This window comes from Xenopus tropicalis, chromosome 2 (assembly GCF_000004195.4).
Source record: "Xenopus tropicalis strain Nigerian chromosome 2, UCB_Xtro_10.0, whole genome shotgun sequence".
In the NCBI taxonomy this organism is placed as follows: domain Eukaryota; kingdom Metazoa; phylum Chordata; class Amphibia; order Anura; family Pipidae; genus Xenopus; species Xenopus tropicalis.
Genome location: NC_030678.2, coordinates 147,044,155 through 147,188,333, shown reverse-complemented (window position 1 = coordinate 147,188,333; position 144,179 = coordinate 147,044,155). Strand labels below are relative to the sequence as shown.

Genomic DNA, 144,179 nt, shown 5'->3' with positions numbered 1-144,179 from the left:
TATACAAAATTCATAAAGTGTCAGGTAATATAATAGTTTCTATTAACTATTATTAATATAGTAGTTTCTATTAACATCGCAGAAAAGTGACTTGCAGTTTGCAATATCCAAAGTGACACAGTGCTGTAGAAAAAAACAGGTCCCACTGGATACTAAAATATAAAACAGTGTTACCAAATTAAAAATTGTTACTAAGTTAAAAACATTCAAAGAATATCAGAAACAGCTATTTGCAAAAATGTATCAGAAAAAGTATCTTATCCTACTCGCAGCAGACAGAGAAAATGTATCTATCCCTGCTAAGTACCAAAGAGGTTTATTTATCTGAAATAGAAATATAAAACCGACTATTAATCTGCTGTGCAGAGGTGTGAAAGAGGCCATTTATGCCAACCTGGAAAAACCATCCCTGAACAGAGGAGGGGGCCTGAGACACCGCTTGTCACCAACATACAATGGCGCGTTGACATCCTTACCCTGGCAGTTTCACAACAGTTCACACTTCCAGTCATGTACTTTGAAGGATTAACACCTTCATCAATGAGAATCTTGGTACCATTGTGATTGGATCATACCTTCTTACACCTGTCAGTTTCAGCTAACACCTAACTGAACAAGTTCAATGGAACCATTGTGATTGGATGTCTGTGACTCTACTACCATCAAGAGATTAAATACCGGGGAATTCCCTACCAGTCATTTGAACTGAAGAAGCCACTCGGATGAGTGGTGAAACGTTTTCAAGAAAAACTCAGAAAAGTCCAGTTGTTTTAGACTTAATCCTACTAGATACTGTATATCATGACCTGGATGAATGAGAATCTTCATATACATACTCCATGGGGTATATTTATCAGAGTGAAGTTAGAGCTATCACAGTCCCCTAGAGTGAAATTCCTCCACTCTGTATTCATTTTTATGGCATTTTTAAAGGCATATTTATCAAATGGTGAACTTTCACTCACTGATACTTTTAAAAAAATCCTATAGAAATGAATAAAAGGTGGCGGAATTTCACTTTAGTGGATTGTCACAAGCTCTAATTTCACTCATACGCTTCGTGTGCCCATGCCCTCAGCCATGCAATCTCACCCTTGTGCGCGCCACACTATCCCCCTGCCATCAGTGCTTTTAACTTGACAGCTCTGTACTATGAACATTAATAGGGGTGTTCCAGACAAATCTGACAGAATCTTGATACCCTGGATAGCCTCGGCAGCTACAATAGCACACTGAATAAAATAAATTGTACTTACTAATGTCAACTTGCTAACTGTAATTCCTTTGGTCCCTTCTTTTTTCTGTATCTGTACTGTTACATATTAAAAAAACTGCAAAAATAAAAACCTTTAAAAAATAAATTACCATCACATACTTTCTCTAAAAATCTACTTCTTAAATATCCTGCTTGTTCTTTAAAAGTACCTACCTCTAGCGAAACAAAAACTACACAAGATCTTTTTCATGGACTGGCTAGAAGCAACAACTAAGAAAGAACAAATCACCGAAAAATGATTTAATACATGGCTAATATACATATCCTCCCTACCCCAAACAATCAAATATCTCACAGTTTACACATTTAGACAAACCACATGGAACGACACAGAAATACTCAAGGAACATCCACTTCTAGTCGAAGCATCCCAGTACCTTCAAAACCTACAGAACCAAGAAACCGATCAGCAAAACTACGGACCCCCCAGGAGCCAACAAATAAACAGAATGTTGGCTACGCATCAATAATGAGAGTTACTCCTCCCAAGGCCTAGGAAAACTAAGTATGAGCAGAAAGTTATAATTTTGTTATAAATGTTAAATTTAAAAGTTTCTATTTCCAATACTCTATTACTATTAAGATGTATGCAAGACAATACCTCATTACAAACGTTGTAATAGACATACTGGATAAAATGCAAATAAAAAACAATATAAAAAATAAAAAGTACCTACCTCAGTACATTTCATTTGATTTCCTAGAATTGTCCATATGTTCCCTATCCACACCGCATCATGGTTACTTTTGACCAAAAGTACAAATGTAAAACTCCAGCATCTGAAAGCCTGCAATGTCCTGTAGAATTCAATGAGACCTAGGGGCTGATTTACTAATCCACGAACGGATCGAAAGCGTCCGAATGCGTTTTTTTCGCAATGATTGATATTTTGCGTTTTTTCTTCGCCATCGCGACTTTTTTCGTAAATTGTCGCGACTTTTTCGTAGCCGTTACGACTTGCGCGAATTGTCGCGCCTTTTTCGTAAAAAATCAGAAAGGTTTGCCCGCCGTTTACTAGCGCTCAATACGAAAAAGTCCCGACAATTCGCGCAAGTCGTAACGGCTATGAAAAAGTCGCGACAATTCGCGCAAGTCGTAACGGCTACGAAAAAGTCGCGACAATTCGCGCAAGTCGTAACGGCTACGAAAAAGTTGCGACAATTCACAAAAAAGTTGCAAAATGTTCGTTTCCAATGCGATTTTTTCCCATTCGGGATTCGGATTTGTGAATCAGCCCCCTAGTTAAAATTGTAACTATTCAGCCAATTTGAGCCTAATCAGAACATGGGTGGCCAAATCAGGCAAACATCATTTTCTTTGGTGAATTTGCTAAACAACTTTATCTTTACATTTATACCCAGTTTACAAAAACTGCCCTATTCTAGATCACGGTTCCCCCAGCAGTCAGCTGCTCTATGTATTCAGTTTAAAGCTGTTGATGTTTGATCTAGATCTTTTACTAATGAAAGATCAAATGTCTTTCATCCAGTTGTTATAATATAAAACACTGTGTTCACATTGCTCCTTTTTTAAAGGATAAGTACGCATTTTAGGAGTAATCTCCTAAAATTACTCTATACAGCCCCCAGAACAACATATTTTTCTCCCTGCGTGCAGATTTATTTTGTTTCTCTATTACAAGCAGCTGAACTGCAGCTCTTTTACTGACTTCATAGTCTAGTGTAAATGTGTGATCTGAGCTACCAGCTCTAGAGCTGCAGCATGGAAGCTATGGAGACTAAGCTAAAATGGCAGCTGCTATCTTAAACAAATGGAAGGAGATTCTATGGCTGTTTACTCAGATATGGTAAAGCTTTCTAATTTGGCCACATTTATTTGTTTATAAAGATTGCTAAAACAACAATCCTGAAGAATATTTAGACATTCCATGCAGGAGCATAACAATAAAAAGAAGTGACTCATGGGGACCTGGGAAATAGAGGGGATTAAACAACTATCATTATGTCTGTGCATGAGGATGAGGAGGCCCAACAATCAGTTTCATGAGGAACTCAGTCACTATTGGTTATATCACAATTTCCATGTGTTTTTGTCTGTTTCTCTAGGAGTTAGATGGAGTGAGTGAGCTGTGGAACCAATTGTGTGGTTACAAGGTGCATCCAGAATCAGAACTAGCCTCATATGGGTTCTGTCTGCTAAAACCCTCTTTCTACCTGCTGTTGAAAGTTGATAATCCTACTTCTGCATGCTTTGTGATTCACTGCTCAGGCATTGCAAGTACCTATTATGCAGTGTGCTGAACTAAGAATTGGTATTTACCCAAACAAGCCTAACTTCCAATTTTGACCTGGGGCCCTACTCAGGTTTACGCCCCATAGTGTGAGATGCCAAGGGAGCCTATTTTTGAGTATCATTAACACAAAAGAATATTGAAGAATGTTGATAAGGTGCCAGAGTCAGGGTGTGAATAGGGTATAATTTATTTGAGAAACCTGTTTCATAACTAGGTACAATGTTACAAAGTGAAAACATAGTGGTGGAAGGTTACATCTGAAATATGTGCAATCGAGAGGAGAAATATAAAGCACATAACTTGTTCTCAAGATTGTTCGGAGAATATCTGGGTGTGGGCATAATCCATTTTGTTACATATGGGTTAAGCTAAAACAATACCTAAAAACCATATGGATTCCCACAAAGCAAGATAGGGGTAGTCGTTTCTTTCTCTGCACATGAGAGTTGCCTGCTAGGTGAGTTTCGACCTGCCCACCCGCACACCCTCAACCATGCCCTCATTCTACGCCCCAATCTTTCTGCTCTGACTTTTGAGTTTTGGGTGTGACTTTTACTTTTTTCAGTGGTGAAACAATGGGTTCAGGTGACTAGGCAAGTATACCGTGTTTCCCCGAAAATAAGACACTGTCTTATATTTTTTTAAGCTCCAAAATATGCACTATTATTCTCAGAGGATGTCTTATTTTTCCATGAAGAAGAATACAGTACACATTTATTCCATCGTTTGGGCGAGATTATTGACCAGCACTAGGTGGGTGTCTTATTTTCGGGGGGTGCCTTATTTTCCGAGGGGGGTGAAAACTTACAGACCCCCTTGGGTTTATATGGCATCCAATTGGTTCGCTTGTAGCTCACGACTCTCTGCTTTCCCACCTCTTAATTTCAGGCAGTATTAGGAACCACCAAATTAAGAGGTGGGAACCACCAAATTAAGAGGTGGGAAAGCAGAGAGTCGTGAGCTACAAGCGAACCAATTGGATGCCATATAAACCCAAGGGGGTCTGTAAGTAGATTGGCAATCGGAAAGGGATATCACAACTGGGCACAAAAGGGTGATATAAGTAAAAGTCATCACTGGTGTTAAAAAGCACATGAGAGTGCACATTGTGAAGTAATAACAGTATTACACTATATTTTTTATTTATTTATTTTTCTTCTTTTCCTCATAAGACCTCATCGCTAAAGGTGGCCATACACGAGCAGATCCGCTCGCTTGGCGATGTCGCCAAGCGAGCGGATCTTCCCCCGATATCCCCACCTACGGGTGGGCGATATCGGGGACCATTTAGGTAAAAAAAATAATAATCCGATCGTTTGGCCCTGGGGCCAGACGATCGGATTATGTGGGCGGCAATGGGGCAGTCGGATCGGGGACCGCATCAACGAGCCGATGCGGTCCCCGATCCGACCAGATTTTCTAACCTGGCCGATCGAGATCTGGCCAATTTCAGGCCAGATATCGGTCGGCCAGGCCACTCTGCTATCCCCATACACGGGCCGATTAGCTGCCGAATCGGTCCAAGGGACCGATATCGGCAGCTATAGTCGGCCCGTGTATGGCCACCTTAAGTCTAAAGCAGAAGAGGGCACTTTGGAGTTATTTATTGAATTTTATTTGACCTGGGACACGGGGTATCTGAAGTGAGGAGCATACACTGAGAATTGCACTTATTTATATTTGTAAAAGTTTTTTTTCTCTTGCCCAAGGCAGGTAACAATTTGACCATTTTGCAATGGTGTAGTTTCAGGAAATATAGTTAAACAAATGTACATCCCAGGATCCAATATGATAAATTTGTTATAATTCTCTACTTCATTAACACACTGTAAAATCCCTTATACTAAAAGCTAATAGGAGGTTACAATGACTAGTCTTCATGATTTCACCCATTGTTGTCTCCTACATTAGCCCTCTTTTATCCCTATATTGTGAAATATGGCCCTAATTTCCACAAAAAAGCACTAAAGAGGGAAGATTACTTTCAACCATTGTCCTGTCCTAAATTAGCCTTTTGGGACATAACTGTTCAGTTATTTACTTTTCAATCTGACCTGCGTGCTCACAAACTAACTGAACAGTTATGTCCCATGTGCCCCCCCCCCCTAAAGTCACTAAGAGGTTAGAGAGCTGAAAGCAGGAAGAAGTTCTCTGGCTATTATGTTAGATATCTGCTCATTCCAGCCTTTATAGATAATATTTTTATAGATAAAATTTTTCTATAACTATAACTATTTTTCCTAACTATAATACAAATATTTTTTATTTTGCGCAGTCAATTTTACCCAGTTTAATTTTTACACAGAACTATTCCTTTAAGTTAACTTTTTGTATGTTTTAGGATGTCCTATTCCTAGCAACTTTGCAACTGGTCTTGACTATTTTTTTTTTATTCACCTTCCTCTTCTACGTTTTTCTTGCTTTTATATAGCTTTTATACAGACAAAATACTTTTGCACTATGAGGCTACAATATTTTTTACTATTTATCTTCCTATTTATATCCCAGTCTCTCATTTAAATCAAAGCCTGATTGCTAGGGTAAATAAGCCCCTGGCAACCAGATAGCTGCTGAAATACCAAACTGGAGCGCTGCTAAGCAACAAGCTAAATAAAAATAAATATAAAATGAAGATCAATTACACATGGCTCCAGAATATTAATATCTATATCATACTTAGGGGCAGATTTACTAATACATGAACGGACTGAAAGCGCCCAAACGCGTTTTTTTCGTAATAATCGGTATTTTTGCGACTTTTTCTTTGCCGTCGCGACTTTTTCATATGCTCCTCGATTTTTTCGTTGCTGTTACTTTATTGTATATTTTCCGCGACTTTTTTGTCGCCATTGCGAAAAAATCGGATTGGTTTTTCCACCGTTTACAATTGCTCAATACGAAAAAATTGCGACGGCGGCGAAAATGTTGTGCAAAATGCGATAAAGTCGTGACGGCGATGAAAAAAACGCGCAAAATACGAAAAAACGCTACGGCGACAAAAAAGTCGCAAAATTTTCGTTTCCAATCCGATTTTTTCCCATTCGGGATTCGTGGATTAGTAAACGTGCCCCTAAGAGTTAAAGGTGGACCACCCCTTTAGAAATAAAATGTTGCTTTTGCTCATGTCCTTTACCAAAATTAAACCTTGTCCTGTCCCTACAATGTGAAAAATGCGGCCCTTGGTTGCACAGAAATACCAGGCCCCTTTAACCCATGGTAACAAAAAGGTAAATTTAATTTACTGTCCTCTCTTAAATTAGCTATTGTGTAAAAAAAATCTGGCCCCTACTTACAGATATACAGGGTCCCTCAGTTTAAAAAATCTAAAAAGGTCAATTTGCACAAAAAAGAAAAAGTTGTCTCTTTCACAAAGGCTTCATCACTGCCACTATGGAACTACGTGTGGCGTCACCGCGCTTATATACGTGTACGTCACATTCTCGCGAGATGAGACTTGTGACGTCGGTATTCGCTGTCCGGCTGAAATCAAGGAAGTGATTGTTAGCGGGGTTCCGGGGCGTTTAGGCAGCGGGCCGGGGTGCGGGCTGTGTCAGGAAAAGCGGGACTGCCCCGCGGTATGCCATAATGGGACTCGCTGGTACAAACACGCACATATATTTGAGTGGAACGGACTCCGTTTGTTAGGTATAGCTTGTTTATCTGTTTGCGCTGTCTCGCTAAAGTGGCGTGTAGGTAGAGCTGAAGCTTTGGCAACTGGCTGCTGTAGGCTGTAATATATAACTATAGGGAGGGGAAACAGCTACCGACTTACGCTGCCCATATACACCGGTACTATGTGCTGGCTCTCATGTTTGCCGAATACATGGGAATAGGAATTCTACTGTATTGGGTAAATGGTTTAGGTATGTGAAAAGGCTCTTTTAGTGTTCCCCTATATACAATTGTGCCCCTTCCGTAATCCATGAGAATATTTGAAGTTACAAATGAGAGACGTGGCCATATAAGAACACAAGGCAATTCAAAGGGATTTTTAATATGTTCATTTTAATAGGATTCATTATTCATTATAATGTACATCACTGGGGGCCTAATGAGTAATGTGGCATGGCCCCTTGTCCTGTGGGTTATGGGGGTGGGCTCCTATGGATGTGGCTTTTGTCCCCTTCCTCTCCCCTACAAGCCTCTGTGCCCCCTCCCTGTTGCACTCTTTTCCCAAGTCCATTTTGCAGCGCTCCCAGTCCTCTACTTTGTTTTATCTCTGATGTCATTTTGCTTTGTTCCTTTCCCCTGTGTATGGTTCTTGCTTTTGATTTATGTTTTATGTTAAAAGAACAGTAACACCAAAAAATGAAAGAGCTTTCAAGTAATAAAAATATAATGTACTGTTGCCCTGCACTGGTAAAACTGGTGTGTTTGCTACAGTAACACTACTATAATTTATATAATAAGCTGCTGTGTAGCCACATCTGCTATGTGCCTGTGCCTTTTATCCTTTGAATGGCTGCCTCCATGGCTACATAGCAGCTTATTTGTATAAATTATAGTAGACTTTCTGAAGTAAACACATAACTTTTACCAGTGCAGGGCAGCAGCACATTATATTTTAGTTACTTTTATACACTTTCCTTTTTTGGTGTTACTGTTCCGTTAAGTTGAGATGTGGCGGGAAGGTGGGTTGCATGCATTTGTGTGGGAGGCAGCGGCGGCGGCTATCAGTGGTGGTTGGTTTTTGGTGGTAGAAAAGAACCAGTTGATGGCAGACAGTAGAGAAGGGTGGCAGCAAACATTATAAGGAGGCTTTTTTTAAGGAGGTCGTGAAATGCATTCATATTAGTGTGTTTGTGTCTTTTTAAAGTAGTTGTTCGCCTTTGAGCTAACTTTTAGTATGATGCAGAGGGTAATATTCTAAGACAATTTGCAATTGGTCTTTATTTTTTATTTGTAGTTTGGTGTTTCAACAGCTAGCTGGTTGCTAGGGTCCAAATTACCTTTGCAACCATGGAGTGGTTTGAATGAGAGACTGTTCTATAAATAGAATAGAACCTGAATGTGTAATAACAAGTAACCATAACAATAAAATTGTAGCCTCACAGAGCAATAGTTTTTTGGCTGCTGGGGTCAGTGACCCCCATTTGAAAGCTGAATAAAGTTAGAAGCGGACAGCAAATAATTCAGAAACCATTTAAAATAAATAATAACCAGTTAAAAAAATTTGCTTAGAATTGGGCATTCTATAACATACTAAAAGTTACCTTAAAGGTAAACCATCCCTTTAAGGGAAATGGCCAAACTGTAGTTTATATAATATATATCCCATAGTGCATTACATAAAATTCCAGGTCCTAAGGATTTCAGAAAATAGATCCTATAAATACCAGTATAATTACACAGTTCATAGAGTTCCATATTGGCTGTAGCCCAGTATATGGAGGGTGCTTTATAGATGAACAAGAGTTTTAGCATTGTCTTTTTCAGTTTAATTGACATTGATCAACAGCTTCTTGCATGTTTTCCTTGATATAGTGTCCTTAGATAATTATTCAGTCCATTAGGAAGCACATTGCATTTACGCATATATATATATATATATATATACTGTATATGTGTGTGTATATATATATATATATATATATATATATATATATATATATATATATAATGTAACACAGTCCACACGACAGCACCACACTCCAAAATGCACGGAATATCATATAAATATCAAAATAAAACAGCCAGCACCAAGGGTCTTTGTGTTTCAAAAAATCTCTTGTGTATTATAATTGCATGTACAACCTGGATTCATGGGAGGAGGCTATTTAAACTGAGTTGCTGTATGTATTTGCACCTTGAAAAAGGTCCCAAAAGGGACCGAAACGTCGGTTGTACATGCAATTATAATACACAAGAGATTTTTTGAAACACAAAGACCCTTGGTGCTGGCTGTTTTATTAATATAATATGTGATGTGTGTGTTTTTTTTCCCAAATGGCAGATTTGGGTTCAGGGTATGGTTTTTAATTAATTACAAATACTGTGTTCTACAGAATGACTTCATATGACAGAAGTGAAGCTTAAAACAATACTTATGTCTTATCCTTATTTTTTTCTTTTATTTTACAGATTTATCTCAGAATGCCACTTCGATGATATAACTATGCTGCTTACAGCATACTTTGTTCTTGTGGGGCTGATAGCTCTGTGGGCAGTGCTGGAATTTTCTGCCTGTCATTCTAAGCCATCAACCTCCAGCAATGCTGTGGGAAACCCTGCCTTCCGACAATTCCAATATGACTTCTATAGAACTTACTTTCCAGCTCTGGCAGCAGATTGGTTGCAGGGCCCATACCTGTACAAGTTATACCAGCACTACCACTTCCTGGAGGGACAAATAGCTATCATCTATGTCTGCGGCTTTGGGGCCAGTGTGTTTGCAGGTCTAGTGAGTGCTCCACTGACAAGTCGACTTGGTCGCAGAAAATCCTGCATACTTTTTTGCCTTCTCCTCTCAGCAAGTTACCTGTGCAAGCTGTCTCAGGAATACTTTGTGCTTATTACTGGAAGGGTTTTGGGTGGCTTCTCAAGCTCTCTACTCTTTTCTTCCTTTGAAGCATGGTACACTCATGAACATGCTGAACAGCACGATTTTCCAGCTGAGTGGCTCCCCCACACCTTTACTCGGGCTGCAGCCTGGAATGGTGGCATAGCAATAGCTGCTGGAGTAATTGCAAATGCCTGTGCGGAGTGGCTAGGTCTGGGTCCTGCTTCACCCTCTGTGCTTGCAGTGCCTCTTCTGGTTTTATCTGTAGCCCTAGTGATACGTGAGTGGGATGAAAATTATGGACAGACCAGTAGCTTTAGAAGAGTATGTGGAGATGGACTGCGATGTCTTCTGAGAGACCGAAGAGTACTGCTTCTGGGTACCATCCAGGCATTATTTGAGAGTGTGGTTTATATATTCATCTTCCTTTGGACACCAGTTCTGGATCCACATAATACACCTCTTGGCATTGCCTTTTCTAGCTTTATGGCAGCTAGTGCAGCGGGATCATCACTGTATCGTCTGGCTACTTCCAAGAAATACCATTTACAGCCAATGCATGTCCTTTGTCTCTCAATTCTTATGGTATTCTTTTCCCTCTTCATGCTGACTTTCTCCACTGCTCCAGGCCAAGAGCATCCAACAGAGTCCTTGTTGGCATTTCTACTCATCGAGTTGGCTTGTGGCCTCTACTTTCCTGCTATGGGTTTCCTGAGGTGCAGATTAATCCCAGAGAAAGAGCAGATAGGTGTATTGAACTGGTTTAGAGTTCCTCTGAACCTGCTTGCTGGATTAGGGCTGCTTGTACTGCATGACAGTGACTACCAAAGTGGTACCAGGAACATGTTCAGTTTGTGTGCCATCACAATGCTTCTTGCCCTGCTCTGTGTGGTAAGCCTCTTCACAATGGTGAGAAATGACTCTGAACTACGGCTTCCAACCTCTGAGACAGAGCCTAATGGAACTGAGCAGTGATTTTTTTTTTTAACATATACTTGCTGTAAGAGACAGCAAAACCAAAGCAATGCAGGTTGCCACTCAGTAAACCAAAACAAAACGTTTCGGGAAAATGTTTTTATTTTTCTGAACTTTTCATTGGTGAGTGATCTATGCTCCTTTTATTCTTTCGACACCTGTTACGGTTCAACAATCTCTATTATTAATCCCGTTTGAGGAAGCCCTGTAGTTTTGCAAGCAAGGTTCTTGCTGTACCTGATTCATCTTAGGTAACAACTTATTGGTGAAAAATGGGTTTAAGATGGTGACTGTCACAGCTTTCTAAAGTTTTGTTACAGTATAATAAAAACCTGTGCTAAAAGCGCTTCTGATAGTGTGTCAGTAACATTCTTCTAAATGATGAGATCATCTTTGAACCTGATGAAATACTCCTGTTATGGAGAGCTTTTGAACCAGCAAATTTGGTCCATAGAGTAATGATCAAATTGGACAGGGACTGTGTAATGTACCTTTGGCATGATGCCTTGCTGTGTTCTGCCCAGCCCTATGTAAATGTAACTGAGGCCTAATAAGATATATGGCCATATACATTCCAGTAGGCTGCTGAGTTGGTCAAAAGTGTCCAATGTCCAAAACCAATTTCTCACAGTGTATGGTGCAGGTATTACTGATGAATTTCAAACCAAAAATAACCATGTACTTATCAAGTACAAGTACATATATATATATATATATATATATATATATATATATATATATATATATATATATATATATAGCGAACCCAGGGTGGCACTCTGCTTCAGCTCTTAGCTCGGGTGCAAGGTAAATGATTTAAATATCCAAAAAAGACCAGCAACACCGAGTTATATTCCAAAAACAATCAATTGTGTATTAAAAACGCATGAACAGCCAACGTTACGTTTCGGTCCCCATCGGGACCATTCTCAAGGCAACCATGCTAACCAACCCCATGTTCTATTTATCCATAGTGAACCAGCAAATATTTGCATGTTCTATTTATCCATAGTGAACCAGCAACTATTTGCTGGTTCACTATGGATAAATAGAACATGGGGTTGGTTAGCATGGTTGCCTTGAGAAAGGTCCCGATGGGGACCAAAACGTAACGTTGGCTGTTCATGCGTTTTTAATACACAATTGATTGTTTTTGGAATATAACTCGGTGTTGCTGGTCTTTTTTGGATATATATATATATATACTTACACACACTACTAAGGGAAGATTTATAAAAATGTAAACATTTATTTTTTTTTTTCTTGCTGAATCTTGTACATGAAAATGTTAAGTGTTTCTCAAATTGTATATTTATCATTTGATGCTCAAATTCTCACGACCATGAAAAAGCTAAAGCAAATATTTTGCGTATTGTATAAGAAGTTAACAAATGAGTGAGTTGGCCCACAAAGTGTGGTATTCAGTGGACACTCGCTGGTAGAAATGTTGGGTTTGAGTGCCTAGGCCAAACCTGCAGCCAGTGGGAGTGGATTAAACCAATTATGACAGAGTAAGCAGGCACTCCAACCTCATACCCTCTGATATAAATGCCTTTGCAGCACAAAAGGTGTACGGCTTTTTTAAGGACACATAAAATAAAATAAAGTTAATTTCATATTGCGTAAAACTACTTTAGCCTTTAATTGTAAGAAAACACAAGATTTATATTTGTTAAAAAAAAAAAAAAAAAAAGCCGAAAACTCACAATGTATATGTGTGCTTATTTATTACAAAAATGTAATCACTTAATGTGGAAAAACAATTTGCCTTTAGCTTCTCTTAAGTCTGTCGGTTTGCCATCAAACCAAGTCTCAAATCTACATGAGCCTTGGAATCAGGATTTTGCATTTAATTTGCTAGTCATTTCTCCTTAGGGGCATTTCCTAAAGGGGAATTCTAGTACCAAGTTTTTTTTCAGGACAACCTGCGCTTTGTGGTTTTTTTTGTTTTTTTTTTGTGTGTAAATCCACTTATTGGGGGAGATTTATTAAGACACGAACCAGGGCTGTGGAGTCGGAGGCAATTTTGGGTACCTGGAGTCGGCAAAAAATGAACCAACTCCGACTCCTACTAAATTTAAATGGGAATAAAAAAAAATAAATAAAGCATGTTTAAATATCCCAATTCACAAACAGTCATAATTAATTACTTATCTGCTATAAGAATAAAGCCCAATGCACGCAGTGCATAAACAAACACGTTGAGTGACCATGAAGCATGCTTTTCATTGACTGTATGAATGTATAAAATATATTAGCATATTAAAAACAGAGGAGTCGTGGAGTCGGAAGTATCAGAAACTGAGGAGTCGGAGAATTTATCTACCGACTCCACAGCCCGAACGCTCCGAGCGTATTTTCGCCGACTTTTCAATTGGTCTTCATTTTTTATTTGTATAGTGTTTTTTTAATTATTTGCCTTTCTCTTTTGATTCTTTTCAGCTTTCAAATGGGGGTCACTGACCTCGGCAGCCAAAAACAGTTGCTCTGACGCTATATTTTTATTGTTATTGTTACTTTTAATTACTTATCTTTCTGTATAAACCCTTCTCTATTCATATTTATGTCTCTCTTTCAAACCACTGCCTGGTTGCTAGGTTAAATTGGAACCTAGCAACTAGATAGCTCCTGAAATTCCACTGAAGATAATAAAAAATTAAGACCAATTTCAAATTGTCTCAGAATAGCACTCTCTACATCATACTAAAAGTTAATGTAAAGGTGAACGACCCCTTGAACAGTAAGTTCACTCCAGGAAACCATATATTTTGGGAAAGTACACATGAATTCAAAATGTGTCACTATGGCTTTCTCCTCCAAACTTCCAAAGCACAAAGCTCTCCTTCATTTGTTGTCTCTAAATGTCAGCATGGATTTCAACTAGGAACGTGCACACAGTGTCAGACTGATGTATTTGGGTCTCACTACACTACATTTCTACTGCCACTGATAAATTGTTCATAGCAACCTGGCTCACCTATCAATGTGTCTGGTGAGGTGGGGACCACAAGGTTTTTACCCAGGGCCCTCTTTTGGGCCAGTCCAACCTTAAATTTAAAGTACCCCAATATCCCAGTGTCGGTGGTGGTGAGAACTGCTTCCTGATCTCCAAGATTGATGCAGGGAACAGAAGTCACACAGCTAAAGCTAAATTCAGTCAAGCAGCAGTGAACATGCTAAGGGATCAACAGATAAGTTGGGGCAAGTGTCAATACAAATGTGAGGTAAACACTTTTTAAATATAAGATTGTATTAATTAATTTTGCACCTATTTTTCTAGGGGTTAGACAGACACTTATTCCCTGACAATAGGTTGCTAATCTGTTAATGGTGCTCCTATACAAGGTGTGGCATGAAAATTGGGGGAAACAAAGCAGAGCAGATGATCAGAGAATAGATCTGACACAGAAATTTACTGCATTTTTAAAATTTTATGTCCTTAAAAGTCAAGTTCACTGCCACTTTTACTCCAAAAACAGCTACAGTATCTCTACCTTTGTGAATTCCTCCCAATGTTGGGAGAGGTATGTCATTTTTGGGAACTGTTTAATATATTTTTAGGGATTTAAAAAAAAAAAAAAAAAAGATGTTACTTATTCTTTAATAAATCTCTGCAAAGATATTGAATTACAGTAAAAAGTTGCATTTGAATGTTGATAAATCTGCTGTTATGTACACTTAATAACCAATGTGGCAATAACCTTATTGTAATATTAACAAGTGATGACTTTCTGCTGATATCTTAACATGTGGGCAGTAATACAGGTAAACAATACCCTAAGGGGCAGATTTATCAATACACGAGTTCGAATCCCGAATGGGAAAAACTCGGAAACCTCTAAAGAAACCTCTAAAGATCGCAAACATCACGAAAATGCCCACGAAAAAATCGTACCAGTCACGACAATATCGCATTGGGGATCCGAAAGTGCCGAAACTTTCGCACCGAACAACTGCAAACAGCGGCAGAGCCTCTCCGAATCCTTCGTGAAAACATCGTGAGGGCGTCCGAAAATGTCGTGCGGGTCCTCCGGAAAAGTCGCGCGGGCCCGAAAAAATTGGTGAAGATGCGCTCGGAGCGTTCAGATGAACGCTCCCAGCGTTCGTGTATTGATAAATCTGCCCCTAAGTCTACTAAAAAATAATTTCAACAATAAATAAACCCAAAAGCATTGTTTTGCCTCCAATATGGATTAATTATATCTTAATTGGGATCAAGCAAAATGTGCTGTTTTATTGTTACAAAGAAAAAGGAAATAATTTAGAAAATCTTGAATTATTATTTTAAATGGAGGCTATGGTCAATGGCTTTTCCATAATCAAGAATTTTCCGGATAACTGATCCCATACCTGTAGTAATATAACATAGTAAGTTAGGGTAAAAAAAACCAAAAGATATGTCTTTTATATCTCTGAATAAGCTGCCTAACTGCCAGTTGATCCAGAGGAAGACAAAACAACCCTTCTGAAGCCTCTCCAATTTGCCTTAGAGGGGAAAACAATTTCTTCCTGACTTCAAGATGGCAATATGGTCGATATATAGACTTATCTGCTGCTGATTTGGAACTGTAGTCCTATCTCCCCTGAAGTTTGTTAGCTTATGTAAATGATAAAAAAATGAATCTGTCCTTCACTATTCTGGAGTAGTTATGAGTGAAGACTGTTGTCACATAGAAAGTGAAATCTACAGGAAATCCTGGTAAAATACTTTGCTATACACCCGTAGCTGCTACCCTGCCTACACAGTAAAAGCTATACCATATTCCCATTTCTTATGTGTAAAAAAGGAATTGTTCAAATAATGATGATCTTGAGGGGAGACTGCTTCGGAAGGCTTACCTGTGGATAGTTTTAGCAGGGACACAATTCTGGATGTTAAACCTAAGAAATGGCATGACAGAAAGAGTAAAGGCAAAGAGGCCCTCTATTTTTCAACAGAATATAGTAAAAAGTTCATTCAGGTGAGGGCTGTTCTGTATAAATATTTACCAACTGTTTATTGTGAAGCTAAGTTGAAGACAATCTTAGATAATACAGATATTAAATGTATATCATAAAGGGCCAATATTTTATCGCCGAGCCTCTGTGTTACAGATGTGGGGCACACTTTGTGTAGTTTAAGGGAACATCTATCAGCTGTTGAGAAACAGAGTAATGAATCACCAGTTGGTAGACATTTTGCACATTGTAATACGGTGAATATAGACTATTTGAAGGTACAAGTGATAGAGAGGGTTATTCCACTAATTAGAGAGGGTAACACTATCAATCTTCAATCGAAGAGAAGCTTTTTGAAATTTTTAAATTGGAAACTAGGACTTAATAAGGAAAGGGTCTTAATAAGAGATGGGACATAAATTGTCTGATGTAACTGATATAGATTGCTGCTCTGCTCTGTGATGTTATATATTTTATGGGTCAGTGTGATGATTAATTGTTTATTTAAATTCAAGGGGTATGTGATATACTAGTAAATGTATCTAATAATTTTTATGTTGTGCTATAGGGATTGCCCAAACGAATAGCCTTCATTTTTCATACAAATGTGACAGGAAATAAAAGGCAATACTTCTACTTTTATTAGCCAAAAATAAAGGATCAAGTTTTAAGAGATATTTGGAGAAGTGTCTTACTTCCTGCTTATGTCGCCAAACAAGCAAATCTTTCACTCCATATGCCCACCTTGGCCCTACAGCCAAACGATCGTATTGCAATGAAGGTGAAATCAGAGCAAGAAACGCATCAATGAGCGAATGCAGTCCCAGGTCTGATGAAGAATCAAGCCTGTGTGATCGACATCTGGCCAATTTTTAGCCAGATATTGGATGGGGGGCCTATTGGAGGGGCCCCAGGTAGTAAATACAGTGCCCCTTTGTGGCTTGTGCCCACTAGTATGTGAATGATGTTAGGGGGTGCCTTTTTGCCTTCCACCCAGTAGCGTAACTACAGTCCCATGGGCCCTAGGACAAAACTTGCTCCTCAGGGCCCCCACAAAAACCTACTCAAAACTTGTACTTCGGTAGATAATTTCACAAAGGTATGACGTGCATGCCGCTTGGCCTGGTGGTCTTGGTGTAGCTGTACCCCCTGCCACTGCTCCTTCCTCATGATTGCAGTGTTGTCTAAACAACACTGTATTTATTGGGAGAACTAATGTTTCCACCCTGGATATGTAATTTACTAGTCACCACCTCAGTCTAGAGTAATTGCCACTTTAGTAGTCATGCCTTCAATTTTAGAAGTTAGCCATTGTGGTGCTACAAATGAGAAATCTGAAGGGGGCTCAGAAAGCAGCACATTGGTCAGAAAAAATTGCAGCGATTATGCCATTGTAAAATGATGGTTTTATTGAGCCTTTGGAATTTGGTTTTGATGGTGTGTATCATTGCCCTAGTCCTATAACAACATTTGGCCCCAAATAATACATCTAAATTGCGCCCCATTGGAAAAAGTTACATTTTTTTGTTCATAACCACCCAACTCAGGAACATAACAGGCTATAAACCGCACAAATAATAAACCTTAGCCAAATAAGTCGTAAGCGGCACAATAGCCCCACGGAGAGTAAATATTTTGGTTTTAAAACAATACTAGATAACTATAACGCCGGGTTAAAGGAGAACTACAATACCCGTCATGCACTGGGGCGGCGCAGATGAATGAGCTCACTGGGGGAAGCCGCTGTGGTTGGTTGTGGAGGCAGATTTGAACGCAAGTCAGGCGCGGGTAGGAGAACGGAAACATAGTAGCGAAAGAGCGGATCGGCCAGAGAGAGCCATAGGTATTCCCACCACATTGACTCCCCACACTGCGGGTTTATTAGTATCAGCCATAAGCCCTGTGTTAGTGGCACTGCCCGGGCGGGTAATAGCGCCTAGTTCTGCTCGCTCGGTGCTGCCTGACCTGTAGGAATGTGGGGCGCTTGGGTGCATAACACTATATGGTTCCGTTAGTTCTGCTTCTGGGACGGAGTTCTTTGGTGGAGTGATTTACCTTCCTCCTTCAACTGCTGCTGAACTGAACCTCTATCTTGTTATAGAATTTAAAGGGCTTGAAATGCCATCAAATGGTGGCCTTACACTTCATGTCTTTATCTGTTCTTGGCCACAGCTCTTATTGTTAAGGTTTTTATCCTTTTAATGGGCATTTAACCCCTGTTCCTCTTGTGTCAGAAACAAAACCATTGTATTCTGCGCAGGGTATCTCTTACCTACACATTACCATGAGCCCTATTTCAGCTTCAATGACTACACTGACGCTTGTTATATAAACCATGGAAACATTTCTAAAGCAAAACACACATTAGTGTGGGCAAAGTATATTATATTAACATTCCAAACCCTTTTTAGTGTTGTTAATGGTCCTTAAAGGACTCTATAGGATTATCCAATTGGTCTGCCTTCTCAATGTAACCACAACAATATACAAGTCCTGTGATTATAGCTTGCTGGTTCTGTCTAACTTCTACATTTCTGTTTGTGTATCATTTATTCTGTCTTGACCTGCAAACCCTTTTCAGTTATCTGCAATCTATTGCTATGCTTGTGTTTATATAGGTGGTAAGAATGGCAGGAAATCTAAAGTCTTTGAAGGGAGCTGACTTTATAAAACTAACATCTTCAGTTGAGGAGGTGACTCTCTTGCACTCAAAGCTCAAGGTGAGTTCCCTTCACTGCAGGGGCATTTTTAATGACCATTTATATGCAAGCTTGCTGAAATGTAGGTTTTAGTTGAAAGCGGTATTGTTTCTCTTCCCGGTCGCTGCACTGACTCCAGGTTTTGCTATAACTGTAGTTTAGTCAGTGTGAGCTTCTTATCTACTAAAAAGTTGTCTCTCTTTCTGCATTACAGCTGTGTCTCTCAGAAGTAACTGCCGATCAGTTGCCAGATCAGCGAGTTGTTTGTGATCGCGTTCTTCGTGCCTGCAACCACTGGGCAGGTGATCCGAATTGTCATGTCAGTCACTGGCAGAGCTTAGTGCCCCTGGCAGCTTTGGTATGCCAAGGTTTCTGTGCATCAAGCCCTCAACGTACCCCCTTCTACCTTGAGAAAATTCTGTTTCACCTGCTGAAGAACATCTCTGCACGTGTATCCTCAAGTCATGCCTGTAGTAATCTGTCAGATCTCTTGTATGGCCTTCTAACTGGCTGCCCTTTAGAGCAGCAAAGTGCAGGAGATTTCACAGCTGTGTCAAAGAGCAGTTTTCAGATCTTGTGGAAGTCTGCAGGGGACCAAGAACAGAAGCAAAGTCCTAGCTCTTGTAACAGAGAAGTGCTGAGCCTTAGATTGCATGCACTGCGCTTTTTAATGTTGGCAGAGGGATCTGTATCACATGGGGATGCACCTCAAACTATATCACGCCATGCAAGATGTGCTGCGCTGGCTTTTGAACCCAAGGGTAAACCATGCAGCAAAGAAGAGACATATTTTTTAAGTCAGACACTTGAAGATCTCCTTGTGAAACCCCTGTTAGGACGTGGTACTTTGTCTGGTTCTTGGTCCCGATGCTTGGTTGAACTGACACTAGAGAGATGCCGCAGACTCTGCAAAACCTGCTGCTTCAAGCAAGGACGACATGTTGTTGAACAAGCACGTGGATGTTTAGAAAAGACAGAGAGATGCTGCCATGCTGGGTTGGCACTTTTAACCTTTGCTGTGGACATTCATGAATCTGGCATACCGCCTAGCATTGGTGAAGTTCTGTCTGAAGTGATTGAAACTCTTGATGCTTCCCAATCCTGTGGTGATGGCTGGATGTGTCAGGCACTCAGTGAATGTTTCCAGTTTGCTGTTTCTTCTTTAGATGGGCGTTTCAAGCATTCTGGGAAGCTGAAGGTTGATGACATTTTGAGCCTTGCAAAGTTCCTTGAAAAGCATCACCAGCTTCTAGAAAAGCAAGTGACCAAGGTATGTAGTCCTCTATCGATTGGGAGAATCTAGAGCAGGGGTCCCCAACCTTTTTTTTTTTTTTTACCCATTAGCCACATTCAAATGTAAATAGAGACAAGGACTTGGGGAGTAATATAAGCATAAAAAAAGTTCCTGGTGGTGCCAGTTAAGGGCCATGCTTGGCTATTTGGTAGCCCCTGTATGGTCTGGTAGCCCCTGTATGGTCTGGCAGCCCACAGAAGGTTCTGTTTGGCAGAACACCTGGTTTTTATGCAACCACTTGCCTTCAAGCCAAGAATCCCAAAATGTTTGCATTTTATAGGAGGATTGCTAATTTTTATACATTTGCCACTCTTTATTTAGTTTGACTTATTTACCCCATAACATTGGTTGGAACACTACTGCTTTGCATGCTTTATTTTTTAAAATTTATACCCATGACAATTCTTTTTATATGACCAGTAGTTTGGATTTAACGTCTGTTTATCCAAGCACTAAGTTTGAACTGGGCATTATGGGTAGCAAGAAAAGGCAGCCAATAGGAAGGAAGTAGTTTTAACTTTTTAACTTCCTATTACCGACACAGTATTTGTTATGGCAGGTATCCCATACCTTTGCCAGCTATGTGTACAGCAAAATACCTATAATGCTTTAGTGGTTGTTCTAAGCTAATAGTATGGGGGAGAAGATACTGACCGAAAGTGGCATCCTTTAACAGCCAATGGCTGGCAGAACTTGCTGAAAGCTGAAGTCCTTGTTCTGTCCATTCTGTTCAAAAAGTGTTATAAGAGCGATCAACTCTCAAGTGACTTTTTTTTTTTAGTATAGAAAAGTCACCTGCGGTGGTTTTTCACCTTGGGCTGCAGTGGGTACAAAGAACAAAAAATAGGCATCTTGTAAAGAAGAGACCTTGAGACTTGGGTTAAAGGGGAAGTTTGTTTGGTTTTTTTGGTTTGTTATATACAGTATTAGGGTTGTCTTCCTTCCTGCTGCAATTTAACCATGTTAAAGGACATGTAAACCCAACATTCTCCTATAGTGATGAGCGAATTTTTTTGCCAGGCACTGATTTGCAGTGAATTTCCGCATTTGGCCATTGGTGAATTGTTTCACGGAACTTCTGTGAAAATTTGCAGCGGAAAAATTTGTTGCGGCGCCAAATTGGGCGCCGTCGCGTCAAGAAATAGTGTGGGCAACAAAAAATAATAGCAGCGGCGACAAAAAATAGATGCAGGCAATATAAAAATCGCGCAACAAATGCGTTTCACTAATTTTTCACAGTTTCGCAAATTTTATGGCAAAGCAAAACAGGACAGATTCGCTCATCACTATTATCCTACTATGTATATCATTTGGGCATCATTTCTATTGCATATATCCCCTCCGTTCACCAGCACCGTAACGTTTTCCTAAAACAAATAGCAGCTTTCACCTGACAACCATTTTCCCTTTGACATTACTGTAAAAAAAGGAAGGAGACGGCTAGAGCAGAGTATTCTATACAGGAAGCCAAAGAGCCAAAGTCAGTTCCTAAGGGAGGGGGCAAGTGGGTTAGAAGAGAAGATGGAATCCTAGAAGATTAAGGGGATGCTGCAGCATTACTATTAACCTTTGAACAACCATAGTAGCAGGTAGTTAAAGATTTCAAAAAAGGCTGTTCACTGATTCAGTTTTTTTGTGGGTTTACGTGTCCTTTAAAATTCTAAGCCTGACAGCTACATGACAAAAATAAAAAATAATTCACAATTAAATTCAAAAGTAAACCATTTTTAAAAGTTAATTTATAAAGACAAATTTCACAAATACCACAGGCTACATCATACTTAGTTAATTTAAAGTTAAATTACCCCTTTGACTTTTATAACACCATTTCCAATCTACATATTTACACTATATAAGTATGAGATATTAAACTGAAACTATGTACATCATTTTTTACCAGGTTCCTAAGGATGTGACACGACAACTGAAATCGTTAAAGCAACAGCAATTCAACAGCCTGCAGCAATTCACAAATGCTGCCTGTGCCTTTATGCAGAGCTGCAAGGTAGTAATCACTCTTTCCTATAGTTATACCAGTATGGCCATATTTACACTTATCATTAGTCAGGATGCATCATAGTTGCTATTTAACTACCATAATCCTCAAGGTTTGTACCTATTGTCCATACTGGTACAATATGGAAGGTGCAAGGCCTAGCTTTGTCTGCAAAAAAGCCTTCTCTGATACTGATCACACTACTCTTACTTCTTTGCAGGACAAGGCTAAGGATGGATTGCTATTGCTGCTTGGAGCCTGCAAAGATGCTGTTTCTCGGATGCACAGTTCTCTTCAGGGTCTACCTACTCAAGAAACCACAGAGTTCTTGAACATAACAGGTCTCTGTCAAAGCGTGTATATTTTTTATGATAAATGTAACCCGATGGTTAAACTACAGGCATCCCTAGATTAATGTTGTGTTACTTCAGAATTTTGGAGCTGCCAGTAGTGCTGTTGCAGTTACAGGAGGTTTTTGGTATATAAGGAGTGGCTTGATTTCTCCCTCCTTGTTAAAGGGGTAGTGCACATTTGAGATAAACTTTAAGTATGCTGCAGACAGTGATATTTTTTTTTAACAACCGATGATATAAATGGCAGGCTGTGAGATGAATAGGAGAGGGCCTAAATAGAATAAAATAAAAAAAAAAAAAAGCATAGGCAATTCTATAACATACTTTAAAGTTAACTCACCAGGGTAAAATAACCAATACTTTGTTTAACCAACAGCATCCTGTGTTCATAACTTGGCCTACTGGTTCTATAGCCAGAAGATGCATCAAGAAGCCTCTGACCTGGTATATCCCCTTAATGCATGGCTTGCACAGAGTGCTCCAGATGGGGACCCTGACCTGGCAGTTGAAAGGGTAAGCTCCTGAATGTGTAAGAAGGAAAAGGAGAAAACCTCTTATTTTTGTATCACTCTGCAGCATTTTGAAATGGTCGTTGCAGAGGGAAGCAAACTGACACATCACAACAACAATTGCAAGATTCTTCCCTGCTCTTTTTTGTTTTACTTTACAAACTTTATGTCAAGATAAAAATGCTATGGCTTGCACAAAGGGGGTTTTGATTCTTCTTTGAACGTCATGTTTTGCTCTTTCCTTTTTTGTCCCACTGTTAGTTGCACCGCTGCTACAGACTGCATGTAGAGAGCTGCAGAAAAAGTGGTCAGATTATGAAAGGCCTTGAAGCTGTGGGTCTTTGGCTGCGAGCTCTACGCTCTCAAGTCTCCCAGCATATGGCAGAGCCAGTGGCCCTGTGGGTTAGACTTAAAATGGATGGTGCTAAAAGTGGAGATGAAGACGTAAGGCTGCAGTGAGTGTTGGTTTTTTTTTTTTTTTTTTGGTTAATTCTCGTACCTCCTGTTTGAGCTTCTTTTGACTTGCCAGTATATTCAAGATTTATTTTTGTTTTCTATCTACTAATTAAATTTAGGTACCTGTCCTTGCTCTCATGCCTTTAAGTCTGAGCTTTATTTTGAAATGTTAATCTGCAGTACTCTAAAAGATGGCCTTGTTGATCAGCACGTGGACCCGGAGCTGATGGTATCACTTCTTGCGGAGGAGCTTCAAGGATACAAATCAGTCCATGGCGATACAGGGCAGGAACGATACAATACAATATGTGATCTCCTTGAGCTCTGCCATGAGGACAGCGACCTTAGAGGCCATCGTGCAATATTTCTTCTAGAGCTGGCCCAAGTCTTGTGTTACCATGACTACACTGGACAGACAGACTGGTAAGTTTATGAGGAGCAATTAGCATAAGTAAAATTGGCACTGGGTATAGTCTACTTTTATTGTTGGCAAAAACAGAAATCTGTATGAATGAATGATCAGGTCAAATGCTGCAAAAAAGGGAAAAGCAGATGGCAGCTTAATTTCTGGTGCATATTCAGCACCTTTCCTGGGTGTGTCACTGTCTCTTTAATAACAATACCTTACTGCCATTAGGGGTAGGAAAGCGCCTATTGTAAACTGATGAATGTTACTTATCTATTCATCTCTAGCTCTGCCCTGGATGCTGTTCAGGAAGCTCTTCGACTTTTAAATGCAACTTCAAAACCCACAGAACGTTTGCAGGACATTAAAGCCCAAGCTCTGCTCTGGCAGTATATCTGTACCCTTGAAGCAAACATGCGGGAGGTGAGTTAATGCTTCTATAAGAAACTTCTGAACCATGTTAATGCAGGGCCGCCATAAGGGGGGATTGGGGGTAGTGTTGTGCCGGGCCCCGTGAAATCAGGGGGCCTGGTCACGTTGTCAAAGTTACACAAACTGCATAAGTTATGTATAAAGTTACGCCAAAATGTACCCAATTTACCTAACTTTCGCAAAAACTGCCTAGACTACGTACTGTAACGTACCTAGAAACTTATGTAACTTGCATATCACACAAAAGACAATGCTGAGAAGCTTTCCAGGGAAAAACTCCACTGACCGCTAATTATAAAACTCAGTGAACTGACTGACTTAGCACATTAATTATTCATTTTAACTATTTATATGAACTCTATAATAGAGTAACATCAGCTGATTATATGAGTGTATTGTAATGATTCACTATCAGTGCTACCAGATTAACCCTTTTACTGCCAGCCATTTTGGTCAAAGCGGAACTTGTATTGCCAGACAGTTTTTGAACATTTTGCACTGTTTCACTTTAGGGGCCTTTCCTCGGGGGGACTTTTAGTTTATCAAGGAAAACAATATATCGTTTTTTTCAGAACAACCTAAGCTTTCAAAATATGGTAGAATTTTTGTGTAATTCCAATTCTGTAACAAGATATAGGCTTCTAAATGTCTAAAAATGCAAAAAAAATCAAATTTTCCATAATATAATCACACATACTAGAAACAAAAATTATTTTATGCATGAATTTGGAAAGTCCCATGTCTCCTGAACGTGCCAATACCAAATATATATAGTTTTATGGAGATTTCTCACTTGTATAGGTCAAAAACTCCCAGCAGTACACTACCAAATTCCCAAAGCACTGCTCCAAAAAAACTGCATACTTTGGATTTCAAGGCCAAAATTCCACTAACAGAAGGTTTATCCCAGAAAATTGTACATTTTTGGAAAGAACAGATTCTGGGGAATACAGAATAGGCACAACTGTCTGTCTACTCCAATGCTCCAACTCGCAATGCTTTCCTAAAGTTATTGGTTTTTATCAAAATTTGTGATTTTTTTTAAAAATCGCTTCAAAGCTTCTAGTCTATAGTATCTTATCTCCTACAGGTCATAAAGTAACCAAATAAAACACCCTAAATATGAATGCCTGGGGTCCACTGAACAGTTTGATGCCCAATATGTATAGGTTTACCTAAGTATGTGGCATGTAGGGGCCCGAATGTGAACATACCCCCATATATACTGTCATTTCTGTCATTTCAGCTCCTGCAAAATCAACACATTTACATCATTATATGTGAGATAAAGCTACAAAAAAGTACGCTCACCCCAGAAAGCCATATATTTTTGGAAAGTACACATTCCCCCGAATCTAAAATGGGTACCCATGTCTTTCTACTCCAAAGTACCAAGCCGCAAAGCTTTTCTAAAGTTAGCAATTTTGATGACATTTCCAAAAATCCCCTCAAAGCTTCCATTTTGAAGCATCTTATCTCCCACATAGCATTAGGTACCAAGATAAAACACCCTGAATTTGAACGCCAGGGGTCCACTGAACAGTTTGATGCCCAATATGTATAGGTTTACCTAAGTATGTGGCATGTAGGGGCCCCAATGTGAACATACCCCCATATATACTGTCATTTCTGTCATTTCAGCTCCTGCAAAATCAACACATTTACATCATTATATGTGGGATAAAGCTACAAAAAAGTACGCTCACCCCAGAAAGTCATATATTTTTGGAAAGTACACATTCCCCCGAATCTAAAATGGGTACCCATGTCTTTCTACTCCAAAGTACCAAGCCGCACAGCTTTTCTAAAGTTAGCAATTTTGATGACATTTCCAAAAATCCCCTCAAAGCTTCCACTTTGCAGCATCTTATCTCCCACATAGTGTTAGGTACCAAGATAAAACACCCTAAATTTGAACGCCAGGGGTCCACTGAACAGTTTGATGCCCAATATGTATAGGTTTACCTAAGTATGTGGCATGTAGGGGCCCCAATGGGAACATACCCCCATATGATCTATCATTTCAGCTCCTGCAAAATCAACACATTTACATCCTTTATGTGGGATAATGCTACAAAAAAAGTACATTCACCCCAGAAAGCCATATATTTTGGAAAATACACATCCCCCCGAATCTATAATGGGTAAATATTTCTTATTGCTACAAAGTACCAAGCTGTAAAGCTTTCCTAAGTTTGCAGATTTATATGACATTTCGAAAATCGCATAAAAATGTTGCAATTTGCCGCATTTATCTCTCACAATTTCTTGATAAAGATCAGATAAAGACAAATCACCCCAAAAAGGAACACCAGAGGTCTACTGAACAGTTTGATGCCCAATATGCATAGATATACCAAAGTCTGCGGTATGTACTGAACCCAAAATGAAAATAGCGCATAAGGATTTCTCGCCTGCCAGCTCAGCTTTTGCACACAGAGCCCCCTGTCAGTGTATTATGTGCCAAAACTTCCCCTAACTATACAGATCCCCCACAAAACCATATATTTTTGGAAAGTACACATTCTGACAAATCCAACAAGGGTAAAGAGTCCTTTCTACACCAAAGTACCAATCTGCAGAGCTTTCCTAAAGTTATTGGTTTTTATGACATTTCAGAAAATTGCCTAAAAATGTTGCAATTTGTCGCATTTATCTCACACAATTTCTTGCGTACAAAGGCAAGTCACCCCAAATAGGAACACCAGAGGCCTACTGAACAGTTTGATGCCCAATATGCATAGATATACCAAAGTCTGCAGTATGTACTGAACCCTAAATGAAAATAGCGCATAAGGATTTCTCGCCTGCCAACTCAGCTTTTGCACACAGAGCCCCCTGTCAGTGTATTATGTGCCAAAACTTCCCCTAACTATACAGAGACCCCCACAAAACCATATATTTTTGGAAAGTACACATTCTGATGAATTCAAAATAGGTAAAGTTATTTTTGTACACCAAAGTTACACCTGGCAAAGCTACGCTAAAAACAGATCAGGAATACTTATATAGGGATAAAATGTGATAAAACCACAAAAATTGTGCAAATCAGTGAAACAACAAAATAAGTCACATGACAGTGTAATTAGTGGCCAGAATATCTGATCCAATAGTTACGCTGTCAAAATAAACAGTTTTTAGGTAAAAGAAAATAAAAACAAAGTGGTAAAATGAAAAAAAAAAAAAAAAAAAGCAAAACAAAAAAAACCAAAGTGTTTGTGTATACATGTGTGTACATGTGTAAAAGTTGTGTGATAGTGTGTAAGTGTGTATATGAGTGTAAATAAGTGTATAAAAGTGTGAAAAATGAAAAAAAAATAAAAAAATGCTAAAATGTGTGTGTAAATGTATGTAAGTGTGTATAAATGTATGTAAATGTGTGTATAAGTGTGTAAAAGTGTGTAAAAGCAATAAAAAAAAAAACTCCTTACCTGTTCCTGAAGACCCGATCGCTCCTGGCTCAGTTGGGCCGGCGCTGGGGGAGAGGGAGGAAGCAGGAAGCAGCAGATGTGATGCGATCGCGTCGCAGGACCCTGATGACAGCCCCCCTGGCACATTGCCCAGGGGGGCTGTCATTGTTAGAAGCCCTCTGCAGCGGCGGCACATGCCGCCGCTGCAGAGGGCAGCGCTTAAACGCCAACGACGTATGAGACGTCGTTGGCGTTTAAGCCCTTTTACTGCCAGCACGTATGCCATACGTGCTTGGCAGTAAAAGAGTTAAATACTGTTCTAATCACTGCACTATTCAGTGGCCTGTATGTCAGCTGATGGCTTGAAATATTTTGAAGTCATCTACTGTGAATAAAGTAGCAACCTTTATCTTCTTTTTATTTATTTTTTTTATTTTCTCAGGGTTTGGAGGAGCAAAACCGTAAGGCAAAGTTAGAGGGTCAGAACCAGTGGACAGGTGTGGATTATGAGCCCAACGACCTGAACTATGAAGATAAACTACATGATGACCAGTCTGTCAGGGATGGGATCTGCTTTACATTGGCAGGGGAGACAGGTAGACTACTTTGCCTCAATGGCTGTTTGGTTGTTAATTAATGGCAATTGCACTTGAATATATCATTTCTTAATTGGGCTTTGGACAGTGCAATACAAGTTGTAGAACCTACAACTTTTTTTCATTGACATAGATTCGTTAACTGGTATTTCTACAATCTGCACAACATTAGTTCATACTAAAGGAGGAGGAAAACTACTGAGGTAGTTTATTGCCAATAGATAACACAATGGTGCAAGCTAGATTGCTATATTTATTCTGTAGAATGCTTTACTATGCTTAAGTAAATAGCCCTTGAAGCTCTGTGTTTAAGACGGCAGCTGTCATTTTGCTTGGTCAGATGTAGTATACTTCTCCTGCCTGAGTCTCTCACACACTGCTGGCTGGTAGCTGTCAGCTCAGATTATAGCAGGGAGGGTGAGAGGAGCAGGTTCAAACACATGCCCTGGAGTTTTGGGCTCAGAGAAATAAGTCTAAAGGTGGCCATACACATTCAGATTTTTGTGTTCTTCGAATTAACATTTGGATATCAACTGTACATGTAAATGCAACAATCTAAAACTAACATTCAAACTGAAATTGTAGGATAAAGCCCTAAAAAATGGACAATGTTTTGAACATGAAATATAATTTTTCTTTTTAGGGCCACTGAAGGGGCTAGATGAAGCTCTTGATCTGTGGAGCAGTCTCTTATCCAGCTCACAAGTACAATACTTAAACAGTGCTGAACAAACCATTTTTTCATTGCACCTGCTCGGATCATTGTACAGACTGATGGGAAAAGTAAGTGGATTCAGCAGTCCAAAAATGATATGACTGGATTTTGACTGAACACGTGACAATAAAAAGTATGATTATATCCTGGTTTCATCTGGCTTTCTCTCTACCTGCAGCCTCTGCAATCCATGCAGAGCTTTCAGCTTGCTGGACGCCTGTGCCACTCTCTACAAGATCATATTAAGGAGATTGGGGCTCTCTGCCATCTCACCAAAATTTTATTCTACTTGGAGAGTCCTGAATATGCTCAAGTACGTATGTGTGGCAGCTCTAACTGTTCAACACATCTAGACAGGCACAGTGCACTGTGCTCCAAATATTCATTGTTTAAAGGGGGTCTTAAAATGTTTCTTTAAATATAATTTGATGTAAGCAATCAACAGTCTTCGGGCAATGATACACTAGATGCTTAGTAACTATCTTAGGTATACAGTATTAGAGGAATTAATACAAAAAAGCAATACAGATAATGGGCTATATGAACCACATAAGGGCAATAGACCATTAGTTGCCCCATGTTTTTCCAGCAATAACGGGAATGAGTACTTAACGAAGTAGCCCAAAGTACCCTTAAGAGGCAACATTGAGCTTCTTTGCAAAGCTAAAGTGACGCATATGTTTTCCCACTGGCGATTCCCATTATTGCCAGTGTCTGGGTAAGAAACAGGGAGCTGTGTACTTAAAATACGAGGGCCTATTTTGAAACCCAATCCAGACCTGTAAAAGAGACAGAATAGAGTTAAAATATATAAATAACACACTGGCTGTGAGGAGAGAGCAGGTGATATTGAAAGAAGTAGTGGTTGGTGGCCAATGTTTTGTGGTTTAAAAGACAAGAAATGAGATGTGTGACCATTTTTGTTCTCTTGAAACACAAGCATGTTCCATATTGCTAATGGTAAAGGAATGCTTTGTTGAAAGCTGTTATTTTATTTCCAGGTTATCCTTCAGAAGGCAGAGGAGATCTTAAAACGCGCTGATCGTACTAGTGAAAATTACACTCTGGCTGAGCTATCCTGTCAGCTTTTGCGTAGTCATCTCTGCAGGGTCACACGTCAGGTATGCTGATGTCTGAAGGTGCTAGTACTTTCTCTTGTCTGATTCCTGTTAAAGCACAATGTTTATTAAACCTAGATTTCTATGTAACTATCCGCCACTGAATCCCACATATTGATAGGGTTTATGGCTCTGTACATGTAAGATTCAATATGGCTAACATTACATTTGGTGCAGGTTAAGGAAGGGGTAGAACTGCTTCTGGGTCTTCTTCAGCACCCTTCTCTGCAGAAATCATCAAAGGCATGGTACCTTCTCAAAGTACAAGTTCTTCAAGAGCTTTCATTGTTTCTCATGCTCCCATTAGAAAACTTAACCTCTGATCTATACAGGCAGTTATGGGCTCATGGTGAGTTGCCTTAACATTGCTTTAATACTGTCACTTAGGAAATGCATATTTCTGAATTCTTGTTTTAATTTTTTCCCTACATAAACAGGGTGTCATAATCCTGAGACTGCTCTGACAGAAGCCCATAAGCTGCTAAGGAGCATCGTCCTCCTCCTTCTTGGAAATGATGTTTTGGCTTCCCCTAAAGGTTCTTCAGAAGTGCGTTTTGTGGATAATGGTATGTAGATAGAGGTGGCAAATGGCACTTGAGAGTTTATTTTTATTATACTAATGACCTAAAATCATTGTGGCTGAGTTTGCTTTCTGTCCTTCCACATAGGAGAAAACCTTCTTCAAAAATGGCAAGTCCTTGCTGATCTCCTCAGCTGCACCCATGATCTAGTGAAGACTCTTGGCCGTATGGGCTGTGTTTCAGAAGCCAAGTCATTTTGCCTTGAGGGACTCAGAGTGGCCAAAACTCTGCAGAGTATGCGGCAGTAAGTACATATAACTAGGTTCTGTTTCAGTGTCTTTGCTTGGAAGCTAATGTCCTTTGCATTGTAATTTATTGTGCACTTTAACAAGTACATCATAAAGTGTATTTAGTGTGTAACTGTCAGTGTGTCAGGTTGTTGCTCTTATTATCCTATAAGGACACAGAAACCAGTACATGTCTTCTGGGACGTAAGGCATAAACACATATTACTCTGTTTTTGTTAGATTTGTTCCATTTGAATCAACGTTTTCATTTTATGTGCCAGCTGGCTAATGGCCATATCACTGTCATTGGCTCTCAGACTGACAATAACCTGGATGGCAGTTATGCCACAACAACACATTATAGAGCAGTTAGCTTGTATGTGCCATAACCCTAGCTATCTTGACATGGTAAGTCATGTTATTTCCCATTATCCTTGGTTTTATTTTTTATACCATTTTCTTGGTGCTTTGTCACAGTAACCTTAGTAATGGAAAGGTCACTTTGCAAAACATTCAGTGTGCATCAACCTTGAAGGCCTAAGCATCATCCACTATAAAGCGACCTGTATAAATCTGATCAGTGACCTTTTGTAAGTCTAATTTTAAGCCTTCCTTGACCATCCAGTTCCCCCAGTTATCTATTGTATTTTCCAACATCATGTTCTTTTATAAAGTGTGGCTTAGCAGCTATTTATAGATGTAACAAGTAAATTATTGATTAATCCAGTAGCAACATTTGTTATACGTGTATCCACTGCACTGAATAGGTTTGCCTTTGGAAGACCATTAATAGTATATAACTTCTCAGACTGCAAAAGGATGGAAAAAAAGAATTATTTTTAAAGCAGTCTTTCCCTTTGTAGCTGCGCTGATTTCCTTGTGAGAAAAGCAGAACTAGAGACTCTGCGCTCAGAAACTCAGCTCTGTGAAGAAGATTTGCAGTATGTGCTGTTCCTAATGGAGTCCTGTACAGGTAATCATTTCTGCTTTCCCTTTTGCTGCTAAGTACAATGCAGTGCTCTTGTTAACCATGGGTTTTTATGTTTTTTTTTTGTTTTTTTTTTTTTTGCTTTAGATTTTGCAGCCAAAAGTAAACAGAAGGAGGTCAAAATAAAGCTTTGCAAAGGGAAACCATTTCATAAGGTGGACATTACAGAAACACCTCCAAGTCCCCCTAAAGATGATTTTCTGAAGGCAGTAGATCTTCATTATGTAGAAACAAGGGATTTGTCAAAAGCCCCTGAATCTCCAACATGCAAGCCTTCCCTGGAAAAGAACCTTCCACATTTTTTGTCTCATACACAGGACTGCACTTGCCCTCTATGCTCTGATCTTGTACTGTCCTTGCTTTGCACCCAGTGGTTGGTGGCTAAGGCAGAGAATAATACTCAGAGCAGAGGTTTGTTAAAATCAGCCCTGAAAAGATGCAAGGCACTAACCCAGCGCTTTTCTGGTATTGTTCAGGAAATACTTGGTAAGGGAGTCACCAAACCAGCAGTTCTAGGAGTTGCATCTGAACTTATGGCTAGAGTGTACCTGGCCATGGCATCACAGAGCCCCTCTAAGCTTCCAGAAGAGACCCTGGAGGAAGGACTTAGTTTTGTGTCTTCACGCCAAGCAACTCTTCCTAAGCACTGGAGAGCGGGCCTTCTTCTGGCCAAAGCTTTGTGCTCTATATATAATCTGGCTGCTAAGCATGGTGGCTGTGTTGCAGATATGTTTGTTCAATTATGGGGCTGGCAGCCACATCAGAACGGCAAAAAAGCAGCAGACCTCAATCACAGGAACAAGACAACCGCTAGCATTACAAAGAAAAAAACTAAGAAAATGTCACTGGATGTCCCAAGTTCATTCCCCTTTGAGGACTCGGACACTGAGCCTCCAAAACCTCACACAACTCCCACCCAGAAGAACCTTCCAGCAACTGAAGCAAGATCTGTTACTTCTACCCTCCCAAAGAAAAGCTCTATTACAGTTTATAATGAAGAATCCCCCATGCCTGAAGTATTACCAAGAGCACCAAGAAGGCGCAAAACAAGAACAGTGCTAAAGGTTGGTATTTATTTCATAGCACAGCATTCAGCCTAAAATAATTACGTAAGGGAACCACATATTTGTAACACTAAATGAATACGCTGATAGACATAAATACATACACAATTTTATTTCAATTTTTAAATGTGCTAAAGTTGGTGTGGGATCCATTATCCAGAAGCATCGGACCTGGTGTTTTACAGATCTGGGATCTTTCTGTAATTTAGCACACTGTGCCTTATGACTGCTAGAAAAACAAAAAAAAAAACTAAGACTTAAAAACCCCAAAAGGATTGTTTTGCCATCAGCATTGGAAGTGTAGTAGTACAGTTACCATCAGGTACAAAATACTATTTTATTACAGAAAAAGTCAATTTTAAAATTGTTCCTGAGCTTTTCTCATAATGGGTTTCTGTACAACAGGATCCCCTAACGGGTAATTTTGTTCCCTTTTCTAAAAAAGACTGGCGCTTTTTTAAAAATGAATATTGTAGTAACCCTTCTATTTTTGCCAATGCTATGAAATTTGCAGAAATGTAAAATAGACCCTGCCTATTGTAGTATTGGAATATGCATTTGATTTTTTTGGGTCTGAAGTGAATGACTCCTCATTGTAGCAGTAACTTATCATAAAATGGGCCATGATAGTGTGATAAACATATTCTCTTAAATATTTTTATTATCTCACGACAGGTTGATTTTAGTGACAGTGACTTGGAAGTGCCAGATAATCCTGAAAAGGAGCCAGTGTCAAACTGCAGGAAACAAGCTGTACAGACTAAATCAGCAGGTCGAGGTCGAGGTCGGGGGAGGAGCAGTGTTGCACAGGCCCCACTTGATGACTCTGATGATGATGTTACAAATAAGAGTAAGACCAGGAAAAATAGACCCAGCACAAGGAGGGGACAGAAAGAAAGTAGCCCAACTAGGCCAGTGCGGAGGCGCCAACAAGTGACAATGGATGTGGCTCCTAAAGAAGTAGATGTCTTAAGATCTATAGAGGAAGAACCTGACTGGACGCTGGATGTCAGCTTCGAAGAGCTGAGGGGTTCTGATACAGAGCAAAAGAAAACACTTAGAAGTGAGTCTGAATGTTTAATTCATAATATAAGACTATTCTAATTTTGTATGTGTAAGAGGAGAATTGGATGTGTGAACATTTTTTTTTCTGTTGCACCCAGCTGGTCGGAAGGGTCAGAAGTCTAAGAATGAAGGGTTGGTGACAGAATGTGAAGTGCTAAGAAGAGATGCTGGAGGGGAACACTTGTGTTGGACCCCGAATATGATAGGAGGAGAAACTGACCTCAACCCATTTAGCATCGCAGGAAATTCATCTTCTCTACCTGCTACTTTCAGTAAGGTTTTTCTGGGGCCTACAGATGTATGTATGTATGTATGTATAACTTTATTTATAAAGCTCTACTTATGTACGCAGCGCTGTACAGTAGAATACATTAATATAAACACGGGTATTAAAATAGATAAATACAAAGTATTACAATAAGCACAAATAAATACAAGATACAGTTGCAATAAGTTAAGAGTCAAAGACACAAGAGGATGGAGGTCCCTGCCCCGTAGAGCTTACAATATATATGGAAGGGTAACTTACAGACACAAATAGGCAAATATAAGTGCTGTAGGTCACAGTGGGTGATATTACAATATAAGTGCTAGTTCCCTGGTCAGGTGCAGTGCGAGTGCTCCAAAAGGTAGTCTTTTAGTTTGGTTTTAAAAAGACTGAGGGAGGATTCTCTCCGGAGGAAATCATGGAGGACATTCCAAATGTAAGGGGCAGCAAGGCAGAAAGGTTTAAGGCGGGCAATAGTAGTAGTAGTAGTAGTGGGGGGGGGCGCAACCAAATGATTGCTCTGCGAGGAACGAAGGAGTCGGCCAGGAACGTACAGAGACACAAGGGAAGAGATGTAGTGAGGAGCAGACGAATGGAGGGCTTTCAAGGTTAAGAGAAGGAGTTTGTAGGATAACTGTTTTTTCTGCCTTAGATTAATTAACTCAAAAAAGTAATAAAGTGCAAGTGAACATTAACTTTGTGGTTTAGACCAAAGCTCCCTCCCTGTGCAAGGAGTATAATGAACTGTTTTTTATACATAAGAGTGCACTGGAAGTGAAATGGGGGAGGTAGGGCATAATTACTCCAAGCTTGTTGCTCATACTGGGAAGCAGAATTATTTCTACGCACCTTGTTTTGGGTGTGAAATGGGTTAATATCAAGATAATCCTTAATTCCTATGTGTTTTTATTATTAGGTGCCTCTGACCTGAGTTTAGTCTCCTCCCTTCTGCATGAGGCTCTGGAGTCAATAGCTCACTTTCCACCAAGCACCCTCTATTCCAGGCTTTGCCGACTTCTTGCCCTGTGCAGAGGAAGACAAGATCCATATGTCACGGCTCTTCTAGTTAGCGAGTCTGTTTCCATTACATTGAGGCACCAATTGCTGAGCGACATTCACCGGAAATTACGGTTAGTGCCATTGTGTAGCAGCCATAGACCATTAATTGTTCTCAAGACAATAGTGTTCTGTTGATTTTTTGACATGTGCTTTATAAAATGTATTATTAGGAGTATTACTCCACATATGTAATAAAAGGCACAGGTGCAGTAATCGGTAGCAACCAGTAAGTTGTTTGCTTTTAAATGTGATTTAGACTATATGCAACCATTTAGACCTGTAGCAAATTTTGCACCTTTTATTACATAACCTTATTAGTCTTTTGGTTGCTGCACCAAAAAATGAAAGTGTATAAAACTAAATGAAATCTAAGGTACTGCTGCCCTGCACTAGTAAAAGCTGTGTGTTTCAGAAACACTACTATAGTTTATATGAATACAGCTGCTTTGTATTCATAGGGGCAGATATAGAAATTGAATAGGGCTAAATGGCAAAGTTTACATAGCCGATAAGCTCCGTAAAACACCATTGTATTATATAGTTATCCATTATGTAACCTGTGGCTTTTCTCCTTTTTTTTTTTTTTTTTTAGCTTCAATGGCTGCCCCTATGGCTACACAACAGCTTACTTATTTAAACTATAATAGTGTTTCTGAAGCAAACACACAACTTTTGCAGGGCAACACTACATTATATTTTAGTTACTTTAAAGCACTTTCATTTTTCGGTGTTACTGTTCTTTTAAGGGCAAGGTTAGGATTAGTGCAAGTCATCACACTGCACTTTGCTTATTGCAGGAAAATACGGAGAGAAGGCTCAGGAGATGTGTGTGACAAGTTTCAGGATCTAACTCTGGAGGATCATAAAGATGCTCAGGTTCAGCACCTCTCCCAGCTAGAGGAGATCTTCCAATTCCCAAAACAAGCTCTGGACGTACAAAGGTTCCAAGAGCAACTACACCAGATCCCCGCAAGTATGTTGAATGCAAACTATAAACTGCATATGAAACCACATGTATTACACAAACACTAAACTACTCTTCATACTTCACAGATACAACAATGTGTATATTGACCTTGGTGGACTCGCAGACAAGAATGCCTGGTGATACTATACTGCTTACTAGACTGGTTCGAGGAAGACCCCCTGTCACAGTCCAGATTCCTACTGCTCATCTGAAGGTAAAATAAACGAGTTTTTGTTGTGGAAGAGACACTTGGCTACTTAAAAGGGTTTGTAAATCCAACAACAGAAATTTGTCTAATGAAATAAGGAAAAATATATTAATCGGCATTCCAAAATTCATTCGTTAAAAATTCTTAGTGGTCTTCAACTGTAAATTTTATTTTATGTCAAACGGTGTCTGTCACTAGCAATTTTCTGCACTCATTGCAGAATCAGTGTTGCAAAGCAATAGGTTGAATCCCCAAGCTCGTATAAAAGGGAACTGAAAAATCATTGTCTTGCTTGGTGCTGGCCTGTAAATTTCATTTATGTGGCTATTTTTAACTCAGTGTGCCCCTCATGATTTCCTATTGCCCACTATGGGTCCAATTCCACTGGCATCTATGAAATGTATTCTAACAGCTAGCATTAAGTTAAGTATTTTATACATTTTTAAGCTGGCCATACTTTGGTCAGTATTGACTGCCAGCTATGCTGTTGCTGACACCTGATTAGGTAGCTTGTTGACATGTGTGGAGCCATAATGATGGCCTTCCCAGCTGTTTAATGTTAGGGCAGTCCATTCAGGTGATTGCTGCAGCCCATGGATGCTGTCCTGCCTCAGTTGGTTTTCATCTCCCAAGATAGTGTCTTGGATTCCAATCTACACTGGTACCTGTTCAGGGGAAAAGCAAAGCTCTTGATTCCCATGACACATTTGCTATTATAGGTGTCCATAAGCTCTACGTTGCAAGAATTTGATGAAATCCAAAAGCAGCAGAAGGCTGTCAACAACCTGACAGACAAAAAGGAATGGTGGGAAGGGCGCATGGAGTTGGATTGTCGAATGAAGGTAAAAGGATATATTTTTATATATACTTTTTTTTTTTTTAGTAAGGTGGATAACCAGTGTTTGTCTAAAGAGGTTTAAGTATACAAGTTGTTCCACTTAAATATCAAACATAGGTAAAATAAAAACCAACAAAAAACATAATAAATACCCTGTATTTATCGTCTTGTGAGGGAATCTCCCATTTAATTAAAATCAAGTAGCTGGGAGGAAAGTTGGCTCCCCTTAGAGAAAGTTGGTACTGAAAGATTAGCAGTTAGAAAAAAGTGCCACCACTGACTAGTGATCTGTAGGGAGAGTAGTAGTCAGCACCAAGCCTTGTGATTAGTTAGAAGTAGTGCAGGTTCCCCAATGGCCACTTTCCATCGGCATATCCTGGTACAGAAGAACAGGAACAGCACCTCTTGTCTTTGTAGATTAAAATGCCTTTATTGCAACATTTTTTTGGGGCAAACAACAATAGCAGCAACGTTTCAGGTCACAAGACCTTTTATCAAGCATATTGTGAAGGTTAGGTTGTTCTATAAGTAGAGCATCAAGTTGGGTAAAGGTTGCTACGGCACTAACAAAAACAGCCAATCTGTATCCTGGATACAGCAAAAGATTGTAATGGTGGGTTATTCTTGAAATGTCAGGCTGCCAAGAGCACACTGTCTGGCTAAGGGGAAAGGATGCTGTTCTTATTCTGAAAGTGTATTGCCTTATCCTGGGCAGAACTTTGCCCCCAGTGTTTTGTGCGTCTCCAGAGGACATAGGGGATTATGGGATATGCATGCGAGACAAAATTGAAACTAAACCTGTGTGAAGCCTTAGTCTCTGTTCATTTTAGTTTTCACACTGTGTAGTCATGTAACCTTCTCCAATAACCTTTCTTTCATTCCATTATAAGGCTTTAATACGTTTACTAGAGGAACAGATTTTGGGCTGCTGGAAAGTGTTGCTAAGCTGCCCATGCTCCAGTGATGCTGTCATAGAGGAATGTGACCGGCTTTCACAGACACTGTCAGATTCTGGCTGGGGAAGAACAGATCCTGAACTCCTGAAGGTAACACTGAAAGGTTTATTGCTTAAAATGATCATAAACAAAGAAAAGTCATCTGTGGTACTTGATGTTGCTTTAAAGGGCCATAAAATAGTGATGCTTATTTTCTATTTCCGTTTAAGGAAAAGGAAAGTCATTTCGGCATTTTACTGCCAAAAGATTAGCCACATTAATGCCACCTAGAAACCTATATTTATTCTGCAGAAAGCATTACCATACCTGAGTAAAGAGCCCTAGAAGCTCCCTCTGTTTAAGTTAGCAGCTGCCATTTTAGCTTGGTCTCCATAGCTTCCTGTGCCAGCTCTAGCCGTTGGCAGTTCATATCACACATTCTGATGGGAGGGGGAGTGAATTTTTATGAACTGTTATGGGTGGGGGGAGCAGGAGAGAGCTGTGCAGACTCCGACCCCAGGAATGAAGGATTTTTCTGAGAGAGGAAGTCAGATACCAAATCACTTAATTGGTCTTTGATGAACTGATGCCTGTGTGCCTCTCCTACACTTAGGGGCATAATTATTGTGCTGTGTAAAAGTAATTCGCCGGAAAAACAGTGTAAAAAGCTGTAGTAAAATAAACAGAGAAAATCGCCATCCGAACACCAGATTTTACGCTGTAATAGTGAAAGGAAAAAACGTGTAAAAAAATTACGCCAATTCTATGCCGCTTTTTACACAGCGAAGCCTGTCAATGTGTGGCAAATTTTCTCACCATATTTTACACAGCGTAATAAACATGCCCCTTAGGGTTGTAAATGTTGGGGTTTCTGCAGTAAGCCCATGTATAGGAGAGCCTTAGCTAATGGGAGATCCATAACAATGCACATATAAACTGCTTTTACTCTATGAATGCATTGTTGCAGTATGACAAGATAGAAGCGAGTCTAAATGTGAATTCAAAATATTTTTTGATGCCTGAAACTGATTTAAGACAAAATGTCAAAATAGTTTTTCTGAGCACATTTTGCAATTTAAATGAAAAGTTAATGAGTCTGAAACAAAGCTTGTTCTCCATGTTACAGATTTTGCTGAGTTGTTGCCATTTCCTAACCCCTCACCTTATTCAGTCCTTCATCCACGGATTTGGATTTTCAAAGCCTGAGCAGGCTCAGGAGCTGGTACAAAGTGCCGCAGAGAGACTTAAAGCGGGCACAGAACAATCAGAAGGACATCTGGTGCTTGTGCTGGATAAGGTATGTAGTAAAACTATTCCAGGAATATAGCAGCATAAAACACAACTAAGTTATCGTCTTTACCTTACACTCTTAGTATCCCCATGGTATTAAGGATTTGAATAAAGCTAATGTCCCCATGAAATTTCATAAGATTTTGGGCCCCTGGACAGATATATAGCCCTTAGACACAATACACGATAATACTGATGAAAATTGGAAAACTGGGCAGCAAACTGGAAAATGAGGTTCAATGTTGATAAGTGCAAAGTTATGCATTTTGGTAGGAATAATATAAACGCGAACTATCTACTGAATGGTAGTGTGTTGGGGGTATCCTTAATGGAGAAGGATCTAGGGGTTTTTGTAGATCACAAGTTGTCCAATTCCAGGCAGTGTCATTCTGTGGCTACTACAGCAAATAAAGTGCTGTCTTGTATAAAAAAGGGCATTGACTCAAGGGATGAGAACATATTTTTGCCGCTTTATAGGTCCCTGGTAAGGCCTCACCTTGAGTATGCAGTGCAGTTTTGGGCTCCAGTCCTTAAGAAGGATATTAATGAGCTGGAGAGAGTGCAGAGACGTGCAACTAAACTGGTTAAGGGGATGGAAGATTTTAACTATGAGGTTAGACTGTCGAGGTTGGGGTTGTTTTCTCTGGAAAAGAGGCACTTGCGAGGGGACATGATTACTCTGTACAAGTACATTAGAGGGGATTATAGGCAGTTGGGGGATGTTCTTTTTTCCCATAAAAACAATCAGCGCACCAGAGGTCACCCCTATAGATTAGAGGAACAGAGCTTCCATTTGAAGCAGCGTAGGTGGTTTTTCACGGTGAGGGCAGTGAGGCTGTGGAATGCCCTTCCTAGTGATGTGGTAATGGCAGACTCTGTTAATGCCTTTAAGAGGGGCCTGGATGAGTTTTTGAACAAGCAGAATATCCAAGGCTATTGTGATACTAATATCTACAGTTAGTATTACTGGTTGTATATATATATAGTTTATGTATGTGAGTGTATAGATTGGTTGGTATAGGTTGTGTGCTGGGTTTACTCGGATGGGTTGAACTTGATGGACAATGGTCTTTTTTCAACCCTATGTAACTATGTAATGTTGATCAATGATATGCTTTTCATATGTTATTGTATATACTGCTTTTAACCTTACAAATTGTTATCCTTTATTATATGCAAGGCTATTTTGCCCTATATCAAACAGTTCAGATCATGATCAGAGATGTAATGACACTGGCACTGTGGAATTTTTATTGAAAAAGAAGAAAAAAAAAAACTAAAGAAATTGCCAGGTCTATCTTGACGTTATGACATAGGCAGGGCCAGCTTTATTTAACCACACCCTTAGATGTATGTGCATACTTTAGAAAAAAAAATGTGTGTATAAAGAATTATTCTACGAGAGTGAATTATATTTCCATAAACGGTCTCTTTTTACAGCCTAATGTGTTGCCTTTTGTGCATTTTGCTTATAGCATCTCCAGAAGCTTCCGTGGGAGAGCATCCCCTGCCTGCAGAAGCAGTCAGTCACAAGGCTTCCATCTCTACGCTTCCTTCTCAGCTATGGCTTGCAAAGGAAGGTGAGTTTTCTGGAATTTTGTATCCATCACACAGGCAACAAACTGTCATTTTAATTGCAGTTTATATATAAAAATCCTAATGTGTACATGAAATTCAATTTTACATTTCCATCTTTAAAACTGGTTTATTTTATTGTCCCACCAATTTGAATTTCAGTATGTACTTTTCCTGGATTTTACACTATGCTTTTTTGGCAATTCACACTAAATGTGTCACGGTTTTACTAAAAATGTTTCTTTCTGTAAATGTTTTTAGTAACTGTTTTAAATACTAACCAAATGCATATCCTACCCTGTCCCACTCTGTATGTAGTGAATTCCAGTCAGTTTGCACCTTCTGTGCTCATCCACAAATCACTTACTTAAGGTTGTTCTTCTGATATTTTAGTTGCCTTGCAAAATCATTGAGGTTGTGGTGCAACTTTAATGCTTACATTTTTAAACCTTTAAACGCATTATTGTATTGCAAAAAATACTACCAAAATGGCATTATTTGTACTGCATATTTCTCCATTTGCCAGCACCATCACATTTTCCTAAAGCAAATAGCAGCTTTCACCCGGTGGCCATTTTTCCTCTCATACATAATCAGATACATTTCAATCTGCAAACTGCCTACACACACAGACCCTTATTCAGCATACATTTCATCAAGAATACAGGCTCACACAGGCACAACTGTCTCTGATAAAAGTTTTGCTTTGTTTGAGTTGAGCTCAGGAGAGTTGGTTGGGAGAAAAAAAATGAAGCTGACAGCTAGAGCTGAGATTCTATGGGAACCAGCAATGCCATCTCTTTACTGGCTGCTAGACTGGAGGGCGTGTTTAGTAATCTGAGCTTAGAACAACGGAGCATGCCCACAAGCCATAAGTTAAAGCAAATTCCTGAGGGGGGGAGGCGAGTGGGTTACAGGAGGAGAAGGAAATCGGTGATTAAGGAGATGTTGCACCCTTACTATTAACCTCTGGACAACCAAAGTGGTATTGAAAGTTTTCAAAGAGGCTGTTCACTGATTACATTTTTGTGTGTGGGGTTTACATGTCTTTTTAAGTTACTAAAAAAAAAAAAATCAGCCCAAGAGGTGCACACTAGGAAACAAGTAATCTGTACATGTATGGGACCTGTTATTCAAAATGCTTGGGACCTGAATATTCTTTGCTTTTTGCAGTACCAGCCTGAGACAACTCTAATGAAAGGAGTTGACCCAAAGCAAGCCTTTTATGTCCTTAACCCTCATGCAAACCTGCCAGGCACCGAGGAGCGCTTCAGGGACTGGTTCAAAAAGTAAGTGTGTGTGCGCAGACCGCTGATATTTGCAAGTGGGTTATCCATAGGAGTCCACATATCACAACAGACCACATTAAAACCAAGAGATTTTATTTAACAAAATGACCGAACAGTTGATTTGTCTGCAGCAGGAATGCTTAAGTCTGATGCTCACTCTCAGCACAATTAATGAGAATCATTACTACAAGGGACAAAGCTTAAGCAACTTCCAGACTCATTTGGTTACCGCACCTTTTGAAGCGGACAAGTAGTTACAATGGATGTAAGAAAGATAAGCAAGTAAAATATTGATTTGGTTGCTGGGGTCATTGACTTTGACAACGAGAGCTTTTTCAGTTACAGGCTAGAAATCTACAGAGTAGGGTGAAAATTCACACACTTTACAAAATAATGAAGATTGAAAAACAAATTGAAAGCTGCTTATAATAGGTAGCTCTATGGTATAAAGATGAGCTTCTCTTTTAACACCTAAATTGTTACCCAAAAGTGTTCTACAAGCAAACATCACTTCCCTACTTTACATAAAAGCAAGCTATTTATATCTGTTGTGAAGCAATGAACTATTTACATTTAGATAAGTAACTCTGAGTGGGACCTCAACTTGGCAATTTTCCTAATAAAAAGGAGCATTTTCTTGCTAAATCCTTGTGGTAATACCACACTACTTCACTGGAAGAGGGAGCTTTATTACTTGCTTATAGTGCCAGTATATGATCTTTATTGCACACCCACAAGTAATATGATATGGTATATTTATTATCATTTATATTGAATTTGTGTTGTGCTTTGATTACAGTGAACCTGGGTGGAAGGGAGTAATCAGATCGGCTCCAAAATCTGAGATGATTCAGTCTGCACTGACAAAGAAAGATCTCTACATGTAAGTGTGAGGCAGATACCACTGAGTGTGGGACCACTGGCAGGCACTAAGGCCTATTTACACTGTTCTCTCTCTTTGCAGCTATGTTGGGCACGGTGCAGGGGCACACTTTTTGGATGTACAGACACTCCAAAGGTTACACTGCAATGCTGTGGTTTTGCTTTTTGGGTGCAGCAGTGTTGCCCTTGCAGTTCGGGGAGATCTGGAAGGTGCAGGAATTGTTTTAAAATACCTTATGGCCGGATGGTAAGTTGAAGACCTTTTGTGAAAACTTTTAGTGCTTGGTCTACATTGTATTCTATTCATAGTAAATAAATGTGCTCACCCTTGTAACAATCTGGCCCAGGTGCAAACTACCAGAGCCCATAGCTTAAAGAGGGCAAAAAAACTAAACAACGGACTAAACACGTTAATATAAAAAAGAAGTATCCATTTTTATTTTTCTACCTTTCTGGTCAAATGTAAATTAAAAAGTCTTGTCCCACCCCTTTTGCATACTTCCAATTCAATGCTCCTTTCGCTAGGTCTCAGGTCCCGCTGGCGCTTTCCAGAAGCTAGACTGCATCTACTTAGACAGGACTGGGAGGGCAGACATGGGAAGCCCTCTTGCTGATGTCATTTTGGCACCCATGTCCGTCCCACCCTAACTGTCCTTCCTGTTGTTTCCGCATGCTGATCACCTTCCACCTGCCAGCCTTCCTCAAGTCCTACATGGCCCACCCTAAGCCCTGATTGTTGTCCTTGCTGCCTTTGACAGCCAATGACTTAAAGGAACAGTAACACCAAAAAATGAAAGTGTATAAAAGTAACTAAAATATAATGTGCTGCTGCCCTGCACTGGTAAAAGCTGTGTGTTTACTTCAGAAAGTCTTCTATAATTTATATAAATAAGCTGCTGTGTAGCCATGGGGGCAGCCATTCAAAGGAGAAAAGGCACAGGCACTTAGCAGATAACAGATAAAACACTATTGTATTCTACAGAACTTATCGGTTATCTGCTATGTAACCTGTGCCTTTTTTCCAGCTTGAATGGCTGCCCCCATGGCTACACAGCAGCTTATTATATAAATTATAGTAGTGTTACTGTAGCAAACACACCAATTTTACCAGTGCAGGGCAACAGTGCATTATATTTGTATTACTTTAAAGCTCTTTTATTTTTTGGTGTTACTGTTCCTTTAATTAAAAAACCCATACAGTAATAGGGGATCATCTTGTTAATAAAATATGCAGAGTGTTTATTGGTGACTTCTAATATCCTCATTTTTTAATAGAGGGCGCATTTATTATAATACACAAGTTCCAGTGAGTCATGTTACAAATTACATTGCTAAGCACTGTTTATAAGGATATATTTTGCAGGATATTCATGGCTCTTGTGTGATATATATCTGTGTCTATCGTGTGTTTTATTTCACAGCCTATATGTTCTGTCAGTCTGTGGTTTTAATTACTTGATTTCTTCAGCCCTTTAGTTCTTGGCAACCTATGGGACGTCACTGACCGTGAGATTGACCGCTATACCGTAGCATTTTTACAAAGTTGGCTCAAGGCAGGATCTGGAGCTCCTCTCTTGAAATACCTGTCAGAATCCCGCCAAGCTCCCAAGCTGAAATACATCATTGGTGCAGCTCCTGTAGCTTATGGCTTACCAGTGGCCCTGCGATAGCATCATTGTCATGTGGGACTATATTTTTACATATTATATTTATACCTTTTACAGAATGAAAGCCATGTAGTTTTTTTAATAAGATGAGTGTCCATAGTTTGGCTTTTCTGCCAGCTGAGGGCAGAGTTATGATATTTATTCCTTGGCTTACTTATAAACATACTAGTTCTTGCCAGATCTTGCCCTCTTTGATTTACCGACTAGCAGCAGTGGTTTTAGCCAATTTGCTATTCAAATATGTATAAATATGTCAATGTTTATAAGTAGGGTTGCCCATATCTTTTGGCACAGAGTCATTTCTAATAAAGGGTGTATATACAGCTGTTCTCAGGTTAAATGATTTTATTCCTACAGAGTTGTACTCTCTTTTAAGAGTGAATATTTAACATATATTTATTGCATAAGGGAAACTATTGAGTAATATAAATGTGTAATAAAGTTTGGAGTGTTTTTATGTTGGTGGGTTTTTTTTTTTTTTGTTTTTGCATCTGGCTTTTTCTGTCTCCAATTTCTCACGCCCCAACCCGGGGAACCGGCAAGAGGGCGGTCCTCTTCCTTTGTCTGTCTTCCCGCCACTTACACATGCGCAGTATGAAAAGCCAAAAAAAGCTTTTCCACTGTTTATTCGCAGCTACCCCAGACTGTTGCAGTTTTCACCAACCCAGGGTATTACAATTACTATGGGGTGCCTAAAATTTTGGCACCCCTCTGTGATTTTACCTTTCCTTCTCTTTAACAGCAGGTCAGTGGCTCATAAAGGCAACATCACCAGTTGCCATATTTGCCCTGTTAGTTTTATGGTAAGCCATTTCTGCACAGTGAAGGAGTCGTGCCTATGACACCTCATCCAAATATTTTGTCTAGTACCTTAATCTCTGAGCCATTAAACAATTGATTGTGCAAAATTCTCAATAAACACCTTTTACCCTTGAAAGGGATGCTTCACCTTTAAGTTAACTTTTAGTATGTTATAGAATGTACTATTCCGAGTACCTTTGCAGTTGGTCTGCATGTAGATTTCTGGAGTGGTGCTTCAAAAAACTGCTGGGAGTCTTCATAAAACTATACATATTAATGGGCACTTTGATACTTAAGAACTGTAAAATGCAAATCTATTGGCCGTACATGTAAAGAACTTTTACTGATATCCCCCAACTTAAGGTAGGCGATATAGAGCTGATCCTTGGGCCAAATCATCTAATCACAATGCAGTACAAACAGGGCGTTGGGGCAAGGACTGCATTAACGAGTTGGTGTTCCCTGCCCTGATGGGATTATTAAACCTGCCCAATCGAGAGCTGGCTGATTTTCGTCCAGATGTCGTTTGGAGGGTCCCATACACAGGCCAATAAGCTGCAGATATATCGCAGATGTATGACCACCATAAGGGATGATATGGAGCCATGTGGCTGAGGGGGAATTCTGTTTGTAGATGTAGCTGCAGCAAAGTACTTTATTTCCCATTGAGAGGGGTGTGAGTCTAGCAGGTGAAATGCTATCATGGTGCCTGTGGGGAGACCAAAGAATATCTCTGGCAGAAGTACTGGTGAAGAGAGCAGTATTATTAATAACATTTATTTATTAAGTGCCAACATATTCTACATATTCTACAATCAGTATTTTGAAGCATGTCAACTCTGAAAAGGAGATGCAAAAAGAAATGCAATGCTGCCCCCATGTGGAAGGCAGTTTAGAACATGTCCTATGAACTTTCACTGCAATAGATGCCTTTTAAGAAGAGGATTTAACACAAATTAATATGCTATGCAACATTCCAGTAACCCACAGATACTTCTAGGGTCATACCGAAGCCCATCAATAAAGCTAAGAAAGGTAACCTTAGACTGGCAGAAATACTTGTATTAAAAGCAGTCAAATCAATCCCGTAATGTTGGACAGCAACACAACCCCCATCAAAGCAATTACGAGAACATAAGCTTCTACATACTGTGCAACTTCAGTGGGTCTTAGCTCTTCAAGATTAATAATCAAGAGGATCACTGTTCTATAGCGTTTGGAACAAATACCTAGACACATTTGTCAATGGGAAAACAACACAAACAATTAGCCCCATTCGGGTTTACTAAATGTTGGGTGGAAAACTCTCTTTTGGAATAACTAAATCCACCAACTAACCAAACAAATTCTGCTCCCTCCTCCTCACTTGCCTAAAGACCAAAAAGGCATTACTTTGTATTTATTTTTATGTATTTTTTAAGAAATGCAACACTGTCTGGGACTGATGACACTACAACAGCAAGTCAAGTTAAAGTATTTTTTTTGTGACTACATTTTGCATTGTCCTGATGACTTGCTTTTGCCTGTAGAACTTTAATGTGTACTATTTTCATGTATGAGCATTCATATTATGGCTAATCTTTCTTTGTACACAAGAATGTGTGATACATGACTGCAAAATGTAAATTTTTAGTGAATTTCAAAATTTCTTAAAAAACAGTGCTTAACCTACTGCATAGATTCTTAAAATATTATATTGTTATGGGGGGGTCTCTCTTCTTCCGTTTCCTACTGTTTGTTTCCTACTCTATATGTTCCTCTATTCTTTCTTCTCTATTGATTGTTGAAATACCATGTTACTGGTAGAAATGAGGTAGTTTAATGTAACAATAGCATTTTGTGTACTTTTGCACTTATTCCTCTCTTTGCAAAATAAGAAAAAGAAAATCTAAAAAAAATATATATATATTTCTGCGATTTGACTTATTTATAAATATCATGTTAGCAAGCGGACCATCTGCCAAGTACACGGTCCCTTACATGTTAGTACGCATGCGTCGCAGCCTCCGGACTATCATAGAGCGCTAGCCGTGCGTACAGAGCGCCAAACAATATACGGTTTCCCAGCTAGACAGTCACTATAGTAATGTAGTAGGAAGGCGGGGTTCTTCCTCTCTCAAGATGGCGCAGACAGTGAACATTACCGACTTGTCTCTGCCGCAGTTGGAGGGATTGAAAAGTCAGTTGGACCAGGTATCTTAGTTAATCTTACATTGCCGTCTTAAATTGGGGATGCCTCTGTGTTGGTTTTTCCCCACGACTAAACGTAGTGTCCCACAACTGGCTTGGATGAGTTCTGGCCACCCCGTGGCTGTGGATCCCTTACTCCCAGAGTCCCACTGCAGCTTTTGCTGTCCCGCCCCAGCCTGGTGTTGCTCATACTCCGGGGTTACAGGGTTAGTAAGGCCTTCCTTATGTGCCTTTTCCTTTCATAGGAAGTGGAGTTCCTGTCCTCCTCCATCGCTCAGCTAAAGGTGGTTCAGACCAAGTATGTGGAGGCAAAGGAGTGCCTGAGTGTGCTGAACAAAAGCAATGAAGGTGAGTGACAGCGGCAGCCAGTTAGTAGGGTGTGTCAGTCGGCTTAGTTCCTCTCTCTAATAACCTGTATGTGTTTATCTGACAGGGAAGCAACTGCTTGTTCCCCTGACCAGCTCTGTATCCTTTTCATCACTATATTATGAAAAAGCCATATGGTGGCAAAACCAGTGAGCTGCTTCCAGTTTTAAAGTATGTTCTCTTCTATTTGTTTATTATATTATTAATGTAAGGAACGTTGTAAGTCTGTAGCAAGCTAAGTGTCAAAAATCTACTAAACAGTAATGCATTTTTATCCAAAGTTTAAACACTAAATGGCTAAACTGCTTAGGTGACTGCTTAAAAGAGTGTGATGATGGTTGTTATAGTGTAGGAAAAACATGTCAAGAATAGCAGCACGGTGTGTTTTTCCTGGGTACTTGGACAAAAATGTACTGTATACAGTCAGTCAGGCTATACAAAATATAGACCAATTGAAAAGTTGCTAATATTATAGGCCATTGTACAATGTACCAAAAGTTATCTTAAAGGTGAACTCCCCTTTTAATGAGCAAAAAAAAATAGAAAACCAGTATTTGCACAACAGTGTTTAAAGAAGAACAGTAGGTGTGTGGGTTTTTTCCCCCTTAACCTTTCATGTAGATGTATGTGCCTGGGACTCTTAATGATGTGTCAAATATACTGATCGATGTGGGTACTGGATATTATGTGGAAAAGGTGAGCTACTTTTTTGTTTGTTTTTTAGCTTAAGGTGTGACTGTGATGAGCAACCTACTGTTAACATTTTCTTGCGCAAAAGTTTGTTAGTATATTTCTAACTATACATAACACATTATTGCTACTCTTCAAACCATCTGGTGTGACAAACAGATTTAATTTTTATTGGTTGAATTAAAAGCAACTGGTTTATTTTTATTTTTTAAAATTTAGCGTGTTCTGGAACATGCACAGGTTATTCTCGCAGTTAAGATTGGCAGAACTTGTGCAAGTTTTGCCCAAGAGACCATTGGCTAGACCAGTAGGAAAGCGAAAAGCAGCAATAGGGAAATTTGACTACTTGTGTAAAGCTGCTGTACATATGCATAAGCCCTGTATAGGTAAATAATAATCCACACTTGCTTACTTAGTTGCCCTTTAATATCATACCACAATACATTCACAACAATGTAGCCATATCACTTCTAGAGGTAATTTGGTGCTGATATCACTCAGAGAAATTTACCTCTAGAAGTGATGGCACTTATTATAACTGAAAAAATAACTTGAAGCACTTATATTTATTATATATTATATATATTAGTGAACCTGGGCCTATGTGCTTTTACCCCAGAAAAAGTATTTTTTTGTTAAACTGTCTGCTTGCAAAGTGGGAGACTTAGGCAGCTGCAGTTCTCTGCAAGGAATTTGTTAGGCCTACAGCAGAGGATGTTAAGCTAAGCAATTTAACAGCAGTGTGCTTTGTAACCACTATATATATATATATATATATATTATATAATATATACATATTTTGGTTTCAGAGTACCAAGATAAGATGTTATTTTATTTTTAAAGGTGGCCATACATGTAGCAATTCCGATCTTTCCTGCGACCATGAGTTGCAGGAAAGATCGTTCGTTTCCCCCACTGACATTCAGAGTCATCGGATGTGAAGGTAGAAACAATAGGAATTCTACCTCCACCTGCCGGTTCAGCCCTGAACGCAGGTTTTGTTCGGGCGCCTTCAATGGCGCCCAGTCAAAATCTTTTAACCCGGCTGAGCGATGAGACAACCGATATCCGCAGCCTTTGCAATAACGGTCATCTTGTCGATCTGCCATACACGCACCAAATATCATACAAAACGAGGTTTTGTACAGTATCATCAGTGCGTGTATGGCCATCTTTACTCAGTCAAAATATAATGAATGCAGTGCACTTTAAGCTGACAGGATCTGTAGGTATCTGTTTCTGATAAATGTATCACTGGGCACTTGTAGTGTAAGTTTTTAATATAAGGAGATTCATGAATTCGGAAAGATATATGGTATGATTAAAGCTTAGTTAATTTTGAAGGCATATTGTGATTATTTGCCTTTACAGGGCACATATACCCACTGGTATAACTTAGGGCTGAACTTCACATGAGATTTTGTAGAATGGTGTTGGTTTGACAGATCGCATCCTGTCGAATGTAGTTGCATGGTTAAAAAATAATGGGACTGATAGAAAAATCTGATGTGTAAACTATATGAAAGCTTTGCCATCAGATGCAATGTGCCTTTTGGTAGTCGACTTTGCCTGCTGTGTCTTCATACAACCAGACAAAATCTCATAGTGTCTGAAAGAGATTTTTTCTCATTAAAATACATGTCTGATATAGACACGGAAACAGGATCATACAAAACATTGTGCTTGTTGCGTGACAAGATTTTGTGGGTCACACAAAATCTGACCCAAAAATTCTCATCAAAATCTCCTGTGTAGTTTAGCCCTTAAAAGGGCACTTCATCCAAAAATATTTTTTTACACAGTAAAGGAAATTATTATTCTAAGCAACTTTACAATATACATTCTTGAAGAATTTATTGGTTTTAAGTGTTTGTAGTCATAATTGCAGTTGAAAGCAGCATTTGCCTGGCTGTTTACTTTTTCTGCACTCCTGGCTCTGACTCCTGACACAATATTGCAAACCAGCTGATTGAAAGACCTGGGGTAGATATGGTTCATGTTACATCATTTTAAGAACTAGACACAAAGAACAGAAAGGGATCATTTCAGCAAATAATATTTACTAATAACCCTATAAATAATGAAATTGTTGATGAATGTAAATTGGAATGCTGATTAATATATTCTAAGTAGAAGTCTTAGAGCCAATTGTAACAGATTATATTCCCCTATAGTAAGCGAAAATTTCCTGCCATGATGCATAGGAAGGATTAACACTGATCTGTAATGATTTTCGGCATTTTGTTGTTTAGACCTTTCCAGAGAGAATGTGAGGATGCAGAAGCTGACAAATTGCTTTACTATAAGAACTGTAAAATAATTTACCTTGAGTTCAGTCTTTGTATTCCATCTATATATGTGTCTCTGTTAGACTGTAGAGGATGCCAAGGACTTTTTCAAGCGGAAGGTTGAATTCCTAACTAAGCAGATTGAGAAGATTCAGCCAGCCTTGCAAGAAAAGCATGCCATGAAGCAAGGTGAGAAACGAAATTCATAAATACAAATATCTATATAAAACTAGTAATCAAAAAAAAAATGTGGACCCTCTCCATCACACATGCCACCTTAAAACATCTGGTGGTGTTACAGCCTGATGAGCGCAAGTGTTTACTAAGCCCTCTCCTTGCAGCTACTGGCTCCCCTAACCCCCTTAATATTTGGCTGCTGCTTTCTGTGAGGATGAATTTGCTAATGAGACTTTTACCAAATGAATTAAATTTCAATTTATAGCACCATCTTACTTGCATCTAAAGCAGTGCCCCCCCCCAACTGTGCTGTTTAATCTGAGCTGCCAGCAGCTAGAGCCCGCAGCACAGTGGCTACTGTGACCGAGCTAAATTGGCAGCTGCTATCTTAAACAGAGGGAGCTTTTAGGGCTGTTTACTTAGGTATGGTAAGGCTTTCTACAGATTAAATGTAGTGTTCTAGCTTGCAGTATTGTGACTAATCTATTGGGAATAAAATGTCTTTCCTTCTCCTTTAAATACAAATATAGCCATTTTCTGTGAATTGAACCTTGTTAATATATTCTGTGTTTGGTTGAAAGCATTTAAACAGCAATCATAAATGATAAAATATTTTAATTTTATCTTTACAGCTGTCATAGAAATGATGAGTATAAAAATCCAACAGCTATCAGTGGCTAAAGCTGGAACATCCAAGGCTTAAGGCAAGGCCAGGAGGACTCCCTTTCCAGCAAGAACTCTCTGAAATACTTGTATACGTGGCTCAGTTTGTTAACGCAGTAAGGCCCCGGACTACTTAACAGACTGTGCTGCAGTTCTCTGCAGCTTCCACAACAAAAGGGGTTAACTTATTACTTTTCTTGTGTTTTCTCAATTTTATTTTGTATTTCAAACATAAACATTCTCATGAAATATGTGTTGAGTTTTTCTTTTTTTTTCTTTTTTCTATAATCTGTGGTACATGGGTCGTTTGGTATCCGCAGACATGTTGCAGAAATCAAATCTCAGAAATAAGGGTCCAGGAACATTCAGGGAGACAAGTGAAGAAATGTAGTGAGGAGCAGAGGATTTAGCAGACGGATTTTGTATGCTATTCATTGCTTAACAGGCAGTCCTAGCAGGGGTTTTGCCAGTGGACGAACAGGCTCTCTCAGGAGAATTCTACCTGCAGAGTTTAAGCTTGATGGCAGGGAAGAGAGGTGGGTGTCTGGGAGACTAGTTAGTAGGAGATTGCAGTAGTCTAGATGGGATATGATAAGGGAATGACATAGTATTTTAGCTGTTAATTGTGAAAGAAAGGGGCATATCTTGGCAATATTACATAGAAAAAAGCAGCAAGTCTGCAAGTGTTATTCATATGGTTAGAGAAGGAAAGGAACTGCTCCAAGATAACCCCAAGGCAATATGCCGAATTAACAGGATTAATGGCCATGCTATCAACTGTAAAAGAAGGGGAAGGGCCAGATTTGGGTGGGGAGACCATGAGCTCCATTTTAGCTAGGTTCAGTTTAAGGTGGCTATGGCTTATCCAGGCGGAGATAGATATGAGGTAGGTAGAGAGCTGTGTCAGAGTTTAATGATGGGGTGTACAGATATATTTGGATGCCATCTGCATAGATGTGATATTTAAAGCCAAATTAAGAAATAAGATCCTAAAGAGAGTGTACAGGAAACAAGAGCAGAGGGTCAGGTACAGAGCCCTAAAGCACCCCAACATTAAGATGAAGCAGACAAGAAGATGTTTTTAGTAAAAGCAACAGAGTAGGAGTGGTTAGAAAGGCAGAAGGAAAAGCAAGAAGCAGCGTCATTACAGATACCAAGAGATTGGAATAGTCAACCACATCAAAAGCTTGTATATTTGCCTGATTCTACAGCAACCCAACCTGCCTTCCCACGTGCAAAAGGGTTTGTGAGGTCCTTGGAGACTGTAATAAATGGAAATGTAATGGGGTGCAGCTGTATTTAGAAAAATAATAAACCTTCATACCCCCATCATTCCCTAACATATTGTGGCCCTGAGCATTTCTGAGGTGCCTAGTTTAACCAACAAAACACAGGTACCTCTTTTCCCAGACTTGTTACACTAATTTTTTGACTCTCTTGGCTTCTCCTAAATGTCCCCTTTTTTGCCAAAAATCGGGCCTGTTAGCAGAAAAAAAACCCAAAGGTTACTTAATTTCACCTGGCCCTAATTTGACCAAAGAGTAATTGTTGGTGGTGTTAGCAACCAGTACCTTGGCACAGGTTAAAAAATACTTTTAGACTTTTGGTCAGATATTGAAAGAGGAGGCTCTGGTGCCAGGGACTACTGTGGCCAACCCTGGGGGGGAAAGCAACATCTTTTGCATTGTTTCCTGTATTATGCAGGATGTGTAAACCGATTAAAAAAAATTGTGAGCAGACACCTGAGGTCTGCTATGCACTGCATTTGGATGATGTGCCCCACTGTTGTGTCTTGAGCTCCAAGTTACGCCACTTGAAAAAGGAACTAGAATGTTCTGAAAGCTTGCTATGGTTATCTTAGTTAGCCAATAAGGGTATCACCTTTATACCACTTTTGTTATTTTTTATTTCAAAAGGGTTAGCCAGTCAAAAATGTTTACAGGGTAAGACGGTACATCACCTTTTCCTGCAGCCACATATACACTTAACACTCAAGTGCAAAGGCAGCAAGTGTGATGTGACATTTAAACAACAATCTGGTACTGTGTGCACCCCCATGTCTCTCCTCACAATCACAAGCTGCACCCTTTGCCCCTAATTTATTAACCAGTGCAAATCATTTGGTGTCTGGCACAAAATGTCGGGTTAGATAATGTCAAGTGCAATTAAACAGATATTCTGGGAATAAGCAGTGTGGGACTGGCCAACAGGGATACCAAGGAACTCCAGGTGGGCCCAGGTGTCAGTGGGCCCTCCTGCTTCTAACCATTTGGCTTAATTTATGGACATTTCCTACTTCTCTATGGGAACAAATTAACTAAATATAAAGAATAATAGATTATAGTACATAAAGATTAAAAGCTAGGAAAATATAGAGGTGGATGAAAAATAGTTTGAAGAGTAAGCCCTTGGAATCCCAGTCCCACACTGGGAATAAGTTATGCATTGTGAATAAAACACGTCAAATTGTTTACATTTTTTATTCTTTGCATTTTCGTAAACGAATTGAGATATCTATGTAGGAATATAGTTAAAACTAACTATTTTCCATGAACTGAAGGTGCCCTTTCAGGGGCCTGCCTGGCAAGCTCTGCAGATGGGAGTGTGCAGGAAACAAGCTTATGTAACGGTGTCGCAAGTGAAAAATGAGCAAAACGTTGGCTTTAGCTATAGACTAAACCATTCTAAATGGTAATAGGAAATCTTAGTGATACCCACTAATAAGCGTGAATTGATAGCACAGGAGATGAGCGAGTTACCACGGTTACCATAGAGATTGCCGCCTCCGGAAGTGCTGTATGCACCGTCCTTCGCCTTCCCCTACTTCCCCGCTCTTTTTCGTTCCGCATGTTGTGGCGGGGCCTTCAGTCCTGTGGCCGTTCCGTTCTTTCCCTCCACCCTTTTCGTGCTGTGCACCTCAGCTACACGCGGCTCTTGATGCCTGAAGACCCAAAGCGGCCCCGGCGGGAGGAACAAGCCATGACGCCACAGATCGGCACCCACAATGGAACGTTCCACTGCGACGAGGCGCTGGCGTGCTTCCTGCTGCGGACGGTGGAGCCTTACAGGGTGCGGGGGCATGGTATGGGGATGGCGGGACATCCTGACAGAAGGGGTGGGGAATGGCCGCAGTGTAAAAAGGAGACCACCCCCTCTGCAAGTGCACCTGTATATCATGCCCTCTATTAAAGTACAGAACTGGAGCCATTTTGCCATAGGCTCTGCTCCCTCCAGCCTGCTAATAGTTAGAGTGTGTCACCGGGGCCCTATGAACACGAGTAGGCCTTCCATTAAAAAGGATGAATAATAGTATGAGGAAATACATTTCACTATTAATTATAGTCATTGATAGAGTGGGGGTCAGAAACTGCTGAAAGATTAGTCTTGGCGACATGGAGAAGTAAGAAAGGCTCCCTGTCCGGACTTATGAAGGAATAGCTACAGCTCCCACTGACTTATTGTCAAACTAATGAAAGCTCGTTTCTGATTGGTCAATAAGGGGTACATTATCAGGAGGAACCTATTGAGTAATGGCTGCTCAGATACTGCTGTACATAGTGGAAGCTGATTTTGCTTTACCCATAGCTATACCAGCAAGGATAGTCCTGGTAACAATTCAGTTATGTCTTTAGCAGAGCATGTTCACCAAGGGCCACTTTCCATTGGTAATCAGTAGAGAATTGAACTAGAACAGCACCTCAAAATTTAGTGCATTAAAATGCCTTTATTGCACACTTACGGAAACATTTCCAGTCAGTCTAGGCCCTTTATGAAACCAACAGACATGCTTCAGTAGCTCAATTTATACCCTTATACAGCATCTAGTGGCAACCAGTTACAATTACAATGCACATTGTATCAACCATTAAAGGAAATTACAAATGTATATAGTTTAATGTTTCCAGTGCTGAAGTCATGAAATTACATTCAAAAGAATCTTCAAACTATTGCTCTAATGCCCTAAGTGTGCAATAAAGGCATTTTAAAGGAAAAGGAAAGTCATTTTGGCATTTTACTGCCAATAGATTCGCCACATTAGTGCCACCTAGAACAATATGTTTATTCTGCAGAAAGCATTACCATACCTGAGTAAAGAGCCCTAGAAGCTTTCTCTAGATTTTTCTGAGAGAAGAAGTCAGATACCCAACATGTTTACAAAAAAAAAAAGACCTTTTTGTAGAGGACTCAGTTCAGCTTTTGGCTGTATTTCCATAGACTTTTCTGATAAAGCTTTCTTAGTTTTTACCTTTCCTTCTCCTTTAAGGCTTTGTGTGACACACTATGGAAAGAACCCTGGAAACAAGGGTCATTTAAAAATGATGGTTTTGTCGTTTGCTGCACATTACAGTTTTAGAACAGTTTCTATTTAACTCCTATCTCTTTGGTTCTTCAGAGCGGACAAAGTTGTATATGTTGAGAAGTTGTTTTATTCTGCCCTTTGACTTATGTCCTTTTTATCAGGATGCAGAGATCGTCAGGACCCGGGACCCCCAACTCTTGGCTCAGTGTGATGTAGTGGTGGATGTGGGTGGAGAATATGACCCTTCTAGGCACCGCTATGACCACCATCAGAGGTTAGATCAGCAAGCAAGCTATCTATATCACACTGTGCAATTGCTTCTGATGGTGACATTCTAAATTAATTGCAGGTCATTTTGTGAGACCATGCAGAGCTTATATCCTGACAAGCCGTGGGTCACCAAGCTGAGCAGTGCGGGGCTGGTATATGCCCACTTTGGCTCACAGATTCTCGCCACCCTACTAGGCAAAGAGGAAGAAGATCCCATCATCTCTGTGCTGTACGACAAGGTAAAGAGAGTTAAACAGCCAAGTCAGTTAGACAATATTAATAATCTGTGATATCTCTAAACTTATTTTCTTTCATGTATAACCTGAGCTGGGAGATGCCAAAAATAAGGGTAGTGCTCTCATTGTATAGCATTCATATACATTTGTATTAATGTATGTTGGTAATTGCATGTATCAAAAAAAGAATCTGTGCACATTCCAAAGTATGCACAATATCCTCTTTATTAAATATAAATAATCACACCTTCCAAAGTACACAATAACCAAAGTTAGCACAAACAATGTAAATACATATAAAAACAATCCAGATCACCCACAGCCAGGTCAGAGATGTGCCCCAGCCAGCCAATCCAATATAGAAAGATCACATAACCCGGCATAACTGTGTAACCTTTAAACAAAGCCCAGGCATGGGTACCACATACTCCTTGCACTAAGGCAGCACCAGGGTTCCAAAGATTCCTTTACCCAGGATTCATTCATTCTTTTTTTATTCAGTATTGTTTTTCCCGGTTGCACCTCCTTCAAACTGGCTTATTGATGGCAGCAGTGCAGTTATAAACTATTATTAGTCTGTCCTTGTAATGGTAAAAACATAGCTTTATTTTACTTTTATATTATTATTTTTTTATTTGTATTAATTAATCCTAACACCTATCATTTTTAACCTGGAGTTCTGTAACACCCTATTAACTATCTGTTCAATACAATTCAGCTGTTGACATTACTGAGAGTGGGAGTGGTCACAAGCCACCATGTTTTTCTGACCCAAATGAACCCAAGAATCCCAGTCCAGGACTGCTCTGTTCCACTAACTTTAAGTATGATGTGGAACTCTGGGGACACTGGGGACGTGACCTTGGAAACCGCAAAGCAGATATATGCTTGACCTTTAGGCTTGTATTGGGTGTTTCTGTTTTATAATATGCCTGCCCTGTAATATTATGAGAAGCTGCTGCCTTTCTTCTCCTAAGATCTGAGTTGAAACCCCACTTGGAGAGTTAAACCTCACATCATCTTCCCCACAGTTTCATTTACATGTGATCTGCACTTTACATTCTATCACTGATCCACCTTTCTTCTAAATGTATCCAGTGACCGCTCATAGTTGTACTTTTTCATTTGATTCATTTGATTTTAGATGTATGAGAACTTTGTTGAAGAAATTGATGCAATTGACAATGGTATATCACAGTTTGATGGAGATCAGCGATACTCTGTAACCACAACTCTGAGTGCCCGTGTGGGGCACCTAAATCCTCGCTGGAATGAACCTGATCAAGACACTGAGGTACTGACTGGGTAGGTGGGTGGCTTTCTGCACATTTTATAGTAATACTGTCTAATAGAGTTGTTTCTGTAAGAAAGTAGAGACAGGGCAGAGTTCATTACATGAGTGGCAGCAAATCATAAATATGTTAATTTAAAACAAGGCTTACATCTTTTCAGCTTAACTTTGATCCATTCAAGGGATATTTACCAGGTGATCTTTACCTAATCTTTACCTAATAATTTTCAAAGTGTTTCAAAAAGATAAGACAAGCCCACACATCACTCCAAAGCTGGTTATAAAAGTTCTCCCCAAACTTCCTACTTGTGTCTTGCAGCAAACCAGCGCTTAAATGCAAAAGAGAGAGAAAAAATATATATACATATAGGGGCACATTTACTAACCCACGAACGGGCCGAATGCGTCTGATTGCGTTTTTTCCGTAATGATCGGTAATTTTGCGATTTTTTTCGTATTTTTTGCGATTTTTTTCGGCGTCTTTACGATTTTTGCGTAAAAACGTGAGTTTTTCGTAGCCATTACGAAAGTTGCGCAAAGTCGCGATTTTTTCGTAGCGTTAAAACTTGCGCGAAACGGCGCGCCTTTTAAGTTTTAACGCTACGAAAAAGGCGCGACTTTGCGCGCAAGTGTTAACGCTACGAAAAAATCGCGACTTTGCGCAACTTTCGTAATGGCTACGAAAAACTCGCGTTTTTACGCAAAAATCGTAAAGACGCCGGAAAAATCGCAAAAAATACGAAAAAAATCGCAAAATTACCGAAAAAGTCACAGAATGTACGTTTCCAATCGGAATTTTTCCAATTCGGATTCGAAATCGTGTCTTAGTAAATCAGCCCCATAGTGTAGTATTTTTCTCTTAAAGCAAACTGATACTATATACTAATTGTGCTTATATCATAAAGTGCTAGTACTCAAATTACCAACACAACACTTAAGTCTGTAGATCATAAAGAGAATGAGAGTTGTATTTATGCAACACCTCTGACATTTGCTTTTTGCTCTATAACAAATTTGTAGCAAAAGTGCTACAATTTGCAAAGAAAATGATAATAATGATGAACAATCAATTATCCAATGGATAAAGTATTAGTGCCCAAAAAGTTGTAGCCATACAATAACAAATTGGAATGTTTAAGGTGAAAAAATATCCAGTTACATTATAGACAATTCATTGTAATTAAGTGGCACCAGTGCCAAAGTTCATGCAGTCTAAAATATCAAATCCATATAGAACTATATTAAAAAATCTGTTGAGAATTCAATTTGATTGCATATCATTATAGACCTGGAACCTCCATGTCTTCTCTCGTGTAGTTAATATAAAAGAAAGGGGTACATTTGTAAACAGTTTAAAGGAAATGCAACACTAAAAAGTATTAAGCTAAAAATCCATTCTATGCCCCGGTAACAATACCGCTACCCAGCGCAACATTATTATTACGTTTTTTATGCTAAAATACCATATTAAAGGTCCTCCTCCTGTTGTCACAAAAAAGGCGATAGGGTGACATCAATTGTGCCTGATACTATGTGGATGGAACAGTGACTGGATGGCTGATAGAGCATTGTCTTTATATGTCCGGAACTTTTTTAAATTAGAGGAGGTCCTGACCAGAGGGGAAACTAAAATGAAAAAGCTAGAAAAACCCCACTTGCGCTTGGACAGAGAGGGACAAATTGGCAGCAAACCTCACTAAGGGCTGTGGCAGACGGGGAGATTAGTTGCCCGCAACAAGGGATATTTGTCTCGGGCGACTAATCACCCTGTCTGCCACGGCCCTAAGAATGTGCACTTTCTAAAGGCTCAGTTACTGGGTATTGTAAATAGGCTTGAAAAGGTAGGGTAAAAGAATGGGATTGTGTTCATGTTTCCATGAGGTTATCATTGAGGTGGAATTTTTTTTTTTTGTCCTGCCCCAGTTTATTTTGCCCAGTGGCAATGCAGAAGATCCTAAACTGCTGTACCTTTATTTTAAACTGCTGTACGAATTGATTTATCTGCTTGTTTGGAACAGTCTGCATGATTGGTGGGGCTCCTAAATACTTTCTCCTTGCTACCCTTCCTTCCCACAGGCTGGTTTTAAAAAAGCAATGGAATTGGCCGGATCAGAGTTTGTGTCACGCTTGGATTTCTATCATCGCTCTTGGCTACCAGCTCGGGCTTTAGTGGAGGAGGCGATCAGGAAAAGAATTCAGGTATGTGACTCCCATTTTGGTTTCATTTCATTCGTCTCATGGATAACACATGTCACATCTGAATGAGAAATTGGCATTTTGGGATGAAATTGTTTATTTTTGGCACAGGTGGATGAGAGTGGTGAGGTGATTGTCCTGGCACAGGGTGGCTGCCCATGGAAGGAACACCTCTTCCAACTAGAGAAAGAGCTTGGTCTGGAAAAGCAAGTGAAATATGTACTGTATCCTGACCAGAGCGCAAAGTGGAGGGTGCAATGTGTCCCTACAGGCCCAAACACTTTCCTGAACCGGTAACAGTATTCAGCACACTTCTTGTTCACATGTTAATAGGGATCTTAAAAATAATTATAAAATATACTGTCCTGCCTGTTTTATAACTAAAATGCAACATCACGTTACGTTGAGACAGTGTGGTAGAAAGTATTTGGCTATTTTTTAAAACTCACGGGAGCACTTACAGATCCAGCAGTGTGTGTTCAAACGCACAGCCGGCACCCAGACGGCAAAATAATCTGTATCCAAAGAAACTATTTGATATCCCCTCTACCTATGGCCGATAGATGTTCCAAAATACGTTCACACGCTTTCCTGACTGTTTTACCTACATATTGAGCACCACATTTACATGTAATCAAATATATCACCTTTTGTGAGGTACAATTAAAATATTGTTTAATAACATATATTTTCCCAGTATATGTACTAGGTAGAGGGGATATCAAATCGGCTATAGCTAAACATTCCCTTGATAAACATGGAGGGAACATGGATTTTCATTTTCAGATTATAGATTCAGGTGGTTTTAATATAAAGAGAGGTGATTTTGAGAATAGATTGTTACGTAGAGAAGCATTTTGGATTTATCAGTTGGGTACTATAGAGTCATTGGGAGGTATGAATAGAGAGTGGGAATTAACCTGTTTCTATTGACTGATGGTTATTTGTATATGGGTATATATAGATATGTGCACACATATATAGGGGTAGTGTATATATGTACATTTACATATTTGTTGTATCTCTTTAACTGCCTGTGGCTGATGGATGTTAATAAGCTTTAAATAATAAGCTCCAGTGTTTTTTACTGGGTAGCATTGTTTTTAATAATGATATATGCACTATAAGGGTTAACAAGATGTGTGGGAGGAGTTTTGTTTACCTATAAAGGGTATTTTCTGAATGGATGTACCATGCAGCTTTTGAAAAAGTGGTGAGACACCACGAAACGCGTCAAGCGTATGGTCTTTTTCTGTATAAGCACAACATGTTTTTAAGGAGATGGAATAAAGAAATGATTTTTTAAACGGCAGTGTGGATGTTGCTCCGTACTTAGTTTCTTTGGATACAGAAAGTATTTGGCTAAACACATAAAATAAGCATAGCAGCAAAATGGAAACTTATTTTAACATACTATCATGGTTGTACTAATGCCCACCGCACATCTGGAGGGAAATAATGCAGCTCTAACTGTAACAGGGAGAAGTGTGGGAGTAAAAGACAGAACTTTGTCCATTCACTGGCTGATGAGACCTAACATGTATGTGTGCCCTTGGTTTGTTTGTGTGCACCCTGAATCCTATGATCCCACAAAACAGCCTTTAGTACTTAAAATGGCAATTTTCTATTTAGGATTGTTCAACTGCACATGCTACTAGAAAAGTGGATTTAAATGATTTATTTAGTTTGAAGCAGTGTTTTACATATGAGCTGTTATATGCATTATATTTTATAGAGGTATAGTTTCCCTTTAATTACTGATCTTCTTAACCCCACAGTCTGTCTCTCCCCGAGGATTGGCGCGGACTTCGCGCAGATGATCTCTCTTCTGTTAGCGGGATACCAGGCTGCATCTTTGTTCATGCCAGTGGATTTATTGGTGGAAATGAGACCCAAGTAGGAGCACTAGAAATGGCACGAAAAGCACTGAGATCCTAGGGCGCTTCCTCTAAAAATAGGACAAAACACAGCAACAACATCTCCTTGTATTTATATTGTGACATCAGTAAATATTTTTGTATACAAGTTTTTGTCAATCAGTATCTAATAAGTTGTATTTATTGGTGTTTTTTTTTTTTTTTGCTTTTGCTACTGAAACTTACAGGTTACATCAGAATTATGCAGCGATATAGACATGCGGAAATATTCTACAATAGGTTATTATAAAAATTCTATACACAGTGAAAGTTTCAACAAATAACACCAATAGTGTCATTCAAACCACATTGTACTTCATAATCACATAATCACCCATTGCCTAACCTACAGGTAGAGAATTGATCCGTATTTGCCACAATTACTTTGAGCACTGGGACTTCATTAAAGGAGAACTAAAGCTTAAGAAAGAAGTAGTTATGCTGAACATTTATGTTTTGGGCTTCTCTGCCAGTTCAAGGCAACTACCGCCCTTTAGCAGGGAAGATCTGTGCCCCCAAGATGCCCCCCCCATCTTTTCCGCTGATTCCCTACACATACGCTGTGCTGCTGTTACTTACCCGAGCTTAGGAACCCACTCAATTTACAGTATATATAGAATATAAATGTCACAATATATGGCTTATCAGAAAATTATGTCAGCCCAGAAACCAGTGTACTCTGCATAAGCTTATATTACAGGCCAGCATCATTTTCTGCTTGACAATTTGCAATGACCCCTAAGCTCAGCTTCTCAGGAGCTGCTCCGCACACTGAGCATGTGCAGTGTCACTGACTCTCCTAACAAAATTCAAGATGGGGAGCTCCTGAGCACTGTTTAAAAAGTCTGGATCATTATGTTGTAACCTTTAGAACCTGTAGACTGGTAAAGTAGACTCTGTATATAAAATACAGAAATTCTAGCCATATTCATTTTTTTCCTTGTACCCAAAATGTTTCCATGAGTGTGTCTCATACCCTGTAAACTTTAGCCATTGATTATGTGGTATATTGAACCTTTCTCTGAGGGTTCTCTGGTCCTAGATATAATTTATAGTTCTAACACCCGTCTTAATCCAGCTCTCTGGCAAGTGCATTTTAGACACAGTGAAATAGTGGGTTATTCTATAGCATGGAAGCATAAGCACTCTGGTGCTAGTTTCTGTTTTTTCAAAAGCTAGGGGATCGCAGACAGCAAAGAGGAAGAAGCAAATGTATAAAGCTTGCACCTTTCATTTGCATTTTCCTGATCTAATTGGCTGATTTGATTCAGCCGCTTAAGCTGGCCACACACGCACCAATGATTGTATGATATTCAGTGCATGTATGGCGGTTCGACGAGGCAACCAATATCATAAAAGGCTGTGGCTATCAGACGACTCCTCGATCGGTCGGGTTAGAAGATTTTGTTTGGGTGCCGTTGAAGGCGCCTGAGCAAAATTTATGTTCAGGGAAGGCGGTAGAATTCCTATTGATCCTATTTCCTTATCTGACGATTCAGCCCTTAATGTCAGTGGAGGGTCGGAACGATCTTTTGTGCAACCGTTGGTTTCGATCGAAAATCGCTACGTTTATGGCCACCTTTAGATCAACGTCTAGCGAGGGATAGCAAAAGAAGGGGCATGCACACTAGCGTAATCGCTGCCTGTTCCTCCCAGTGAAATTACTACATAAGCTTACTTAGTGGCGTGGGCAGGATAATTCTGCTCATCTGTGTAACCCCTTTGCTATATACATCAATATAGCCTCTCTATATTCAGCTTATTAATGGTAATTCTAATTCATTGTATTTACTTGTATCTGCTGCCCCATTGTCTGTTAGGCCTACTTTGATTTAATACTTGTGATAGCCATTCACATCTGTGAAGCAAGACATATTTTTACAGCACTAAGGCTAATGCCAGATGAGACATAGGGCGTATATTTTTGGCAAGCAGAAAAACGCTTGCCAAAAATACCGCCCTACGCCTCCTACTTGTGCCTACTCCATTCATTCGGTTGCAGGCACAAGTAGAAGGCAGAGGGCGATATTTCCGGCAAGCGTTTTTCCGCTTGCCAAAAATATACGCCCTACGCCTTGTCTGGCAATAGCCTAAAACTTGGTTCTGGTGCTTGTAAATCTCTGCCAATTTTACACAGCCTGCTTACTTTGATCCCGGATTAATTAATTAGCCAATCAGGGCCAAACAATCGAATTAGCCTACATTTTCCCCCGATATCGCCCACCTGTAGGTGGGGATATTGGGTGAAGATCCGCTCGCTTGGCGACAATCTTCACGTGTATGGGCACCTTAAGACAGAATTGATTCTCTTTCCTGCCTACTACACCCATAATGTCCCTGAGATATCTATCACAGTTCTATCACCTATCTTCCCAGTGCCTTGGCAGTATCCTTGATTTTGCCCTGTCCTTTATTCCTCATTTATTAAATTGTGTCATTTTCACCTAAGAAATATTTACAAAATACGATAATTTATCACTCAAGATGCTGCCAAAATTCTTATTCACTCTCTCATTATATCTCACCTGGACTCCTGTAACTATTAATTGGCCTTCCCTGCCGGAGACTGTCCCCTCTCCAGTCCATAATGAATACTGCTGCCAGGCTCATACACCTCTCCAAATGCTCCTCCTCTGCCATGCCACTCTGCCAATCCCTGCACTGGCTTCCCCTACCATCCAGGATAAAATTCAAACTCATGACCCTCAAATTTAAAGCAGTTCATGACTCTGCCCCACCCTACATCTCTGAACTTATCTCTAGCTACCAACCAACCCGCTTGTTACGCTCCTCTACTGACCTGCTCCTCAACTCAACATTCCCTCTTCACACACTCGCATTCAAGACTTTGCAAGGGCTGCACCCCATCTCTGGAATTCGCTCCCACAAACTGTCCAACTTTCTCCCAATTTTTCTTCCTTCAAAAGATCTCAAAGTTTTTTCCTGACAAGTTTTTTTGACTGCGTTCCAGTTGGATACTGACCAGCAGGTGTCACCCTTGTAACAGTTCCTCCAAGGTCTTAGAGGACAAGATGAAGAGAGATTCAGAGTGGTTAAAGGACTTAGCATTTTCCTACAAAGGGGCTGAGACTACAGTACATCTAGGCTCTCATGCAGTCTTTCCTTCTCATTTGTAGGATCTGTACAAAGGGACAGAAGGATGATTTCCTTTTTGGGATGAAGGCTGGTGCTGTTCTAAGAACTGCTTTTCTCTGTGGAACACCAGAAATTGGGCAGGGCCACTGCACTACACAATCCTTTATGTAAAGCAGCAGACTGCTCTCTGAATCCTGGTCACCTAATGCGCCAGGCAATGATTCACTGTTGTTCTTGGTAGGATGGGGGATGACTGGCAGCCAGAGCAACCAGCAGCCCTAGTATTACAAGCAGAGCCTGAAATATAGAAGATAATACTTTGCCCTGCCCCAAAATAACTGCCTACCTATTTCCTCTATCTATCCAAGTAATGAATAAAGCCATTTATTTACTCAGTTTAACTGGCCTATGGGCTAATTTGGAGAAATCATGTGGACCAAAAAACATACTAATCAATCATAACTATTTTCTGAGCAGCTCCACCCCATGGAGGGATAAGCACTCCCAAACTGCATTCAATATTCAAATGGACGCTTGTTTGAAAAAAAAAGTGAAACAATTTTTATAAATTTTAATTTAAGATAAAGAATGTAAAGTTAGTAGATACAGGATTTAGAATGTTGAATCAATATGTTGCTCCTGCTTAAGGAAACCAGGACTACAGAGTAGAGAAGGTGCTTTTATTCAGCAGAATGGCCTAACCAAATACAGTATATGGCATGTGCTAGTGCATGTGTAACCCTGGCTACAGGGCCAGTAACATACAGACTGTGTTGGTTTAGGCGATTTTGCTCAATAAATGCACATTTCTGACCAGAAGTGCTCTAAGCAGTGATATCTGCCACCTATAGCTTCAGGTCTGGATTGTGCATTCAGACTCCACAGCTGCTTTAATGAGTAAGAATGTAAATGTATTCTAAAGTCTATCAAATGTTCATTCAAGTGCTTATTGAAATGGCCACACTTGGCGAATGGTAGCAAACAAGAGTAACCTTTAAACAATGGTGTACTGGATAGCACAGAGGGTTTGATCATTATATTAGAGTGTCGGCCATCTCTTTGCAGCATTTATTTTGTGAAATTGGGAGTGGTACATCATTTCCAATAGGAAACAGACTATTTTTTATGCATCCCTCAGTCATTACAATCGCTTACCATTAACAGATGTGTTTTTCTGGTAAGAGGAGGGCTAGACCAGGTCAGAGATGGTATGCCATTTAGCTCCAACATCTTGCCTTCTGGGCCATACACATGCCCTGCAAATAGTTACAATTTAACTCATATGCTCACAGCCCAGGCACACACAAAGGGTTCCCTGGGACAGGGCTGGTTCAGGGGAGCTGAAGCAAGTATTGGTAGAATAAAAACAAGATTTACTACCAAATAAAGGCTACCGTAAGCCGATAGTGTGCATAGAGGCCATAATGATGCATATACATGTAGTATTAAGTGCCTCCTGCTGGAAGAGACTTCATGGATGTCCCAGTTTTCCCCTTCAGATGTTAGAGGACTGACAAATGCATAATGTTATTTAGCACTTGGTGCTTAGCAGCTGTTACTGGTTCTACCAGTCTTGGCATTATCATTATAGGATAAGGTCTTTCCATCTGCATTTCATGCTGTCAGGGCAACAGCCCATGTATTACATTGGAAAGTAAAAGGCAAGAACTTCCTCTGATACCTGTAAATCTTTCTTACATAAAAATTATCAATGAACACCCTAAAAGACTCCTATTATGAGTAGTGTTAAGTCCTTGTTTCACATCAGTAAGTCTTATGCATTCATCCACTCCAGCACTCAGGTTTCTGTAAATAGCGTCCTGGGCTTGGCAATGCTGGTAGTGTTGCCTGGCACCACAGCACTGCTTTCTGGGCTGAAACGAGGGCACTGTGCATTCACAAAGTAGAATGGGAAATGATTGACACGGCCTGAACTCCACAGCTAAGAGAGAAAAGATAATGAATTCAGCTAACATGCATTTAAAAACTGTATACGAACAACACAATACCCAGTACCTACCCGTTCAGCACCATAATCAGCTACAGCAGTTGGCCAAAATATGTAGACCCCTGCCCATTCACTATCTCGTTCCAACACCAAGGGTATTAATATGAAGTGGACCCTGTTAGCTTCTAAAACCACCACTATCCTCTACTCTTTTGGGAAAATGTTGGGAGAATGTTGGTGGGATGTTTCCATTTACAGGCAAGAGATTTGCCATGGATATTGGGGGATCGGGCCTGGCTCACAGCTTGCATTCTAATTCATTCCACAGGTGTTGAGGTCAGGGCTCTATTCAGTCAGTCAGGTTCTTTCCATTGCCCAGTTTCAGCAAACCAACCCTGTATGGCACTTACTTACTTACTTACTCATTGTGCATTGGATTATTACCGTTCTTACCACAAAATAGGAAGCACTGAATATTTGAGACTGTATAATGTACCTGCATCGGCAATAATAGGTGTAGCTTAAGGGCCGTGACACACGGGGAGATTAGTCGCACCGCGACAATGGAGATTTCCTCGCAATGCCATCCCAGCGGCTAGAATGTAAATCGCCAGTGGGATGGCATACGCGGCGCGGTGATTTGCGAAGTCGCCAAAGTTCCTCTCAAGACAATTTTGGTGTTATCACAGCGCAGCTAATCTCCCCATGCGTCACTGCCACACACCAAAAAATTAAAGGGTTTTAAAGTATTAAAAATAAAATGTAAAGTTGTCATGTACAGGTAAAACGGATGTTTGCTTCAGAGACAATAATAGTTTACATAAATAAACTGCTGTGTAGCCATGGGGGCAGCCATTCAACTCAAGTTACCAAGAAAATAGCAGATAAGCTCTATACAATGTAATGGTGTTTTACAGATCTGCTATTAAACCTGTGTCATTTAGCTTCTATTGCTACACAGCAGCTTGTTTATACACACTCGCTAGTAGAGTTTCTGAAGCAAACAGATCAGTTTTACCAGTGCAGGACAGTAAATTTTATTACTCTTCATTTTTTAAATTATTTATTACTTTAAAACACTTAAATGTTTTGGTGCTACTGTTCCCTTAAATTGCCAGTTACAATAATGAAGAGGAGCATCCACATACTTCTGGCCATATAGCGTAACAGGAATGTTTTAGCAGCCCACTTTACACATTAGGGTCCCACGCCACCCTTACTACATGTCTAATCACCTCACCTCTGACAGGAGGGCGCCTTTATGAAAACCAGGATGAAACTGGAACAGCTGTGGGGTCTCTCCTTTTCTACCTTGGATGAAGCCACTGCGAAAAGATAGGATTGTTTTGCATGAGTATCTCAGAGGTTCGGTCACATGGTCAGCAGCTTTGGGTTGTAGTTTATTAGTCAAATATCAGGTTAATATTAGTCATTATAACATAGCATTGTAGTGAAACAGAAGAGAGCTCTGCTGCTGTTAGCCTGTGTGCATTTAGAAGCATTCTGCTATAAGAAGCCCATGCTGCTGGGCTGATTAATAATAAGCCCTAATGTACCAATGTCTTTACACTCATGCAAAGTCTCAATCCCTGGTAGGTAAGCCATATGTTAGGCACCCCCCATTATAATTACTTACCTGTTACCCTAGGTTGTTGCTCGTTAGCAGAAACTAGAATACTAAAAACTTCTTGCCTGCCAGAGCACTTGCTACCCCACACGTTGCCAGACAACACACAAAGTGTAATAGATTAAACAGTAACCCAAACACTAAATGTTTTGTACTTGGCCTTTAATTTCACTAAATCCTTCCTATGGTGAAACAGATTTCAGGCTCAGTATTAAGTTGCATAACAGGGAGTAAATGTAGCATTTCACAACACACCCACTGCCTCGGTACATAATGCCTCATTGTCTGAGCAGGCACAATTGTTAGCATACTCTTCTAGTTTTGCCAATTTTGGAAGCAAATGTGCTATAATACCCTTTGCTTTACAAATATATAAAATTAAATTATATAATTACCACTTGCTACTCAAAGGTATTTTTTCTAATATTAAATTGAATGGATAATGAGTATACAGGACCTTAAGCATCATGGCACATGGGAATTTTAACTAATAATGATGCAGTCATCTTCTGGTGCAGAATATGTTATTTTTAATGCACATTTAAAAACAAGTTACAAGCTCCTCCATCAGATATGGGCCCTTTTACAATGGATAAAATACATGGGCAGAGTATATGCCCCATGTACTATGAGTCTGTAGGGACAAAGGTGAGAAATAATTTGGACACAATTAAAGGGTTTGTAGTGCTGCAGAGACATACTCCAAGCATTTCCTGAAGGCAAACTAGAAATACAAAATATATTGTTGATGATAGCAATTTCAGTTACCAACTCATAGTACCGATCCATACCATTTCTAATGGTAACTATTAAGCTACACAATAGCTTTATTAACAGCTCCCTTATTACCCCCTGAATTATATTGTTAACTCTTCATTCATCTGGTACTCTCTTGATATATAGCTCTATGGATAGAAAATAGGCCACAAGGCCACACACATTTATTCCATATTTACCATGGAAGAAGCTCAAAAATGGGACTGTTGCGGGTCCTAAAAACAGCAATCACTGGCTGGCTTTCTTCAAACTCAGGATTTCCTGGATATTTGAAAAAGAGCATCTTAGCACTCAAGGACAGAAATACAGACACATACTAAAACAGAAAGCAAAACAGAAGATATGTAGTACCTTTTAGTAGAACTGCCAGCCTCTCTCCACTGGGGTCCCAGCACATCGACTGTATATCCCCTCCAACCCTGAAACATACACACAGTAGAAACTTGGAGACATGTAACACTATTTCCATCCCTATTCATTGGTCCCAGTAGCTGCAAGAAATATTCTTAAATTGTCCCTTTGTAGAATGGTACAACTCAAGGGTAAGGCAACTCCCACATTTATTCTCCTTAAGATGCCATTCACCGCACACCCTCTCATATTTATATATAATTTTTTTTTGGTATCTCTCTATCTGAGGTCCTGAGACACCTCTTTTGCTTGAGCCATGATACACATCCACAAATGTGTTATATGTCTTGTATAAAAAAGGGCATGGACTTTTTGCCCCTTTATAGGTCCCTGGTAAGGCCTCACCTTGAGTATGCAGTGCAGTTTTGGGCTCCAGTCCTTAAAAAGTATATTAATGAGCTGGAGAGAGTGCAGAGACTGCAACTAAACTGGTAAAGGGGGTGGAAGATTTCAAATATGAGGTTAGACTGTCAGGGTTGGGGTTGTTTTCTCTGGAAAAAAAAGGTGCTTGCAAGGGGACATGATTACTCTGTACAAGTACATTAGAGGGGATTATAGGCAGATAGGGGGTGTTATGTGTTCCCATAAAAACAATCAACGCACCAGAGGCCCCCCCCCTTTAGATTAGAGGAACGGAGCTTCCATTTGAAGCAGCGTAGGGGGTTTTTCACGCTGAGGGCAGTGAGGTTGGGGAATGCCCTTCCTAGTGATGCTGTAATGGCAGATTCTGTTAATGCCTTTAAGAGGGGCCTGGATGAGTTCTTGAACAAGCATAGTATCCAAGGCTATTGTGATACTAATATCTACAGTTAGCATTGATGTTTGTATATATAGTTTATGTATGTGACAGTAAAGATTGGTAAGTAGGTTGTGTGTGCTGGGTTTACTTGGAAGGGTTGAACTTGATGGACTGTGAGAGATCAGGCTTTGTTGGATCCCTGTTCCTTAAATAAAACAGGGTCTCTCACTTACACCCGATTATCATCCCACTGACTGAAAAAACAACAGACTCTGATTTCACCTTCAATTACATGATAATCCTAAGGATTCACTTACTTTTGACACACAGACTATTGGATCATTTTTTCACATACGCACACTTTAACAGGTATGAAACCTGGGGTTTTCCCAGATAAGAGTTCTCCATACTTTAAGAGGCAGATTTTTCAAAACATGAATTTAGAGCTTAATACATAAAAACTCACCCACATTCTATTTATTCCTATGGGATTTTTTAGAAGCGTTTTACCCATTGATAAATACACTTCTAAAAATCCCATAGTTAAAAAAAAATGTTAAACATTAAATAAACCCAATATGATTGTTTTTTTTTTTCCCCAATAAGGATTCGTTATCTTAGGATCAAAGTATAAGGCACCGTTTTATTACAAAGAAAAAGCAAATGTTTGAAAATTTCAATTAAAAAATTTGATTAAAATGGAGTTTACGTAAGATGTTCTGTTATGGGTTTCTGGATAACAGATCTCATGCCTATATTAGAATATATATATATTTCTTTTTTATTATATATTTAATAAATATATTTTTTTAAAATTTATAATATATAATCAAATGTGTATGTATGCTTCTGTCACACTTGTGATTACAGACCTGATTTCTCCAGCAGAAGTTGTGAATACGACTTCAGACACATCAGCAACAACTGTGGCACTCTGACTGCCTCCTACGCCAGCTTGCGTTTCACCTGTTGCAATAAGAAAAAAATTTTGTGTGCTGAATGTAAAATATTGCTAACTTTCCCTGGATGAGGTGTCACCAGTGTAGCACAAAACAGAAGGACAGCACATACCAGAATCTAGAAGGCACATCATTTACTGCACTCTTACCGAATTTACTGTGTTTGCTCACCTTATTTTGGCTTTCTGCCTCATTTAATATTAAAGGGTAGTGAGTGGGTACTTATGCCTTTAAAAGCATGTTTTAACGTGTTGGATATCCTAACAAGGGCATATCCCAAAATGCTGATTGAGGGTCTGACCTGTTGTAGTAAAGTGCAGAGAGTGTATGTCTCAAAATGCATTTAAGATGAATTGTTCTCAGGTTAAAAAATTTGTACTTTTGTGCACAAATCACTTATAAGGGGCAAAGTGGATATACAGCATGGTGAAAAGCTGACCCCTATTCTAGAATAACTCCTTTCTAGTGTAAGTATATGCATACTATAAAATGACTGCCTGTACAGCTAAGTGTTTCTACATTAGCCAACTGCAGGAACTAACCTGTACGTGCAGGTATCCATACCGAGTACTACTGAATGCATCTTGTGCACCTGATACACATAGCAGCTTTCACAATGAAGTTAGTTGTGCTTACAGAAGGACTGATTTGTTCCTTATAGTTGTGGGTCAGATGAAACAGCCATCACATATAGCATTGGTCAAAACACAATTATGACATAAACCATTAATTGGAAGTTTCTTAAACTTTAGTTACATTATAATTTCCCTGTGCTCTAAATGCCCTGAAACAATCGATGACCATCCCTTGCATCTTTCCATTCTCTTTATAAAGCAGTCATTCTCCAACGGCAATGGCACAGAGGAGTGATCAAAAGCATTTTGCTGCCCCTTGTTCTGTTAATCGCCTGGACCCTGCTTGTGCACACATGGATCAGGTGACCATTACTTACCCTCAGAGACAGAAAAGCACAGACTATATATTACAGACTCTCCCTTTACAGCAAAAAGAAGACGACTTCCATCGGGGCTCCAGCAACCAGTCTGAGTAAATCACATGAAAACCCAAGTAAAAATACAGCAGACTAGGCAGTTTACACATAAAATTCAAAGAAATCATTCTACTAATGAGAGTCGTCTACACTGTAACATCTAGGGGTTTTGTTTTTATTTTACCTGGCAACGACCTTGCAAAGTAGGCCAACGCTCACATGTCCACTTTTGGGTCTCCCACACCCTGCAAAGAGCAAGAGGCAAAATATGGCGATAACGAAAGCTTTAACACTGTAACCAGTACAAGTCACTGAACACTGGTACATGATGTCTGTGAGAAAAGATCAGGCTGATTGGGGGGAAGGCATGCCTTAACTGCATCCCACACTGCACCAGAGCAATGGAGTCCTCACCTGAAAACACAAGATGGAGTGGCTGCCAGAACTTTGCTTCCATCTGGAGACCAAGACAGGAAGGTAACTCCGCCACCCCCAACCCGCTGCAGGGGTATACAGCTTTCTGTGGGTACATCCCAGACCTGCAGGGTGTAAAGATTAAACCATGCTGAAGGTTATCATAACACTCACTTTATGCACAACCTTTATATTTGATCTCCAGGCCAGCCTGGCTCATGAGATTTTATTGCTTGAACCCCATGCAGCTGTACCATTACAAACCACAAAGCTGTGTGTGTGCAGATCTATCTATTTATCGACTATATCTATTTTAACAAGGAGAGGCATTGTGGAGAACACCTAATGCTGCACTTGTGTGTATATTTGTTAGCTACATTTTTTACTAGCTTTCCCGCTGCCTAATAATTTGCATATTCTACATCCAAGAGATAATGTAGATTTCCCCTTATATTTTGTGTAGGTAGGTGGTAACTCTGGGGTCATGGACATTTATGGACCTGCAACTGCCACTTCCAGGTACCCAAACATACACAATGAATCACCACCCAAATTTACTTGGCTGGCAATGCAGAGAGATACATAAATACTTGGCTGTCAGCAGACCAGATTGCATGCATCCAGTTGAAAAAGAATGAGTGGGGGTGCTAAGAAGCAACATGAGAATATTTTGAAAAGTGCTTACAATCGTTAATGGATGGTTATCCAATCAAAATGAAACAAATGTTTTTGCTCCAAGGCTACAAGTGACTGCTAGGGATTTGAATTCAATTCATTTTAGTTCACTAGAGCTCTGTTAGTGGCCACACAAGCACAATTTGCTTTGATTTGCTCAGTTGTTCTAAACTCAGATTACCAAACACGCCCCCCAGTCTAGCAGCCAGTGAAGAGATGGCATTTATGGTTCCCATAAAGACTAAGCTCTAGCTGTCTGCTTCAATTTTTTTCTCCTAACCTCCTCTCCTGAGCTCAGCTCAAACAAAGCAGAACTTTTATCAGAGACAGTTGTGCCTGTGTGAGCCTGTATTCTTGATGAAATGTATGCTGAATAAGGGTCTGTGTGTGTAGGCAGTTTGCAGATTTAAATGTATCTGATTATGTATCAGAGGAAAAATTGCCACCGGGTGAAAGCTGCTATTTGCTTTAGGAAAATGTGACGGTGCTGGCAAACGGAGGGGATATATGCAGTACAAATAACGCCATTTGGGTGGGGGAGACGTGCCAAACTGATATACATTGTAGGCAAATGTAGGCTTTACATGTCCTTTAAAATGAGCCCTCTTTTCTCAGTCACATGATTTCCTTTATACCAGATTAATAAAAGCTACATATAATAAAACCTGATTACCTTAGACAGTATACATCTTTAAGGACTGCTGTAACAAAGCTTTACACATGTTCATATTTTCCTTTCAACTAAGGCATGTTCCTTCACAAACTGCCAATATTTTCCACTGTGATGAATATAAGGAAATAAGCCATAACCAGTAGCTAACACCAATTCCCCATGCTACTGCAGATATAAATATGCAAAAACAGAATTGTATCTGGAGTATATAATTAAGGGGATTAAGCATATAATTAAGGGGATGGGGATACTTTCTCACTCACCACTGAACAAACAAGAGATTAACTACTGGAATACTTAAGATATATATTTGTGTTATTAAATGTACAATGACATCTTACTGCAGAAATCCAAATTACTTACCAACATAGCAGTGTCTACAGGTGAGGCAGAAAGCAACACTCCACCTTTGGGAGACCAGCAAACACTGGTGACTGGACTATGGCCTGGGTGTGATAGGACCTGAGCACAACCAGAGGAAGGCCTGCCAATAAATAAACCACAATGGAGATCACAGGAGAAGTTTATTATAGTTATACAAATCAGTCCCTAGACCAGTGATCCCCAAGCAATATGTTGCTCTCCAACCCCTTGTATATTGCTCCCAGTGGCCTAAAAGCAGGTGCTTATTTTTGAATTCTTGACTTGGAGGCAAGCTTTGGAGGCATACATACCATGTGTACTAACAAACAAAACCTCCTGTAGGCTGCCAGTCCATATAGGGACTACCAAATAGCCAAATACAGCCGTTATTTGGCATCCCAATTAACTTCTAGCATGCTTTCCACAGGTCGAAAATGTTGGGGATCCCTGCCCTAAACTATACTGCAAAAGCTAAATGAAGAGGTTCATACCCAGCAGTTGCAACTCTGGGCACATAATGATTTACCAGCACTGCAAGAAAGGAATCACTCTGGATTCTGTGTAACAGAGCACAGTGAGTACTTAGGGGAGGAGTTTGTGTTGAGGGCAGTGACTTTGCAGCAGCATAAATGTTAAAAAAAAACTTTAACATTCCATAGTTGCCTGGGGAATGGGTAGATGCAAAACAACAAGAAAAACTATTTTAGTTACTGCAATTACCATTATCATTTGCATTTTAGGGTCTAAAACCAGAAACAGGCACAGCATAAGGAGGGATCCAAAACTTTTAACGAGAGAGACTAATTTGGTTATGTAAGTTACAATAAGTTTGTCCAGATGCAATAACCTATAACAACCAGTCAGCAGGTAGCATTCTCACTCTTCATCTGTAGAACCATATGTAACATTAAATTACCTGTTTCAATGCAAAAATCGATACTGGTTGCTATGTGTTACTGCATCTGGGCAAACACATTGCCTTTTATTACATATGGAGGTGAGGGTTAAGCAAAACGTTAATAGACACAACTCGTCAATGGGCGCTCATAGGAACCCGTAATAGAAATAGTGCAGGTAATAGGATTATGGAGAGTAGCAGTCTTAAGGAAAGCAAGCATGAACCATTTTGTCAGTAAGTCCAAATGCTACACCATATATAAAGTATAAATATAAGTATAAACAACTGTATGCATTTAGTCACAGGATGTACTGTGACAATGATGTACCTTCATTGTGTTTGATAAATACTTAGAGTACAAGAGGGAATGGATGCAAGTGCTTTAGCAAGAAATCCCAACTTCAAAAAGCCTGCACTGTAATTATATGTATGGGGTCATGAACAGAAACAGGAGGTAGCAATTTAGATGCAAATCTTAATCTTGGCTCGTTCATTGGAAGGCACCAAGCAAAAGTTGTTTTAGAAGTGTTCTAGGAAGTATTCGTTCTACAGCCAAAAAAAATAAAAACAATCTCAGGTATGTCGCAGCTGTGCTGCCATAGAATCTGTAGAGAAAAGACATCCCATAGACTTGATCCGAAAGACCAGTTCTGGAGTCTATTCATCAGTTGATCTGAATATATCAGCCCACTGCACCAACTGACTTTCACTCTCCTTCATACTCACAGTGAATCACTAAGAACTCAAATGAATTAAAGTTACCTTGTTGATAGGGAAGTGGGGTCCACGTGCCACACCAGCACACAGCTTTGGCAGGCCACAGCAAGGACAGATGCACACATGGGCTTCCAAGCCATACTTGCCACATCCTTCTGTAGGCGATGCTTCAGTGTGGGGATAGTTGGGCTGCAAATTAAGTAAACACAATGAATTCCTTCAAATCTATAGCACATTTACCCATTAATTATTGCATCTGATACCAAAGCCAAACATCTCCTTACAACAAAGTATATACCTATATAGTGCTACCTCTTACCTGCCTGCTGTGTAGATTCGGATGGAGTCATCTAACAAAGCCAAGGCAAACTTGTTTGTGTGGGGATGCCATGCAAATGCACGCAATGGAGAGTCAGCCCTTAAACATCAGACAGAACACAACAAGATCTGGTTAAGGTTAGAAGTAAGTGTGTTTGGACACAAGAACAAAATAGTAATTTACTGAAATAAAAGGTACACATCAGGTGCATATCATGGTCTTACCCAAGACGACTGAAGAGTAAAGCAAATAGAACATTGTAATGACAGGAGAAGGTGTGAACTCACCAGTCAAGAGCTTGAGAAAACTCAGCAGTGAGGTCCTCACTCTTCATCTGTGGAGAGAAATCAAAGTTGGTAAATGTATTATGCTGCTGAAGGGATAAGCTCTAGTGAGAATGATAAAATATGAGTAACAGTGCAGAAATAATGACTTGTATGGCAGTTTACTTACTGTAAGGTGTGGAAAGAGAGACCCATGCAAAGAGGAGACTGAGCGGCACACCGCAAGGGAACAGCGTGCAACATGGCACAACCAGGGGGGAACTGTTGGAAAATAAAGCAGGATCAAAACAATTATTAATAAGGGGAATCAATACCTCCCCATGGGCATCTCTGACCATGCCTCTCTAAAACTAACCTTAGAACTGCTTCAAGCAAGCAAGTATAAAGACTTAAAGTTACTGGACACTTCTGTATAAAGTGTCTGCGACACTCACATGCTCAGTGCGCTCTGAGCAGCTGTTGAGAAGCTGAGCTTGGGGGTCGTCGGAAATTATAAATCAGAAAATGATGTTTGTCTGTCATATAAGCTGATCCTAATGGGCTGATGATTAAAGTCTGATGCTAACAGCACTGGTTTTCAGAGCTGCCATGCACTAATTATTTGTGTTTATTACTAATCAGCCTTATATTGTGATATTTATATCCTATATATACAGTATATTGTGAGTTGGTCCCTAAGCTCAGTAAGTGACAGCAGCACAGAACATGTGCAGTGAATCAGCAGAAAAGAAGATGGGGAGCTACTGGGGCATCTTTGGGGGGCACAGATCTTCCCTGCTAAAGGGCTGTGGCTGGTTTGGGCTGGTAGAGAAGCACAAAACATAATTTACAACATTTCTAGCCTACGTCTTTAGTTAGGTTTTAGTTCTCGTTTAAACCAAATATTCTTTGTGCTCCATGTCAAGAACTTGACATGACTCACCCATGGATAATTTCAGAAATCTGCCTCCATGATAGAAGTAGCTGACCAATGAAATTTTGATATACAGTATAAGCAGCACAGTATTAGAAGTCACTGGCTTTTTTGGAAGGATTTTTCAAGCAAATATAAAGGCTTATACCCAGCATAAGTCACTGGACATCAAAAGGGTCAAATATCACATACCTTCCTCCTTGGAGTTAGACATCTCCTCCAGGAAACCAGCAAGTCCCACATTATGCCTGAAACAAAACGGTAAGGCTTTTTTGAAGACCATAAGGGAACACAGTTAATGCCAGGGGTGGTGTTATATAAAGGGCACAAGAAACTGTACCAACCATGCATTCAAACAGCGCTTCCAGATCGACTCTTTGTGATGGATAAAAGCTGTTTTACTTGACAACTCCATTCGGCCAGGAGCCTTCACTGCATCAATAGGTATAGTAAGCTCTGGAATATTTACCAACTGCAAAACAAATAACACTTGGTGTAAAGGAGTATGATCACTTTACCTTTGTGCAGAGAATATTTTTCGAGTTAAATAATCCAATTCATATATAATTCAAAGAGAAAAAATCCATGCTAGCAGCATAATGGAAAACTTTTTTAAAGGTGAAACATACCCCCACCCCCATCTTGACATTGGCTCATTTAGTTGAGATTACACCAAAAAAAAAAAAAGCCCAGAAAATACTTCCAGAAATATATATTTTTTTCTTTAAACATACCCGATTCCATAGATAAAAGTAAACTATGATAGTTTGTAACTGGCCATTTCCCCAACCCCCTTAGGCCAGCAGTGTCATGCAAACCCTTTCCTAACTTTGCTATACATAGAAATCATGGATTTTGGGGTATTCAAAGAAGCTATCCTCCAGCCAAGATTCGTTTTTACACAGTTGTGGGAACTGAAGTCTGTACTGGTAGACAGATGAATTTTGCTACGTGGTTTCAATGGTAGGGACAAGCCATAAGAAGAACAGAATGGCCAGACAGATCAGTTTTATAATATTTTGCAATTAACACACTGTAAAGTTGTTTTTATCAATATGCAAAATTAAATTGTTCCCATTATTTGGGTTTAAGACATCACACCTGTAGCAATTCTTTTCAAATGGAGTGACTATAGCTTTTCCTTTGTTTTCATTTCAAAGCAATATTAATCGGGTAACTGAAATATTATCTTTATTTTCTCTCCTAGTGTTACGGACTTTATATTAGTCTTGTCTGAGCTGCCATAGTACAGGCATGCAGTCTCAGTGTCACCTTTTTTCAAAGCTAGGCTTTCAGAAATAACTAGGAGAGCAACTAGCTATTTTTACCATACCATGCTGCTTTGGCCTTTCTAAATGGGACAGATTCAGTAAGGGAACAATTGCTCTATAAATATGACAGACTCTCAGTATGGGAACCATTGCTCTAAAGCACATAGAACAGGACTGTGCAACTGCAAGCCTGAAGATGTATATGGCCCTCCAAGGGATCTTTGTGGCCTACCTATAGCCTACACTTCCACAGACTTCACTTCAAAAAAGTATGGTCTGCAAACAAGCATATTTAATAATCAGCCTTCTATGTGAGAGAAGTTGGACAGTACTGACAGGTCTTACCGCAGACTGGAAAGAGGGCGGTGGATTGTCAAACCCTGTCCCGGCCACCATCTCATTGTTATATTCATAAAGTGGCACCTGATCTCCATTAAGAGGAGGAGGGAACAGATCAAGGGAGCACATCCTGAGACTCTAAAAAGGCAAAGAATGTGTTAGTACATATAAACAGGATATACACAGACATCAAAGGTGCTCATTCAAGAGTCTGCAAGACAAACTCCACCACATTAAACAAATTCTATCAGTTAAGTTGAGAGAAAGGAAGCCTGGGGATGGCATATTTTATTTTTTTAGTAGTAACTATATAGAATCACTGGCAATACTTGGAAACTTGGCACCTATAGTGCTTCTACTATTACAGTATCTAGAAGAACTAAGTCTAAAACAACTGGAGTTTTTTCTTGATTCTACTATTCCTTTTCCTTTAAATAGGGAGTTCAAATGTGTCAACGTCCGCATATCTGGTTTCTATTTCTAATGTGGATTTTTTTTTTTCAACAAAAAACATTAATTTCTCATTTTGCGTCTAAAATATTGCCCACCCAATGAGCTGGGCTTCCGCATTCCTATTGGGCGAATGGCCAGGCGCAGAGATCGCCAGCTGCGCGCCAGTAAAAGATAGGGCACCTTCAGCCCCACTGCACTTGCCCGGTCCCCTCTCTGCCCAATTGCATACTATCAGTCATTACAGATAAACAGAATCCCCTATTATGTGATTTGGCTGAATCCCAAACCATATGCGAAGGGAAAAAAAAAAATTGCCATTAACTTTATGTGAGTTTGTAGGGATGGAACATGCACACTGCCACATCTCTCCCTCATGCTAACAAATAGCCTGGCACTGATTTTGGACAATAACATGCACGGATATTCTCAGCTCAGAAGGCAAGCAGCAAAGCACTTGAAACTGCACTGAATGGACTGAATTATTATCCCTCTAAATTTAAAATGAAACCGGCTGTAAAGCCAGGGAATGGAGCTGCTGCACAAACACACCTTATAACCCGGACACCAGCAGGTTGCACACAGACAGCCCCAGGCACAGTGTTACCTCCTACTCCTCACTTACCTGCAGCAAGGTTGCACACAGACAGCCCCAGGCACAGTGTTACCTCCTACTCCTCACTTACCTGCAGCAAGGTTGCACACAGACAGCCCCAGGCACAGTGTTACCTCCTACTCCTCACTTACCTGCAGCAAGGTTGCACACAGACAGCCCCAGGCACAGTGTTACCTCCTACTCCTCACTTACCTGCAGCAAGGTTGCACACAGACAGCCCCAGGCACAGTGTTACCTCCTACTCCTCACTTACCTGCAGCAAGGTTGCACACAGACAGCCCCAGGCACAGTGTTACCTCCTACTCCTCACTTACCTGCAGCAAGGTTGCACACAGACAGCCCCAGGCACAGTGTTACCTTCTACTACTCACTTACCTGCCGCAAGGTTGCACACAGACAGCCCCAGGCACAGTGTTACCTCCTACTCCTCACTTACCTGCAGCAAGGTTGCACACAGACAGCCCCAGGCACAGTGTTACCTTCTACTACTCACTTACCTGCCGCAAGGTTGCACACAGACAGCCCCAGGCACAGTGTTACCTTCTACTCCTCACTTACCTGCCGCAAGCCCAAGTCCTCTGTGTGACACGGATTCACAAACCGCGCTTGTCTTGCCGCTACATCATTTCCGGGCTACTTCCTCAATACGCCACACCCATGGCTCAGCGCAACGCATTGTGGTCTTTGTAGTTCTAGTTCTACAAATTCTGCGCCGCTGTACCTTCCAGGTGATGCGCAACTTTAGTCAGGTTTTGTACCAGTTAGTCAGGTCTTGTCAAAGTGTGTGTTGTGTGGAGTATCTCCGTTCATTTCAGAATTATTTGGTAATTTAAAGCTGCTTTTCAAAAGCTATTAAATACCAGGGAATTCCCTACCACTGATTTGAACTGAAGAAGCCACTGGGATGAGTGGTGAAACGTTTTCAAGAAAAATTCAGAAAAGTCCAGTTGTTGGCGTTATTTTCAGTAATGGTTTGTAGCTGGACACGTTATAGCTTGTGTTGGTATAAGGCAGTGTCGGACTGGGAACCCAGGGGCCCATCAGAAAACCTTAGACCCTAGACCTGCTTTCCAAACTATTTTTCTTCACCCAAACTCTTTATTCTCCTAGTCTCTTTTATTTACATGCTAGTGTCTATTCTTCCATCTATTTCTCCTCTTTCTTCCCATTCAGAAATAGGGAATGACCATGAAGTAGGCCAAATGGTCAGGAGCAGGAGGGCCCACTGACACCTGGGCCCACCGGGAGTTTTCCTGGTATCCTGGTGAGCCAGTCCGACACTGGTATAAGGTGAAGCACACTGTAAGGTGCGGTAGTGTCCCCTTTGTATTGCCAGTGTAGTTTATGGTATATTTGCTGTGGGGAGTTCATGACTTCATGTAATCTTAAAGGAGAAGGAAAGGCTAAGTCACTTGGGGGTGCCAAAATATTAGGCACCCCCAAGTGACTTTAATCGCTTACCTTGTACCCCGGGCTGGTGCCCCTGTTAGGAGAAAACCGCACCAGCCCGGGGTACCTGCAGCGAGCGCTTCCTCCTTCCTTTCTGAAAATGCCAGCGGTCGGCGCATGCGCAGTAGAGTTAAAAGCAGACTTTTCAGTTAAAGTTCGGCTTTTCACTCTACTGCGCGCGCAGGGAACCCGGAAGGAGGAAGCGCTCGCTGCAGGTACCCCGGGCTGGTGCTGTTCTCTCCGTACAGGGGCACCAGCCCGGGGTAGAAGGTAAGCGATCTAAGTCACTTGGGGGTTCCTAACATTTTGGCACCCCCAAGTGACTTTGCCTTTCTTTCTCCTTTAACAAGAACAAAAGTGTAAAAGCAAAGGCCTTATATATGTATGAAGTACTCACCGACATTTGAAAATCCAAAAGAGGCATGCCACCTAGCTGGGTATTTTAGCTGCCTGGCTGTTAAAAATGATGCTCGATTCCAATGTTATAAATAGGGAGGAACTATAAAACATAGGAAGGATGTAATTTCTAGAAAATGTGGCAACCCTAGATGCAATTATGTGAGTGAAGCACACCATCACAAATTTTGGCACACTTTGTAGCAACACCCCAATAATAGCATGCCCAGTTAACATAAACACACCCCTTTTACATGGTTGGAACAACAACAAACTATGGTGCCATAATTTATAAAATTGTGCCCCCAGCATTTCATGGCACAGTGGCCCTCCAACCACCAAATGACAACACGCTTGTGACCCCTATGAATTTCATGACTAATACAGTGGTCGCCTCCCAAGCATTTCATCACATAAACACTGCACGCCTGTGCCCCATCAGCATTCCCCGCCCCCTCGGGGCCCCCTGTGCCCCCTCGTCTGTAGGTGCTTTATATAATGGCAGCATTGTCACAGCCACTTGCAAGACTGTGACAGACAGACATAAGAACTGTACATTTAAGTGGCAACCCAGGGAAAAGGACTGGGTGCCAAAAATCAGCATGGTACATTTAAGAGGTATGTCAATGCACCTGTTGCACCTACTGCACCTATGTCTGCAACAGTAGCATTGCATTTCACAACTGCTATTCTGTGCCATAGAATCTATTGTACTGGCATAAAAGTACCATCATTCTTATTAGTACAGTTCCATGCTGTGGGTTTATTGGTAATATGTGACATGGCAAGATCTAAAAGCCTGTGGTACTTAAAAAGACACGTAAAATAAAAAAATAAGGTTGAGGGGGCACCAGTTTTTTTTTAAGAAATCTAATTATACTATTTGGAGTTAGTAGTGAAGTATAAATCCAACGATCATATAAAAGTTTACACTTGACCCAATGGGGCTCTATGAATGGGTGAGTGTCACTTGTTATATGGTGTTTTGCATGGGAACATTGCTGCCTTTATCTTGGAGATAATCAGATGCCGCCTGTAAGTGCCAATTATCAGAACATAGTGTAAAGGCTACCGGGTCACATCCCTTGATTTAGTAAGCAGCCACCAGGAGGTCAGTAGTGAGCTCAATGCTATTACATCTCAGCTTCTCTCTATATTAGAGAATAAATCATTATAATTATCAGTCCTATAACATTGATTTGAATGGCAGTGTAATATCACTACCAAGAATACTAAGGAATTACACAGAAAAAATAGGATAATTTATACTATTGGTTTCCAGAGAGAGAGTACAGACAATCATGACACAAATATAAAGAAGTGACGGTACCAAAGAGCTTCTTTGCCTTTATAAGCCTTGCAGTATACATCTTATTTACCTTGCACTGCTTTTCCATTGTATGTGGCAGTAGTAAGCGCTATTTACTGCACCACGTGTCCACTGGAAGTGCTGCTTTACCACAGAGGAAACAATTTAATTAACTGGCGACAGAAGGACCAGCCACAAAACCCTTGTTGGGAGGAAAGAGAGTGAGAGGAGGCGTGCCCAGGGCACCCAAGGCTCCGACTGCTTCTGTATCTACCAAAACACACATACGCTCTTTCCAAGAGAGCCACATGAACTGACCTTGGAAATGTTACACCAGGCTGCACCATAATAATCATTACCTTCTGCTAAGAACACTACTTCCAAGAGGACAGACAACCAGCCATTCCCCTCTATCAGCAATGGAAGATATGTTTATCTAATATCAGAATGTCAAAGCATTGACCTCCAGCTGTTGGGAACTATACGTCTGAGTAATGGGAGTGGCTAAGGATTCTGGGATTTATAGGTTATTGGTCATTTAAAATCTAATGTGAAATGTACATATCCAATTAGAAAGATAACCACCCAGTAAAAGTACATTTGCTGCCAATATTATTGGGTACCTGGGGCCGCCATACTCCTTGCTCTCCTGAGGCAAGATAAAAGATCATCATTGGTCTCAAATTAAACTGAGTGGCTAATTAATCATGGAATAATGCTAAGTGCAGGGTCAGACAGGGGTAGTGCAGTGTCCACCAGGACAGCTGCCCCAGGGCCCCCCGCATCCCCTCAGGGGCCCACGCAACCCTCTTCCCCCTGAGTGCACTTACATTATACTTATCTTAGGGGCAATCAGGGGAGGGAGCTCAGCAGGGGAGCGCTGGCAGGGATCGCGTCAGACCCTGACTGAGTGCTTTTGTGACTATGCCTAGAAATGTATTTTGTACTAGGCAGTCTCTCAGATAAGGGAGTCCCCTTATATTACAGAGGAGGAAAAACCATACACAGCTTTTGCTATTTTCAAAATCTATAATTAGTTCAAAGTCAGCAGAAAAAATGGAACTGTCTAATTATATAACAAGGCTGAGTATACAGCAATGTTACTAGACCAAGAAAAGCTGTGGGTCTATGAACTGCCCAGGAGGAGACGGTATTAGTAACTTTCTGCCTCATTTTGTAGTAACATTCATTGCCTGTTAACAGACCAATGGCAGTAGGGAATGCTTATAATCAGTGAGGTAACTAGGTGTTACTGGTCCCTCTGCTTATTTAATTAAGGGCCCCAAAACATTAGTAAGTTGACCTATTCTACCAAGGTATATGGAAATTTCTTATTAATAAGGGCCTTGCTGGGCTCTCTACACTACTGGCCCCCTCTGCAATCGCAGGGTCAGCTTCTTCTGTAGTTATGCTGCTGCTTATAATGGTGACTGTTATGCTTCTAGAGTCATCTTTTTGTACCTTAAGGGAAAGGCATTTTGGCAATTTATTGCCAATAGATTGGCCACAATAGTGCAAGCTAGAACACTATATTTATTCTGCAGAAAGCTTTACCATACCTGAGTAAACAGCATTAGAAGCTCCCTCTGTTTGTTTAAAGGAGAACTAAAGGTAAAAACTAAGTAAGCTTTATCAGAAAAGTCTATGGAAATACAGCCATATGCACTCGCAAAAAAAGCTGCAATGAGTGCTCTTTGGTATCAGACTTCCACTCCTTTAGGGCTCCTTCAGGTTTGGGGCACAAGTCTGCTCAGTTGTCTCCTCTCTCCTTTTCCCCCTCCCTTCTCCTGCTCCCCCCTCCCATAAGAATGCATAAGAACTCACTCCCCCCTCCCTTTGGAATGTTTGATCTGAACTACCAACCACTAGAACTGCAGCAGGAAGCTAGGAGGACCAAGCTAAAATGGCAGCTGCTATCTTAATCAAACAGAGGGTATGGTAAAGCTTTATACAGATTAAATATAGCATTCTAGCTTGCACTATTGTGACTAATCTATTGGCAGTAAAATGCCTTTCCTTCTCCCTTAAGATAGCAGCTACCATTTTAGCTCAGTCTCTGTGCTGCAGATCTGGCTGCTAGTAGCTCAGATTATACAGCACAGTTAGAAGGAGGAGAGAGAGGTGGGAGGAGCAAACTAAGCAGGCTCATGCAGTGCCCTAAAGGGTTTTCTGAGAGACGGAAGTCTGATACCGAAGAACATGTGTACACGAAAGAAGAAAATAAATCCTGTGTTTCTTTTGAGGACTCAGCTTTTCTGTGAGTATTTATGGTTGGATTTATATAGACCTTTCTGATAAAGATGACTGTGAAGATTTTCATTCATCCAAGTCATGGTATATCTAGTATAAATAAATCTAAAGCTTGGATTAGCCAAGTAATCACTGAAGACATTTCACTACTCACCCTAGCAGCTTCTTCAGTTCAATTGACTGGTATAGGAAGTCCTCAGCATATGTACTCTTCCACTAATCAAATCACAATGGCACATTGTAACTCTTCAGAGAGATGAGACCTGAAACTCACAGAGGTGTGAATGCTGAAGCCGGGTTGGGTAGGGTTAGGGTTGGGAGCGGGTGGGTTAGAGTAGGGTGCAGGTCGAGGTGTTCTCGAAAAAAGAAAAAGCCGATGCTGAAAAAGATGTAAAAAACTTGAAAACTTGAAAAAGAGAACCAGCATCAAAAAACCCAAACCTCTAAAGTTTTGAAGCAAACGAAGATCTTCCAGGAAAGGGATATCTGCCATTGACTTCTACATGATCTCGACAAGTTTTAGATGGCGAATTGTCGGATTTTGAATTGTCACATAATAAATCTTGGAAAAATCACAACTTTTTTTCAGAAAAAAAATCTGACCTTTAGTAAAGTGCCCCCTGAAGGTTGCTGACACACTTGGTCTTCAAAGAGCGTGATTAAGCTAAAGCCTGCTTAGCAGTATAAAACTGTCAATATCTCAGAAACCACTTGAAACAGAAAATGAATGTAAATTGTAAAGGTGCTGAGGGCCACTCTGAATAAGGTTACACCAATACATACTGTGTGGTTTAGATCCATTTCTAATCCTCTTGCATAAACATTACTGAAACATGGGTGATTTACATGACTGGAAGGAAAATATAGAAATAGAAGGTGTTTCTTAAACACAGTATAAAGGAAGATGCAGTGGCGGGAAACAGTTATATGGCTAAAGTCCTTGGGTGAGTGCTAATAATTTGTTGAGGGCTGCCCCATTTTAATGTTTCAGACAGAAAGGAAGGCAATTTTATTCATAAGAAATGAAAACAAAACGCCATAACCTTACAATTATTATTACTTAGAAAGAATAAAAGGAGCTATAATGGTTGACCTTTATGATGATGCTTTAAACTGTTATGGGCTTATTTACCAGTTTTAGAGTTTGTGAATTCGAGTTTGTTTTTCTAAATCAATTAAACTCGCATATCGAATGCTTTCTCATTTATTGATAAGGAAAACTTGTGCAATTAAAAAAACTCGAATACCTCAAATTTTCAAGTTTAAACACTTGAAAAAAACTAGAATAACTGGAATATCTCAATTTAAAATATGGCTTGACTTTGCCTAGGACAGCTCCCACTGACCTATATAAACTGGCAAAGTTGTTTTTTTTTTATAAAGTAGTAATGGAGCTCTGTTGTACTTTCACACTTTCTAACTCTCCTGTCATTAGCTGAGTTTGTTTAGAGCTAATGAGCCCAGCATAAACAACCTCTTCTCATCACCTCTTTGTTGTTGCAGCTTTGCCTAACTGATAATCAGAAGTGTGCTAGTAATCTGTGCCCTGGTAGCCTTATAGAGAACCAAGAAATTAGAAACACATATTATCTTTAATTTCTCTGTTTAGCTATGGAAAAAAAACATACATTTTTTTCTTTATTAAAACAACAGGCAAAAAGAATATTTAGCACAAGCCCTTTTCATTGAACTCATGCGGAACATGGGGTGTGCTGCTCATTTAATGTAAAAAAAATAATTATTTCATTGGGTCAGTATCTAACTTCTTCTGGATTATCTAGGACGGTTATGTAGGATTTATTTGGCAAAAAAGTTTTAACTTAGTCGGCATGTGTCTTTTTTTCGCCCTCAGCTACTATGGATCTATGATGGTCAGCATTTATCAGAATTCTTTACGAATTAAAGCCATGAAGTACAAGTTCTTAACTTTTTCCTAGAGATATTTATAGCAGTTACCTACAACCCAGCCACAAGAACCTTATCCCTTCTCCGGTTTCATTTACTATTTTCTGCAGTGTCTTGCCATTTTCAGACATTTCAGATAGATTTCCCCCTTCCTGTGGCGAGCCTCTAATGCTGCATTATCGCTGGTTTTGGGTTCCTCTCTGACCGAGGGAGGCGTCTGCTATGACTTCCAAAACCAGTTTTTATTTCATTTTTATTTTCTTCTGCCTTTTGGTCTGATTCATTTTTTTTTAACCAACTTCCCCACATAGTGCTATTCTTGGTTGTGCGGGAGAATGCACTCTTTCCATGCCAGCAGCTTTTAAAGGGATACTGTCAGAGTACAGAATGCTAAGCTCTCCCCTAGGATCAAATTAGCCTGATATTGCCCACCTTAGGTGGGAATATCGGGAGAAGATCTGCTCCTTTGGCGACCTCGCCAAAGGAGGGGATCACAATGGGTATGGCCACCTTTACCCTAGCTAACTTTTCCCACAACAAACACCTGGCTAGAATAATTCACTGATTGATGCCCAGCTTTTCCCATAAATCAGAAGGTAAAAAGTTCACATGCTGCTTCATTACTGCTTAATTGTAAGAGTATTGACTCAATAAATACATAAATAATGTTTGAACAAATAAATAATGCCCCCAGACTATATGGTAGTATAAATAGAGTGGCATTTTGGTGTATAATACCCTAGAACAGTGTTCCCCAACCAGTGGCTCAGGGGCAACATGTTGCAACCCAACCCCTTGGATGTTGCTCCCAGTGGCCACAAAGCAGTTGCTCATTTTTGAATTTCTGGCTTGGGGGCAAGTTTTTGTTGCATAAAAACCAAGTATATTGCCAAACAGAGCCTTTTGTAGGCGGCCAGTCCACATAGGGACTATTAAGTAGCCAATTATAGCTCTTATTACTACCCCCATGAACCTTTTCCATGCTTGTGTTGCTCCCCAACACTTTTTCCATTTAAATGTGGCTCACAGGTATAAAAGGTTGGGGATCTCTGCCCTAGAACATAATTTAACATATACTAATCCCAGGAGACATGACAGGATACATGCAGTACCAGCTTTATGTATAATTATTCTGTACTGTTTGTGGTAGAAAATTCATTGGTGTTGATTTGGGAAGGGTTAGCCCAGAGCCCTTAGTATAATCCTACTGTGTAGCCAATCAGTAGTTAGCATTTACTAGTTTTGGGAACCCCTCTCAGCCTGCAAAATAATTTACTCCACTTTCGACAAAAAAGATAACAGTGATATGTCTTTTATTTTCCAGGAACATCTGAGTACTGGGGTGCTTTCTGAACAAAGATTTTTAGTACTGAAACAGTATTTAGTTTATTTAGTTTAGAAAATCTGGCTGTGCAAAAATGTGGGTACCCATATAATCTGAATGCATGTAACTGCTCAATACTGATTATTGGCAACACCAAATTGGTTGGATTAGCTCTTTAAGCCTTGAACTTCATAGGCAGGTGTGTCCAATCATGAGAAAAGGTATTTAAGGCAGCCAATTGCACATTGTGCTTCTGCTTGACTCTCGTCTGAAGAGTGACAGTGACATGGGATTCTCAAAGTAACTCTCAAAAGATCTGAAAACCAAGATTGTTCAGTATCATGGTTTAGGGGAAAGATACAAAAAGCTATCTCAGAGGTTTAAACTGTCAGTTTTGACTGTAAGGAATGTAATCAGGAAATGAAAGGCCACAGGCACAGTTGCTGTAAAACCCAGGTCTGGCAGGCCAAGAAAAATACAGGAGCGGCATATGCGGAGGATTGTAAGAATGGTTACAGACAAGCCAAAGATCACCCCCAAAGACTTGCAAGAACATCTTGCTGCAGATGGTGTATCTGTACATCGTTCTACAATTCGGCACAATTTGTACAAAGCAAAAACATCTGTATGGCTGATGACTGATGAGACAAAAATTGAGTTATTTGGTCATAACAAAAAGCACTTTGCATGGTGGAAGAAGAACACCGCGTTCCAAGAAAAACACCTGCTATATAGTGTCAAATTTGGTGGAGGTTCCATCATGCTGTGTGGCTAGTTCAGGGACTGGGGCCCTTGCTAAAGTCGAGGGTTGGATGATTTCAACCCAATATCAACAAATTCTTTAGGATAATGTTCAAGCATAAGTCACAAAATTGAAGTTACGAAGGGGTTGGATATTCCAACAAGACAATGACCCTAAACACAGTTGGAAATCTACAAAGGCATTTATGCAGAGGGAGAAGTACAATATTCTGGAATGGCCATCACAATCCCCCAGCTTGAATATCATCGAAAATCTATGGGATGATTTGAAGCAGGCTGTCCATGCTCAGCAGCCATCAAATTTAACTGAACTGGAGAGATTTTGTATGGATGAATGATCAAAATGCCACCATCTAGAATCCAGACACTCATCAAATGCTATAGGAGGTGTCTAGAGGCTGTTACATTTGCAAAAGGAGGCTCAACTAAGTATTCATTTAATATCAATACTGTTGGGTTGCCCAAATGTATGCACCTGTCTAATTTTCTTATGATACATATTGCATATTTTCTGTTAATGCAATAAACTTTATGTCACTGCTGAAATACTACTGTTTCCATAAGGCATGTTATATATTAAAAGTGAGTTGTTACTTTGAAAGGTCAGCCAATGATAAACAAAACTAAAATGCAGTAGAAGAAACGCTGTTTCTTTGTGGTTCTTTGTGGTTTTACAGAAGCCAAGGAAGCACATCATTCTTACTGAGTCTCAGTTCACAAAAATGCTTCTCAGAAGTACTGTGGAAAGTGTTACATATTTAAAATTAATGTTTGTTGTTCATGTCTTTGCCAGTTAAAGGGGAATCAAGCCATAAATATAATCCTTGCATGCACAGATACCTTCCTTTAACAGAGAGACTGCATAATTACCCAGTAATACTTTATTTACATTCAGAATTTGTATCTGTTCACTCAACACCTACAAGTAAACCATCTTTAGCAACAACTGTACCATTCAATATGAGAAAGGGGTCATTCTGTAGCGCTTTAGGGCTCTGGCACACGAGGAGATTTGTTGCCTGCGTTTTTGCCCCCTGGCGCTTTGGTGACAAGTCGCCACGACAATACACACGAAGAGATTTCATGCGAGTTGGGCTCCAGGCGATCTGCTACCCATGGTACCACTCAACAGTTACCCCTCCCACATGTTTACTCAAGTCGCTCAGAAAAGGGTCTGTGTACGATTTGAAACAGCTGGCAATTTCCATTGGTTTAGCATTGGCGTCTTGTCGCTCGTCTTGTCGCCAAATCGCTCTTTTAAAAATCGTCGGCGACAAATCTCCTCGTGTGCCAGAGCCCTTAGGGCTCTGACACACAGGGAGATTAGTCGCCCACGACAAATCTTCCTTGTCACGGGCGATTAATCTCCCCGAACTGCCATCCCACCGGCGAAAATGTAAGTCGCCGGTGGGATGGCACACGCTGCACAGGCAATTTCGGCAAATCGCCGAAGTTGCCTCGCCTGCGCAGCGTGTGCCATCCCACCGGCGACTTACATTTTCGTCGGTAGCATTTGATCTCTGTTTATCTGCCTTTGTAAAAACTAAACCCACTGTATACTCAGATGAGCCTGGGCCCTGTGTGCCATTAACCTAAACACAAGCCCTTTTGCCCTATTCAGCTTGTATGACTGCCCCCCTGGCTACATAGCAACCAATTTATATATCAGCTACTCTGCTCCTTTTTTTTATCAGCATCTACACAATCTGCATTTACCCACCTTGCTGGATATGTATTTATCTTACAATTTGTCACTACTAGGAATATTTAATAAGTTGCACTTTGTTTAATTATCTGTAGCAACACTTTGCACACTGCCTTTGAACTACGGTTGCCACTTTTGGCAGGTGGGGAGTCCAACAGGGGGTAAACATATGTTGTTGGGGGCGGGGCAGATGATGTGAGGGGCACAGCAAATTAAATTTTGAGGGTGAGTCTATGATGTTGATGGGTGGGGTTACGATGTGGAAATCCGGACATGTAGTTTTCACCTTCGCAACTCTTTCAGAACAGGTGGTAACCCTACTTCAAAATAGCAAATGACCCCTATGGACTTATTTCCTGCTTGAAATGGCCACAAGAGGGACAGTCCAGGACCTTCTGCCTCATAAAGTGACAGCTGAGTCTTGCTCTGCCAACCTACTGCCAAGCTGCTCACGCAGGGGCCCTAGGCAACCCTGCCAACCACCTCCCCCCTGCATGTTTACGCATGTGCCCCACCCTTAGGGTCGTTGCACTCTGGGCAGGTGTCTCTTCTGCCTACCCCTAGTTCCAACCCTGTGCCCACCCCACATTACTCTCTGGTATTGACTGAGTAGTCCTGGGGGATTAGCAGGCCAAAATGATAGGCTATAACCCATGTCGAATTCCATCATTCTTTTAAAGGGACTTTGTAATTAAGTTTTGAAGACCTACATGTAGCAGATGTTCATCCACATATTCCATTTACAACCCATATAATACCTATCAAATATTGCACATTTACTTTTTGTAACAATGGGGCTTGAATGCCAGGTCTCTGTTGGGCCCTAGATCTCACAGTCCAAAGATGACCCATCCTGGACCCCTGGCTTTTGTGCTTCAGCCTTGATCTATGCACTCATAGACCAAGGCTGATAGCACAAAAACAATTCTCTTAAAGATTCTGCAGAAGATGCTGCAGATTCTATGGCACTATTTGGATCTTGTCATATTTTGTGTCCTTTATTATATTGGCCTCAGTATGTAGCCAAATTCCATTCTCCACTAGGGGAAACTCTGTTGGCTAGCAGCACGTAGTGCCACCCATGGCCATCACTAAAAGGGTTAAAGGCATTAGGGGCAGCAAAGCTTTCTGTCTTCTGTGTTCTATTCTGACACCATAATGAATGTGATTTCTTTCCTATGCTGGTCTGCCAAATTGGTAATTTGGGCTTCCCTAATAGCAAACAATCCAAAAATGACTAGCACACCCAAACAAACCTGTGTACAAATGCTTCTTCTGTTTCATTTTCCTAATAGGAACTACAGCTGCGGGGACTGAGAAATCATTAATTTAGCTCAGCGTTTCGGAACTCAGAAGCACAAGCAGGCAATGTTTCCCTTCCGGGAACTGAACATATAGACCTAATAAATGTGCAGCATTCAGATCCTTCCAGTTCCTCCTGTGCCAATATACCCACATAGAGGCACCCACATATGATAAACATGCATGAAATAAACACACATGCCAAATTGACATATTTATATTTAAATACATTTAATTAGATATAAACATTAATGTGGTTACACATAATCATAACAGGATGGGTCATCTTTAGCTCACTGTACAGCAGGTATTAAATTGTGAATGCAAAAGCTGCCAAACACCAACAGAGTTGTGACGCAGAGCCAGGACAAGGCAATACTACTTGGCATGGTTCCCCATTTTCACTCTATTGCCACCAGTCACTTGCTCTCTCTCCCTCTCTCCTAACTGAGCCCCCTTCTAAATTGCGTCTTTGGAAGCTGCATAACCAAAGTTTGGCTCTGCTGTGATGACAAATACATAATAAATTACAGACTAATAATGATTAAACATGCAAACATAAACATTTCTAAACAGCAATATATTCTATAAATGCCATCATATTCTATCTTACAATCAAGCGCTCACAAAAGGGAATGTTCTCCATACATACTGTTGTCACTAGGTGGCATTCTCCTACAGAAAATTTGAGCATGCTTACTATTCCTGAAAGCTTCACACAATCATACATGTACACACACACTCACATGCTGCCATTATTATTACAATTATTTTGAGACATGATAAACATATATGTAGAAAATATCTTTATTGTTTAGAGTTACTTTATTCTCTAGTTTCCTCTTACTTTGTTATCCATTAGTCTAAATTTCCGTCAAGCACCATTTTCTCAACCTCGAACATCCTAAAACAGCTACCGCCCACTTGCACTACAAGAAACCTTTTTCACACAATATAAACAAGGACCTCCAATTCAACAATCTCTGCCTCTCCATCTGGAGGTGGCTTTGCTGGTTCCTCTGAGCATTGTACAGCTCATGGCGCCACGCGATGGTAAACTTCAGAACAACCACAGCCCTTGAGGATGCCTGCCAAGGACTCTCAGCTTGTACACAGTCCAAGTTTGCACAGGAAAGGGACCAAGAATAAGGTGAGTTGGTTACCAGAGGCATCCAGCCACCCAGGCAGTGAAATCCAGCTCAGGGGAAAAGCACATGAGGGAACTCTAATTGTGGCTTCTGCCATTATTCTGAAGAGAAATGCAGCTACAATCAGATTTCACTACACAGTGACATTGTGTTTTATGCCGTGTTAATCTTCAAGTCATTCTGGCACCCCGTATAATTTACGCTATTTAACCACCACCAGAAACTGACTTTTTCTACTAGGGCCTGGGCTACTTACTCTTGGACTCTAGTAGATTGGCCCATGTGTACCTCGATTTAGGCAAAACAAAAGAGTGACTACAACTGTTTCAGAATGAAAGTATATAACATTTTTTCATCTTTCCATCTTTCATAACACCTTTTTATTTCATGACAGTAACTCTTGGTTACAGGTCTATTGCTTTGCAGGTCCTTAACAAATATTGGGTCCCCAATGGCTGGCCTCTGCACACAAATAATCACCAAAAACCTCAAGTTGTGCTCCTAACCTCAACCACAACCTCCTGCAATCTGGACAGGTGAAGGATGAGCAGTATAGTGCCCAAACTTCAGGTCCCTGGTCTGGTCAGTCCTGTAAGATAAATAAGGCAGTAAATTGGAGGAGCATGTATTGGTCAGCATTGGGCTGATCTCTGTAGCAATCAATATGTTATGATTCCTTGCTACTAAAACATTGTACAGAAGTCTTAGGCATTACTACCAACATGCTGCTGTCTCTGTAATAATAAGTATGGTATCCCAACGCATCACTATTAAAGGGGATGTTAATCTTTAAATTAACTTGATGTATGTATGATATAGTCATTAATACTTGTAGACAATTTGCAATTGATTTGTATTTTTGTGGTTTTTCAGTTATTTAGCTTTTTGTTCAGCAGCTCTCCAGCTTGGAATTTCAACAGCTATCTGGTTGCTAGGGGTTTGTTTACCTTAGCAACCAAGCAATGGCTTTAAGGAGAGACTGTAATATTAATAGGAGAAAGAAAGACTGAATCAAAAGATAAAGAATAAAAAGTAACAATAATAAAATAATAGGTTCACAGAGCAGTCATTTTTAGCTGCTGGGGTTAGTGACGCCATTGAAAAGTTGGAAAGATATAGAAAAGGAAGGCAAATAATAAAAAATAAATAAAGAAGACCAATTGCAATGTTGCTAGAAAAAGGACATTATATAACATACTAAAAGTTAACTCCCTTTAACAAGAAGTTGTCTATGATAATCAGTGCTGTAGCCCTTTACAATGACGCTTATGGGCTGTTGTATGCAGGAATCAGTACGGTAGCCCTGTGCAGGCTGTTGACTGTGGAAATCAATACATAACATAATAGCAAGGCTGTGTTTAGTTGTGGTAGTGCCTGGGGAAAAGCATATGCTGCATGTGTTGTATTATCTACAGCAGGGATCCCCAAACTTTCTTACTTGTGAGCCACAGTCAAATGTAAAAAGAATTGGAGAGCAACACAAGCATCATTAAAGTTCATGGAGGAGCCAAATAAGGACTAAGATTGGCTATTAGGCAGCCTCTATTGTTGTGCAACAAATTTTTTCCATGGAAAATTTTGGTGTCGTTTTGCTGAAAAAATCAGCCAATGGTGAAACACGGAAATTTGCCACAAATCCATGCCTGCTGAAAAATTTTGTTCATCACTATCAGTCACCCCTGCTTACTTAGTGGCCAGTTCTATCCAAAAGGAGAATCAAGACAAATACTGGGCACTGCAATCCCGGAGAATACCAGAGGGCTTTCCATTAAAGGATTACAATATGAATGTACTACATCTTATGGATGTTACACCTTGGATTACAGATAAGTTTACACAAAAAGTCTCAGTTATATGTGGTGCACCACAGGGGTTAATAAATTGTGTTACTGTATTGGTTTGTTCTTTACTGATATTATATGTTCTTAATCTTTTATGGTTATGATTTACCTAAATAAATATAGCAAGTATGTTATCTTTACTTTGTTCCAGGCTGGTACCTCAGGTTGCCACCTCGCCTGCCCGGGAACTCTGAGCGTGACATCACGGGGGCAGGCCGCATCTTCACAGGGGCGGGGCTATGATGCAGCGATTTGCTATTCGCTGTCAATTGTCTTGACCCAGGAAGCCCTAACGAAAACTGGGCTATCCGGGTCAAAACCAGAACAAAACCAGGAAACCCTACTGGTACCCATACCTTGCCAGGCTACCCAGAAGATAACAGATAATTTGGAACAATATATCAACATGATTAGGGTCACCACCTTTTCTAAAACCAATGTTGGCCTTGCTATCCCTGTAATACTCCTTCCCTATTAATAACACTAGCATCAAGTGCCTTTCTTACTGGTACTTTAACAACGGCCAGGTGACAACCCTAAGAGCAACACCCAATTCTTTATTAAAGAGCAGGCCGCAGTTCTTTGGCTGTAACTTTTAATAAGGAACAGTGTTATCCTCCAGCACACATGGTCCAAAACCCCAAATGGAAGCTTCACAGAGCTGGGGAGTCTTGTGGCTTATTTTATTTTAACTCCAGAAGGAGAGGGAGAGCCGCACTCTGAATCAGGGGATGGATTAGCCTCTGACACACCACCAAAAATGTCAACAACTGCAATTAGGAATCCCAAAATCAAAAGCAGCTGTCAGAAGAAAGGGGGAACCAGTGCCAGGTGTGGGGGAAGGGGAGTCTTGGGGTTTCGTTGTTGTCTCTATCTCTGCTTTCATCTGTTCTTCTGTTTCACACACAGATTGTTTCGGAGCTTATAGTGTGATTAGGAGGTATAATGGCCCCATCCCAGGCACAGTGCAGCACACAGGCTATGGCGGGCTTCTGGTAGCTGCAGTGGTTGCTTACTGAACATTTTAAGTTGGAGAGTGGCATCGTGGTTACCAAGTCTGCTTGGCTCATGTTTAAAACTGGGATGTTTTCTTCTCTCTAACCTGGAATATGAAGCTATGTGCTGATTTCCGTGCACCCCTATATTAAACTCAAGCAAGGGAAAAAATCAGTCTAGATATTTACACAATGGGCTTCTGTACCAGGCCATCACAGCCTCTTAGCAAAAAGTAAGTATATCCAGACGGAGCACCGGGACCGTTTCTTAATTTAAAATATCAATTTTATTAGAAAAGTTAAAATCATCACAATTCAATGTAGCTCGCTAAGCGAGCTACATTGAATTGTGATGATTTTAACTTTGCTAATAAAATTGATATTTTAAATTAAGAAACGGTCCCGGTGCTCCGTCTGGATATACTTACTTTTTGCTATGGTTGCTGGAACACGCCTGGACCGGGGGCGCGACAGACGTTGTAGCACGAGTACCGTTTACAGCTGGAAACTCCGGTGAGTGCTCCCCTAACTATTTTTTATCACAGCCCCTTAGCAGGGAAACAATGACTCTGAAAATGCCCCCGGTAGCTCCCTTTCTCTTTTTCTGCTGATTTACAGCACACACTCTGGGCTGATGTCAATTACCTGAACTTAAGGTGGCCATACACACACCAATATTATTGTACAAAACAAAGTTTTGTACAATACTTAGTGCATGTATGATGGGAGATGAGGTGATTTTGGAAAAGCCTTGGATATTGGTTCAAGAATGGGGCCTGTGCAAAGCCCAATTGAGTTTACTTATCCTCTAAACCAGGGGTCCCCAACCGCTGGGTCCAGTTCCGTGGACGGCATGGCAGTGGGCTGCATCAGTTCCCACAGCGAAGAAAAAGCACGTGACGCACACCTAAACAAACTAATGAACAGGCGCATAAAGGAGCGATGAAGCCTGTCGCATGTATATAACGTGCACACGCCCCCTCCCCCCCTAGCGCGTCGCATGTATAACGCACCTGAAGTTCGCGCCACGCCAACCCCTTTCCCCCCAGTCCGTGGAAAAAAATTTTTGTCTCCTACCGGGCCTTGGCGCTAAAAAGGTTGGGGACCCCTGCTCTAAACACCTAGCACCCCCACCAGCCAAGAGAGTAAACATAGGTGCAATAGACCTTTTTCATGCTTGAAAAAGGGAGGGGGAAAGTACATTTTTCTATCATTGCTACCAGCAATTAAAGGCATTGGGCCACAAAATGTATTTTTATTTCTATAGGGGTGGCTGGCAAATAAATGTTAAAACCCCTCACTAGGCAGACCCCTTAGAAATGTGTTACATGCCCAAAGCAGTACCTATACCCCAGCGTATTCATGCTTTGCTAAACTAATTTCAAGGGAAACTTAGGTATGAGGTACTTGACCCAAATCCATATCCTAGTATAAAGGCCTTCTTCTGTGTCATTCCTACAGAACCATCTTCTTAGTCACTACAGTATCAGTGTGTTACACCACAATATGTCCTTCCTGTTCTTTTTAAGGGACCTCTTAGTACTGCACTGCTTCTTCAGTTTTTGCCTATTCCCTACAGCAGTGATCCCCAACCAGTGGCTCATAAGCAACATGTTGCTCGCCAACACCTTGGATGTTGCTCCCAGAGGCCTCAAAGTAGGTGCTTATTTGTAAATCTCTAGGAGGCACATTTTGGTTGCATAAAAACCCAGTGTAATTGCCAAACAGAGCCTTCTGTAGGCTTCCAGCCAACATAGGGGCTGTCAAATAGCCAATTTTAGCTCTCATTGGCATCTCCAGGAACTTTTTTTCATGCTTGGGTTGAATGTGGCTCACGAGTATAAAAGGTGTGGGATCCCTGCCCTACAGTGTACATTTTATGACCACCTCTGCCCAAATAATTGTCCTTCACGTCTAATTTACACTGTCTTTCCCTACCTCTGCAGTAAAGGTGGCCATACACGTAGCGATTGGAGGTAGAAACAATAAGAATTTTACCTCCTTTTGCCGTGAACGTAGATTTTGCACGGGCGCCTTCAATGGCGCCCGATCAAAATCTTTTGACCCTCCCAATCATCAAATTGACCGTTATCCGCAGCCTTGTGCGATTGGTCGCCTCGTTGAGCCACCATACATGCACAGAATATCGTATGAAACGAGGTTAAAAAAGCGAGCTTAAGCTTTCTCCATCCAGCAATGATGAATGAACATTTTCACCAGGTTTTGCCTCAAAAATGCCCATAGGCTGCAATGGCTGTAAAAAAAAGTTGCACAGTGGAAAAAAAAATCTGTGCACTAACCCATTGATTTCAATGTGTTTTACAAATTTTTGTTGCTTTGTGAATTTATTGGAAAGTGAACTGGGGCAGATTCATTTATCACTATCATCAGTGCTAAGCAGTGTTGGACTGGGATGTCAGGAGCCCCACCAGAAAACCTTAGACAATGGGCCCACTCTCCATCCGTCTCTTCTCATGAATCCTCTTCCATCTTTTCAGCCTCTTTGTTCCCAAACAGAAAAAGGGAATGCCAATGAAATAGGCCTAATGGTTAGAAGTATGGGGGCTCACTGACATCTGAGCCTACCAAAAGTTTTTTATGGCACATTGATAGACTAGCCTGACACTAGTGCTAAGCTCTCTACCATCTTTAATCTAACTGTAGCCCCTAACCTTAAATTCCTCTCCCTAGTCTATTTATCAGTATTATGTTGTTTACTGATAAACTCTATGATGAGGTGACAGTTAAACATAGTTTAGGGCAACATGCCAATTGATATAAATCCTTATGGACAACCTTACAAACCTTCCTTCAGTCCAGGCAGTATTAGGATTAGGGCTATTATAAGGAGGGCTGTGCACCTATAAATTAGTGACAATGCAAGATGGTGCTGTGACCTGCTGAGAACAGAGAGGCAGTACAGAGGATGATAAGTTGTGAAGTTTGTTGGAATGGCTGAGGGGTGACAGTTGTGCATGCAGGACAGGGACTTGGGCAGAGGTTATAGCTATACACTGTATGTTCCAGGATTCTTTGCATCTATTTAGATAACTGTTTTGCCTGCAGATAATTACTGCAGTGACTCACAGTGGCCTTGTTTCCTTAGCACCCCGTGAATAAGTCACTAATGCCAGAAAAGTGGTTTTCATTATGAAAATGTGTTGTGATAACAAAATGAGTGTTTTATGAAACACAGTTTGTTGCTCTTAGTAGTTTGTGTTTTGAAATGTTCACATCTGCACAAAAAGATTGGAAGGCAGGGGCCACTGGCATGGCACAGCATAGTCATGTGTGATGTTGTGATGCAGTGTCGAGGTCGCTGTGGTATGAGAAGCACTTTGGTACTTCAGTGGTGTAAGTCTAATGCAACAAAAAGCAACAAAAAGCAAAATGGCACTCAGGGCTACCCAGGAATAAATCCTTTTAAAAAAAGTCTAATGCCACACAGGGCTAAATCTCACCCGGCAGATAAACACAGGCTGCGAGAGAATCTGCCCTGCAGAAATGCGCGACTATGCTTCTGGCTTTCTATGTATATATGTTTTGGTACCAAATGCCCTATTAAGGCTGCTCTTAGTTTGCAAGCTCTCTTCTGTTGTAAAGGGCCTGGCCAAGCCTTTGCTCCTAAGTTCTTGGTATGTCATTCTTAATTCCTGCCCTCCTGCCTGTTTAGAGATTCAACATTGATGCCTGCCCTAACTCCTCATTTATGGTTGTCACCTTTTCTAGAAAAAAATACTGCCTTTTCTATATTTTTATGCCTTTTTCCTATTAATAATATTAGCATCAAGAAACAATTTTACTGGACAGGTGGCAACCCTATCCTCATTTGGAACTTATCATTTGGATCTTTTCTGCTTTTTTCTATCTGGTATTCTGAGATTGGTCTGAGCTCTTCTACGTTGTTGCAGAATAGCTGTGCTCTAGAACATCTGTATTTTCTGATAGTTACATAGGGTTGAAAAAAGACCATTGTCCATCAAGTTCAACCCATCCGAGTAAAGCCAGCACACAACCTATACTAACCAATCTATACACTCACATACATAAACTATATATACAACCAGTAATACTAACTGTAGATATTAGTATCACAATAGCCTTGGATATTCTGCTTGTCCAAAAACTCATCCAGGCCCCTCTTATAGGCATTAACAGAATCTGCCATTACCACATCTCTAGGAAGGGCATTCCCCAACCTCACTGCCCTCAGCGTGAAAAACCACCTACGCTGCTTCAAATGGAAGCTCCGTTCCTCTAATCTAAAGGGGTGACCTCTGGTGCGCTGATTGTTTTTATGGGAAAAAAGAACATCCCCCAACTGCCTATAATCCCCTCTGATGATGCAATATTATACAGGAATACAGCCTCTCAATGGACCCTGATTTACCAATGCCTTACTTTCATGTCTGAACTCAAATCTAAAATAGGCCCTGGCATTTCAAATATGCAGAGCCCCAACAGCCCCTCACAGGCCCAATAAATAGTGACTATGGCATCTTACAGTAGCCCCTCTAGAATTTGCCTGAATCCACAGATTGCCAGTGTGGGTCTGCTTTGACATTATTCAACAGAAGTATCAGCTGTAAAACCACCCAATGTATACTGCTAATATAATGAAACTGAAATAACAGTGTCACTTGCTGGGCAGTTCCACCATCCAGACAGAAAAAATATTTAGAAGAAGAGGAAACTCTTCCGATGTTGCTTTACTTAGAAAAGAGCAGAAAACTGCCAGACTACTTTTCTCTCTTTTGTAAGCAGAGCAGCATCGGAGGTTTGCTCTTCTTCTTCTGGAATGTTCTCCAGACTGTAAATCCAGTCTATGTTTATAACATTCTATCAAACAAAAATAAGCAGAGCACATATCAGTAAAATACATATTATTATTTATTGAAGCACAAAAATACAAATAAATAAGATATTCAAATAAAATAGACGCAAAAGTAAGTTACACACACTTAAAAGGTCATCCCTTAACATTAGTTTATTAGGTACTGCTTTGGTGCATGTAACACATTTCTAAAGGGTCTGCCTAGTGAGGGGTTTTAACAATTACTTGCGAGCTTTAACTGCTGGTAGCAATGATGTAAATGCACTTTCCCACCTCCTTTTTCAAGTAGGTCTGTTGTACCTGTTTACTCTCTTGGCTGGTGGGGGTGCTGGGACTTTAAAGGCTAACTAAACCCAATTAGGCCCCATTTTTGAACCAGTCTCCCTAAGGCAGTTGTGCAGCTGGGTTCTTAAGAAGACTGGTCTGCTTAGGGGTGCCATGTTGGCTTAGTGGGTTGAACACTTACATCCATATTTTTCACTAGATTAGAGACTAGAGTTACTAAAGGGGAACGTTCCCTGCTCCTTGTTCTGTCATGATCCAAATTTCTTTTGATTTTGTCTTTTTCTGTTCACAGCAGGAGATTGTAAGAGTTAAGTCTTTTCCCCTGTTATTAGCAGAATGTACAACGTTGTGTAGCAAAGACATTAAAACAAGATTCTGATAATACTGCATATAATTTATAACTGTATGTGACATCATTTTGTGCGCTCATTCAAAATTGATTGTTCCATTGTCTAACGCAGACCAAGGTTCTTTTGCCCGGTTCGACCGCAAAATACTTTATGAATCTTATTTCAGCCAATCATCTGTATGCGAAACATTCAAATAAGATAATTTAGGTTGACTTTTTTTGTATTGAAAACATATGGTCAGCCATAATCACATTACAGGGGTCATATGTTTCACAAACTATACCTACACATCATGGGGTGCAGGCATGTTAAAGCAGAGAAACCTGCGGCTGCTGGGGGACCAGGAGTGTAAAGGGCCCAGTGTAGGCTTAAATAATATGAAGTTCTATATATGTATACATATAGGACAAAAGTCTGTTTCTTGGGTGTGGGGGCCCTAACATATTGTGTGATGCTAACCTTAATTCAACCTTATGTTTGGAACAATATATATATGTTTTAAAACACACAGTAAAAAACAAAGTAACGCCTGTAGGAAATATATGTAATTTTACAGGTAACTAATCATTGTAATGTCTAGCTTCCCCACAGCTTACAGTACAGAGTGCAATATTAATAGAGCTTATGAAAGTGCACTTTAACATTTCCACAGCATTAACCCATTTACCATCAGTGGGACCCACTGCGGTTTGCACACTGGTCCACGTAGGAATGGAATCACAGTGGAAGAGTGGAGTTTAGCACCACTATGGAATGCAACATCCTACAGCACTTACACGTTCAAGCACAAGGCACACTGTCCTCTATTTTATCCATATATATATGAACAGTTCAAGAGGATATTTTTTTTACACCTTAAGTTAAAAAAATAAAAAACAAAAATGGATATTTATAAAAAGAAATGCAAACTGCTCACTGTCTGGTCAAACAATCAATGTAAAAAACTGAAATGTGAAATAGTTTCTAGAGCCAGTGACCCTAGCAACAACACAAAATGCTAAAAATAATATTAGAATTTAATTGTTATAATTTCTTTCTATTGCACCCTCCAGTCATTTCAAGGTTAAGTAACACAAAAAAAAAAATGTCCTTTGTCGATGTAAACACATTTTTTTCCTTAGTCTGTACCTTTAAAAAAAACTGTGATTTAAGGTGGCCATCCACGGCTGATTTAAGCTGCCAATTTGAGTCTTTTAGAGCAGCAGCTTATCTATGGGACCCCCTAAAGCCCGACCCGACTGGTAGTGGCCCAAAGTCGGCAAGGTGTTGATCGCGCAGGTTTGATTTTTTAGTCAGATCTGGGACGACATTGGCTCATTGATGTGGTCCTCACTCTGACTTTTCGTATCCCCTTTATTATATTGCAATTGTTTGGTCCTAGGGCCAAACAATGGCATTAGCACGATATTGCAAACCCAAGGTTTCTTTGGCGACCTTGTCAAATGAGTGAATCTTACTGTGTATGGCTACCTTAACACAGGCTGAGAAACAGCCCAGTGTGGGACTAGCCTACGGCTCATGACTTTTGTGGCATTTTCTCCCCATAAAAATGCCAGGAGCAGGCCATGCCACATATAATTGACTATAATGGAAATCTGTTGAAAAACACTGCTCTTGGTGGATTCTTGTCTGGAGATGTGCATTTGGGTGGATCTGGCAAGTCTCCAATACAGACAATGGCACATTTGTTGACAGAAGAGGGACCTTGTTACTAAATTTTAGGCTACACAGGGCTAAACTAGAATTCCCAGCACATTTCTTTTTTTAGGATGAGAATTTTAGTAAGAGTTTTGTGTATTCTATTCAGTAACAGTGTTATGGTTGGTCAATTCCCAGTTTAGGTAATAGGATGGAGAGTTTGCTGCTCCTTTGCCCATGCATTTCATCATAAAGAATAAAGGTCATGCAATGACACAATTTTCACTTGTAGTGGATCTGTGCCTCTAGCGCTATGAGGCTTCAGTTTCATAAACCATTGGATTATACAGTACAGTAAAATACCTGTAGGGGGGGCGGTGGTAGACCAGTTAGCTCATATTTCTGAATGTGTTTTATTACAATTAGATTTTGTATGTTAATACTATAAATAACTCTTGTGCAAAGAACACAAACTACCAGGGGGAATGCATTTGCAAATATTTAAACATGATACAGAGTTTATAAACTGCCTACATTCCGGCTCAAGAGCCAAGAGTTTAGGCGCGGTCATTAGCCTATGTTTTGTCCTTCACGTTTTCATCTCTAAAAAAGGTGGCCTGCATCCAATAGCAACAGCACAGCAGCCGAGGTGTTTTATAGATGCAGCTCCAGTAGGCTGGCCCATTATCAGAGTTCTCCAGAATCATATTTCTAACAAACCTCCTTGGCCAGGGCTACCAGATGCCCTTTCTTGGCTACCACCTGCAGGTGAGCTGTCAGATAACACTATGCCCTTTTCAGCAGAGCTCTCGCCCACTGCCCCTCCATCTCCTTGAACTCCATCATCTTTTGCTCCTGGCTGATCAACATGGCTGCGCTGGTGCTTGCTTAAGTGGTCGCTGCGTGTGAATCTTTTTGCACAGAGTGGGCAAGTGAACTTTTTCTCACGTGTGTGGGTGCGCACATGGCGTTCAAGCTCATCACTACGTGTGAAACGTTTGCCACAGAAAAGCCAGTTGCAAACAAAAGGACGCTCTCCTGTGTGCCAGCGTAGGTGAGCTTTGAGATGTGAAGCTTTACCGTACACTTTCCCACAACCAGGAATGTGACAGCTGTGCACCGGCTTCCTTTTCAGACTGGCAGCAGAAGCTCCTAGCCTCTCCAGCTCTTGGCAGTTTGGACAGTCACATGACGGACGGCCAGAGTTTCCATATGATGTTCCCCTTTGGGCCTTTAAAGATCCTGGTGTTTCTAGCAAGGGGTTAGCAGCCAAAAGCTTTGGCTTGTACATTTCCGGGGCCAATGTGTGCTGGGAAGGTGACAGAAGGTGTGAAGATGGGGATGGGCTTGAGGATGGAGAGATTGAGGGAAACCCCACAGAAGGGTAAGTAGCAGGGGTAAGAGTGGTGTATTCTGCACTATACTGGCTGCTCATGCCTACTGGACTTGTTACTGGTGGCATGGAAGCTGCCAGCCCATCTGGCTGTGACTGGTTTCCTAGCCAGTTTGTATTTGGATGCATGTCCCACCATGAACCACCACTGCCTGGGGGTGAACTAGACAGAGAAGGATGATGTATGCCTGTTTTGTACCATGAGCCATACGGATGTCCCATATCTAATGAAGTGTACACACTAGGCACACACTCTGCTGGAGAGAGACTCTTGGGCTCTTGGCATCCTGAAGAGGAAGAGAAGGAATGAGAGAAGGATCCAAAGTCTCCTCCATAGTTTGAAGGTGCAGGGGGTGTCCCACACGGTGTCATTATATTGCTTCCCCCCAAGTATGCAGAAGAATATCCGTCCCCCATTAGTTTTGAGGCACTGAATTCATTGGTTTGGCTGTATGGCTTCTTCACTCCAGACTTAGATGAAGAGGTGGAATCCCTGATAGGGCTGGAACCCCCAAACTTGTTGCAAGCAGCAGTGAGCATTGCTAAAGGGCTGGAAACATAACGAGCTTCTTCCTAAAAATAAAGCAAAAGGCTTGGGGGTTAAAAATATGAAGAGGAAGATAAAAGTCCCTACAGTTTGTCTTGCTTGGGATCTCTATGCAGAAACCAAACTTATAATGCTACTACAACAAACTCCAAGGTAATCACATATCTAACAGATGGATGAACTTGTTAAGTCAAGATATCTTAAAGCCAAACAATACCCCAAATATCACATACAAAACAGCCCATATGTAAAACACTGCTTCATATAAAGGTTTTTCTTGAAAAATATATTTTTCTAGTAGTATCCCTTATTAAAAAGTCTGCCATTTTAAGTACAAGCCATCCCTGTGCCTCAAATAGGCACTGTGCTCACAAGTAGTAGTAGACAGCACAACCTTGTATTTAATTTGTAGCAGTGCAGGTTCCCCAATGGCCACTTTCCATCGGCATATCCAGGTACAAAACGATCCAGAACAGCACCTCTTGTCTTTTAAATTAAAATGCCTTTATTGCAAATTTCAGGGGCAAACAACATCAACGTTTCAGGCCATGTGTGGCAAGAGGTGCTGTTCTAGATCGTTTTGTGCTAGGTTACATCAGCCAATGGATCCAAAATCCCAATATTAAGCAGGGACGCACTGCATCCAGAATTCAGTTTGGGATTCTGAGAAGATTCAGCCTTTTTCAGCAGGATTCGGGCTAACCAAATAATTTCCACATACAAATTAGGATTCGATTCAGTATTCGGCCGAATCCTTCACAAAGGATTCGGGGTTCGGCCAAACCAAAAAATAATGGATTCGGTGTATCCCTAATTTTAAGCCCTGCAATAGGTGAATATCAAATAAAACACAAGCAACCTATTAAATAAAGCATCCACCTGTGCACACCCGAGCATATCAGAGCCATGTGTGCACTGATAGGCTGATGCAGTATATTGGTGTTTTCTTCACTGGCATTACGCCATGTGTGACACTAGGTGCCAGTCAAAAACTTGGTGGGTATTTCAGCTGGAGATGAGATGGCAGCATATGGGGCTCTATCCTTAACCCCCTGCTGGATGGGGGCAGTATTGACACCTCATAGAGCTTTGGTTACCAAACAGCTGTGTTGCCTCTCTATGGGGGCTCAATGCAGTGGCCTGGGGGCCCCAGCCTAAAGTTCATTTAGGGTGAGATTTGGGGAAATATACTTATTCCCCTGGATAATCCTGGAAGCCCAGCTGGAAGGTCAGTTGGGGTGAGATTTGTGGTGAATACATATTTTCTGCCTCATAGATATTCTTGGAACTATATGCTAGACACTGCTAATTCAATATTATCATATATCTATAACCATATTATTAGCTAAATGGAGCCCTGAACAAATGTTAGACTTCAAAGAAGGGGCTTCAACCAAAAAATAAAAAAGCACAAAACCCCCTGACAACTTGTTACAGCTGCAAAAGTACACAAGGGAATAATTTATTTAAAAAGAAGGACATTATCAGGGTATGAGTTTCCATTGTATTATAAATAAAAGTTATTGAAAGTAAAGGTGAAACAGATTTTAGTGCAGTTACATGATTTCAGCACTAATTCCAAAGACCTCTGCCTGTGTGTGCAATACTCTGCCTGCCCTGCGCTGCCTGTGTGTGCCATATTCTGCCTGCCCTACCCTGCCTGTGTGTGCCATACTCTGCCTGCCCTATGCTGTCTGTGTGCCATACTCTGTTTGCCCTATGCTGCCTGTGTGTGCCATACTCTGCCTGCCCTACCCTGTCTGTGTGTGCCATACTCTGCCTGCCCTACCTGACCTATTCTGCCTGTTTGTGCCATACTCTGCCTGCCCTACCCTGCCTGTGTGTGCCATACTCTGCCTGCCCTACCCTGTCTATGTGTGCCATACTCTGCCTGCCCTACGCTGCCTGTTTGGGCCATACTCTGCCTGCCCTATGTTGCCTGTGTGAGCCATACTCTGCCTGCCCTATGCTGCCTGTGTGTGCCATACTCTGCCTACCCTACCCTGCCTGTGGGAAGTGGACCTGTCAGGGGTTTGTTCTGGACTTGTGTTACCATTTGGAAATAGTTGTTAGAGAAGTCTCTAAGGTGCCAAATTCTGCCTGCCCTGTACTGTCTGTGTGCCATACTCTGTTTGCCCTATGATGCCTGTGTGTGCCATACTCTGCCTGCTCTACCCTGCCTGTTTGTGCCATACTCTGCCTCCCTATGCTGCCTGTGTGTGCCATACTCTGCCTGCCCTACCCTGCCTGTTTGTGCGATACTCTGCCTCCCTATGCTGCCTGTGTGTGCCATACTCTGTCTGCCCTACCCTGCCTGTGGGTGCCATACTCTGCCTGCCCTATGCTGCCTGTGTGTGTGAAATAATCAACATTTTCATATGCGTGAAGGGAAATATCCCTACAGTGAGCACCAATTATTTGGGTTTTTGCTACCACCATTAATGTGGGTATAGTCTTAAAAGCTCTTGTGATAACATGGGTGTAGTTTGAAGTGGGTGTGGTTTAAAAGGGGGAGTGATCAAAACTGGTTTCCATTATCAACCCTCCACCACTTTGGTTAGAAAAATTCTGGCCCTCGGTACCACAGAAGTTGGGCAGCGCTACTCTAGAGGAAGCATTTCCTTAGTCTTCCTTTACAGCAACGCACTCCTGTCCTGGGCACTTGTTTTCCTCTCTGCTTGGTTTCTGTCTCCTCTTCCTAATAGATTGTAAGCTCTTTGGGACAGGGACTGGATTACACTGTGTACTGAAACTCCCAGTACTGAAGTAATTAGAAGTTATTTGCCAATTCTTGCTATTCAAGTAGATGCTTTAGGCTTTCACTTGATATCCCATTGTAGAAATGCTAATTGTGCAGTTCCTGTTCTTTGTGTCTCCACACGCACTCGAATCATTACACACAGACATGATATCACAGGACTCCATAGAGCCACAAGGGCCTATCATTCTAAGCTAAATTACTCTCACGTAACTTTCCTATTTTTCTCTTCGTGTTTACAGCCTAGAAAAAATCTTTGTTAAAGGGGCAAAAAAAACTCACTCATACCCATATAGGAAAACTATACCCCTAGAATGAATGAATACCCCTAGAACCAGCAGTCTATATCATATAACATGGCCTATTAAAGAATCTTATCCAAACTAAAGCATATATATATATATATATATATATCAGTAAATATTGCCCTTTTACATCTTATCTCTTGAGACACCATTTTGTGTGCTCCCTCAGTGATCACCTGACAGGAAATAATGTAACTAACTGTAACAGGAAGTAATGTGGAAGTAAAAGACAGAACTCAAGTCAATTAATTGGCTGATGTGACCTAACATGTATCTGTGTCTTGCTTTGTTTGTGTGCACTGTGAATCCCAAGAGGCAGTCCTTGATTTTTAAAAGCTGTTTTATGCAATATATTTTTTATAGAGACCTACATTGAGAACATTAAAAAGGAGAATAAGAGAACACCTTAATCAAATCTTTGGAGTGTTACATAAAAAATTAGGCTGCTAATTTGGCCTTTCTGAAAAAAAATTAATATGGTCATATATATATTTCTAATACTATACCACAGCCTAAAGGTGTAGCATCTTTATAGTAGTAATGATACAGGTCTTCAAAGCTGTCACAGCAGCTCACCACCTTGGATTGTGTTAGGAGTGTCAGTGACACTGCCCATGCTCAGTAAGTTCTGGGCAACTGTTGAGAAGTTGAGCTTAGGGGTCATCATAAATCATCAAGCAGGAAATGAGATTTGTCTGTCCTATAAGATGATGTTACAGATTTTATCATTACATTCTGATGTTAATGGTTTCAGAGCTGCCATGTAATGAGAATATGAATTCATAATGAATTCACTTTGTATTGTGATCTTGACTGCCTTGCCTTGGGTTGGTACAGAACCCTAAAACATAATGTTCAGCATTTCAGCTGTCATCAGCTGAATCATGTAATGCAAAAATATCAAAACCCATCTGATGATTGCTGTGGCGGGTCTGTGGCAGTTAGGCCATAAGCAACTAGAAACTAACAAACAAATTTTGGGGTGTGAGAGGGTCTCCAGGTAGAGCTGGGCGGTATGACCAAAAATTTATATCACGGTATTTTTCAAAATGATATCGGTGTCACGGTATTTGACGGTATTTTTTTTTCCATGCATACCCCATTTCCTAATAAATTAGAGAATAATTACTGCAGTATTGAAAATCAGAATCAGGCAAGCGAAGGATCGGCAACAGAAAGTCGTAAGGTAAATCAGGCAGGCTTAGTTTCCCAGGCAAGGCCACAGACAACATAGCACAGGAGGAGGCGTTTGATAGCTTTAAATACCCCCCATGCATGCGCAGAACCGGCGCCGTCAGCGCGTCACGGATGTGCACGCTTTGACATGTACGTGCGCTTTGACGCACGCACACCTGGACGCGCGTGCGCAACGTCCCGTGGACAACGGGACGTGCGCGCGCACGCAAGGAGGCGCGCGAAACCGGGCCTCACGGGTGAGTACCCTGACACCCCCGTATTGCGGTATCTGAAAAATTAATATAGTTTTTAAAAAAAAACACCGGTATTCGGTATTAAACGGTATATCGCCCAGCCCTATCTCCAGGCATAACTTCTGGTTGCAGAGGACCCCACAATATGTGTGTGTGGGTAAGGGGGGGGGGTAGGAAATTCTGGCATCATAAGTGTTTTTTTTTACTCACCATATTGTAAATCTGTGAAGGCAACTTAAAGTGCTGAGTTATGTTTAATAAACAGTCCCCCATAGTGGGCTAACTACAGCCTCCACAACAGGAACAAGACGTTGCTGCCTACTTAGCCAATGGGGGAAAACAGGAAATACAGGATATTTTTCCATTGATTATATCCAAGGCAATTTGTTAGTATGGAAGGACTGATAGCAACCAATGAACATTTGCCAGCCCATGTACAAGAAGTATCCAGTTCAGTTAAAAGGTCATTATTTCAAAAAACATTCCAATGTATCTGGTGCCCACAAACCAATAGTTTCACTGGAAAGGAACCAGCTCCTGTTGAGAATACAGTGGCTGCTTTTCAGTGCATGCCCCTGTACTCCTGGTAAATCCATTATACACAGCACTGGGTACTACTTACCCTCACTTTTTCAGAGCTGGAATAAAACTGGGGAAATGTTCTCTTCCTCTTGTTTATTTCTTCTGAATACAGAAAACTACCACTGATATTCTGACCAGATCTGGCCTCTTACATAGATGAAAAAGGTTAAATAAATCCTATTTGTATCTCAAATGTACAAAACCATAATTTTCATTACATTTTGCCAACCCATAACTATGTGCAGACAAAACATACTTATTACAGTGTGTCTCCCTCTAGCCAAAAGAACACACAAGGCTGCATTTTCATATACAGGGCTGGAGTGAAACTAAATGGGGTCTCAGGGCAATGCGGGGAGGCTGGGGAATCCAATTTCAGAAAAACAATGAAAGTAAGCCTCTCCAATGGTGGTTGCAGTAGAATTTTCAGAAGCTACCAACAACCTTCAGGATATTGAAGTTGCAGTTAAGTAACAGCATCTTTGACTTGTAAAGACAATCTAGCACTAGTTATACACGCAATATGTAATTTCTACTGTGAGAAAGGGATTCCCTGCCCATATATATTCTATGGAAGCTATGTCCTTCACTTATGGGCCACAAAGCCACCCAGCAGCTTAGGCCGGGGTTAGGGAATGTAGTCCAGTCCAAGCTTGATGCTACAGGAGAGAAAGACACAAGTTCCAGTTTCAGGATGCAGACCCATCAGCTGCTGGGAAGGAGGGGAGAGGCAGGGTACTAGGGGGCCCAGTGGAGCAAGACAGTTTTAAAAGATGTTTATGAAAAATGGCTTATTCATAAAGTTTAGGGGGGCATAAAATTATGTTTCTGTGGGGTCCAGAAGCTTCTAGTTATGCTACTGTCCCTGTCCTACTCTGACTCGTGCGGTTACACTTGAACAGTTGTCCCACCACAAATCAGATCACAAAATAATTGTTCCCCATAGCCCGCGTGGCTTGTACCATTGTATAATAAGACAATGTATTCCATAGTAGTGCATACAGAACAAGCAAATCAGTTGCTAGTGCTGAAATGGAACCCCCAGGATGCCCAGCCAGCTATTAAATCCCTACCAGGCTACTCGATGATGTGCATCTGAGCCTAATGCCAGATGGGCCTGATTCAGAGGATCCGTCCCTGGGCTGGCATCAGACTTTTCCTGCACCTGCAACCAGGCCATTGTGTAGGCACACAGAGCATAATATGATGCCAAAATGCACGGGTAGGAATTTTGATGCTGAAATCCTCTCCATGTGCTTACACCTGGCCCGATGCAATGGCTCTGGGGGCAGGCACAGGGAAAGGATAATGCTAGCGTAGCCTGAGAATCAGCCTCATCTGGCATTAGCTTTACAACAGTAGGCAGTTTAATACATGGCAATGCCCTCACCTTGCCTCAGGCGGCAGTTGGTGGCCCTCTTTTTATCTGTACCGTATATTGATTGTGTAAGATAAAATATAATTTTCCACTTTTATAAAAAGAATTGTGAATCTGGGATCTATTACGAGCACCAACTCAGTTTGGTGGTTGGTGGTTGATATAAGGATTAGGTGGAGAAAGGCACCTCATTGACCCATATTAGTAGTCCTATAGTTTTTTTTTCTCTTTTTCTACACTTTCTCTGCTTTAGATTAATAGTTTATGACACATAAGTTCACATTGTCAAATAGTTTTGGAGTGCGGGCACAGTTAGTATTATTTTGCCAGTTACCAGGGGCAGCAACTAGCTGTTTCTGGTAACATTAACCAGTTAAAAAAAAAACATTAACTTTTTAAAATGGAAATTCGGCTTTTCTAGTGCAGAGAACACAATAGGGCAGCCCCCCTTGAACTGCTCAAATGCCAAAAATGTAAGCATGGAGTGGGAGGGGGAGCACTGGGGCTGCTGCCTCAGGTGGGTAATGTCCCTGGTTACATATGAAAGTGCCCACAGTCCAGGAGTGCTAATAGCAATGTTTAACCTCAGAGGCACCTCTAAACTCTAGAGCCTTATGGGTTAATTAATGCTCCCATTAGTTATAGTCCCCTTGCAGTCCTACCATCATACAGTGCAAGGTGTTTACACGAGCAGGCAGAATAGCAATCTATATATGTCTTCCTCAAATAACATTTTGCAGGAGATTCTGGGGTTTATTGACCTCAGCATACAGGCTAATATTTGCTAAGCCAGCGTCTGAGGCTGCTTATTATCCACAGAATTTCAAGCATGTCCCCATTGGTTTTATACAAATTATTTTTAAAGTTTCGTGATCCCACCCAAATGCATCTCCACCTTCAGCTAAGGAGAGCGAATTTAAAAATATCTCGGACAAATAAACGGAGCACAAAGCTCGTTTTTAACCTGCCTGGTAGGGCTTTTAACAAGATCATATGGCTCATATCATATAATGCCAGTCATTTTCAATGATAATATTATAAAATAAAATGTTTTCTCCCGTCATTAATTTCCAATATGTGAATTTAAAAAATGGTGCTTGCCATCTCCTATTGTCTTTAAGGGCTGTGACACTCGGGGACAAATCTACCTCTAAATCGTGCCGGCGACAAATCTACCTTGTCTCGGGCGACAAATCTCCCCGCAATGCCATCCCACCGGCTAGAATGTAAATCGTCACAGCCCTAAGGAATGGAGGGCAAACAGGCCTTATAGGGTCCCAATATTCAACGTATGAATGTCACAATCTCAGAATCCTACCATAGTGTTTGGCTGTAAGCTGAACATCAAATAAACAAAGGTCCACTGCCTGAGCAATACTTTCATAAAATATTATTGCTATCATCTAGCCTGCTGCTGCCATCTTGTCATACTATACCTATTCTTTAACAGTCCCCCAGGAGGTTACTTTACCCACCATTTAGTTTACCTTTATGTTAATTTTTAGTATAGAATGTCCTATTCTTAGCAATTTTTCCATTGCTCATTTTTGTTATAGTTTTTAATTATTTGTCTTCCTCTTTTTCTTCTTTCCAGATTTCAAATGGGGCTAATTGATCCTGCCAGCCATAGCAACCCTAGCAACCATCTTGCTGGCCAAAACCCCAAACTGAAGAGCATCTGACCAGGATGGAAATTGTCTCAGAATTTAATTGTCTGCATCAAACTATATAAAGGTGAACTACTCCATTAAAATTAGGCATAGGGATCAGGACAGGTACATACCTATGCCACAGAACTGAAAGACATCTAAGAGAAAGGTCCTAAAACAGAGATCAGGGATGCTCAACAAAAGTTTCTCAATTGATTTTACTGAAATAGGTTTGGCTGCTTGTCTTGATAAGTTATTTAAAAGGATGAGAGAACTTTTGCTCTCTAATATATCCAAGCATATATCTAAGGGCACAAAGATCAGCAGCATCTGACCAGCAGCAGGCCAAGCTGGGGGGCAAGGGCCAGGCTAGGGGTAGGCAGCAGAAGAGTTACATGCCTAGCAGCCCCCACCGTTGTTGCTCTAGGCATTTCCCTCCTCTGCCTACCCCTAGTTCCGGCCCTGCATCCAACTCACAAGACAGACTGGTTTTGCCAGTGGTTTCTCCAGATAGGGGCAAGCAAAACAGAGTCCTCAAACACAGTAGCCCGGGATACAAGAAAGGCTTATAGAATACAAGTTTCAGATGTTTACATATCCATTCTAAATCTGGTACATGACTCTAAATATTTACCCTCAAACCAAATGGAACCATTTAAAAACTGCCAATACCTGAAATCTAAAATAAATTGAAATTGGAAAAAAAATGTGAACGCTCACATGAGCAATTATTTTAGGCAAAATATGATGTGGAAATGTGTTTCATTTATTTTTGTCGAAAAGTCTACAGTTGTCTCTGTGTCTAGAACTTGCTAACTGAGCTGTTCTTAGCCAAGGAATTTTAAAATGATATAAAAAAGAACTAACATGTTAAGAGAAGATTGATATTTATTGGATTATGTATTGAAAATGAATGACTTTGGGAAATGTTAAAAAGGTATACATTGTGCTACTGGTCTAATCACCTATACCAAACTCAGGAGTAAGCCTGCCCACGGCCACAGTCCCTTCCCAGAGGCTATTATCCCACTGCTACTATAGGCACCATCTCTCCCTACTATACCTGCTATCCCACAGCCCCAGTCCCTTCCCAGAGGCTATTATCCCCCCACTGCTACTATAGGCACCATCTCTCCCTACTATACCTGCTATCCCACAGCCACAGTCCCTTCCCAGAGGCTATTATCCCCCCACTGCTACTATAGGCACCATCTCTCCCTACTATACCTGCTATCCCACAGCCACAGTCCCTTCCCAGAGGCTATTATCCCCCCCACTGCTACTATAGGCACCATCTCTCCCTACTATACCTGCTATCCCACAGCCAAAGTCCCTTCCCAGAGGCTATTAATCCACTGTTACTATAGGCACCATCTCTCCCTACTATACCTACTATCCCACAGCCAAAGTCCCTTCCCAGAGGCTATTATCCCACTGTTACTATAGGCACCATCTCTCCCTACTATACCTACTATCCCACAGCCAAAGTCCCTTCCCAGAGGCTATTATCCCACTGTTACTATAGGCACCATCTCTCCCTACTATACCTGCTATCCCACAGCCACAGTCCCTTCCCAGAGGCTATTATCCCACTGCTACTATAGGCACCATCTCTCCCTACTATACCTGCTATCCCACAGCCACAGTCCCTTCCCAGAGGCTATTATCCCACTGTTACTATAGGCACCATCTCTCCCTACTATACCTGCTATCCCACAGCCACAGTCCCTTCCCAGAGGCTATTATCCCACTGCTACTATAGGCACCATCTCTCCCTACTATACCTGCTATCACACAGCCACAGTCCCTCCCTAGAGGCTATTATCCCCCCACTGCTACTATAGGCACCATCTCTCCCTACTATACCTGCTATCCCACAGCCCCAGTCCCTTCCCAGAGGCTATTATCCCACTGCTACTATAGGCACCATCTCTCCCACTATACCTGCTATCCCACAGCCCCAGTCCCTTCCCAGAGGCTATTATCCCACTGCTACTATAGGCACAATCTCTCCCTACTATACCTGCTATCCCACAGCCACAGTCCCTTCCCAGAGGCTATTATCCCCCACTGCTACTATAGGCACCATCTCTCCCTACTATACCTGCTATCCCAAAGCCACAGTCCCTTCCCAGAGGCTATTATCCCACTGCTACTATAGGCACAATCTCTCCCTACTATACCTGCTATCCCACAGCCACAGTCCCTTCCCAGAGGCTATTATCCCCCCACTGCTACTATAGACACCATCTCTCCCTACTATACCTGCTATCCCACAGCCACAGTCCCTTCCCAGAGGCTATTATCCCCCACTGCTACTATAGGCACCATCTCTCCCTACTATACCTGCTATCCCACAGCCACAGTCCCTTCCCAGAGGCTATTATCCCCCCACTGCTACTATAGACACCATCTCTCCCTACTATACCTGCTATCCCACAGCCACAGTCCCTTCCCAGAGGCTATTATCCCCCCACTGCTACTATAGGCACCATCTCTCCCTACTATACCTGCTATCCCACAGCCCCAGTCCCTTCCCAGAGGCTATTATCCCCACTGCTACTATAGGCACCATCTCTCCCTACTATACCTGCTATCCCACAGCCACAGTCCCTTCCCAGAGGCTATTATCCCCCCACTGCTACTATAGGCACCATCTCTCCCTACTATACCTGCTATCCCACAGCCACAGTCCCTTCCCAGAGGCTATTATCCCACTGCTACTATAGGCACCATCTCTCCCTACTATACCTGCTATCCCACAGCCACAGTCCCTTCCCAGAGGCTATTATCCCACTGCTACTATAGGCACCATCTCTCCCTACTATACCTGCTATCCCACAGCCACAGTCCCTTCCCAGAGGCTATTATCCCCCCACTGCTACTATAGACACCATCTCTCCCTACTATACCTGCTATCCCACAGCCACAGTCCCTTCCCCCTTTGTCACTAGGCAAAAAAATGTCTCTTAACATATTTATACATGGCAACAGACTAAAACAGACTAACACTGAGGCATCACCACCAAATTGTTTTATGCACAATTAAAGGAAATGTAATTCTAAGCAACTTTTCGATCAACATGAAATTTGCAGAGGTTAATAAGTTAATTGCCATTGTAATTGCTACTGAAAGCAGTACAGGTAAGGGACCAGAATGCTCAGGACCTGGTGTTTTTGGATAAGGGCTCTTTCCATAATTTGGATCTCCATCCCTTAAGTCAACTAAAAATAATTTAAATATTATTTAAACACAATAGGATTGGTTTGTCTTTAATAAAGATTAGCTACTGCTTTGGGTAGACACACGGAGCTACTCAGTAGCAGCTACTTGTCATGGCTACTAAACGCCCAAAAATCCCCTGCCATAGACAATAGCCATAGACAATTATCAATAAATGATCACCATTGTCTATGTTAGTAGCCACGACAAGTAGCTGCTACTAGTAGCTCAGTGTGTATTCACCCTTTATAATGACAGAGAAAATGTAAATCATTTTTTCAATTTTGAATTATTTGATTAAGATAGAGTCTATAGGAGATGGCCTTCAGAACTTTATGAATAACAGTTGATAACAGATGATATTCTCTGCACACCTAGTTTTGTCCCCTGAGACAATGTAGCAGAAACCAGTCATTTAACAAGGATAAAGGACTTATCTACCAGAACCAGAGAACAGAAAGAGAACACATAACTCTGAAATTTAAAATAGCATTTTCTTTCATTATACAAAGATGGCATGGAAATGGTGGAGATGCCCTTTAACACACTCCATTTTGCTATTGGAGTAGTGTAACACCTGTCACCCCCTTCTGAAGTATTAGGCCCCGATCACACAGAGCATTCCCTACACTTCTTTTCGATACGCGTCAAAGCTTCGATTGTCAATGCAGCTACAGGGTGAGGTGTATTACAGAAGATCCGCTTCTCTCTGCCCGACTGAAAACCGCAAGCGGAGAAAACCGGAGGAAACACCCATGAACCCTCTAATGCAGCAATTCTCAACCTTTCACAGGAGTCACCGATGGTTTTATGAATAATTTTATGGTTGGGGGTCACCACAACATGAGGAACTGTATTAAAGGGTCGCGGCATTAGGGATGTTGACAACCACTGATCTAATGCAAAGGAAGTTTCTGGTGAACTGTTGCTTAAGGGGTTAATGAAAACAGCCCTACAATTATACTTGGCCATACAAACACACACACATATAGGGTGAAATAGTCTTTTCACTCTTTGATAAATACACTCATACAGATCCTATACAAGTGAAAGAAAGTGGAGGAATGTTCCTCTCTGATCTGATCTGGGGAAATGTATTAAATTTTATTTCACATTTAGATAAAATCCCTCATAGAGAGAGAGAGAAACAAACAAGGTTTTACTTAGTTTAATAATTTAGTACAGGTATAGGACCCGTTATCCAGAATGCTCGGGACCAAGGGTATTCCGGAGGAGGGGTGTTTCCGTAATTTGGATCTTCATACCTTAAATCTACTAAAAAATCAATAAAACATGAATTAAACCCAATAGGATTATTTTGCATCCAGTAAGGAATAATTATATTTTAGTTAGGATCAAATACAAAATACTGTTTTATTTTTACAGAGAAAAAGGAAATCAATTTTAAAAATCTGAATTATTTGATTAAAATGGAGTCTATGGGAGACAGCCTTTCTGTAATTCGGAGCTTTCTGGATATCGGGTTTCCGGATAAGGGATCCCATACCTGTAATAACTTTGCCAGCATTTGTCTCTAAGGCCTACAACATGCAGCTCTTTGCTTTATAGATGGGTAGCTCACAAGCAACTGCACCAGGTTGCCCTTTTCTGAAAAAAAAAATACCAGCCTTCCTATATATTTATATTTGTTCCCTATTAATAACATTGGCATCGAGCATGATCGTTACTGGCCAGGTGGGAACCCTAAGTGCACCCGAATAACTTCTTGCAGATTGCAACCAAATGTGACAAACGACAATTACACAAGAAAGGGATTAAAACAAGGCACTTGATCTCTGGGAGCATTTGGGTTAAATTGGCTTCTGCCTTGTTCTTCCCTTTGAAAACTGTCCTAACCACAGAGTTAGAAATATATTCCCCTTAGAGGATTTGAGGGGGGAAAAATATAAAATAAACTTTGTTGTTTCCGGACCCAAAATCCCATTCTGGTTAAATCCGCAACTGAGCCCTTATTTCTGGTTGAGAGGAGAGACAGGATTCTATGATGGTAAATAGTCTTTGAAAATCTTAACTCTGCTGGATCTGGAATACAGGCAGGGACTGGGCTGGGATCCTGAGTTCCTAATAGCGCCTGCCCCACTCCCCATGGCTCTCAAATTAAACCAAATTCTCTTTAAACTGGAAAGTAACAACTGGCTTTAGTACTTGTTAAAAAAACATTTGTGAAAACATTCCGACAATTTTATTTTTAGAGTAAATAGATTTGGTTTTAATGTGCCTGATGAAGCGGGGCTGCTAGAGCAGTTAAAGGGCTAATTCACCTTAAAATTAACTTTTAGTAGTATTAAGGCAGCAGTATCCTAGGACAATGTGCAATTAGCAGTAGGAGTAAGACAGAAAGGACATAATAACAATAAAATAAACAAGAATAACAAAGAAAATCACATCCTTACAGTTGATATGGTTTTTTTTTGGTTGCTGGGATCAGTAACCCCAGCAACCAGACAGCATTTTAAATGGCAGACTGAAATTTGTCAGAATAGAAAGGTTTATTATTCTAAAGCACATGAAATAAATAATGAAGACCAAATAAACAGATACCCATATATCGTAGAAATAGCAGTTCATGTTAAGGATGTCCAATGTGTGGCTTCTAATTGTCTTACTATAACTTCCAGCACCATTAAACAACCTTTCGCTCGCAAGGGACTCTGGTTACAGGGTATAAACACTAGTTCTACTAGTTATTGTCATAGAATTAGGTTACATTAAATATATATATTATATACCCACTTAAATTGAAATATACACAGTTTAATGGTACAGGTATGGGACTCTATCAATTTTTTCTCTTAGTAAAGTGTGCAGACCCAGCTTTATTTGCACCTGTACTGACTGTATATTGCATCTCAGCAGAATGTCAGCGGAACTGAACCCTAATAGCCATAAACAGATAGCAATGTTCTGCTTAAGTCTTTAGAAAATGCCCCTCACAAGGTAAGCCATATGGCAGCTCTTGTTCATATGAAGATATACACAAACTTGGAAGAAATACTCTCAGCACAAATTATGTATGTATTCAACTACTAGAATGCACAATGTTTTATGGCGCCAGATAGACACTGGGCTCCATAAATACAACTGAATTGCTATGAATTATTAAGACTTAGCTGGAAGGAGCTGCTTCCCCAGAAGAGCTGACAATTAGTCTTGCTTATTTATACTAAAGATTTAAGTCTGACTACAGATGAACTTTGTAGCGTAAGCTGGATGCGAGTGCTTGGGTTGGTTTAGCTCCATGTGCATCCACTGAAATCAAATGAGCGTGCCAAGAGTGCAGTCCAACACACTCAGATTCAGCCAGTCACACCAAACAGCAGCAACTCTGGTCCAACTGCCTGTGTTCAACTGAACATATGGGACTTGAATCCAAGTTTAAAGTGCAAGGGAGTGCAAATACAATTTACACCGGAGCCAGCTAGGTCACCTGAAAGGAACCTAAGTCTGCAGAGCAAAATACATTTACCAACCCCAAGCCTATAACTAGGGTTTAGTTCTCTGGAGACCAGGCACCCCTATGCACTTAGGTTTAGAGATAGCAAACCAACTGCGGCATCATGCTATGTCTTTAGATTAATGAGTGTAAATTAAATCTGTAGATATTTGCATTCCTGGGCAGTTTTCAGTAATTGTGAGACAATGTCCAGCTAATAAGCTGTCAATCTGTCAATTTAGAATGATACCCCTTGCTCCCTCCTCTTGTATTAGTAATCACATGTACAGTATTTACAGTATTTATAGAACACAGGTCAGACTTTGGTAATAAAGGTCTGATACAGGGCTGAGCTCTATGGATAGACAGATAGAAATATAAAGATCTATATATACACACACATATATATTTATATAGAGAGACATACACATGGTAGATAGATGATAGATAGATAGATGATAGATAGATAGATAGATAGATAGATAGATAGATAGATAGATTAGATAGATAGATGATAGATAGATAGATAGATAGAAGATAGATAGATAGATGATAGATAGATAATAGATAGATGATAGATAGATAGATGATAGATAGATAATAGATAGATGATAGATAGATAGATAGATGATAGATAGATGATAGATAGATAGATGATAGATGATAGATAGATAGATAGATGATAGATAGATAGATAGATAGATGATAGATTAGATAGATAGATAGATAGATGATAGATAGATATTTGTAGATTTGTAGATTGTAAGCTCTTTGTAGATTGTAAGCTCTTTTGGGCAGGGCCCTCTTCACCTCTTGTATCGGTTATTGATTGCTTTATATGTTACTCTGTATGTCCAATGTATGTAACCCACTTATTGTACAGCGCTGCGGAATATGTTGGCGCTTTATAAATAAATGTTAATGTAATGTAATGTAATAGATAGATAGATAGATGATAGATAGATAGATAGATAGATAGATAGATAGATAGATAGATAGATGATAGATAATAGATAGATGATAGATAGATAGATAGATAGATAGATAGATAGATAGATAGATAGATAGATGATAGATAATAGATAGATGATAGATAGATAGATAGATAGATAGATGATAGATAGATAGATAGATAGATAGATAGATAGATAGATGATAGATAATAGATAGATGATAGATAGATAGATAGATAGATAGATAGATAGATAGATAGATGATAGATAGATAGATAGATAGATAGATAGATGATAGATAGATAATGGATAAAAATACACACACATATAGAGACAGACAGAGATACATAAACACACATATATATAGAAATACAGACAGACAGAGAGATATATAAATATACACACACACACATATATATATATATATATAGACAGACAGACAGACAATAGATAGATATATGATAGATATTTGATAAATAAAGATATATACACACAATTGAAAACACCCCTTCCAATTACGATGTCCCAAGAAATCCACACATGGAAAGGATAACTTTCATACCGAGAAATCACCAAGCTTAAGCTACAGTATCAGCTAAAATAGACAAACCACATCCCCACACAGATTTTACCACTCATCACGATCGAACTGACTGCTCGGTCGAGCCCGGACTGTACCTGAGCTCAAATAGAGCGCAAATGGGGGGACACTGACAGCCTTGCATAGTTACATAGCAAAGCCAACAAGTCTCAGTGAGCTCGACTTAATTGCCCTTTTGCACATAAAGTAGTGAAAGTTATTCCCCTGTAGCAGATAAGCGATTCCCCTCTAGCAGCAGCAGCAGCAAAGCGCTTTACCTCTAGCATGGGAGAAGCCATACCCCTCCTGTGTGTGAGTGAGCGCTCCTGGAGATGTGACTGTTCGGGCTGCCGGGTCCTCACACGGGATCTTGTGATCCACCCCCAGCCCCGGGGCTTATCCAACTTGCCCCTCTCCTACCCACTGGTGCTCAGGGAAAGCCCCTCCCCCATGAAACTCAACCAGGGTGGACAAGAGGAAAGGGTGTGTGTACAATAAGGTAATTACCAACTTTGGATCCTGGGGACACACTTGGGACCTTATTATCTCGGCAATAAACTCTTAGCAGGTCACTAGTTGGGAACTGGGGGCGGTGTGTTCAGATCAGAAAGGGATCACTTGGCAGGTTTATTTTGGATTATATACCTCTCTGTAATGGAAATATAACGTTTCCTTGGCTGCAGCATGACAACATATGTAACACTGGGGTGGGATTCTACACAATATAAAATTACTTTATCTGTGCAGCAAAGTCAGGTATTAGAAAATATACTGAGATCCAGTGTCTCCTTTTATATATCATGCCCTGTGAGCCCCCCTCTCCCCATCTTGTGTGGAATTCTGTATCTCTGCTATGCACAGCTCATATACCAAATGCTATATATTTTAAGCATACTAAGGCAACATAGCTTCAGGAAAGGGGATGGGGTTTTGGCATAGTCTATAGATATAAAGTGATACTGACACTAAAAAATGACTCCTCAAAATATGAATGTACATAAAAAGTTGCCTATAGGTCATGTTGATTGATTTTCGCTGAGAGATTTGCTTTTGTAAGTAATTGTTACTTTATGTTCCTAAACCTGACTGTTTTGCCAACCTGACTGTCCCTTTAGCTTCTAATGCTAACTGCCAAATATGGCAGCCCCCTTATAGGAGAACATGGGTAAATACTTTTATGGCAAAAATAAAGGTCATGCAAAGACAATGTTATGATAGATGTAAAAAAAGGTTTAATTTCTGGTGTCAGTATCTCTCTGTCAGTGGTGTGAGGACAGGCACCAAGTAACTGTAACTATAGGACAGTGTGCATAATAAGGCAAGAGGGAGTCTGGGGAAGGGGCTGTACCGGGGTAGTGTGAAGGAATGGAAGAGATTTGTAACTTGAATAATGTGAATATGAAGGCAAAATGGGTCTGTATATGTGAGATGTAGGAATGATAACTGTATGAGCAGTTCAGCACATTGTGAAATACACAGTATATCCATGAACAGTTATTTAACTATTAAGGGATCTGGATCCTGGCCCATAAGTGCTTGCCAACCAAACACTTGCAGCAACACGTAGCAGCCCTGGGTGAGGCAGTGTAAGTCACTCAGTGGCTACTGATTTTGAAGTTGCTGAATGTGTTTCAGTTACATATGCAAGATAGAATTCTAATGCACAGCACATATATGAGCAGTCGAAAACACATTGCCATAAGGGACTAATGTACTAACACTTGGGCAGCTGCGCATCCGCTCTATGCAAGTCAGATGCAATTGTTCTGATAAACATCATTGTTTGGATGTTAAAAGTTCCAGCTCCCTGATTCAAAATGATATGTGTCCAATTTTAAGGCACAAGTGCACTGTGACCATTGATGCAGCCAGCTGCAGGAACACTGGAGTTAGCGCCACCTTCGATGTACCGTATAAAGCAAACAATGCTGCATCAACCTGTTGCCTGGTACAGTGCGGCTTTCTGCTGAATGGCTTTCATCAGTTTGGGGCAGAGTTATCAAAGTGTGAATTTAGAGCTCACCACAATAAAATTCTCACACTCTATTCATTCTATGGGATTTTTAGAGGTAAATTTAGCAAATGGTGAACTGAGTTTTACACATTGATAAATATGCCTCTAAAAATTCCATAAGAATGAAGAGCCGGGAATTTGTTTTTTTTTCTTTACTTTCTCTTAGCCCTTCATATATTTCATTTGAGGCGTTGCAATTGTTTTTTGGGGGGGTTGAGTGGGACCAAAATTAGATGCAGGAGTCAGTACTGTGATCCCATCTTTAAATTATTATTAACAATGAATCAAAATGTATCAGTGCAGGAGAGCATTGCACTTAAAGTCATGGTGATCTACCCTAAACAGAACTGTGGCCTATTGCTGGGACCCAGCCTGGCCAAACTGGCAATCAGAGCTGGATTTCCCAATTGGCCGCCCCGAGGCCGCCCCCCCCCCCCCAGTGCGCATGCGTGCAGAGGGAGGCGGGGTTTGCGCGCTCACGTGAACAGCAGGTGAGGGGTGTGCGCAGGCGCTGTAGGCCAAATCATGCATACGGAGCAGTGGGGAGAAGTCCCCACTGCTCCGTATGGGGACAAAACTTTTAAAGTTTTGGTGCGGCGGGGCGGCATGCCGCTCCAAGGTTTCTGCTGCCCTAGGCCCGGGCCTTTGTGGCCTTTCCACAAATCCGGGCCTGCTGGCAATCTGTGGATTGTGGCAAATGCCAGAGGAGCTGCTGGAAGATGCCATAGACAGTCACTATTTAGTGGGTTGGTGGGGGCTCTTTGGGCCTCTCTACACTTAAAATGCCAGGGCCTATGATGAATCCCAGTCTGGACCTGATCCTGACCCATAGGTTGGGAAATGGTGCACTAACAGAAAACCATCCAACCCCAAACTAAAGTTATTGTATAGTGTAGTGTAAAAGTATAGAAGAGCTCAGACAAAGGGAATAGAGGGGTGCTTAAGAAGGAGCACACACGAATAGGGGACTGGTATTAAACCCAAGAATCCTGACCTCCTTTCATTTACTAAAAAAATGATGTGACTGCTGCTTATTTAACCATCAGTTCTGAGGTGTAAAGTGAAACCAGTGCATGCTGGTGACATGCTCGCTGAGCCTCAGTGGTAAGTTTGAAGTCGGACTTGGGCTAAGAGACGTGGCGTCAGGCGCTGGGCCACAGCCAGAAGCGTCTGCCAGTTTAGAGCTATTATAAAAGAAATGGTACATCCCTAGAACTCTGCCTGCAATCCGAGATATTTATTATCTTATCTTCAGTACAAAGCTTTCCATATAAATCTGGTTGTATAAGCATTAACACAATTTCCATTGAATGAAACCAGACTAAATATTCATGTAAAGGAATAAGACTTTATCAGGCTGCACGTTTTTAGCTTATTGACATCTGTATTTATTGTAATGGAAGGGCACTGTGAGCAAGGTTGGAAAAATGTCTTACTTTTTCCTCAGATATTTCAGAGATTCTCAGGAAATTAAAATCAGTGTTGTTTTATTATTTTACAGTCTCATGTAACGTGGCATGTGATGGCACAGCATGGAAAGACAGGACGACAGCTATTTTGACTTCTGAAGAAACAGGGACTTTTCCATTCGGGGGGGGGGGGATACATGGAGTCGACAGCAAAACTGTCTGTAAATGAGAAGGATAGCTGTAACGTTCAAGGGTTATCCACTGCTAACAACCTATAGATATGGCAGGAGAACTTCATCATTAAACCTCTGTTTTTTTCTTACTTTACCTTATCTGATCCCAATATTTGCTGATGTACAGGGTTAAGATCGTCATACAGTGTGGTATAGATCATCTTGTGTAACTTTGTAGTACAGTCCATTTTGACAACAGTTTGAGTAACACATTTTCAATGGGTCAAGATACTGTGTTCATTTTAATGTAGTAAAAGAGTGGTTTAACACTGAATCCCTCTGTTTGGGAGAAAAAGAATATATTTTGCCCCCATTAAAACCCCCAGTTTATTAACTCTGCTTATTTTTAAAGCCTAAGGGTGAAGACACACAGAGCTACTAGTAGCAGCTACTTGTTGTGGCTACTAAAATAGACAATGCTGATCATTTACTGATTATTGTCTCTACATGTGTTTTATCAAAGGCAATTCTCAGTATTGTCTATGGCAGGGTATTCACTGGAGATTAGTAGCCATGAAAAAGTAGCTGCTACTAGTAGCTCAGTGTGTCTTCACCCTAAAACACTTTGGTTCTAAGTAGAGTGTATGAGCTTGTTATCACTTATTAGGGCTAGACACATTAGATTGAAGACACATGGAGCTACTTAGTAGCAGCTACTTGTTACAGCTACTAAACACAAGAAAATACCCTGCCATAGAGAATACTGTGACAAATAGCTGCTACTAGTAGCTCTGTGTGTTTTAGGGCTCTGGTACACGATGTTTGATCGAAACCTCACTGATCATTATTTAGCAATGGGAGGTATCATGTGTTGCCTGAGTCAGTTCCCCTGTGTGCAGTTTAATCAGTAAAACTTAGCAACCAATCAGAATTTAAAGGAACAGTAACTCCAAAAAATGAAAGAGCTTTAAAGTAATAAAAATATAATGCACTGTTGTCCTGCACTGGTAAAACTGGTGTGTTTGCTACAGTAACACTACTATAATTTATATAATAAGCTGCTGTGTAGCCACGGGGGCAGCCATTCAAGCTGGAAAAATGGAGAAAAGGCACAGGTTACATAGCAGATAACAGATAAGTTCTGTAGAATACAATAGTGTTTTATCTGTTATCTGCTATGTGCCTGTGCCTTTTCTCCTTTTAATGGCTGCCTCCGTGGCTACATAGCAGCTTATTTATATAAATTATAGTAGACTTTCTGAAGCAAACACACAACTTTTACCAGTGCAGGGCAGCAGCACATTATATTTTAGTTACTTTTATACACTTTTAATTTTCGGTGTTACTGTTCCTTTAACCTTGACAAGTCTAGTGCAGGGGGAATAAGATCTACAGGTAGAAAGGTATCCTTGACCAAGTCGGTCTTCAGGGAACATCTAAAGGTTGTAGGAAAAAGACAGTGTAAAAGGCAACGGCAGGGAAATATAGCGTCAGTATCCCACAGCCAAGCATTGGAAGAGGTTATGAAAAGAGGTGGGAATCAATATCTGCAAATAGGAACTATAAATAATGTATTTTGGGATGAGGGCATTATATGTATTTGTGTTGTGACCCTTCTAAAACTCATGACACCTCTGAGAATGCTGGGAGATGTAGTTCACACTAATTAATAAGCTGTGACATTACCAGAAACATCTATGCAAACATTATGATAGCAATAACACCAACAGAGCCCTTTGTATATTTAATAGCTTTTCATTTAAAGGCAGCTTACTTTTAATTCTGTTATAGAACATCTTGATCCTCAGAATTATAGGGCGATTAAATCCATCAAGGTGAGACAGGTCTGATTTGTCCTGATGGGGACCCTGCTTGGCTAGTTTGTAGCACAAGGCACAGAACCCTAAGGGGCCGAAATGGGCTGAATAGGTTAAAAAAACAGCCTTTGATGTCTGAAAAGAAACCTAATAAAGCAGAGAACAAGGGAGGATAATTGGCCTCAGAAGCGGAACTCCAGGTGGGAATCGCCTTGTGGCATTCAAGAATTCTGGGCAATGCAAAATGAATAGTGTGAATACAAGGGATGCAGTACTTGTGCCTTGAAAATGTATAAACACACTTACAACTCAACATTTCCTGCAAAATAAGTTTATTAGTGTTGAAACAAATACATACATTCCACACTCTCCAGTGTAACACTGACTGGGGGCAAATATCTGACCTATAAACGCAAATGAATGCAAAGCCTATCCACAGATTGCAGACATGCCACCCTGGAATGTATCTCTGTAGCAGGGCTTTATTAAGGGCAGGGCACAGGTAGCCCCCAGCAGTAAAGGGGCAAAAGGCAGAAAAAAAGCACAAAGGCCATTACTGTTTAATAACTGTCATTGCACAACATCACCTGAAGGGCTGCAGACTGGTCATCATTGATCTATGGAAATTTCCTCTTTAAACAAGGCCCGGCCTTCCTGCATTTCCAGGATCCCATCTTCGCTATATCCAGCCTTACTCTTAAGTTTGTGAGGCCAATATCTTACTTGAGCACAGGAAAATAACAAATATAGGAAGGTCCATTTTTTTTTTCAGAAAAGGCACCTACCTTAGCTTCCCCAAAAAGCCCTGGAAAGTTAAACTATGAGTATTTTGTAACAAAAATATCATGCATTTTGTAAATTGTACAGGGTGAATATGGAGGCATTTGGAATTCCTACAGTATAGAGGGGCATGTAGCATGAAAACTACCATGGAGACAATTTACCACCTTCCACTGTAAAGTTCATGCAATGAAAAAAGCAGGCCTACACAGGCAGAACTTGCTTTGATAAAAAGTCCTTCTTGTGATCTAGCCTCAGCAATAATGCTCCTGCTGATGGGTAATTTGGAGCCTCAATACAAGAGGTTAGGTTAGGAAAAAAACATGTCTCTCCTGCAGAGTATGGAAACCAGCAGTGCCATCTCTTCATTGGCTGCTAGACTGGGGGTGTGTTTCTTAACCTAGGTTGAGAAGAACTGTGCATGCTCAGTAAGCCAAGAGCCAAAGTCAGTTCCTAAGGGAGGGGCCATGTATCCTTTGAACAAAAGGAGTGGCAGATATTTAAAGATATCAAAGAGGCTGTTCACTGATTACATTTTTTGTGGGGGGGTTCACGCATCATTTAAAACTGCACTTTCTAGTGCTGTTTCTCTGAAATGGATGCAATGGGTGCATAATGACGGCAGTCATTAAAGGTACTTGCAACCAAACATGCTTCTTGCATCTCCTTATAGCTGCACTGAGTGCCATGACATCCATCAAGTCTGCTCTGATGAACCATGCACTTGGGAACCCTGCAGCTACTGCCGCCACCAAGGAACTTCAATATATGGGTATGAAACAGGTCAGTTTTGAAAGTGCTTCTAGCTCTCCCTCTGAGTAGTTTAGGGGATAGAGTGAGGTCATTGATCAGAATCAATTTATATTAAAGGTCAAGTTTCTTCCTGCTCCTTTTTCTATAACATTTGTGGGGGTTTTTTGGGTTTAATTTTTTCAAATTGGTGGCAAAAGGAATATCAAGGGTGAAGTTATTCCATGTAAATGGAAATCTTAGGAGCGATAGTGAGCTTTTTCCATGAATTACTTGTTTGTATTCCAATGAGGGCGGTATATCCTCAGCCAAAATGTGTTTTAATGAAAGTTTGGAGATCTTATACCATATGGCCCATCAAACTCATCAGATCTCACCATAGTTATGCAGTCAGTTGGTAGTTTGCGATTCAGCTTCCATTGCCTCACAGGCTGCACCCCTGGCCAATTTGATACGCTCTTAATATTGGGGTATTAGTAAGTTTGTTAAAGCATTCATCATTCATGATGAATCGGGGTGCAACACTTGCTTTTAGGTCAAACGGCTTCTGGTTTAATGTGCCTTTATCCTAATAAACTGTGCTTAGTGATGTCACTGTTATAATTGGTGCTTAGTGATGTAGTGTATTACAATAAGTAATGTACCCTCTGTTGTAAAATATGAAGATGTTAGAAGTCACCATGGAGTTCCATGACCTGTATAAAAGCACAAGGCAAAGGCCTCCTCGATGACTTATGTTTTACAATAGGTAAATTATTAACTATATAAGAAATGCATTCTGAAATATATTCTGTATTCTAACATAGATGCTACTTTATACTCAGTATTTGCCATCTTCAAGTTATGAAGTTGATAAACTTGCCCCCTGTATCAGATTTGAAAGTGGAAGCCCATCATCATCTATGCCTAAATGTGGTGTTCATTAATATTATATCAGTTTAATGTAACAAAAAAAAAATTCTATGTGTTAAATACACAAGCACTGATTATATCTAGCATACGGTGATGCTAGATCAGGGGTGGACAAACTTTTAGGCTGAGGGGCCACATTGACTTAAAATTTGACAGACGGACGGACCAGTGCTTACATGCAGTCTTTACGCCAAGTCTTGCGTGATGAGACTTGCGGAGTCGAGACAAATCGAGACACACCAATCCTCAGCGGGCCGGATTAAAAAGACCAATGGGCTGGACGTGGCCCGTGGCCTGTAGTTTGCCCACCCCTCTGCTAGATTATAGAATTCAAGTAAAATTAATCACATGCATATTATATTGTTAATAAGGCTGTATGGGGCTACCCTTCTGTTAAAAAGTAAAAAAAAAAATAAAATACATTTTTAATAGGAATACAAGTGAGCAGCAAAATTATTTAAGGGAAATAATCAATTTCATTAAGAAAAAACGAAATGAATTGGTCCTAGAAAAGAATAATAGCTGAGTTATAGCCAGTGTTATTGAAGAATCTCCATGTCTGGGCATATATTTACTCATGACTGGACAAAGAACAAGAGAAAATATGTTTGAACCTTCAGCAATGTAAAGTGCTGTTTGTTATGAGGGCAGGTTATACTTTGCTATTCATGTTTTATTCCTATATAGGAACCTGTTACCCAGCTGTTGTGAAAACTGCATAGTTGGCAATATCAATCTGATTGCATCCATTATTATACTTCCCCTTTAAATATTACATATTTCCAAACAACTGTTGCTTTATCTGCAGGAATTGTATTCAATTAAAAAAACAACTTAATAAATACTGCAGATTTCATGCAAAGTCATCACCTTTTTTAATACAGTCTAATAACTATAAAGTGCAGGCTAATAACTATAAAGTGCAGGCAAGCCACCTAGCAATCTGTAGATTTTGGCAAATGCCAGGGGGCTGCTGTGTTTTGAATCTCAGTCTGGACCTAAGTGCAATGCAAAGACCTGCTCTTTCATAATGAATAAAGCACTGTTCAGGGTCATACCCGGTGGGCCCCACTAACCCAGAACCAGGGCAGGAACTAGGGGTAGGCAGAATAGGCACCTGCCTATGGCGCAACAGTGGGGGGACGCCAGACAGGTACCTCTTATTTCATCTGCCACTGGTTCCGGACCCTTTCCCCCCACTGCAGCAGCCCCAGTAACCCCGATGCCCTGTGTGCGCACACACGGGGGAAAGGGTGAGGTGGAATGGTGGCGATGGTGGGCGAGCCAAGCCAACCAGGTTGTCTAGGGTGCCTGGCTGGCTTGGCCTGGCACTGCCCAGAACCGATCCCCACCTACTGCTCCCCTCTGCTGTCACTTCCTCGATTGCCCTCCCCCAGTCACTGGAAGTGCGGGAGGAAAAAGGTGAGCGGGGGCTTACTTAGTACTTACTGAATATGCACTAAGGTGTGTGATTTTGCACCCTTTAGTGCTGTTTCACTTGCATCCAAGCATCTGTAATTGAGGTCATTTAATCATATGAAATCAATTATGTGACCACTGACTTCTGCTATGTTGCCTCTGTCCTGATATGGTAAGTCTAAAGTGTTGTGTCATTGCTATGCACCTCTTCCAAAGAAAGCTGGTATGTGATGGTATTTGTTGTCAGTTGCCCTGCAGGAGTAGGGTTGCTCTGGTTACTTGCTACTAAACGACAGCAAAGACTGAGGAAAATAATGAATTAGTGACAGGCCGGGGACAGAAGCGCAAGGTGTGTGTCAGTTGTCAGGCTGGGCTCCTCTTCCCATTGTTACCCCACAGTTCCTCCTGCAGTTCCGCCCTGCAGCTAAACTGCTATTCACAGGTGTGAGCAAAGCCTCAGGCATCTCAGCTTAAACCCTGATGAACCCATTCCCTGCTGGGGAACTGCTGACAATTTACCTTTCTATTGTTGTGTTCTCCCCAGCACATTTCTGCTTCATTGTGGCGGCAATTTGCAACACATCAATTGTCTATTCAAGTATCTGCAGAAGATCTATTGAACGTTATCTACTGCCAATCTCTGCTCTCTGTTTCACTCAAATCATTCCGCTTCTGATAACTACATCCAGCTTAGGTTTGATCAAAGGACCTGTTTTAGGGTAAAGGTGGCCATACACGCACCGATATTATCGTACGAAACCTCGTTTCGTACGATAATCGGTGCGTGTATGGCATGTCGGCGAGTCGACCGATATCGCAGGAAGCTGCCGATATCGGACGACTCGCCGATCGGACAAGTTTGAAAATTTTGATCGGGCGCCATAGAAGGCGCCTGACCAAAATTCTCCCTTCAGAGCTGAATCGGCAGAAGGAGGTAGAAATCCTATTGTTTCTACCTCCTTACCTGCCGATTCAGCCCTGAATGGTGTGTGGCGGATCTTACGATGTTTCGTGCGACCGATGGTCGTACGAAACATCGTCGGATCGCCACGTGTATGGCCACCTTAAGGTAGAAAAGGAATTATCATTGGGCCTCCAGGATCAGAGGGGCCCAATAGGAGGGATATTGATAAATCAAATGCATAATATATTGTACTACAATTGTTAGAAATTATTATGATGCTTCTCATTTGTAATAGGCATTATATACTAAAGTACAATTTTTCTTTTTTCTATTCCCATTTTGTCCTTTTTCTTCATGTTTTTATTTTTGCTGACGATACTAAATTGTGCAAAAAGTTCCTTTACAGAGCAATTTGACAAAATTGAAAAACTGGGCAGCAAAATGGAAAATGCGGTTCAATGTGGACAAGTGCAAAGTTGTGCACTTTGGTAGAAATAATATAAATGCAAGTTAGCTACTAAATGGTAATGTATTGGGGGTATCCTTAATGGAGAAAAATCTGAGGATTTTGGTGATTATAGATAACAAGTTGTCTAATTCCAGGCAGTGCCATTCTGTGGCTACTAAAGCAAATAAAGACCTGTCATATATAAAAAAGGGCATTGACTCAAGGGATGAAAACATAATTTTGCCCCTTTATATGTCTCTGGTAAGGCCTCACCTTGAGTATGGGGGGCAGTTTTGGGCTCCAGTCCTTAAGAAGGATATTAATGAGCTGGAGAGAGTGCAGAGACTGCAACTAAACCGGTAAAGGAGATGTAAGATTTAAACTATGAGGTTAAACCGTCAAGGCAGATAGGGGATGTTCTTTTTTCCCAAAAAATGACCAGTCCACCAGTGCACCTTTTAGATTGGAGGAATTGAACATTCATTTGAAGCAGTGTAAGTGATTTTTCACGGTGAGGGCAGTGAGGTTGGGGAATGGCCTTCCTAGAGATGTGGTAATGGCAGATTCTGTTAATGCCTATAAGAGGGGCCTGGATGAGTTCTTGAACAAGCATTGCATCCAAGGCTATTGTGATACTAGGATTCCCCTTGAGAAAGGCTCTTTGCCGAAACATTGGGGTAATTCCCATCTTTGGCAAGTGTATCCGCTAACCTGTGTGACTTCTTTTGCCTGTGCACATTTTGTGGTATGTATTGTCTTATTAATCTATGTAGTTTTTGCAGGGCCGCCATCAGAAATCACGGGGCCCCTCACAAAAAAGTTTTCTGGGCCCCCCCCTCCTCCCACACCCCCAATGGCCCCTCCCCCAGTGACCCCTCCCATCAATACAAAGAACATAAAACATTGGTAGCCAGGGCCCCCTAAAACATTGGTGTCCAGGAGTTACATTTTGCATTGGTGCCAGGGCAGGTACCCCCTAAATCATTGCTAGCCAGCCCAGGGCTCCCTAAAAGTTTGGTAGCCAGTGCCCCCCTAAACAGCCCCCCCAAAGCATTCTCCAGCTTCCCCCAGGCCCCCCCCAAAGCATCCTCCAGCTTCCCCCAGGCCCCCCCACAAAGCTTTCTCCAGCTTCCCCCAGGCCCCCCCACAAAGCATTCTCCAGCTTCCCCCAGGGCCCCCCCACAAAGCATTCTCCAGGTTCCCCCAGGCCCCCCCACAAAGCTTTATTCAGGTTCCCCCAGGCCCCCCCACAAAGCTTTATCCAGGTTCCCCCAGGCCCCCCCACAAAGCTTTATCCAGGTTCCCCCAGGCCCCCCACAAAGCTTTATCCAGGTTCCCCCAGGCCCCCCCACAAAGCTTTATCCAGGTTCCCCCAGGCCCCCCCACAAAGCTTTATTCAGGTTCCCCCAGGCCCCCCCACAAAGCTTTATTCAGGTTCCCCAGGCCCCCCCACAAAGCTTTATCCAGGTTCCCCCAGGCCCCCCCACAAAGCTTTATCCAGGTTACCCCAGGCCCCCCCACAAAGCTTTATCCAGGTTCCCCCAGGGCCCCCCACAAAGCTTTATCCAGGTTCCCCCAGGCCCCCCCACAAAGCTTTATCCAGGTTCCCCCAGGCCCCCCCACAAAGCTTTATTCAGGTTCCCCCAGGCCCCCCCACAAAGCTTTATCCAGGTTCCCCCAGGGCCCCCCACAAAGCTTTATCCAGGTTCCCCCAGGGCCGGCCGGCCGGCCTGCTGCCGTGGTGTCCTCCGCTATGTGCCACGGCTCTGCGCTACTTCTGCGCTTTTATAAGGTTGCGCCCCGTGCGTGTGACGTCAGCACGCACGGGCGCAACCTTATAAAAGAGGAGAAGTAGCGGCACATACCAGAGGACGCCGCCGGAGCCGGAGGAAGTGAGGGCCCGGACTTGATTAAAGGGGGCCCGAGCTAAGAAAACTTTAGCGCGGCCGGGCCCCCTTTAAAGCTAAAAACGTCCGGGCCCGGGACAATCGTACCCCCTGTGCCCCCCTGATGGCGGCCCTGAGTTTTTGTAATTTTGCAATTAAAATTGTCTGCTGTTAAATCTTTTGTATACTATATAAAGGACTATATTCTTTAATACTACCACTGTGCTTGTATTTCTTGTGTGCAAACCCTTATTCTATTTAAAAATTGTGTTTGAGGAGTGAAAAACACTCATATACTCAGCGCTTCTTGGTGATAATCCGTATAAATAGAGTCTTCAATATAATGGAAATCACTGTAAGCATGTGCTGCTTCCTCTTGATGTTAGCTCCCCTTCAGATGAGCCTCGGAATATATATGTAGAATATCGATGGAAGCGCATAAAAATGAAAAATAAAATATATATAGTGCAAATCAGTAAGATAATAAAGAGTAAATAAAGTGAGTGCTTTAGTTGAACACCACTAATACATGTGACCCCAACTCTATGTATGTTCAAACTGCTCACCAGAACAACGTATCGAGGAGCATATCAAACCCAGCTGGGCATTGAGGAGCATACCAAACGTATCGAGGAGCATACCAAACCCAGCTGGGCATTGATTGAAGTGGGATCCAGTTCAGCAATGTATATAGGATAGAAGATGAGGCAGATATAGTGTAAAACTGTTTAATAAATATAAAAGGCCCTGCGCTCTGCAGGCTACTTACAGTATAGTAGTAGTATAAAACAATGAACATTCAAAGTGTCCACAGAAGCTCAACGCGTTTCGCGTGCTTGCTACACGCTTCCTCAGGAGCAAATAAAATAAAGTTTACAAGTCGCATCGCAATAATCAATATTTGTAACGTTGTAATCAAGCTGTAAAATGAAACCACCGGAGAGAAACCGGAAATGCATTGATGACGCGCTAAAAACCTATGTCGGGTAACCAAGGTGACGAGTGTAGCGCGCGCCCGAAGTGCGCGGTTGCCTGCTAAGGAAAGGAACGGTCGCCATGGAGACGCGTCAACAACTAATGTGTATAGTGTCGGGAAAGGGTAGGTATAGCGCGCATCACTTGCACTGTTAAACAAGTGATCGCTTATAAAATTGCTCAAAATAATCCAAACAATTGGAAATGATAGCATAGCACAGCTGGAGAGTTTATGAAATATAGCACGGGTTCTTGTTGTCCTAGTAACCCACCACTAAAACTAACATGATGAACGGAACGACATAGAGGGCATAAAAGGACATAAGCAAGGATAAATAATAACGTGTACCAAAATGAAGTCCATATCAATAGATATGGGTAGCTAAAAGATTTTTACAAAGTATGGCACAGGTGATCAATAAACCAACATAAAGGGCATAGAAGGACATAAAAAGGAGCATAAATTAAATGGTATACCCAAAGTAATATACATGAAGTTATACCTGAGACAGGGGCACATAAAATGTCAATAATTAAATATATTGAGATTAAAACTATGCAATGTGTTAAAATTGAAACTATAGTAAAAGGCAGCAAGAATCATTGTATTGGGTCATTTCCTTATTATCTTATCGTGTTATGTATGTGAATTTGTGAATTTAAAAAGCCGCCAGATCCAAATCAATGTTAAGACCCGAAGGTTGCAACGTATTAAGTTTAAAAATCCAATATGTCTCACGTTGTCTCAGTTTGATAAAGCGATCCCCGCCCCTAATATTAGAAGATATTTGCTCCAATCCTATAAAAGTTAAGCCCTTAGGATCACTGTTGTGCTTTAACTTAAAGTGTCGGGGAACCCCATGGTTCATTTTGCCCGCTCTAATATTACGTATATGTTCGCTGATTCTGGTGCCGACTGATCCGATTGTCCTCCCAACATAAAGCATTTTACACGGACATACTAATAAATATATGACATATATAGAACGACAATTAATGAAGGCATTTTTTAAGGGTGTATCTATAATATTCAATTTTTTAGGTGCAACAAAGACACAGGATGTGCACCTTTTCTTACCACACTTGTAAGTTCCTTTCAGACCGAATGGGTTCAGATGTTTTGTGTGCTCTTGGCGATCCCAGACCTTAGAGGGTGCCAACATATTAAAGTTTGTGATTTTTTAAAATGAATTTGTGGCTTATTCTATTTAAAATCACTGTTTTTGGTGCCCTATATGGGGGTACTGCTTTTAGTTTTTTTTGCACCAAATACCTATATTATCGTTCTTTTGTATGCTAAGTGAGTGCCCTTCATTTATGTATAGGTACTATAACACCTAACAGGAATATAAATGTTAAGTTAGTGCAAAGGTGTTCATACATGTTGGGATCATTTGGCAGGCCTGTGGCTAATTCAACCACAAAAATAGAGTGGTAGTAAGTGGATTTAGTTGTTCATGTCTTGGGCCGACAGCCCTGGGCAGTGAGGGGTGCACTTAGGTACAGGGAAAATTGTTAATGAACCAAACATAATTTCCACATCTTAAACAATATCTGTTCTCCATGTAGTGGTCCTTCATGGTGAGGGCAGTGATGTTGTGTTAGCAGATTCTATTAATACCTCTACGAGTGGCTTGGATGATGATTCTTGAACTATAATGATGGATGATTTATTGAAGTACAATATCCAAGGCTATTGTGATGTTAAGATCTATAATTAGCATAGATATTGGTATAACAGTGTATATATGAGAGTGTATAGATAGGTCAGTATGAGCACGTGTACATATGTGCACTGGGGTTTGTTTAGAGGGGATAAATTTAATGGGCTATGGCAACTTGTTGTGTTGTAAAACCCAACTTTAAGCAGATATCCTTCAGAAAATCTGGCATGGTCCAATGTGTAGGGAAATAGGCTGTGCACACTGTAGTAACAAGTGCATTGTTCAGCTATATCTCACCATGTATGGACACCAGTCATCTTGAGAAAATAAGAGACAGATACATTAATAGAGACAGATTACCCTTCAGTGTCACATTCAGCTTGGCCAAGATATGCCAACCATGCCAACAAGATAGATAAATACCAAGAAGGAACGTATAAATACTGCAGAAACCCTAACTATCCACAAAAAACATTTTCTGGTGTCCACAACAATCTCAAAATTTATTTTAGGTGAACATCCTTTTTCATACACCTCAGTCATGGGAGCTAAATTACCAACTTATATAATCTCTATGGTAAAAGGTTTTAGTGCCCTGCATGAGTGAGGTTTGCAATGCAATCTATTCAGTGGACAAAGCCCAAATTGGTCACACTGCTAATCTTTTTCTTATCTTTAAGGTGTGGCCCTGTACAGTCCTAAATGAGGTGATGGGGGATGGAGGCAGAAAGTGGCACTACTTGCCCCAGGGCTGGGATAGAAAGGAAAAGGGTTATAACAATAGATTAGAGTTTGGGAAAAAGAGAAGAGCAGGTTGGGATTAGTCTACTTGTTATTGCTTAGATCTCTATTCAGTTAAGGTTTGCTGCAAAAGTCTTACATGAGACCCAATTACTAACTACAGTGTTAAGGTCCCCATACACGGGCCAATGGTAGCTGCCCGATATTGGTCCCTTGGATCGATTCGGCAGCTTATCGGCCCGTGTAGGGGCAGAAACGAGGGGCCTGCCCGACCAATATCTGGCCTAAAATTGACCAGATATTGATCGGCCACGTTAGAAAATTCAGTCGGATCAGGGACCGCATCGGCTCGTTGATGCGGTCCCCGAACTGACTGCCCCATTGCCACCAATATAATTTGATCGTTTGGCCCCACACGCTCCCCGATATCGCCCACCCGCCAAGCGAGCGAATCTCAACGTGTATGGGGACCTTTAGAGACAAATGCAGGAATAAGTGTGAATCCATATAAACACCATGCGGGAAGAGTTTAGCAGCAGCAGTATGCCTGTAGACTATTCCTTTTGCATCATCTGACCACACATGGAGCAAATGTAACAGAACATCTACAACATGGTGCCAGTACTGACAAAGACACCACTGGCTCAATTTACACACAAACAACATTTATGCATATTTTGGCACATTACTTGTATAGTGGTGGGTTCAAGATTTTAAGGGAGCTGCAATGATACTGCAGAGTCACAACCATATGTCTAAATGTGATTGCATTGGCTATAATGGAAAGGTCTGTCCATTACTTACATGTTATTACTCTAGTAGTGTCATATATGGAACTTTTCCAGTGTTTATTTATTGAGACAATACAGCTAGATAAACAGAAACACAGCTGTCACGGATATGGATAAATAGGATAAATACTGTATGTAGAGAGTAATGCTCATGTTTCCTCACTGTGCTAGGGTGCTTGGTTCATTTCTGATCAAGAAATAAACTGCATGGAGTCTGTATGCTTTGGTTCTTTTGTTTTCATTGCTTCCTTACAGTGCTAGGGCCTTCAATTTGGCATTGGGGCTCTGGAAGAAATCTTCTCCACTGGGCCCAAGAGTCTCCAGTTTTACACTCACTCCTACACCTTTCTAGACTCGTATAGCAGATTATCTTTCATTTCATGACGTTCCACTTTTGTTCCAACTATAACAACCGTCCTTCCCTATAGGTTGAGCCCTTAGGTGCTACCAGCTGGTTAGTGGTGAAATGGGTATATTTTTAATGAAAAATAACTAGAATATAAACCCTGGTTAACAAAATGGTTCTGTGTGTGATGACAATACCATAAGCCTCCAGAAAAAAATAGTATATATTATAATATATTATGTATAAATCAAATCTACATTTCATTGCTAGGTTTCCTTTACAATAAATATCTGATTATCTTATTGTAGTTCCAGATCCTGACAATTTTAGCCTTGTGCCCACTTATCCAGCAGTGCTTATTACAGCCCATTTCATATCCACTGTGCGTGATGGATGGATGCACAGACTGTACCACATTAAAAACACAAACAGGATTTGTTTGTCTGTTTGTTTTCCTCTGCCAGAGACACGCAACTCTCTCCCCTCTCCTGCTCCCCCTCCCTCAAGAATGCTAAGAACTCACTCCCCCCCCTTAGGAATGTGGATCTGAGCCAATCAGCAAGAAGCTTCCTCATAGTCTTACTAACTGAGCATGTACACCGGTCTGGGTCTCGGTGCAGGAGCGAGGCATTATGGGAACTTTCTTTACACAGCCCAGTGTGTATTTTTCCTATGAGGCTTCTGATCATCTGAATGGAAGAAATATGGGGAGACTTAAGGACACTATTTAGACAACTGAAGGTATGCCTGCAGCTTTAGATTAGCTCTTTATTAGGCTTTCCTTCTCCTTTAAAAGGGGTATAGATTAATGGGAGTAGAGGCTTATTCTTTCCCTTTATAAAGCACTGGTTACGCTCCATTTAGATTCTAGAATATGCCTTGCAGTTTTGGTCTCCATTCCCAAAAGGGATATTCTTGAAAATGAGAAAATCCAAACTACTAAGCATAAAATGGGTATGAAATGTCTCACTTAGCTGTCCAATATAGCAATGTTTACTCTGGAGAAAATGCACTTAGGGGGAGATATGATAACATGTAAGTGGACCATAATAAACTCTCTGATGCTCTATTCACCCACAGGTCCTTCCGGTAGCCACAAGGGCTTCTACTAAGATTTAAAAAAGGAATTAATATGTGAAATAGTATTTTATAGTGAGAGCTGTGCATTTGTGGAATGCTCTCCCTCAAGTAGAAGTTAAAGGGATTTTGTCATGATTTTTATGGTTTACTTTTTATTTCTAAATTACACTGTTTACATACCAATAATTCACTCTGCTATTTAAAATTTTATTCTTGAACCAACAAATGTATTTGTTTTAGCTGTAATATTGGTGTGTAGGCACCATCTCAGTGCATTGTGCCCCAGTCTGAGCTTTAAGAAAGGGCCAGCGCTACACATTAGAACTGCTTTCAGCTAACCTATTGTTTCTCCTGCTCCCATGTAACTGGAGGAGTCCCAAGCCGTACTTGGATTTCTAACTATTGAGTGCTATTCTGATACCTACTGGGAGCTGCTATCTTGCTCCCTTCACATTGTTCTGCTGATCGGCTGCTGGGGTGTGAGGAGGTGATATCACTCCAACTTGCAGCTCAGCAGTAAAGTGTGACTGAAGTTTATCAGTTTATCAGAGGACACATGGCTGTGGCACCCTGGGAAATGAAGAATATGGCTAGCCCCATGTGAAATTTCACAATTAATATTAAAAAATCTGTTTGTGATTTTGAAAATCGGATTTCAATACAGGATTCTGTTGGAGAAGCTCTATTAACTGATATGTTTTGAAAAAAAACATGTTTTCTCATGACAGTGTTCCTTTAAATAGCTTCCATAAATGGTTGGATGTGTTTAGCTGAGGAGAAAATACAAAGTTATTACTGGTAGGTACTGGTAGAAGCATAAAGACTGAACATCAGCATGTGTATTGCTATCTTTTCAGCATTGCTTTAAGTTTCAGAAATTCCACGTACAATAGTTTTACACTGTTCTTTCTTCAACAAATTCAGTTTTTATGAAATTTGGTGTAAAAGGATTTTAAGCTGTGACACAACCCACCCATCGTTTTGTGTGAAGATTCTGAGGGAGACTAAATGCCCTTCCTTCAAGCCCTTGAACTTTCTGCCCCCGCACCTCTCTGTCTCTGATGCCAACCACATCAAATGTTGCCACGCAGATACCCAGCTTCTATTCCAGCCATGCTCCCTCCCTTATACCACATGTATCCCTCCCAGTCTCTATATAAAGTTCTTCTAAATATAAATGCCAATCCCCCCCACCATTGCCACACATCGCAAACCCACACACCTCTCTCTTCCTCCACCCCCAATCCCTCTGAGACAGGGGTGGTCCCCACAGCTCCAGATATTTAGGGAATGTAATATCTGGAGTTTCCGTGGCTTTGCTTTTAAAAAACGGGAGGAGGGAGAGACAGGGAACCTGTGGCTTATCAGTGAATTTGATTTTATATACATACATATACAGTATATATATGTTTTTGTTTTTAAACTGAGAATGTATGTTTTGGAGGAATTTTCTATTATTTTTTAAATATTATTCTAATTAATAACTAACCAGAATGTTCACCAAAATCCAGATTGTACACAAACGCCCTCACAACTACAGGTAAGATCTATTATCAAGAATGTTTGGGACCTGACGTTTTTCCGGATAAGGGATCTTTCTGTAATTTGCACCACCATACCTTAAGTCTGCTAAAAATCATTTAAATACTAAAACCCAATAGGATTGTTTTTCTACCAATATGGATTCATGTAGCTTAGTTACTTCCAAGTACAAGGGACTGTTTTATTATCACAGAGGGAAAGGAAATAATTTCTAAAAATTAGATTTACTTATTTAATATGGACCCTATGGGAGACTTCCTGTAATTTGAATCTTTCAGATATTCACAGCAGTCTTTTTAGGAATGTGGTTACATGCAATATTTGCTCTATAAAGTCCATTAGGGCTACTCAGAAAGATGGGCAAAGTAACACAATGTAACATATCAGATGTTTACTTCAATGGATTTAACTGTATTAGACCAGTAAAAGCAAACGGATAACTGCTATGGATCACAGGACATTGCCCATATTTCTTTATAACAACCAACCTATGTAAATGTTTCATTAAAGGGGTAGCATGCACCTATATATATATGTTTTCAACATGAGCAAACTCCAAAGATTTGAAAATCCATTCCTGCTGTTTTTTTTAAAAAAACCTGTTTTATTTTATTATAAAGCAGCAATTAACATTGTTTTGTTTCCAGACTTCTACTTGTATTTAGATAAGTTAGTATATTGTAAGCTCCTGTGATTTATTATCTTGACAATAAAATATATGCATAGTTTCTAGGGTCAGGGAAGAATTGCAATTAGGTTTACCAGATACACCTAAACACCCAGAGGGTTAGTTAGTAGTCATGTGCGGGTTGAGAAATACTCGACCCGCACCCGACCCTAACACGCCCGCTCCTAACCCGAACCCTACCCGGCTTCCTCCTTCTATTTATAGACCCGTGTCCCGCCCCACAATGATGCAACAAAAGGGGGTGGGGCGTGCCAGGTGCATGCCTATAAATTAGAGAGCCAGAAGAGGAAGCCGGCAGTGTAAGGTTGTGGGCGGGGAGGGTGAGTGGAGGCGCTGAACCCAAAACCTCCCACAACCTGCAGCTGATGTGGCTAGGTCGGCCTGAACCCGCATGACCTGCACCCGTGGGTCCCGCTGGTATTGGGCCGGCCCGCACATCACTATCAGTTAGGTTTTTAGGGAAAATATGTATTTTCTGTACATATTTTCTCGAAACTATTACTCAAAGACTAATTTTCATATTTAAGAGCTAAGGGGAGCCTTGACCAAAGGTTGGACCTTCATAGGGACCTTGACCTAAAGTTAGACCTTCAAGTAGGGCTTGAAGTACAACAAATTGTTTAAGTTCTATATATAGTAAAAGCATAGGTGTAGTAACCCACAGCAACCACTAAGATGTCTGCTTTAAAACAGTAATGTTCTGAACATTGCAGCTTCTACTACATAACCCTATAAATTCCAAACTAGAGCACTGCAGCAATAATCTTAGATCAGTGTACTATAAGTTAGCAAATGAAATCACAGACCCAATTATATGGTTGTTATAGGTAACCCCAATGGTGCAGCTGAGCACTTCTGAGCCCTTCTGTGTTAAAACACAAGGATTATAAATGATCTTCTTTGCTCTTCTATCTTAAAGGAACAGTTCAGTGTAAAAATGAAACTGAGGAAAATAAAACTGCGCAAAATAAAATAAAAACAAAATATTTCTAATATAGTTAGGTAAAAATGTAGTGGACAAATGTCTAACATAATAGCCAGAATAATATTTAGTATTTTCAGCTCTCTAACCCGTTAGAGTTAGTCAGTGACTTTATGGGGGGCCACATGGGACATAACAGTCCCGTGTGCCCTACCCCTCAAGTCACTAATTACTGACTGCTAACAGCTTAGAGAGTAAGTAGTGTACTGGCCATTATGTTAGACATCTGCTCACTCCAGCATTTATAGATTGTATGTTTGCCTAACTAACTATATTGAAAACATTTTTTATTTTACACAGTCTGTCTATTTTTACACTGAACTGTTCCTTTAAGGGTTTATTCACATAGGTTAGTGTGTAGCTGCATGAAGAGACTTCGTTATTCTCTCAGCCAGAGTGTAAACTGTTACAATGAGAAT

The 144,179-nt window shown here is 40.7% G+C and overlaps 6 protein-coding genes and 1 long non-coding RNA gene across 10 annotated transcripts; 5 read left to right on the top strand and 2 right to left on the bottom strand.

Annotated features, from left to right (window-relative positions):
* Positions 1-7,091: 7,091 nt before the first annotated feature.
* mfsd5 (major facilitator superfamily domain containing 5) lies at positions 7,092-11,351 on the top strand. The gene is made up of 2 exons (NM_001015939.2): positions 7,092-7,176; positions 9,613-11,351. Exon 2 carries the CDS (start codon positions 9,647-9,649, stop codon positions 11,003-11,005), a length of 1,359 nt encoding a protein of 452 aa, NP_001015939.1. The 5' UTR covers positions 7,092-7,176; positions 9,613-9,646; the 3' UTR covers positions 11,006-11,351.
* A 6,329-nt stretch (positions 11,352-17,680) lies between these two features.
* On the top strand, positions 17,681-45,287 carry espl1 (extra spindle pole bodies like 1, separase). 3 transcript variants are annotated; one of them, XM_004911948.4, is made up of 31 exons: positions 17,681-17,786; positions 18,562-18,663; positions 18,857-19,912; positions 21,837-21,941; positions 22,153-22,273; positions 22,662-22,798; positions 23,056-23,249; positions 23,431-23,673; positions 23,944-24,079; positions 27,941-28,094; positions 28,738-28,877; positions 28,988-29,122; positions 29,811-29,930; positions 30,105-30,276; positions 30,365-30,493; positions 30,596-30,752; positions 31,599-31,708; positions 31,811-32,787; positions 33,463-33,850; positions 33,951-34,124; positions 35,037-35,250; positions 35,977-36,152; positions 36,233-36,360; positions 37,074-37,196; positions 38,083-38,238; positions 39,254-39,424; positions 40,893-40,997; positions 42,166-42,281; positions 43,081-43,164; positions 43,246-43,410; positions 44,632-45,287. In XM_004911948.4, the coding sequence occupies exons 2-31, from the start codon at positions 18,571-18,573 to the stop codon at positions 44,831-44,833; spliced, it is 6,381 nt and encodes a 2,126-aa protein (XP_004912005.2). In that variant the 5' UTR covers positions 17,681-17,786; positions 18,562-18,570; the 3' UTR covers positions 44,834-45,287. The 3 variants fall into 3 exon arrangements, with proteins under 3 accessions (XP_004912005.2, XP_031753065.1, XP_031753064.1); XM_031897205.1 differs by having other exon boundaries at positions 17,711-17,731; XM_031897204.1 differs by lacking the exon at positions 17,681-17,786 and adding an exon at positions 18,037-18,129.
* Positions 45,288-47,731: 2,444 nt separating this feature from the next.
* Positions 47,732-52,254, top strand: pfdn5 (prefoldin subunit 5). Its single transcript, NM_001016185.2, has 6 exons — positions 47,732-47,824; positions 48,067-48,169; positions 48,255-48,286; positions 48,809-48,883; positions 51,249-51,354; positions 51,975-52,254. Exons 1-6 carry the CDS (start codon positions 47,753-47,755, stop codon positions 52,043-52,045), a joined length of 459 nt encoding a protein of 152 aa, NP_001016185.1. The 5' UTR covers positions 47,732-47,752; the 3' UTR covers positions 52,046-52,254.
* A 2,582-nt stretch (positions 52,255-54,836) lies between these two features.
* On the top strand, positions 54,837-62,340 carry c12orf10 (chromosome 12 open reading frame 10). Of its 2 annotated transcripts, none has more exon segments than NM_001039742.1 (7): positions 54,837-55,074; positions 56,467-56,579; positions 56,655-56,814; positions 57,956-58,105; positions 60,179-60,301; positions 60,410-60,591; positions 62,077-62,334. In NM_001039742.1, coding segments are annotated over 7 exon segments (1,110 nt in total). In that variant the 5' UTR covers positions 54,837-54,852; the 3' UTR covers positions 62,237-62,334.
* A 3,526-nt stretch (positions 62,341-65,866) lies between these two features.
* On the bottom strand, positions 65,867-81,360 carry aaas (aladin WD repeat nucleoporin). The gene is made up of 17 exons (XM_002936631.4): positions 81,253-81,360; positions 79,635-79,766; positions 78,363-78,490; positions 78,211-78,266; positions 77,275-77,366; positions 77,109-77,155; positions 76,822-76,920; positions 76,548-76,691; positions 74,888-75,008; positions 73,177-73,301; positions 72,947-73,007; positions 72,724-72,814; positions 71,685-71,778; positions 70,014-70,081; positions 69,842-69,923; positions 68,499-68,583; positions 65,867-67,252 (listed from the first exon to the last, which is right to left on the bottom strand). Exons 2-17 carry the CDS (start codon positions 79,755-79,757, stop codon positions 67,109-67,111), a joined length of 1,560 nt encoding a protein of 519 aa, XP_002936677.1. The 5' UTR covers positions 79,758-79,766; positions 81,253-81,360; the 3' UTR covers positions 65,867-67,108.
* Positions 81,361-104,863: 23,503 nt separating this feature from the next.
* On the bottom strand, positions 104,864-122,773 carry sp7 (Sp7 transcription factor). The gene is given in 2 exon segments (NM_001135118.1): positions 104,864-106,153; positions 122,718-122,773. Coding segments are annotated over 2 exon segments (1,284 nt in total). The 5' UTR covers positions 122,739-122,773; the 3' UTR covers positions 104,864-104,890.
* Positions 122,774-122,851: 78 nt separating this feature from the next.
* On the top strand, positions 122,852-126,189 carry LOC116408888. The gene is made up of 2 exons (XR_004221376.1): positions 122,852-122,938; positions 125,955-126,189. It is a non-coding gene; the product is annotated as an uncharacterized LOC116408888 (long non-coding RNA).
* The last annotated feature ends 17,990 nt before the right edge of the window (positions 126,190-144,179 follow it).

Bases quoted from the DNA above. Each gene is read 5' to 3' on its own strand.
- mfsd5 (NM_001015939.2), top strand. From the start codon at position 9,647: ATGCTGCTTACAGCATACTTTGTTCTTGTGGGGCTGATAGCTCTGTGG.
- espl1 (XM_004911948.4), top strand. From the start codon at position 18,571: ATGGCAGGAAATCTAAAGTCTTTGAAGGGAGCTGACTTTATAAAACTA. The intron at 29,931-30,104 runs GTATGCTGATGT...CATTTGGTGCAG, and splicing joins TCTGCAGGGTCACACGTCAG to GTTAAGGAAGGGGTAGAACT. The intron at 40,998-42,165 runs GTGAGTTTTCTG...TGCTTTTTGCAG, and splicing joins GCTATGGCTTGCAAAGGAAG to TACCAGCCTGAGACAACTCT.
- pfdn5 (NM_001016185.2), top strand. From the start codon at position 47,753: ATGGCGCAGACAGTGAACATTACCGACTTGTCTCTGCCGCAGTTGGAG. The intron at 47,825-48,066 runs GTATCTTAGTTA...TTCCTTTCATAG, and splicing joins TGAAAAGTCAGTTGGACCAG to GAAGTGGAGTTCCTGTCCTC. The intron at 48,884-51,248 runs GTGAGCTACTTT...TGTCTCTGTTAG, and splicing joins CTGGATATTATGTGGAAAAG to ACTGTAGAGGATGCCAAGGA.
- c12orf10 (XM_012957066.3), top strand. From the start codon at position 55,010: ATGGAACGTTCCACTGCGACGAGGCGCTGGCGTGCTTCCTGCTGCGGA. The intron at 55,088-56,466 runs GTATGGGGATGG...CCTTTTTATCAG, and splicing joins TTACAGGGTGCGGGGGCATG to GATGCAGAGATCGTCAGGAC. The intron at 56,580-56,654 runs GTTAGATCAGCA...AATTAATTGCAG, and splicing joins CGCTATGACCACCATCAGAG to GTCATTTTGTGAGACCATGC.
- aaas (XM_002936631.4), bottom strand. From the start codon at position 79,757: ATGTGCTCCCTTGATCTGTTCCCTCCTCCTCTTAATGGAGATCAGGTG. The intron at 78,491-79,634 runs GTAAGACCTGTC...TTTGTTTTGCAG, and splicing joins CGCCCTCTTTCCAGTCTGCG to TTGGTAAATATTCCAGAGCT. The intron at 75,009-76,547 runs GTAACTTTAATT...ATTTATTGGCAG, and splicing joins CCCACTTCCCTATCAACAAG to GCCTTCCTCTGGTTGTGCTC.